This window comes from Carcharhinus amblyrhynchos, chromosome X (assembly GCF_965287045.1).
Source record: "Carcharhinus amblyrhynchos chromosome X, sCarAmb.v2.hapA, whole genome shotgun sequence".
Classification (NCBI taxonomy): Eukaryota; Metazoa; Chordata; class Chondrichthyes; order Carcharhiniformes; family Carcharhinidae; genus Carcharhinus; species Carcharhinus amblyrhynchos.
In genome coordinates, this window is record NC_137359.1 from 5,219,615 (window position 1) to 5,363,793 (window position 144,179).

At 44.2% G+C, this 144,179-nt stretch overlaps 5 protein-coding genes across 9 annotated transcripts in view; 3 read left to right on the forward strand and 2 right to left on the reverse strand.

Annotated features, from left to right (window-relative positions):
- cyp27b1 (cytochrome P450, family 27, subfamily B, polypeptide 1) overlaps window positions 1-9,744 on the forward strand; it is an 18,008-nt gene extending 8,264 nt beyond the window's left edge. The window contains exons 4-11 of the mRNA XM_080217824.1: window positions 437-627; window positions 3,937-4,133; window positions 4,748-4,948; window positions 6,072-6,235; window positions 6,641-6,807; window positions 7,361-7,442; window positions 8,644-8,841; window positions 9,631-9,744. Of these exons, the coding sequence (XP_080073950.1) occupies window positions 437-627; window positions 3,937-4,133; window positions 4,748-4,948; window positions 6,072-6,235; window positions 6,641-6,807; window positions 7,361-7,442; window positions 8,644-8,841; window positions 9,631-9,744 (1,314 nt within the window). The remainder of the gene's footprint in view (window positions 1-436; window positions 628-3,936; window positions 4,134-4,747; window positions 4,949-6,071; window positions 6,236-6,640; window positions 6,808-7,360; window positions 7,443-8,643; window positions 8,842-9,630) is intronic.
- Window positions 9,745-30,837: 21,093 nt separating this feature from the next.
- On the forward strand, window positions 30,838-38,241 carry LOC145362007 (EEF1A lysine methyltransferase 3-like). The gene is made up of 4 exons (XM_080218030.1): window positions 30,838-30,882; window positions 31,300-31,558; window positions 32,754-32,865; window positions 36,140-38,241. The coding sequence occupies exons 2-4, from the start codon at window positions 31,391-31,393 to the stop codon at window positions 36,541-36,543; spliced, it is 684 nt and encodes a 227-aa protein (XP_080074156.1). The 5' UTR covers window positions 30,838-30,882; window positions 31,300-31,390; the 3' UTR covers window positions 36,544-38,241.
- A 2,834-nt stretch (window positions 38,242-41,075) lies between these two features.
- On the reverse strand, window positions 41,076-100,681 carry avil (advillin). 4 transcript variants are annotated; one of them, XM_080218096.1, is made up of 21 exons: window positions 100,381-100,680; window positions 98,242-98,573; window positions 97,787-97,861; window positions 93,454-93,650; window positions 88,307-88,415; window positions 84,815-84,925; window positions 82,763-82,968; window positions 81,032-81,110; window positions 80,292-80,390; window positions 79,348-79,501; window positions 77,807-77,907; window positions 77,249-77,386; window positions 74,499-74,657; window positions 72,071-72,250; window positions 70,940-71,085; window positions 70,072-70,216; window positions 61,802-61,990; window positions 60,592-60,660; window positions 58,572-58,691; window positions 56,803-56,919; window positions 53,922-54,004 (listed from the first exon to the last, which is right to left on the reverse strand). In XM_080218096.1, exons 2-20 carry the CDS (start codon window positions 98,413-98,415, stop codon window positions 56,806-56,808), a joined length of 2,565 nt encoding a protein of 854 aa, XP_080074222.1. In that variant the 5' UTR covers window positions 98,416-98,573; window positions 100,381-100,680; the 3' UTR covers window positions 53,922-54,004; window positions 56,803-56,805. The 4 variants fall into 4 exon arrangements, with proteins under 4 accessions (XP_080074224.1, XP_080074222.1, XP_080074225.1 ...); XM_080218098.1 differs by lacking the exons at window positions 53,922-54,004; window positions 56,803-56,919 and adding an exon at window positions 41,076-41,328 and having other exon boundaries at window positions 100,381-100,681; XM_080218099.1 differs by lacking the exon at window positions 53,922-54,004 and having other exon boundaries at window positions 54,202-56,919; window positions 98,242-98,348; window positions 100,381-100,681.
- On the forward strand, window positions 42,798-50,375 carry tsfm (Ts translation elongation factor, mitochondrial). Of its 2 annotated transcripts, none has more exons than XM_080217970.1 (6): window positions 42,798-43,127; window positions 44,782-44,934; window positions 46,197-46,325; window positions 46,997-47,119; window positions 48,455-48,539; window positions 49,856-50,375. In XM_080217970.1, exons 1-6 carry the CDS (start codon window positions 43,077-43,079, stop codon window positions 50,272-50,274), a joined length of 960 nt encoding a protein of 319 aa, XP_080074096.1. In that variant the 5' UTR covers window positions 42,798-43,076; the 3' UTR covers window positions 50,275-50,375. The 2 variants fall into 2 exon arrangements, with proteins under 2 accessions (XP_080074096.1, XP_080074097.1); XM_080217971.1 differs by lacking the exon at window positions 42,798-43,127 and adding an exon at window positions 43,405-43,574.
- A 10,124-nt stretch (window positions 100,682-110,805) lies between the features above and the next one.
- LOC145361964 (carboxy-terminal domain RNA polymerase II polypeptide A small phosphatase 2-like) lies at window positions 110,806-134,429 on the reverse strand. Its single transcript, XM_080217966.1, has 8 exons — window positions 134,076-134,429; window positions 124,732-124,880; window positions 120,060-120,101; window positions 117,483-117,584; window positions 116,871-116,927; window positions 113,276-113,368; window positions 112,656-112,841; window positions 110,806-111,209 (listed from the first exon to the last, which is right to left on the reverse strand). The coding sequence occupies exons 1-8, from the start codon at window positions 134,146-134,148 to the stop codon at window positions 111,084-111,086; spliced, it is 828 nt and encodes a 275-aa protein (XP_080074092.1). The 5' UTR covers window positions 134,149-134,429; the 3' UTR covers window positions 110,806-111,083.
- Window positions 134,430-144,179: the final 9,750 nt, after the last annotated feature.

Consider the following 144,179-nt stretch of genomic DNA (forward strand, 5'->3'; position numbering starts at 1 on the left):
CATGTGTACAAGTATTCCCACAACTATTTTGCCATGGGAGCTCTATCAAACTACACATCAATCTGATATTTTAAGCAATGCGAAGTTCCTCTCCTATCTTTTGAGTTAAAAATACCCCAAAAGTATTGTTAACATCTCTTTACTCCTCAACAACCCCCTCAGCAGATAGTAATCCAATTTCTTTATTAAAGACCTCAAATTGACCTCAAGCTTTCAGTGGGGCTGTGTTTCATCCAACCACTGCCCTGGAAGCCTGGGATCTGCTTCTAACTCAATGAAGCCTGCTGTGCTGTTGAAGTCAGTTTATTTTACAGCCCCTTTTGAAATGATTCTTGAAATATCTTCAAGACCCTCTGACTCTCATTGCACTGCGAACTGAAAGGTTAAAGGATTGTACTGCCAATGTCTTCACCCACTTTATATTCTTGTTTGTTAGCTGGAAGGAAAGGCAAAGTATGGCCCTGTGTGGAAGGCTCGTTTTGGGCCTATCCTGACCATACACATTGCAGACCCAGCATTAATTGAACAAGTCTTGCGGCAGGAAGGGAAGCATCCAATCCGTTCTGACTTATCATCTTGGAAAGATTACAGACAATACAGAGGACATGCTTATGGGCTCCTCACTGCGTGAGTAGAACTAAATCAACTTTAAACAACTGACCTAAAAGAAACCTGTGCATGTACCTTTTATGTAAAACAGCCACCAAATATAGCTGGAGATTGTGATTCTTCACCTGCTTGGATGAGGCGTTAAACCAAACAACAAAACTTATATTTATATAGCACCTCGAACTTATATATAAAATCCCAAAGCATTTCACAGGAGTCTGAATGCCAGTCCCATTGGTTCAGATTTCCTGGCACAAATTGGAGAAGAGCAATGTGTTCTCCTGGTACGCCAGTCAAAATGTGGGCAGCACGGTGGCACAGTGGATTAGCACTGCTACCTCTCAGCGCAGAGACCCAGATTCAATTCCCCACTTGGGTCACTGTCTGTGCGAAGTCTGTACGTGCTCCTCGTGTCTGCTCTGGTTTCCTCCCACAGTCCGAAAGATGTGCTGGTTAGGTGCACTGACCGTGCTAAATTCTCCCTCAGTGTAACCCAAACAGGCGCCGGAATGTGGCGACTTGGGGATTTTCACAGTAACTTCATTGCAGTGTTAATGTAAGCCTACTTGTGACTAATAAAAAAAACTTTAAACTTATAAACAGTCCTTATTGAGCAAACATCACAACTAATCCCTCATGTTGGTGATTGCGGGATCTTTCTGAGCACAAAGCAGCTACCACATTGGCCTCCACAGTGGTCACAATAGTTCAAAATTATTCCTTATATGGGAAGGGTTTTGAGGTTTCTGAGGAACGGAGGCTGCTATAGAAATACAAGCCTTTCTTTCTTGGCTGCATCGTCCCAGTAAGATGGAAGGGGGACAGTTGAGACAGGGTGAGTGGGAGAGGAGGTGGGAATGGAGAGGGGGAGGTTGGAGTGGAGAGGGTGGGGGGAGTGGAGAGGGAGGTTGGAGTGGAGAGGGTGGGGGAGTGGAGAGGGAGGTTGGAGTGGAGAGGGTGGGGGGAGTGGAGAGGGAGGTTGGAGTGGAGGGGGAGGTTGGAGTGGAGAGGGAGGTTGGAGTGGAGAGGGCGGGGGGAGTGGAGGGGGAGGTTGGAGTGGAGGGGGTGGAGGGAGTGGAGAGGGTGGGGGAGTGGAGAGGGAGGTTGGAGTGGAGAGGGTGGGGGAGTGGAGAGGGAGGTTGGAGTGGAGGGGGTGGAGGGAGTGGAGAGGGTGGGGGAGTGGAGAGGGAGTTTGGAGTGGAGAGGGTGGGGGGAGTGGAGAGGGAGGTTGGAGTGGAGAGGGTGGGGGGAGTGGAGAGGGTGGGGGGAGTGGAGAGGGAGGCTGGAGTGGAGAGGGTGGTTGGAGTGGAGAGGGTGGGGGGAGTGGAGAGGGTGGGGGGAGTGGAGAGGAAGGTTGGAGTGGAGAGGGTGGGGGGAGTGGAGAGGGAGGCTGGAGTGGAGAGGGTGGGGGGAGTGGAGAGGGTGGGGGGAGCGGAGAGGAAGGTTGGAGTGGAGAGGGTGGGGGGAGTGGAGAGGAAGGTTGGAGTGGAGAGGGTGGGGGGAGTGGAGAGGGAGGTTGGAGTGGAGAGGGTGGGGGGAGTGGAGAGGAAGGTTGGAGTGGAGAGGGTGGGGGGAGTGGAGAGGGAGGCTGGAGTGGAGTGGAAGCCCTGGCAGCCATCACTTTATGAAATTTGATTTGCTTGTGGAAAAAAAACCAGAAAACATTAAAAATCTAACTGCAGGTCAGTTAGATACTCAACTTGATAGGACCAAAAGCTGGGCAGTACCACGTAGGCCATCTGTTATAAACCTGCTTCATATACAGTTCTATTGAAGTCAGCAAGAGTGTAATAGGTTGACTCATTACTGCCCATTCTGTGCTATCTGCCCAATTCTACTTCCTGATCTCTGCAGAATTACTCGTATTGACTATACACCTCAGGCTGCAAAGGTTCATTTAAATTAAACTTCATAGAAGTAGGATCACAGAAGATTTAACTAGATGTGATTTAAAAAAAAACTTGATCTTTCACTTGTCTTTTTAAAACCTTTTTAAAATAATAAATGCCTCAAAAATCCTCTGGATCTCTCTCTCCAATGGGAGAAAAAGTTTGTTCCTAATGTCTGATGTTTGCAAATTGCTCACCAACCCCAGTTCTTCAACCACGTGACAAAGCAGAAATATCCCCACTGTTTATTCTGACATCTGAACTTAGAGAAAGGAATATCAAAAGGTGCCTTTCACAACAAGTCAGCAACTGGTGAAAGAAGAAGAGGCCAAGAAGCTGTTCAAGTTGCCTGCCATTGAATTCCATCTACCTGCCCATTTGCTCCATCCCCTTGAATAGTTCACAAAAAAAAAATCTAGCGATCTCAGACTTAAAGTTACCAATTGATCTAGCATCAAATGCCATTTGTGGAAGAGAGTTCCAAACTTCTTCCATCTTTTGTGTGGAAATTTTTTCCGAATTTCACTCCTGAAAGGAATGCTGGTATTGACTGTGAAACATTGTGAGCATTGCAGCTATTGAAATTATGCCCTCCTTGAACTATGGAAGCCCAGGAGATCACATTGATCTCCATCCTCTCCTACTTAGCTGCCTGGGAAAGAAACAAGTTAGTAAGTAACACTGCCATAGGTGGCTGGTAGTGACTGTATAAGGTCACTGCTCCTTTTGATTTCTGGCCATTCCTGGACAATTGATGGTACCGAGTTTCATCTTCAATACCTGCTCCCTTTTAATGTAGCTCCCAGCATCAGTTAATTTGCTTTTTGAATGAGACTAAACTAAAATCCCATTGGCCCTCTTGGGTGGGCATATAAGATCCCACAGCCATAATGTTGAAGAAGAGCAGGGGAATTCTGCTCTGTATCCTGGCCAATATTTACCCCTAACCAACATCACAGAAGCAGATTATCTGGTCATTATTCATTGTTTGTAGGAGTTTGCTGTGTGCAAATTGGCTAACATCTTTCCTACATTTTAACAGTGACTACACTTCAAAAAGTACTTCATTAGCTGTGAAGCACTTTGGGACACTATGAGGTTCTGAAAGGCACTACAGTATAAAAATGCAAGTTCTTTCTCTACTTGTTATGTTAATTTTTAAAGGAAATTAAATAGTTATTTTGAAAGGGAGAGTGTGAAAGAATACAGTGCAAGAGCAAGAAACTGGAATTGGATTAATTGACCCATGTGAAAAGCTAGCACCAACACAGGAGGAATGAGTCAAATGGCCTCTCTCCTGTAGGCCCAACTGCATTGGAAGTGTCAGTGGCCCCTTACCCTGCAAGAGATAATGTTGGTTAATGTACATAAAGGCAGCTTGTGGCCTTGTGACAGTGAGCTGTTATTTCCGCTGTGTTAAGGGATTTCTTTCTTGCAGGGAGGGGGAGGAGTGGCAAAAACTCCGCAGTATGCTCAGCAAACACATGCTGAAGCCAAAGGAAGTGGAGGCATATGACGGCGTCCTCAATGGAGTCATCACTGACCTAATCTATAGGCTCCAGCACCAACGGACCAAGACTGAAGGTGTCCTAGTGAAGGACCTGATAGAAGAGTTCTACAAGTTTGGATTAGAAGGTGAGGACTGCACACAGAGGGGAAAAGAGTAGAAAGAAGGAAATCCCCCAACAGATCCCTATCCTTCATTGATTTGCTACCCAACCTGATTTTTGGAGTACTTTTAACCCCACTCACCAGGCAGGAAACCTACAGGACCAGATGGAACATGGGTTTTACACCCATTATTGTTCTCCATGACTTTACTGGAGAGTAAAATTGTGCAGGGTGTAAAACCAGCAATATATCTAATCTTGTGGACATTCCGCCAGGAATTGGGTTATAATTTCCCCAACTGAGAATAATCAGATGTCCTAGTGAAAGAATGATGTCTTCTGAATTGTAGAATAGCTTGAGCTGGTAAGATCGCACCTGTTAGCTTTGTTCTCTCTCCACAGATCCTGTCAGGTCTGCTGAGTTTTTCCAGCATTTTCTATTTTTGTTTCAGATTCCAGCATCCGCAGTGTTTTGTTCTTATTTCAGCCTTCTGTCAACTGCAGCTAAATTCAGTGTCCCAGAATTAAAAGAATAAAATGCTAAACCAATCAGCCTTAAATAATATTCTGAGATTACTGAGCTAATTTTTAAACTTTTTGCCAGGACTAATCGCTGTCCACCTCTACTAATTATTCCAGGCATCTCTTCAGTGCTCTTTGAGACACGGATTGGCTGCCTCAAGGCTGATGTTCCCAAAGAAACAGAAGATTTTATACAAGCAATTAACACCATGTTTCAAATGACGCTCATCACCATGGCAATGCCAAAGTTTCTGCGTAAAATCTACCCGGGACCCTGGCAGAAATTCATTGCCTGTTGGGATTACATGTTTGCTTTTGGTATGTGAGATGCTTTGTTGATGTAACAATGCAGCTTGTTCTCTGTTCAATGTGTTGAGGCTGAGGAAGCGGATAGGGATGGAGGAAGAATGCTGTTTGTGTTTTCATCACAAGTTGCAGACTGTAACAGTGCCTCAAATGAAACTGAATCAGTATTTGAAAATGCAGAATATAAAAGAATATGGGGAAAAGGCAGGTAAACCGGATTAGAGTGAAAAGAAAAGACCAAACATCATCTGACATTCAGTGCCTGCCATCCATTGCCTGCTTACAAGTAAAAACCTATCCCAGTGTGTCTGTGTCCTGCTTTATTAATCTAAATGACAAAGTCTCCAGTGGCAGCCTGACATAGCCACACTGTTCAGGGTGGTGGCACCCACAACATCCCCTGGCAGAGAGGTGCCACTGGTAGAAAAGACATGTGGCCGGCAGCAAAACTCACTGATTGCTTCCCTTGTAAGTTTCTGCAAACATTGTCTCCAAGGTAACTGGAAGTAGGAGGGGTTCGGCTGACATGTAATCATGTGGTGGAGATCTCAGAGGATGTGTGGTGCTGTGAACCTTGAATGTTGTCTCTCTAGGTTAATTCTCCTCCTCCAGTAGACAACACTACAGTGTGAAAGCCAAGATGACAGTTGGAGGTGGGAGGGCAGGAGAAGAGGTCAGTTAGCTGGATGGTTTGAAGATGGCGCACAATAATGCCAACAGTGCAGGTTTAATCCTCATACCAGCTGAGATAGTTCTTGGGGCCTGCTTCCTCACCTTGCCCCATAGTAACATATCAACTCTTGGACAATGAGGATGCTTCATAGAGGGAGCGAGGGCATGGGAGCAGGTGGCAGTCCCACAGCAGAAGACAGAAAGGTAGATAGTTAAACAGCTGTTACAGCCATTGAATCTTACAGCACATGAGGAGGCCACTTGGCCCATTGAGCCTCTGCTGTCTCTTTCCACATATTCCTGCACATTTCACTTTGGACAGCAGACTGTGCCAATAGCAGTGATGTGTTGAGTTCCTTTAGGTTGCTATTCCAAAGGAGGTTCAGTATAGTTAATGCTAGTCAGAGAAAGTGTGGCACTTCCTGGCTTTATCCTTGCACTTACCTTGCATTTATTTTGCAAGCTAAAGGACACATCGATCGAAGGATGGCTGAAATTCAACAGAAACTGGCGAGAAGGGAGCCAATTGAGGGGAAGTACCTGACCTACTTCCTGTCATCCCAGAATCTTCCCATGAGAACCATTTATGGCAACATCACAGAATTGTTACTCGCTGGTGTAGACACAGTAAGCAGTTGTCAACATTCCTTCTTGTGGGTTTCAGATTCCGTAAAATCCAGCAGGAGTAATTTTTAACAGAACTCACTGGGCAGGAAACCTGCTGGCTTGGATGGGACGCTTGTTGTCCACTCTACCAAATATTACTGCCCATCAACATCAGTGTTGACAGGCTATTCCACCACAGAGGCACCAAATTCCAGTACAGTCTTCTGCCAAAAATGAGGGCTGTCATTAGGGCTTCTGACATAACCTAAGGACGGTTAAGGCATTTGTAACACCCCAGTTGAGAACTAACAGCAGAGACTGAGGGTTGATTTTCAAATGTACATTATTCATTCTACATCATGGGGGAGCCTTATTTTCAGCACCAATAACACACTGATCTGCATGCCCTCTCTCTTTTTCCTGTAGATTTCTAGCACAATGTCGTGGACACTATACGAGTTGTCCAGGCACCCAGACATTCAGGCAGCTCTGCACCGAGAAATCAAAGAAATGATTGGAGATAAGGCTATCCCCTCTGCTGCTGACGTGGCAAAGATGCCCCTCATGAAAGCTGTTGTGAAGGAAGTACTGAGGTGAGGTTAAAGAATGAGTGTTGCTACATTGTAAATGTGGGTGTCCCTTCAATATCCTCTGTCCATATCCCTCTTTTGCACTATCCAGGGATTTGTGTCTGGAAGAGTCACAAATAGAGACCTGAAAAGTAATGGCAGAATTGTGTTTTTATTTGTTTTCTTTTATTGGAGTGGGCAAAGTGGAGGTGATCATCCAATAGGGGAAAGCTCACTGGCCTTTAACCTGTAGAGAATGAGTTTGAATGTGTTGAGAGCTTTCTAGAAATGTCATTTCTTTTTGGTGTGGGAAGTGGGCAAATGATAGTAGGGGTGTTGTTCTGAAACTGGACCAGGGGCATGTTTATGGCACCGAATAAAGAGAGCAGGATGTGTCGTTCCCCAACTGGACAGAGGCTGATGCTGACACTGGTCACAAACAGAGAAAGTATTTATCTCCCAAGTACACACATCCGTCAACAGAAACACAAGACAGTGGTGAGAGAAATACATCAGGAATACACGAGGGAATGCTGACTGAAACACGCGTGTAATATACCATTTTTCCACCTTCCAGGCTTTATCCTGTAATCCCAGGTAACGCTCGTGTGATTCCAGATAAAGATATCCAAATTGGAGAATACATCATTCCCCAAAAAGTAAGCAGTATAGAGATTTGTAAGGTTTTATAAATCCAGAGGGTGTGGGTGTTTCCGTCTGCCAAGGCCACAACCTCTGGAATTCCCTCCCTAAACCTCACTTCCTCTCTCCCTATTGGATTCCCTATAAGATTTATTAGTGACAATCTTAGATTTATCACCCCCTGGTTTTGGGCTTTCTGAAAAATTGGAAACATCTCCACGCCTACCCTTTCATAATCTTAAACATAGCTTTTATCATATCAAATCTCTTTTCAACATCCCTCGTATGTATGTGAAATAATATGTAAGTCCTCGCTTAACATTGATAAGTTCCTGGAAAATGCAACTTTACGTGAAACAACTTTAAGTGAATCACATTTTCCCATTACAGCCAACGTAAATGCTATAGTTAGGTTCTGTAGGACACTTCTTGTCAGAAAAAAAATTAAGACATTATTGTCTGTAAGTTTAAATACCATTCATTCCTAAATTGCTATATTTGTGAATGGAATCATTTTAAAAATAAAATTGATTAAAAAACATGAAAGAAATATGTTAACTCCTTTGTACTTACCGTCCCACTCACTGGGCTCTCCCACACCCGTCCCTCCTCCTGGCTGACTCTCGCTCTGGCCATCTCCCTCTGGCTTGCCGACTCCTTCCTGCTTACAACTCCTTCTTCCCGACTTTCACTGTCAGGATCATGAAGGGAGTGGGAGTGTTGGTGAGCAGGAGAGAGTTGGCAAGTGGGAGAGAGATAGGAGTGGGTGAGGCCACTCCCAAATGGCAGCAATTGGGTCACGCTATGTCAACCCAGGCATGAAATTGCACTAAAGCAAAAGTCTCGATACTAAGTGGGCATATCAGCCCCATTATACCCACAACACAAAGGTGGGTGACACTGAATGAGGCAACTTAAAATGGAGACTTAGTGGATAAAATAGCAACTGAAATCAGATGACACAAGTGATTCTCACATTGAGCAGCAGAATCAGTCATAACAAACACCTCGACACAGCAGGTCACTTAAAAAAAAATCCAGACACATCCGGCAAATAAAGATTGTTCTTCATTAATCTTGAAGCTGTGATCTGTGTGTACTTGAGGTAGAGTACACGGGAATACTCCTGCACCCTCCTGCTAGCCAGGTATTCTGATAGCTTATCATTGTTCTAATAGTGCTGTGATGATTCTGAATGACTTTCATTCTTGTATCCAGACCCTGATTACTCTGTGCCACTATGCAACCTCACGAGATCAGGAAGTCTTTCCCAATCCTGACTGCTTTCAGCCCAAGCGATGGCTTCATAAGGATCAGAGATTTCATCCGTATGCATCCATCCCATTTGGATTTGGGAAGCGAAGCTGTATTGGAAGAAGAATTGCAGAGTTAGAGATCTACCTGGCACTGGCGAGAGTAAGTTGGGGAATTTAGGGCAGAAAAGAAAAGGGGTTTTATGTTTCATGACCATCATGTTTAATAGATGCAAGTGGAATAGTTGTAGCACTGACTGACTCAGTAATGTATGTGTATAATCTGTATTGGCTGCTGACTATTTAACTGCTTCTAGATGCTGGTTTTATCAAGAATTACAAATAACCCCACAAGCTTGCTCAACCATTCAGGCAGATCAAGATTTGGGCCCAACTCCACTTGATTTTCCTGCCTTTGCTCCATATCCCTAAGCAACTCCAATTATCTGCCAGCTTCACAACTTCCCTGTGGGAGAGAATTCCAAATTTTCTTGACTCCATGTGTGAAGGAGTGCTTCCAAATTTTCCCTCCACAACAGCCTGGCTCTAAGTTTAAGATTGTGCCACCTTGTTTTGGACTCCACCCACCAGAGGGAATATTTCTTCCTGTCTACTCTGTCAACTTTTAATATTTGAAACATTTGGCAGATCACCAAACAGCCTTCAAAACGCAAGGAAAAACACCTAGTCCTCACAATTTAACTCTTTTAAGCCTTGGTATAATTCTGATGAATGTAATGTCCCCTTATTTACTTAATTGGTATCACAAGTAGGCTTACAGTCACACTGCAAATAAGTTACTGTGAAAATCCCCTAGTTGCCACACTCTGGCGCCTGTTTGGGTACACTGAGGGAGAATTTAGCATGGCCAGCACGTCTGGTGGAGGGTCTCTGAAATCTTTCTCCAGTGAAGAAACTGTGGCGGTGCATTTTACGTGTCTTTTATTTTCAGATTCTGATTCTCTTTGAGGTGAGACCAGAGTTTAAGAGCAGCATCGTAAAGCCAATGACTAGAACTCTGCTGGTACCAGAACAGGAGATCAATCTACAGTTTATTGATAGATGACTGAATGTGTCCACCATGAACATTTTTGGCACTATGCTAAAAGGATTTGATTTCAAGCCTCTGAAGTCTTATCGACCTCTTTAATAGAAAATACATCTTTCATCCAGAACTTTTGATGGGGAATGTTGAGTGGACCACTGACAGACCAGTGTCCTTACAGTACTGCAGAAGACTTGTCTCAATGCTACACCCATCAATGTGACTGGTGTGGCCCAACAGCTAGGCTTTTTTTTTTGAAAGTTTTACATTTTACCAAAACTCAACAAATCCCAAAAATCTAATACAGTACAGAGTAATCAGTATTCTACATAAACATCCAGAAAAGACCAAGTATTTATACAAATGGTTCAAATTATCAATCATTGTAATTGTTGTAGCCACGTCTCCTCTCATACAGATAAATAAAGAGGAAGGGATCTCAGGATAGCTGGATAAAGCCTTGAGTACATGGCACCATGGTGCACACCCTCCCCCACAGGATAACAGACAGAGCTACACAATATACGGGATCCCTTATGGGGCAACATGCAACCAACCAGGGCCTAACACGACATCCTAGGACTGCTAAGCAATGAAAGGACAACCCAAAAAGAGCAGAACACCAGGATACAGCCATCAGTACAACATGTGGCGTGACAGTGTGTGCTCTCGCGTACAGGAACCAGCAAGCCAAGGATTCATGCACCTCGCCTAGGCTTGCAATATTACAAATCTCCCTCCTTTCCAGCCATATCAGAGGCTCCCCATCGGCAGAAAATTTCAACCATTTTCCACGAATGAAACGCTACTGACAAGGAAGAGAATCGCCAGGACCTCCATCCACAGGGTATCTGAGAAACAATACAGCTCTCCTCCTCCTGACAATATAAGGAAAAACTTCTAGGATTAACAATAACTAATCAGAGCTTATATCAACACCCCACCTAACCAGATAAAAAAAGGAAACCCCAAAGAGAGAGGGGCATCAGGATTATCCAATAGATGCCAGACCTAGTCTAGCAGTGTACACTTTTGCAGGAAGGATACCAGAAACAGAACAGGATAACCTCCCAAGAAACAGGACACTGCCTTCCAGGGGCGCCCAAACCTCAAGAAGGTGGACAGACTGGAAGTCTCCATATAAAGTCACTTGGGGGAAGTGACCTACTCCTCCAATCAGACTAATCACCAACCAAGGAAAGACTGCAACAACACTGAAACAAAGCACCCAGGCTCGCACTCAGGTCCCGTAACCAACAGGCAGCTACATCCCCAGGGGAACCAAGTCTCAAGAAAGACAGCAGTCTAGAAGCCCCCAAAGAAGGACCTCTTGGGAAAGAGCAACTTACTCCTCTGCCCAACATACCCTTCACCTGACCCGGATAAACACAGCCACTACTGCTCTAACCTACTCAACGATACACCAGAAAAACGGCCAATAAGCCAAGAATACTCACATCATTGAACAAAGCAAAGTACCCCTGTCTCTAGGCACCCCAGAGGTGCCATTTCGATCCTGCCATTAGTGAGATTCAGAAAAGCCCGAACAACAGGATAATATGATTATCGTACATTCCACGAGCCAAGTAATCAAGTAACCACTGTCACTACCTGCACAGCCAAGTCAAAATAGAATCTAACAAGGCTAGATAGTCAAGGATAGCAAGCCTAATTGAATACCCATTTGAGTATGATAGGATTGCTGCTCTATTATTAGGTAGTGTAGTGAGCACACACCTTATTTTACTTGCCCTTCTGCCAGAAAGATGCCCAGTGGTGACACGCAGCTATGCAGCCCCTTACGTCTAGTTTTACTATTGGGTTACAGTGGTGAGGGCAGGAATTTTTAATAAGTCTAACTAGGTGGTAAGGTCCTCACCTCCAGAGTAGTAATTATTACAAATTTGATGCAAATTAGTTAAGATAATGAAAGCATTTTGTTAATACCCCACTTCCCAACCCAACATTTTGCATAAATTGATGATGTTGAATTCAGGAACTTGGCAATGGCTGAGATGGTGACCTTGAGCGGGCAGTGTCTGGTAAAATGCTTTGCCAGAAACTTATTTAAAAACAGAAAGGTGAATAACACCACTGGATCTGTTTGGTACAAATAGTTTTTTAAAATCACAAAGTGATTTTATTTTAAAAATATACTTTATTCACAAAAAAAACTTTCAAATAAACCATTGTAAGGCAACATATCCAATAATTACAAACAGTGCAGAAACAGAAGTAATTTTTACAGTACAATACTTTGCTTATTTACGCAACAATACATCCATTACCTTTCTAAAACTAAAACGATATACATATGTTAGATTTTACTGTGTGCCGTTATTGCTCAGATTGGCACACAGCTCCGCAGGTCGAGGGTATTCTGCAGTTCCTGGGCCCTCGGTCTGCCTCCGTTAAAAGGCCTTACAGTGTGGCCTTTCCCCATTGTGCCTTTGCGGCGGCTGCCCCAAGCTTCAGCGCGTCCCTCAGCACGTAGTCCTGGACCTTGGAATGTGCCAGTCTGCAACACTCGGTCGAGGACAGTTCCTTCAGCTGGAAGATCAGCAAGTTTCGGGCGGACCAAAGTGCGTCCTTCACCGAGTTGATGACCCTCCAGCAGCAGTTGATATTTGTCTCGGTGCGCGTCCCCGGAAACAGCCCGTAGAGCACAGAGTCCTGCATCACCGAGCTGCTCGGGACGAACCTCGACAAATACCACTGCATCTCACTCCAGACCTTCTTTGCAAAGGCACATTCCACAAGGAGGTGTGCGACCGTCTCGTCAGCCCCGCAGCCGCTTCGAGGGCAGCGTGCGGTGATGTTGAGACCTCGAGCGTGCATAAAGGATCTGACGGGTAGTGCCCTTCTCACCACCAGCCAAGCCAGATCTTGGTGCTTGTTTGTCAGTTCTGGTGATGAGGCGTTCTGCCAGATGACGCTGACAGTCCGCTCAGGGAACCATCCGACAGGATCCGCCGTCTCCTTTTCTCTCAGGGCCCCAAGGACGTCGCGCGCTGACCACTGCTTAATCGCCGTGTGGTCAAAGGTGTGTTTCAGGAAAAATTTCTCCACAAAGGACAGGTGCTGTGGTACAGTCCAACTAAAGTGATTTGTTATAGCATTTCAACCAGTGGCTGGAAAGTATCCCAACAGTCAGCCCCCTTCCCACCACCAAAATATGCCATCAGTGCCCATTTAAAGTTCATATTAGAGTCCTGATTACTGCCCAATTTGCGGATTTAAAAAAAATTTAAAGCCTCAGTTTATTTCTTGGAAGAAAGTGTTGGCAGTTTCTCCTCACTTTGTGGCTCTTGTATATTTGTTTGACTTTGTGTAATTATGTACATTATTTTGATAATTTTTTGGGGGTACAATTTGATTAGCAAAATGAATAAAAGTGCTTTAGAATGATCATTTTTCAATCTTTGTCTGTCTGGAGCTAGATTATCCACTAATATGTATTCCCTCCCATTATCTGTTGCAACCCTGACTGGGAAACAGGTTAACACCAGTCTTGGTAACACCCCTACCTTCCCACTAGCAATATATAAATTCATAAACATGCAACATCCTCAGTACTTTCTTCCAGGAGCCACGATGCTTCACAATACTGTAAATACTGATATATTCCTGGCAACCCTCTGTAAATACTGACACACTCCCTGGGGACGCGCCTGTAACTACTGACACATTCCATGGGGACGCACCTGTAAATACTGACACACTGCATGGGGACGCGCCTGTAAATACTGACACACTCCCTGGGGACGCGCCTGTAAATACTGACCCACTCCCTGGGGACGCGCCTGTAAATACTGACACACTCCCTGGGGACGCGCCTGTAAATACTGACCCACTCCCTGGGGACGCGCCTGTAAATACTGACACACTGCATGGGGACGCGCCTGTAAATACTGACACACTGCATGGGGACGCGCCTGTAAATACTGACACACTGCATGGGGACGCGCCTGTAAATACTGACACACTCCCTGGGGACGCGCCTGTAAATACTGACCCACTCCCTGGGGACGCGCCTGTAAATACTGACACACTGCATGGGGACGCGCCTGTAAATACTGACACACTGCATGGGGACGCGCCTGTAAATACTGACACACTGCATGGGGACCCCCTGTAAATACTGACACACTCCCTGGGGACGCGCCTGTAAATACTGACACACTCCCTGGGGACCCCCTGTAAATACTGACACACTGCATGGGGACGCGCCTGTAAATACTGACACACTCCCTGGGGACGCGCCTGTAAATACTGACCCACTCCCTGGGGACCCCCTGTAAATACTGACACACTCCCTGGGGACCCCCTGTAAATACTGACACACTCCCTGGGGACGCGCCTGTAAATACTGACACACTCCCTGGGGACGCGCCTGTAAATACTGACACACTCCCTGGGGATGCGCCTGTAAATACTGACACACTGCATGGGGACGCGCTTGTAAATACTGACACACTCCCTGGGGATGCGCCTGTAAATACTGACACACTCCCTGGGGACCCCCTGTAAATACTGACACACTCCCTGGGGACCCCCTGTAAATACTGACACACTCCCTGGGGACCCCCTGTAAATACTGACACACTGCATGGGGACGCGCCTGTAAATACTGACACACTCCCTGGGGACCCCCTGTAAATACTGACACACTGCATGGGGACGCGCTTGTAACTACTGACACACTGCATGGGGACGCGCCTGTAAATACTGACACACTCCCTGGGGACGCGCCTGTAACTACTGACACACTGCATGGGGACGCGCCTGTAACTACTGACACACTGCATGGGGACGCGCTTGTAACTACTGACACACTGCAAGGGGACGCGCCTGTAACTACTGACACACTGCATGGGGACCCCCTGTAAATACTGATATACTCTCTGAGTAAATACTGACACATTTGGTGGCACAGTGGTTAGTGCCAGGGGTCTGGGTTCAATTCCTGGCTTGGGTCACTGTCTTTCTGGATTCTGCACGTTCTCCCCGTGTCTGCATGGGTTTCGTCTGGGTGCTCTGGTTTCCTCCCACAGTCCAAAAGACGTGCTGGTTAGGGTGCATTGACTGTGCTAAGTTCTCCCTCAGTGTAACCCGAACAGGAATGTGGTGACTGGGGGATTTTCACAGTAACTTCCTTACAGTGTTAATGTAAGCCTAGTTGCGCCTAATAAATAAACTTTAACTTTTAACTTTAATTTTTAACATTCCTTGGACACCTTGTAAATACTGACACACTCCCCAGGTACCCTGGCGCTGTGAGGCAGCAGGAATAACCACTGTGCCATCCTGCTGCCCCGTGAGTAGGGCAGCAGACCTCCAGATGGGTTTTTATGATAATCTGATCATTTTATATTCACTGAGACTAGATTTTTATTCCAGTTTATGTAATTGAATTTAAATTCCCCCCAGCTGACATGGTGGGATATAAATCCTTTGACTCCAGAGCAGTCATCCTGACCTCTGGATTACTCGTCCAGGAACATAACCACAATGCTGCTGTCTCTATGTTTTAACAGAAGACCAATCGCTTCAAAATTAACAATATTGCAACAATTAAGGAAACAGTAAAAATCAAGCCTTATCTTCAGAAGTGACAGGCAGAAGTACAGAGGTGAGCTGCTAAATACGTACTAGCAATGGGAGTCTTACTGATCTTCAATCTGCAGGGTAAGCCTCCCAAAACTTGATATGTTTACATTTCTTTTTAAGTGCTGAACACAAGAAACCTTCTACCCGGTTATTACACACAGCAGGCAAATTTCTGCTGTGTCTGTCTCAAATTTCTGCCAGTTCCTGGCCTGAGTTCGCTGATCGTTGCTGAGGTGATGGTAAGGGGCACTGCAATCAGCTCCCACACACTTCTCCTGATCAGAATTCAGCTGTGTGTGTGTGTCAGCACTGATCCTCTGACAGTGCGGCACTCCCTCAGTACTGACCCCAGTGTGGCACTCCCTCAGCACTGACCCTCTGACAGTGCAGCACTCCCTCAGCACTGACCCTCTGACAGTGCGGCACTCCCTCAGCACTGACCCTCTGACAGTGCGGCACTCCCTCAGCACTGACCCTCTGACAGTGCAGCACTCCCTCAGCACTGACCCTCTGACAGTGCGGGACTCCCTCAGCACTGACCCTCTGACAGTGCGGCACTCCCTCAGTACTGACCCTCTGACAGTGCGGCACTCCCTCAGCACTGACCCTCTGACAGTGCGGCACTCCCTCAGCACTGACCCTCTGACAGTGCGGCACTCCCTCAGCACTGACCCTCTGACAGTGCGGCGCTCCCTCAGCACTGACCCTCTGACAGTGCAGCACTCCCTCAACACTGACCCTCTGACAGTGCGGCACTCCCTCAGCACTGACCCTCTGACAGTGCAGCACTCCCTCAGCACTGACCCTCTGACAGTGCGGCACTCCCTCAGCACTGACCCTCTGACAGTGCGGCACTCCCTCAGCACTGACCCTCTGACAGAGCGGCACTCCCTCAGCACTGACCCTCTGACAGTGCGGCACTCCCTCAGCACTGACCCTCTGACAGTGCGGCACTCCCTCAGCACTGACCCTCTGACAGTGCGGCACTCCCTCAGTACTGACCCTCTGACAGTGCGGCACTCCCTCAGTACTGACCCTCTGACAGTGCAGCACTCCCTCAACACTGACCCTCTGACAGTGCGGCACTCCCTCAGCACTGACCCTCTGACAGTGCGGCACTCCCTCAGCACTGACCCTCTGACAGTGCGGCACTCCCTCAGTACTGACCCTCTGACAGTGCAGCACTCCCTCAGTACTGACCCTCTGACAGTGCGGCACTCCCTCAGTACTGACCCTCTGACAGTGCAGCACTCCCTCAGCACTGACCCTCTGACAGTGCGGCGCTCCCTCAGCACTGACCCTCTGACAGTGCGACACTCCCTCAGCACTGACCCTCTGACAGTGCGGCACTCCCTCAGTACTGACCCTCTGACAGTGCAGCACTCCCTCAGCACTGACCCTCTGACAGTGCGGCGCTCCCTCAGCACTGACCCTCTGACAGTGCGGCACTCCCTCAGCACTGACCCTCTGACAGTGCAGTGCTCCCTCAGTACTGAGCCTCTGACAGTGCAGCACTCCCTCAACACTGACCCTCTGACAGTGCGGCACTCCCTCAGCACTGACCCTCTGACAGTGCGGCACTCCCTCAGCACTGACCCTCTGACAGTGCGGCACTCCCTCAGTACTGACCCTCTGACAGTGCAGCACTCCCTCAGTACTGACCCTCTGACAGTGCGGCACTCCCTCAGTACTGACCCTCTGACAGTGCGGCACTCCCTCAGCACTGACCCTCTGACAGTGCAGTGCTCCCTCAGCACTGACCCTCTGACAGAGCGGCACTCCCTCAGCACTGACCCTCTGACAGAGCAGTGCTCTTCTGATTGTGTGCAGTCCTTCACTATTACGCTGGAGTGTCAGCTTGCATCAGGTGCTCAAGTCTCTGGAGTGGGACTTAAATCTGCAACCTTGTTATGTTGGTCAGGGTAAGTGAGCCACCCACTGAGCCAGAGCAAGTGATCGCTGTGTTTAGCGCAGAGAGGAAGATTAGTCAGTGGTGGGGGCATTGCGTGAAAAGGAATAGAATTTGAGTGGCGATCAGTGCTGACTAATGAATGTGCTGTTTGCAAGTGGCAGAGCCAGCACCCACTGCATGGCCTTCCCGAGGCAGAATTACTGTGGTAAATTCGACTGATTGCCACAGATGCTACTACCTCCAACTCATAAACTGCACTCTTTATTGCTTACAGGACTTTTATGGGGCTATTGAACCAGAATATTGGGTCAGGGTCAGAGCTAGATGGGACAAAGAGCAATGCAGGTTCAACCATTTACAAGGCTCATGTTCACAGGTAAATATCGTGTAATGTTTACAGAGGTGATGCATCACTGTACGAATGTACTGTGCTCTGTGAAGAAACTGCTCAGTAAAATGCTTGTGCCAGCTCCTGCTGTTTGCTTCCCCACTGACACATAGACTGAGGTTTCTTGATTCATTTTGCCCATTTTCGTACATAAACAAAACCAGCTGAGCCACAGAGCCAGGGTCCCAAGTGAGCCCAATATGTAGCAGCTAGCTTTTCCCTTATTTAATCTTGGCATGTGAATATTGCTGAAATAGGAGCAGGAGTAGGCCATCTAGCCCTTCGAGCCTGCCCCGCCATTCAATAAGATCATGGCTGATCTGTCGTGGCTCAGTTCCACATTCCCGCCCTCTCCCCATAACCCTTAATCCCCTTGCTTATCAAAAACCCATCTACCCGCGTCTTAAATATATTTAGCGAGGCAGCCTCCACCACTTCAACAGGCAGAGAATTCCAGAGATTCACCACCCTTTGAGTGAAGAAGTTCCTCCTCAACTCCGTTCTAAACCGCCCCCCCCTTTATCTTGAGGCTGTGCCCCCTAGTCCTACTGTCCTTTCTGAGCGGGAAGAGTCTCTCCACCTCTATCCTATCCATCCCATTCATCATCTTATACGTCTCAATGAGATCTCCCCTCATTCTTCTAAACTCTAACGAGTACAAGCCTAGTTTATTCAGCCTCTCCTCATAGCTCAACCCCCTCAACTCCGGTATCAGCCTAGTAAACCTCCTCCGTACTCCCTCCAAGGCCAAAATATCCTTGTGTAAGTACGGTGCCCAAAACTGCACACAGTACTCCAGCTGCGGCCTCACCAATGCCCTGTACAGCCGCAGCAAGACCTCCCTACTTTTATATTCAATCCCCCTCGCTATGAAGGCCAGCATCCCATTCGCCTTCCTGACCACCTGCTGCACCTGCAGGTTGGGTTTTTGTGACTCATGCACAAGGACCCCGAGGTCCCTCTGCACCGTCGCCTGCTGCAGTTTTTCGCCACGTAAGCTGGGTTTTTGCGACTCATGCACAAGGACCCCGAACAAAGAACAAAGAAAATTACAGCACAAGAACAGGCCTTTCGGCTGTCCAAACCTGCATTGACCATACTGCCTGTCTGAACTAAAACTGGGGACCATATCCCTCTATTCCCATCCTATTCATGTCTTTGCCCAGACGCCTCTTAAAAGTCACGATCATATCCACTTCCACTACCTCCCCCGGCAACGAGTTTCAGGCATCACCACTCTCTGTGTAAAAAAACTTGCTTTGTACATCTCCTTTAAACCTTGCCCCTCGCATCTTAAACCTGTCCCCTAGTAACTGACTCTTCCACCCTGGGAAAAAGCCTCTGACTATCCACTCTGTCCATGCCTCTCATAATCTTGTAGACTTCTATCAGGTTGCCCCTCAACCTCTGCCATTCCAATGAGAACAAACCAAGTTTCTCCAACCTCTCCTCATAGCTAATGCCCTCCATACCAGGCAACATCCTGGTAAATCTTTTCCGTACCCTCTCCAAAGCCTCCACATCCTTCTGGTAGTGTGGCAACCAGAATTGGACACTATATTCCAAGTGCAGCCTCACTAAGGTTCTATAAAGCTGCAACATGACTGACCAGCATTTATTCCCAATCCCTAATTGCCCTTGAACTGCTACAGTCTGTGTGGCATAGGTACATTCACAGTGTTAGGGAGTTCCAGGATTTTGACCCAGCAACAGTGCAGGAATGGCCATTATAGTTTCTAACATTTTAGTTCCAGATTTATTAAGTAATTGAGTCCAAAGATGTGCGGGTTAGGTTGATTGGCCATGCTAAGAAATTGCTCCTTAGTGTCCAGGATTGTGGAGGTTAGAGGGATTAGTGGGTATAATATGTAGGGATATGGGGGTAGGGCCTGGGTGGGATTGTGTTCGGTGCAGACTCGATGGGCCGAAGGGCCTCTTTCTGCACTGTAGGGATTCTATGATTCTATGAATTGAATTTAAATTTCCCCTGACTGCCACAGTGGAGAGCAACATCCAGGCATCCGGATTACTAAGTCCAGTAACATTACCACTGTCCCCTGCACTGATCTGTACCTGAGTCAAAGGTTTCCTTTCAATCAAATAAATCTCTTTTTTCCACTATTCTCATGTCTCTGCACAGTAGCACCAGAAATATCAGGAAAATCAACAGACAGAAAATGATGATGGTTCCACAAATAAATCTGTATATTTAGTCTGGATGTAGTAATTCTTTTCCCTCTTTTCTTCTGAAGGTATTGCCTTATCCTGGACCACTGTTATATGCTGTCCTTCTGTACATCACTTAAGCAGCCGTGCTTCATATGCAAACCTCAATGGAGTTGGCCGACTATTTTATCAAAAGGACGTCGCATCCAAACTTTCATGTGATTTCCACACACACACACAGATCTGACCACATCCGTCTAGAACAGGGGTCTCCAATCTACGGTCCGTGGGCCACATCTGGCCTGCAGCAGGCCGCATCCAGATTGGAGTTTGGAGACCATTGGTTTAGAAGGACAAAGGCAGCAGATACCTGGGAACAGCAGAACCACCTGGAGGTTCTCCTCCAAGTCACTCATCAGCCTGACTTGGAAAGATATCACCATTCCTTCTCTGTCACTGGGTCAAAATCCTGGAACTCCCTCCCTAAGAGCACTGTGGGTATACTTACACTGCAGTGATTCAAGAAGGCAGCTCGCCATCACCTTCTCAAGGGGCAATTAGGGATGGGCAATAAATGCTGGTCTTGGCAACGATGCCCACATCACATGAATGAATAAATAAGGAAAAACCCAACCCAGCACAGATTGGCCTAGCAAGTCACTCAGTTGTTCCAAGGACTTTTGTGGTTGAATGGAATGAGCCACTGCATTCTGAGGGCAAACTGGAAATAGGCAACTGCCAATCTCAACCACATCTTAAGCTTAAATGTGAGAAAATTGTTAATGGTTCACAAAACAGAACAAACTTCTAAACCATTGCAATCAAACCCTTAGCAAAGGTAGATTGAGTGCAATGGGGTCAATCAGGAGATCAGTGTGGAGTCGAGGCTTGGATCCCATCCACATTGATGGGACTAAAGACCATGCTCTCTGACTGTACATGAAACAAACTTTGCACACACAATGGATGCCCTGAGGTTCAGAGCATCAAATCGCCTTTTGTCTGGTGTTAAGCTGGCAGTTTCACTCTGAGGTGCCAGGAGGGAGGTCAGGATGGGGAACATAAACATCACACCAAGGTTTTATTGAGATTGCAATTAAGATATGATTGAGGCTCAGTAGAGGGAGCTTTAACCTGTATTTGGTCCATACTGTTCCAAGCCTGGACGCACATACTGAGGAGACAGTGTTCCACCAAAACTTTCCCTCCCCTTAATGAGTACAGAATTCATAAAAAAGGAAAGCAATGCATATTTATAATGATTAATTCAGCAGAGGGTTTCGTTCCCTTGGGTTGTGCACTGGTTAACAGTTTAATAACTTCATGAATGCATTCTACTAGCGGGGTCAACTCAGCCCTCAGTGATCAAGGCTTTGAATTGCACTGAAACGCTCTTCAATCCACAGCTGCTTTCCAAGCCAATTGTTTGCACTGCAACCAACACCCATCCACAGCTGGAATCATACAAAACTGACAAGCAGGCAAAGATCAGCTAGTCCATCCCCCACCCCACCCATCCCCAAAACCTCACCAGACATGTCATCTTCTAGGAGACACAATAAAACAGAGAAAAAATGTAAGGCCAATAAGGGAAAAACTACTCTGGAAAATTCGTCTCAGATCCCTTTGCGTGATTGAAACCAGTCTTGGCGATCAAATGGATCAAGTGCTATCTATAACACACAAGAACACAAGAAAGGAGTTGGCCACCAGGTCCTACAAGCCTGCCCCACCATTCAATATGATCATAGCGGATCTAAAGTGATTAAAGACACTTACTTTTGACAAAATAAACAATTTTCATTTATATCGCACCTTTAACATAGTAAAATGCCCCAAGGTCCCTCATAGGAGCATTCTCAAGCACATTTGATGGTGAGCCTCATAAGGAGATATCAGTACCAAAAACATGGACAAAGAGATAGGTTTTAAGGATTGTCTTAAAGGACAAAGGAGAGATAGAGAGGCAGAAGAGGTTTAGGGAAGAAATTCCAGAACTTCAGGTCCAGGTAACTGAGGTATTGCCACCAACAGTGGAGCAATGAAATGGAGGGATGAGCAAGAAGCCAGAATTAGACAAGTGCAGAAATTTCAGAGGGTTGTGGGTTTGAAGGAGGTTAAACAAAGAAGGAGTGGCGAAGCCATGGATGGACGACAAAGATGAGAATTTTAAAATCCTTCTCTCCAGACACTATCTGTGAGAAAGAAAATAAATACTAGTTCACTTAATGGCCCACTCCTGCTCATATGTTCCAGGAAATATATTATTACTGCTGGCAATGAATCAACATTCATGAATAGGTGATGGCCTACTGGTATTATTGCTTGATTATTAGTCCGGGATCTCAGCTAATGTTCTGGGGACCTGGGTTCTAATCCCACCATGGGGGAATTTGAATTCAATTTTAAAACATATCTGTAATTAAGAGTCTACTGATGACCATGAAACCATTGTCAATTGTCGGAAAAACCAATCTGGTTCAGATTTCCTTCAGTGAAGGAAATCTGAACCAGATTGGTTTTCTGACAATTGACAATTGGCAGATTTCCTTCAAAAGGAATGCTTAAGCTTCTGCCTTGGGATCTGTCGATTCTCCATTTTTTGACTTTTGCCTCTTCTTTTCAACATCATCATGCTCTTCACCTGGATGCTTCAGTGGAGGAAATCTGCCGTCCTTACCTAGTCTGGCCTACATGTGACTCCAGAGCCAATGTGGTTGATTCTCAACTGCCTTCAGGGAACTAGGGACGGGCAATAAATGCTGGCCCAGCCACTGATGTCCCACAAATGAATAAAAAAGACACTTCTGTGGCTGGTGAAGCTGAGGAAAACTTAATTGACAGTCAAGATGGTCACCTTCTGCAAGATCTGCATGTGGAAGGTGCCAAAGCAGAGGTGGGCAATATACAGGCTGAATCCAGCCTGTATATTACTTCTGTCCGCCTGTCATGACTCCCAGACCAGACTTCTGCTCTTAAAATCAAAAGCAGATTGCTGCATTTTGATCAAAATGGTGATTTAAACACAGTCGAAGCAATAACATTTGGGGGACTTTTAATTTACTTTATTGGTGAACATTGTACAGCAGGACAATGTCTGCTTGCAGGGTCCTGATTGGTTGCTATGATCACGTTGCTAATCATAGCAGCCAATGGTTTAGTAAGACGTGGGAGCAGAATTAGGCCACTCGGCCCATCAACCTGGCCTCCACAGCCTTCTGCAGCAAAGAGTTCCACAGATTAGTATGGAAACTGCGCAAAAATTAGTTATATAGTTTTCAGTTTTGCAGGAATTTGTATAATTTCTTTACGGATGTAGCAGGGAAAGCTCTGTGCTTCGTTTGCAAATAAAGTGTCGCCACATTCAGAGGACACCTGCAGGATTTTCCCATACTGCCCACCACAGGAATTGTAGTGGGCAGGGGAGGGGGAGGGGGGGTGGATTTTCCAGTTTTGAGGCAAGCACGGCCAGAAAAATCCCACCCAACATCTTGAACCAACACTTTGAGAGCAAACTAGCAGCAAAAATATAAGAACATGTCTGACGAAGAGAAAGCTAGACAGTCGCATGAGATGGTTGCTTGAATTAAATTTAACATTTACTTTAAGAAACATTCAGACAATCTGGCAAACACAAACTCACTAGTCCTTGCTGTAATTATCATGCAAGAATGTCTTAATGCATTAAACTTTAATGGCACTAACCATTCATGCATCATGAATTCAAAAATTATTTAGACGGTGAGCTAATTTTATTACAGATATGTGGCCCGTGACAACATACCAAAATTCTTATGTGGCCAGCCCACAAAACTATTGCCTACCCTTCGTGCCAGAGGTTGTAAAGAACTCCTACACTCTTTGATATTAAAACAAGCAAATACGTCATCCAGGGTGACCAACTGTCATTCCTCAATGAAGCAACTCTTCAGCCATAGCGCAGTAAGAACATAAGAAATAGGAGCAGGAGTCGGCCATCTAGCCCTTCGAGCCTGCCCCGCCATTCAATAAGATCATGGCTGATCTGAAGTGGATCAGTTCCACTTTCCCGCTTTCTCCCCTTAATCCCCTTGTCTATCAGAAACCAATCTACCCGTGACTTAAATATATTTAGCGAGGCAGCCTCCACCACTTCAACAGGCAGAGAATTCCAGAGATTCACCACCCTTTGAGTGAAGAAGTTCCTCCTCAACTCTGATCTAAACTGACCCCCCCCCCTTATCTTGAGGCTGTGCCCTCTAGTCCTGCTGTCCTTTCTGAGCGGGAAGAATCTCTCTACCTCTACCCTATCTATCCCCTTTATTATCTTATACGTCTCTATAAGATCCCCCCTCATCCTTCTAAACTCCAACGAGTACAGACCCAGTCTATTTAGTGGGCAGCATTCTCAACTATAAGCCAGAAGGCTGTGGGTTCTGATCCTGCTCTAGGACTTGAGCCCATAATCTGTCATTTCTTAATGAAATACTGAGTGAGTATTGCACTGTAAGGAATGCTGTGTTTTGGGTGAGACATTAAATCAAGGCCAATTTTTTAGGTGTATGTTTCTCGATCAGGAATGTTGGGGCCCATTATGAAGCCCAAGTTCAGATCAGCTAGCTTAGGACACACCTTGGATGGAAGCTTAGATTCCATCTTTAATATCAGCGTAGTGTAAAAGGTTGACAATTTCCATATTGCTGCATTTGGATCTTCCAACCAGAGGTCATGCTCAGAGCAAGACTTGGTCAGGCATTTAGTTCACCTTTGGTCTGTCTGACCAATAATAACACATTTCTGATGATATAGTCCATTAAACACAGGGCATTCACTAATCACCATATTATGTCATGCAGCTTTGAAAGCCAAACAAATATGACTTTCTGGGTGAGCTAACCAATCTCCAGCGAGTCAGCATCACTGTGTTTCTGCTTGTTTGGTTTTTCCAAGGTACGGTTCTGTTGATTTCAGGCAGCAGAAAGATGAAGCAAGAACTGCCTACGTGGCAGGGGAACCGAGAGGGGAGTCCACGGCCAGAAGATACAAGTGAACATTGTCCCTCTGGAGCAGTAAATGTAATCAGTCTCACATTACACTGAATGAGCCTTAACCCATTGAGAACTGAACACCATCTCTAAGCCCACAGACTATAAGGATCTTCCACTCTCTTACTTCACCCCATGCTGCCAATGTAACAGTGACAATTCGTCAAAAAGCATTCGGTGGTACTGAGTCAATCCATACTGAGATGATGGAACATTGTTGGGCTAGAACCCCAATGACAGTGCGATGTGGGTACACAGTGTTGGAGTTTCAGTGAGAACTCTGATAAATCAAAGTGCTACAGAAAGGGTACAGTGATTACATGAAATAAGTAGAAGGGGAAGCTATTGTTAAGGCTTGATCATTTTGAACAATTTCAGAATAAGGTGACAGAGAAGCTGTCAGTGTTAGTGATTAAAATGCACAAATCAGCAATGTGTCTGAAATTGGAACAGGAACAGACCATTCAGCCCCTCGAGCATATCCTGCCATTCAAGTATTGAGCATTGAACAATTCTAAAGTCAATATCCTGGCAACACAGCATAAGACTGGGTGCATAAATACAAGGATCATTAGGCTGGAATAGGGAGGGGTATAAGAATACGCCTTCTACACCAGAGAACAGCAAGGAGTTCTCTTAATAATTAATACTGATATTTAATTGAAGAATGTTCCAAGAAGTAATATTCTTGTTACTTCTCAGTGTAAATACAGTTTGTGTGTTAAATAAACTGACAACATTTCCATGTACGATAGTTCTCTGGAGTCCTGGCCAATACTGGCAACTGTCCATTGAAGTGAGTGTGCTCAGCATGCAGTCAGCGTGACTCCATCAGTGGTTATTTGTCCTCAGGTCTGTCACTCATTTATATATATAGTTTGGAAGTTACTCAGCATTACATTTGGTTCCGGGCTGTTCACAAGACTCCCTACCAACACGTCCCCTCCCCAGTGCTAGGGTTCCATTATATATCTGGACATTGGAATTTATAATGGACGAATAATATGTTAACAGGATGAGAGTATAACTAGGGTTGCTAATCCTCCAGGATTGGACTGTTGTTTCCAGGATCTGATCCATCTCCAGGACATTGCAGTGCACAACCCTGAAGAAAAATCAGATCGCCATTAAATAAGATTGTTCTTTTTGTTATTTCATTTGACCATTTTTTCTTACAGAGATAAAAATATTGAAAATAGGGGAAAAAGGGATGTTTGGCTGTCAATAAAGCATCATCCAATGGAGTAATAAGTCTTTTTGCTTTCCAATTACTGTAGGAAGGTGGTGTATCACAAGGGTGGATGCGCTGGACAACTAATGGCTGCAGTGAGGTGGCGGGGGCACAAGGGTGGAATCACAATAAAATGCCCAGGACTACATTTAATCACTGGATAAAAGCAAATTACTGCAGACACTGCAATCTGGAACAAAAACAGAAAATGCTGGAAAATCTCAGCAGGTCTGACAGTATCTGTGGAGACCCTTCTGATAAAAGGTCGTCTTGTGCAATTCTCTCTCCACAGATGCTGTCAGACCCGCTGAGATTTTCCAGCATTTTCTGTTTTTGATACATGTAATCATAGTTGACAAAGCCAATTGGAACTCGTTCAGAATCCAAACTGCAAAGAGTTAAAATCAAATCCAAAACATACGACTCCAAATTGGACAGCAGAATTGGGTCTGGCACTCTATGACAACTTGTATTTATGCAGTGCCTTTAACAAAGTAAAAAAATCCCAAAGGTAGAAGTGTAAATCGAACAGATTTTGACACTGGCCCACATATTGACAAATGACCAGAATCTGGGCCAGAGAGGTAGGTTTTAAAGGGAGTCTTAAATTTGATTTGATTTATTGTTACATAGAACCATAGAACCCGACAGACCAGAAACAGGCCATTTGGCCCATTGAGTCTGCACCAACCAGAATCCCACCCAGGCTCTATCCTCATATCCCTACATATTTACCCACTAATCCCTCTAACCTATGCATCCCGGGACACTAAGGGGCAATTTAGAATGGCCAATCAACCTAACCCCCATATCTTTGGACCTGTATTGGGATACAGTGAAAAGTATTGTTTCTTGTGCACTATACAGACAACACATACTGTTCATGAAGTACATCTGGGAAAAGGAAGAGGAGATGATGTAGAATGTGGTGTTGCAGTTACAGATAGGGTGTAGAGAAAGATCAGCTTAATATGTGATAGGATCATTCAAAAGTCTGATGGCAGCAGGGAAGAAGCTGTTCTTCAGTCAGTTGGTACGTGACCTCAGAATTCTTATCTTTTTCCTGACAGAAGGTGGAAGAGAGAATGTCTGAGGTTCTTGATTATGCTGGCTGCTTTCCCGAGGCAGCGGGAAGTGTCTATGGATGGGAGGCTGGTTTGTGTGATGGACTGGCTTTGTTCATGACCCTTTGTAATTTCTTGCGGTCTTAGACAGAGCAGGAGCCCATACCAAGCTGTGATACATTGTGGCATGATGGCACTGTGGCACTGCTGTCTCAGAACACTAGGGACCCGGGTTTGATTCCTGGCCTCAGGTGACTGTTTGTCTGGAGTCTGCACATTCTCGCTGTGTCTGCATGGGTTTCCTCTGGGTGCTCTGGTTTCCTCCCACAGTCTGAAAGACATGTTGGTTTGGTGTTTTGGCCGTGCTAAATAAAACTTTCCTTCAGTGTACCCGAACAGGTGCTGGAGTGTGGCAACTAGGGAATTTTCACAGTAACTTCATTGCTGTGTTAATGTAATCCTGTGACACTAATAAATAAACATCTGAAAAGATGCTTTCTATAGTGCATCTGTAAAGAGTTATAACAGACATGACGAATTTCCTTAGCCTCCTAGAACATAGAACAGTATAGCACAGTACAGGCCCTTCGGCCCTCAATGTTGTGCCGAGCTATGTCCAAACCCAAGATCAAGCCATCCCACTCCCTATCATTCTGGTGTGCTCCATGTGCCTATCCAATAACTGCTTGAAAGTTCCTAAAGTGTCTGACTCCACTATCACAGCAGGCAGTGCATTCCACACCCCAACCACTCTGAGTAAAGAATCTACCTCGGACATCCCTCCTATATCTCCCACCATGAACCTTAAAAGTTATGCCCCCAAGTAACAGCTACATCCACCTGAGGAAATAGTCTCTGCACGTCCACTCTATCTATCACCCTCATCATCTTATAACCCTCTATTAAGTCGCCTCTCATCCTCCTCCGCTCTAAAAAGAAAAGCCCCAGCTCCCTCAACCTTTCCTCATAAGACCTACCCTCCAAACCAGGCAGCATCCTGGTAAATCTCCTCTGCACTCTCTCCAATGCTTCCACATCCTTCTTATAGTGAGGTGACCAGAACTGCACACAATATTCCAAATGTGGTCTCACCAAGGTCCGGTATAGTTGCAGCATAACCCCACGGCTCTTAAACTCAAACCCCCTGTTAATAAACGCTAACACACTATAAACCTTCTTCATGGCTCTATCCACTTGAGTGGCAACCTTCAGAAATCTGTGGATATGAACCCCAAGATCTCTCTGTTCCTCCACATTCCTCAGAACCCTACCGTTGACCCTGTAATCTGCATTTAAGTTTGTCCTACCAAAATGAATCACCTCGCACTTATCAGGGTTAAACTCCATCTGCCACTTTTCTGCCCAGCTCTGCATCCTATCAATGTCTCTTTGCAGCCTGCAAGAGCCCTCCACCTCATCCACTACTCCACCAATCTTGGTGTCATCAGCAAATTTACTAACCCACCCTTCAGCCCCCTCTTCCAAGTCATTGATAAAAATCACAAATAGCAGAGGACCCAGCACTGACCCCTGTGGTACACTGCTGGTAACTGGCCTCCAATCTGAAAATTTTCTTTCCACCACCTGTCTTCTATGAGACATGATGTGGAGATGCTGGCGTTGGACTGTGGTAAACACAGTAAGACGTCTCACAACACCAGGTTAAAGTCCAACAAGTTTATTTGATAGTAAACCCACAAGCTTTCGGGGTTTGCCCCTTCGTCAGGTGAATGGAAAGTTCTGGTCTCAAACAGAGCATATAAAGGCACACACAGTTTACAGAATACTGATTAGAATGTGAGTTTTTATAGCTAATCAATGTCTAATTTAATGTCAATGTCAATTTAAGATTTGATTAGCTGTAAAAACTTGCATTCTAATCAGTATTCTGTAAACTGTGTGTGCCTTTATATGCTCTGTTTGAGACCAGAACTCTCCACTCACCTGATGAAGGGGCAAACCACAAAAGTTTGTGGGTTTACTATCAAATAAACTTGTTGGATTTTAATCTGGTGTTGCGAGGCTTCTTTCTATGAGACAGCCAGTTACTTATCCAATCAACCAAATTTCCTTCTGTATCACACCTCCTTACCTTCTTCATGAGCCAACCATGGGGAACCTTATCAAACACCTTCCTAAAATCCATATATACAACATCAATTGCTCTACCTTCATCTACATACCTAGTTATCTCCTCAAAGAATTCAATCAAATTTGTGAGGACTTACCTCTCATGAAACTGTGCTGACTATCCCGGATTAAACTGCATCTTTCCAAATGGTCATAAATCCTATCTCTCAGGACCCTTTCCATTAACTTACCGACCAGTGAGGTAAGATTAACTGGTCTATAATTACCAGGGTCATTTCTATTTCCTTTCTTGAAGAGAGGAACAACATTCACCACTCTCCAGTCCTCTGCACAATCCCCGTGATGTGGAGATGTCAGCGTTGGACTAGGGTAAACACAGTAAGAAGTCTCACAACACCAGGCTAAAGTCCAACAAGTTTATTTGATAGTAAACCCACTATCTTTCGTGATCAGGTGAGTCCCTGACAAAGGGGCAGACCCCAAATGCTAGTGGGTTTACTATCAAATAAACTTGTTGGACTTTAACCTGGTATTGTGAGACTTCTTGTGACAATCCCTGTGGACAGTGAGGACCCAAAAATCAAAGTTAAGAACATAAGAAATAGGAGCAGGAGTAGGCCATCTAGCCCTTCGAGCCTGCCCCGCCATTCAATAAGATCATGGCTGATCTGTCGTGGCTCAGTTCCACATTCCCGCCCTCTCCCCATAACCCTTAACCCCCTCTCTTATCAAAAACCCATCAAAGCGCATCTTAAAAATATTTAGCGAGGCAGCCTCCACCACTTCAACGGGCAGAGAATTCCAGAGATTCACCACCCTTTGAGTGAAGAAGTTCCTCCTCAACTCCGTTCTAAACCGCCCCCCCCTTTATCTTGAGGCTGTGCCCCCTAGTCCTACTGTCCTTTCTGAGCGGGAAGAGTCTCTCCACCTCTATGCTATCCATCCCATTCATCATCTTATACGTCTCAATGAGATCTCCCCTCATTCTTCTAAACTCTAATGAGTTTAAACACTCCGCAATCTCATCCCTTGCCTTCCAAAGTATCTTAAGATGTATCCCATCTGGCCCAGGGGACTTATCCACCCTCAGGTTTTTCAAAATTGCTAATACAGCTTCCCTCAGAATATCTACCTCCTCCATCCTATCAGCCTGTATCACACACTCACCCTCAAAAACATGGCCCCTCTCCTTGGTGAACACTGAAGAAGTGTTCATTCAACGCCTCCTAAGGTAGAGGTGTTGGATGGGGAGAGGGGTTTAGGATTGGGACAGTAACGTGCACCCAGTGACCCTGCCACAAGACCCCGGCTGCAGCCAGCAGAGGGAGCGCTTCCCATGCCCCACTCGGCCGGAGAAGCTCGTGGCCGTTCGGCGGATCAAGTTTGTTTTTGCCGCCTCCCCCGGCGCTTGCTGCAGCTTTGTTGACAAACTCAACCCAAGCCTCGCCGCCGGAACCCTTCGTTCGCCATTAGCCAACAAACGAGACCCAAAAATGAATCCCTCAACTTCGGCGCCGCCATCTGGAAAGGGCCGGACGGTTGGATGATTGGCAGCAGGGCTGGCCAATCAGAAGCGGTAACCGGGCGAGGTTGTGTGTGGAGTGGACCAATTGGAGCGTGGGGCCGCCCCCCCCCCCGGTTGCCTGGTGCTGAGGTGTCAGAGCAGAGACAGGGTGAGTTACTGTTCCGTGTAAAGTTACCAACTGTTCACACAACTGCTATTGTAAAAGTGTCCAGTATCTATTGAAACATATGCATTTAGAATTACTTTTCTACTTATCTATCCAGCAAAGGTGGGCTATCCTGCAAACTTGCCAACAAAATCTTGCAGTTTACACTGCAAGGTATCAGACATTTTAAAAAGTCTGTGACTGTTCACCAAGGCAGAGCTAGAAATTTTCAGGTGGCTATCAATCCACAGGACTCTTTAAGATTCTTAAGTATTGCAGAATCTGCCTGCCCTGCTTAAGATATCCTTATTGCTGTGGCCTGAAAGGTCCCCCATCACCTCCCAGTGCTGTTTGTTGCACACAGTTACAAAGTAGGGCATCCCCAAAGTTTTTATTCTCCTTGTTTCTCCTTCACAAAAGGAAACACAACTTGGAACCAATTCATTCTGCTGTCGAGCGGAGGGACTGCAAACTAGCCATGGCTCAGTGAAAGATAATCCAACCAGGAAGGATGATGCAACCCCAGATGGACGAATTGTGCAGTGTTTTCCCCAGTGAGGATGGCCTCTTTTCTGATTATTACACAGAGGAGAACAGTTACGAGTTTTGTGGACATGTTTTAAAGATCACCCAGTACTTCAGTGCTGATCTGGGAGTTGCTGCTCCAGTATGGGATTCTGTAAGTATAGTGATCAGCATATGTATTGGATGGAGGAAACGCGATCTGATCACATCTCATTTAAGTTTAAAATTTATTTATTAGTCACAAGTAGACTTACATTAACACAGCAATGAAGTTATTGTGAAAACCTCCTAGTTGCCACAGTCTGGCACCTGTTCAGGTACACAGAGAGAATTTATCATGACCAATCCACCTAACTTGTACATCTTTGGACTGTGGGAGGAAACTGGAGAACCCGGAGGAAACCCATGCAGAGAATGTGCAGAATGTGCACAGACGGTGACCCAAGCCAGGAGCCAAACTCAGGTCCCTGGCATGAGAGGCAGCAGTGCTAACCCACCACCGTGCTGCCCTATTTATTCATCTGCCGTGCTGATATTTTAGTTGGGCTTAGTTGGCCATGTTTTCTCTCCAAGTTATGGGTTCAAACCCTATTTCAGGGATCACATAATCATAATCTAGGCTGGCATTTGGGTGCAGTCCTGGAGGAGAGTTGCATGTTGGAGGTGCTGTTTTCTTTTGGAAAAGACATCCAATTGAGGGTTTGTCTGCTCAGATGGATGTGAACAATTCCACATCACCATTTGAAAAAAAGCAGGGGGTCCTTCTGGCGTCTTGACCAAATTTTCTCCCTGTTGCCCTCCTAGTGCAGCCATTCATCTCACTGTTCGTGCACAAATTGTCTGCCATGCTTCCTACATTACAATAGCGACAAAGCATTTCATTGGCTGTGAAGTGATTTGAAATGCCCCAAAATGTGCAACTCCTTTCATTTTTTCTCTCTTGTATTGCTCAAAAAAGACAGTAGGACTAGGGGGCACAGCCTCAAGATAAAGGGGGGGCGGTTTAGAACGGAGTTGAGGAGGAACTTCTTCACTCAAAGGGTGGTGAATCTCTGGAATTCTCTGCCCATTGAAGTGGTGGAGGCTGCCTCGCTAAATATTTTTAAGAAGCGGGTTGATGGGTTTTTGATAAGAGAGGGGATTAAGGGTTATGGGGAGAGGGCGGGTAAGTGGAACTGAGCCACGACAGATCAGCCATGATCTTATTGAATGGCGGGGCAGGCTCGAAGGGCTAGATGGCCTACTCCTGCTCCTATTTCTTATGTTCTTATGTATTCTGGCACTACCTGTTGGCGCTACATACCACCCTCTCAATGAATTTGTTCTAATGTGAATGTGTTTGTTTTCAGGCTCTGGCTCTTTGTCAGTATTTTGAGGAAAAGAAGATGAGCTTCTGTGAGAGGAAGGTGATTGAATTGGGTGCAGGCACTGGGATTGTGGGGATTCTCGCTGTCCTGTTAGGTAAGTTTAAGTATCCAAGCAAAGTTTGTAATGTCAGAGAGGAAATCAGACAGTTACACACAGAATATGAGCAGAAAACGCTAGAAGCACTCAGCAGGTCTGGCAGCATTCGTGGAGAGAGAAACAATGTCAATCTTTGGCCTGTTTCTCTCTCCACAGAGGCTGCCTGACCTATTGGTTTTTCCAGCATTTTCTATTTAGTTTCATAATTCTCAGTGTCTGCAGCATTTCACTTTTGTAGTAACGACATATTTTGTGTTGGTGCAGTAAGGAAGTGGGTACAATAAAATAGATGTTTGTTTGCTAAACAGATAGCTTCCCTCCAATGAACTACACATTATTTCTGTCACTCCTCTGATGGCATAGCTGGTTCAGTTACTACAGCATAGACTAGACCGATCCCATGTTCAATCAATGGTCCCTGCTGAGGTTACTGAGTTCAATCAGGGGGTGCTGCATTTAATGCTTCTGGACTAAGGAAGGATAGTCAGCCAGGATTTTTGCTCTTGGCTGCTACCTAGTGTGCAGTGAAACAAGATCTGTGCTTCACATTCTAATAGCTCATGTCAAACTGCTACTGGTGGACTGGCCATGCTGAGTTGCCCCTTAGTGTCAGAGGGATCAGTTAAGGTAAATACACGGGCTTATGGGGATAGGGCCTGGGTGGGATTGTTGTTGGTGCAGACTCGATGCACAAATGGCTGCCTCCTGCGCTGTGGGGACTCTATGGAAAATCACTGCCTAGGCTTATATACAGAGATGGCCCTTTGAGTGTGAGGTACTGGGGGTTGTTTGGAGCCAATGCCCCAGCAAAGTCAAAGAAAAGAGGCTCACATGTGCCATGCTAGACTTGTATTAACCCTTCCAGTTTCTCAGTCCTTGAATTGAAACAATAACTGTTTTTGTCTTTCAGTTTCATTTACTTAGTGGAGACACAATGGGTCGAGTGGCCTCCCTTTTGCACCGTAATAATTCTGTGATTCTGTATAAGGCTCCATTTGGCCAACCTACATGGAGTGAATATGCTAGAGTGATGCTGCCAGGCTGATTCTTTCCTCTTGGCAAATCTTGCTCTGGACTTTCGCTGCCTGTGATAGTACCTACCCCACAGAGTTACCATCTCCTAAGGAAGGACTTGCTTTCTCTTTCCCCACCATTGCATATACCACCCCCCTCCACCTCTCCTCCCCCGCCCCCCAACCACCACACCCCACCCACTCTGTGCCCATAATGGAGGACCGGGTTGTTGATCAAACAGTGCCTGTTGCCCTCCGGGGTGGAGGTGGCTCCATGATGGCACAATTGGCAATGGAAGTCTGCAACCAAATTAATCCTCCCTGTGAGAGCTTTGTTAATCCAGCACTGGAGCCAGGCTGGTGGTTGGTACTTTGACCAGCCCAACCAGTCTGAAAAAAGGTGGATCTATCATTGGCAGCTGGAATTCTTTCCCCTCAACTTCAGATAAACCTGGAAGCTATTGAATTATGAAGGCTGAGATTGCCTTTGCACATCTGTCCAGGGAGCATGCCAGCACCTACTGAGTAACCAGCAGAGCGGTCTTTGCTGGAGGGGCAGGAGACGGCCACTGATACACCGCAGTTTAATCTGGTTAAACTTCAGCATGGATAAGCCTGGGGCTCTTTCAACTTTCACTGTTAAATCTACATAATCTACTTAAATCCCCTTTCTGGATTTGGCGAATCACATAGTGTCAGTGGAAGAGTGTATGCTAGGTCAACAGAACCTAACTTTGTGGATTTCTCGAGAATTATCACCGTTCAAATCCCTCCATATCTTCAGTACCCCTCCCTATCTCTGTAACCTCCTCCAGCCCCCTACACCCCCTCGCTATTTCTGTAACCTCCTCCAGCCCCCCTACACCCCCTCCCTATCTCTGTAACCTCCTCCAGCCCCCCTACACCCCCTCCCTATCTCTGTAACCTCCTCCAGTCCCCCTACACCCCCTCCCTATCTCTGTAACCTCCTCCAGCCCCCTACACCCCCTCCCTATCTCTGTAACCTCCTCCAGCCCCCTACACCCCCTCGCTATTTTTGTAACCTCCTCCAGCCCCCCTACACCCCCTCCCTATCTCTGTAACCTCCTCCAGCCCCCTACACCCCCTCCCTATCTCTGTAACCTCCTCCAGCCCCCTACAACCCTCTCTATCTCTGTAACCTCCTCCAGCCCCACCCTACACCCCTTCCCTATCTCTCTAACCTCCGCTAGCCCTCTACACCCCCCTCCCTATCTCTGTAACCTCCTCCAGCCCCCTACAACCCTCCTATCTCTGCAGCCCCCTACACCCATTCCCTTTTGCAGTAACCTTCTGCAGCCCTTACACCCCCTCCCTATCTCTATAACCGTCTCCAGCCCTTACACCCGTCCCTATCTCTGTAACCTCCTCCAGCCCCCCTATACCCCCTCCCTATCTCTGTAACCTCCTCCAGCCCACTACACCCCCTCCCTATCTCTGTAACCTCCTCCCGCCCACTACACCCCCTCCCTATCTCTGTAACCTCCTCCAGCCCCCTACACCCCCTCCCTATCTCTGTAACCTCCTCCAGCCCCCTACACCCCCTCCCTATCTCTGTAACCTCCTCCAGCCCCCTACACCCCCTCCCTATCTCTGTAACCTCCTCCAGCCCCCTACACCCCCTCCCTATCTCTGTAACCTCCTCCAGCCCACTACACCCCCTCCCTATCTCTGAAACCTCCTCCAGTCCCCTACACCCCTTCCCTATCTCTGTAACCTCCTCCAGCCCCCCTACACCCCCTCCCTATCTCTGTAACCTCCTCCAGCCCCCTACACCCCCCTCCCTATCTCTGTAACCTCCTCCAGCCCCCTACACCCCCTCCCTATCTCTGTAACCTCTTCCAGTCCCCTATGACCCTCCCTATCTCTGTAACCTCCTCCAGTTCCTACCTCTCACCCATCTGCCTTGCATGATTTTGATCACTTCACCACTGGCGGCCCTGCCTTCAGCTGCTTGGGTCCCTGACTGTGGACTTTCCTCCCTAAACATCTCCACCTCTCGCTCTCTTCTCCTTTAAGATGCTACTCTTTGACCGAGCTTTTGGTCACCTGTCCCTAACATCTCCTTATTGTTGCTCGGTGTCCAACTTTGTTTGATCATTGCAGCTGTGAAGCTCTTGGGATGTTTTACCATATTAAAGGTGCTATATAAATGCAAACTATGTTTGGATTTGGAGACTTATAGACATGGTTGACTCCGACATCTTCAGAGGGAATGTCATTCTTTTTGTATTCATCAGGTGGCGATGTAACAATCACAGACCTGCCACCTGCTTTGAAACAAATAGAGAACAACGTCTTGGCCAATGTCCCCTCTTCCTGGGCACACCGCTGCCAGGTTCGTGCCTTGTCCTGGGGCCATAACCACAATCACTTTCCCACCGACTACAGTTTTGTTCTGGGCTCCGACATTGTGTATCTTCCTGAAACCTATGCCTCACTCGTCCGGACATTGCAGCATCTCAGTGCTCAGAAGGCCACCATTTACCTCTCTTCCAAAATGCGGAGGGAGCACGCGACTGACTCCTTCTATGAGGAGATCCTGCCTCAGCATTTTCAGTGCCAACTTCTTTGCAGGAATGAGGAGCAAAATATCAACCTGTACAAAGTTACTAAAAAAGAACCGAGTGCTGGAGACCAGTGATGATTGTAGTAAGGGCAGTCTGTCATTTAGCGTGACTGTGAAGATGAGGCAGCCCTTCTGTACTTGACCCATGTAGAAGTTGGTCTGACAAATTCCGATAAATCCTTAATTTCCTTTTTGATCCGTTTTTAAAAACACCTTAAATTCTGGCTGTTGGTGGCTTGTCCTGCAACACAGTTCAATGTATTCCTACACCCCCTCCCTATCTCTGTGACCTCCTTCAGCCCCCTACACCCCCTCCCTATCTCTGCAACTCCTCCAGCCCCGTACACCCCTCCCTATCTCTGTTCAGGTTACCTGGTACCTGAGCCAAGTTCATAGGCTTTTTGACCATTTAGGACATCACAGTCAAGGCTCATGCTGTTCAGATAACCCTAGTTGGTTGTTGTTCCTCCTTCTCCCTCCCCCCACAACCCTTTACCTGGCCCAAGGGGACCGACGTCAATGGTGGTGCTGTTACTATCTCCTTGGCTAAGGATACCTTGTTCAGCACAGACTAGGGATGGGCCCTGTGACCTGTTTCAGTACCAGCCACCAGACCTGAGCCTGAAGATGTACTCACCTGACATATTGTTTGTTATACGTACACACCCCCCCCAAAAAAAAATCCTAACCAAGAAACACAAAGGCCAAATGTAGTGTCCCCATCACTGACTGGGTGGACTCAGTATTTTGTTTGGAAGTATTTGACATTTAAATAAGGGACACCGAGAATAGGAACTGCATGGAAAACTTGCGGGTTTCATTATCTAATCGTGGGAGAGAGAGAGAGAGAGATGACAATGAGTTGGATTGCCTGGGATTTGTATTGGTTGAAACTGCTTGTTGGAAGAGACCTCCTTTGGCCCACTGTATGGAGCATCGAGCAGTTGGGAGAAATGATCATCATCTGTCACCCTACCTGAGCCCTGCCTGTTGCTGGACAATCTGAGATCTGCCATTGACAATGATTATGTAGATGTTGTACCTTCCTGACTGAAGGAAGATACTTTATGAATGTAGAAAACAACAGAATTATATATTTGAATTTATGATGCATTGAGGAATGTTAATGCTGAAGAAGAGAATATTTTTCCATATTTTGTATTGAATCTTTCCCCAACACATGCAATTGGCTTTGGATCTTGACCTTCTGACAATTGACTGATGTTGATTTTGCATGCTAAAACAACATGGATTAAATGTAAAGTTCCCATTCACTACAGTAGCAATATGCCTTAAATCTTGCCTTAGACAAACACCTTTAATCCACCAGCGTGACTTTTCCTCTGTTTCGTAACATCATTCACACTTCATTTAAATTTCATTCGCCAAAAGTAGATCATGGCAGCCCCCACTCATTTCACAAAGGCCTGTTAAAGGGGCCATCATTTAACCAATGGTTAAACCCAGGTTAAGTGAAAGAGCAACTTTGTGACACACTATGACCCCCCTCCCCCCCAATATTTGCCAAAAATAATTATATTAATGATCATATTTATGGAGTTTTTTCAGTGTTATTATCTTGAATAAAGTTACTGTCTCAAACATGAACAGTATTTCAAAGATAAAGTGCCTCCAAGCTAACTGTGCCTGTTTCTCTGTACACTTCATCAGCATTTTTGTGTGTCTGAGGTTATCGAGTTTCTGTCTGCTAATCACTTTGTTTAACAATACACCTGAACCAAGAGGATATATTGAAACACTCAAAGAAAAATAAACTGCTTGTGAAATTTGTTCAGTATCTTTAATCTGTTAAAAAAAACCCAAATCAATCAGAAAGACAAAAACTTTCAGATCTCGTGATCATTTATTTTCATTGAAAGAACAAACTTGAATTTGTGACAGCGTCTTTCATAATCTCAGGACACTCCAAAGGGCTTCACTGTCAATGAAGAACCTTTGCAGCATTGTCATTGCTGCTATGAAGGTGCTAGTTCTCACTCAGGGAGGTTCCACAGATGCCAAAAGACTTTTGATGCCTGACTCAAGTGGTCATTAATGTGTGCGATGAGACAGACTATTCAATCATGGAAGACATTCTATCTTGACATTTTGGCCAGAATAATAAGAACTAGGAGTAGGAGTCGGCCATCTGGCTTCAAGCCTGTTCCACCATTCAATAAGATCATGGCTGATCTTTTCATGGAATTCTCCAATCTCACCCACAGCTGGTATTCTTTCATCCCGCTGCTGTGAATGGAGATTTGGCTGAGCGCCAAATTCTCTGTTCTCGCTGGCAGTGGTAGTGGAGGGTGCGAAACTGGAGAATTCCGATCTTTGTCTTTCCTCTCTAGGCAATTGGTGCTGAGGCCAATTGTGCTATTACCACCCTAGTTAAGATAAGCTAACTCATCTTATAGACTGAGAATCAAGCCTGGCACCATCTGAATCTGTGGCTTATTATCATAACATGTTTAAATGACAAGTCATGATGGTGAGGAGGGAGGAGATTTATGTGGAGAAAGTTAGAGGTGATGATAAATAGTGCTTTAGTTCACTTGAAATGAAGATAGAATAGGAAGAATTAACATCAGTCATTCTACTACTTGTTTACTACTACAATGTTTAGACTACTAGACTGTTGCCATCAGACTTTTGAATGGTCCTACCATATATTAAGCTGATCTTTCTCTATAACCTGACTGTGACTGTAACAGTACATTCTGCACCATCCCCTTTCCTTCTCCTCTATGCAAGATTTTGATTCAGCGACTGTGAAGGAACGGCGATATATTCCAAGTCAGGATGGTGAGTGGCTTGGAGGGGAACTTGCAGGTGGTGGTGTTCCTGTTTATCTGCTGCCCTTGTCCTTCTAGATGGAAGTGGTTGTGGATTTGGAAAGGTGCTGGCTAAGGATCTTTGGTGAATTGCTGCGATGCATCTTATACATTGTACACACTGCTGCTACTGAGCATCAGCGGTGGAAGTATTGAATGTTTGTAGATGTGATGCCTATCAAGCGGGGCTGCTTTGTCCTGGATGGTGTCAAGCTTCTTGAGTGATGTTGGAGCTGCACCCATTGAGGCAAGTGGGGAGCATTTCATACACTCTTGACTTGTGCCCTTGTAGATGGTGGACAGGCTTTGGGGAGCCAGGAGGTGAGTTACTCACTGCAGGATTCCCAGCCTCTGACCTGCTCTGGTAGCCACTGTGTTTATGTGGTGAGTCCAGTTGAGTTTCTGGTCAATGGTAACCCCAAGGATGTTGACAGTGGGGGCTTCAGTGATGGTTATACCATTGAATGTTAAGAGGTGGTGGTTAGAGTATCTTTTATTGGTGATGGTCATTGCCTGGCACTTGTGTGGTGCAAATATTACTTGCCACTTGTCAGGCCAAGCCTGGATATTGTCCAGATCTTGTTGCATTTAAACATGAACTGCTTTAGTATCTGAGGAGTTGTGAGTGGTGCTGAACATTGCGCAATCGTTGGCGAACATCCCCATTTTTGACCTTATGATGGAGGAAGGGTCATTGATGAAGCAACTGAAAATGGTTGGGCCTAGGACAGTAACCCTGAGGGAGACCTGCAGAGATGTCCTGGAGCTGAGGTGACTGACCCTCCACAACCACAACCATCTTCCGTTGTGCGGGGTGTGACTCCAACCAATGGAGAGTTTGCCCCAAATACCCATTGATTTCAGTTTCGCCAGAGCTCCTAGATGCCACACTCGGTCAAATGTGGCCTTGATGTCAAGGGCTGTCACTCTCACCTCAGCTCTGGAGTTCAGCTCTTTTGTCCATGTTTGAAGCTGTAATGAGGTCAGGAGCTGAGTGACCCTGGCAAAACCCAAACTGGGTGTCACTGAGCAGGTTATTGCTGAGCAGGTGCTGCTTGATAGTTCTGTCGATGACCCCTTCCATCACTTTACTGATGATCGAGAGTAGACTGATTGGGCGGTAACTGGCCTGGGTTTTGTGTGCAGGACAAACTTGGGCAATTTCCACATTGTCAGGTAGATGCCAGTGTTGTAACTGTACTGGAAGAGCTTGGCTAGGGGAGTGACAAGTTCTGGAGCACAAGTCTTCAGTATTATTGCCGGAATGTTAATCAGGACCCATTGCCTTTGCAGCATCCAGTGCCTCCAACCATTTCTTGATATCACATGGAGTGAATTGAATTGGCTGGAGACTGGCATCTGAGAAGTTGGGGACCACTGGAGGAGGCTGAGATGGATCAACCATTCGGCACTTCAGGCTGAAGACTGCTGCGAATACTTCAGCCTTATCTTTTGCACTGTGCTGGGCTCCTTCATCATTGAGGATGGGGATATTTGTGGAGCCTCCTCCTCCAGTGAGTTGTTTAATTGTCCACCACCACCATTCCTGTCTGGATGTGGAAGGACCGCAGAGCTTAGATCTGATCTGTTGGTTGTGGGATCGCTTAGTTCCGTCTATTACTTGCTGTTTTTTGATATTTGGCATACAAGTAGTCCTGTTTGGTAGCTTCACCAGATTAACACCTCATTTTTAGGTATGCCTGGTGCTGCTCCTGACATGCCCTCCTGCACTCTCCATTGAACCAGGGTTGATCTCCTGGCTTGACGGTAATGGTTAAGTGGGGGATATGCCGGGCCATGAGGTTACAGATTGTGCTGCAGTACAATTCCGCTGCTATTGATGGTCCACAGCGCCTCATGGATGCCCAGTCTTGACTTGCTAGATCGGTTCAAAGTCTGTCCCATTTAGCACGGTGATAGTGCCACACAACATGATGGAGGTTATTTTCAATGTCAAGGTGGGACTTTGTCTCTACAAGGATTGTGTGGTGGTCACTCTTCCCGATACTGTCACGGACAGATGCACCTGCAGCCGACAGATTGGTAAGGATGAGGTCAATCGCAGAATCATAGAATCCCTACAGTGCAGAAGGAGGCCATTCGGCCCATTGAGTCTGCACTGACCACAATCCCACCCAGGCCCTACCCCCATAACCCCATGCATGTTCCCTAGCTAGTCCCCCTGAGACTACGAGGCAATTTAACATGGCCAATCCACCTAACCCGCACATCTTTGGACTGTGGAAGGAAACCCACACAGACACAGGGAGAATGTGCAAACTCCACACAGATAGTGACCCAAGTTGGGAATCGAACCCAGGTCCCTGGAGCTGTGAGGCAGCAGTGCTAACCCACTGTGCCACCATGCCGCCCATATAAAAGTAGGAATAATTATTCCTATTATATGGGCAGCATGGTGGCAATAACAAGTATGTTAAGTATAACAATAACAGGTATGTTATTTTCTCTTGTTAGTTCCTTCACCACCTGCTGCAGATTCAGTCTAGCAATTATATCATTTAGGACCCGACCAGCTCAGAATAATTACCGTCTGTATAATAATACGAATAATTATTCCTACTTTTATATGTGCGGCTTGGTGGCATGGTGGTTAGCGCTGCTGTCTCACAGCGCCAGTGACCTGGGTTCGATTCCCGGCTTGGGTCATGGTCTGTGTGAAGTCTGCACATTCTCCTCATGTCTGCGTGGGTTTCTCCGGGTGCTCCAATTTCTTCCCACAGTCTGAAAGATGTGCGTGTTCGTGTGGATTGACCTGAACAGACGCCAGAGTGTGGCGACTAGGGGAATTTCACAGTAACTTCATTACAGTGTAATGCCCACTTGTGACATTAATAAGAACATAAGAAATAGGAGCAGGAGTAGGCCATCTAGCCCTTCGAGCCTGCCCCGCCATTCAATAAGATCATGGCTGATCTGTCGTGGCTCAGTTCCACATTCCCGCCCTCTCCCCATAACCCTTAATCCCCTCTCTTATCAAAAACCCATCAACCCGCGTCTTAAAAATATCTAGCGAGGCAGCCTCCACCACCTCAACGGGCAGAGAATTCCAGAGATTCACCACCCTTTGAGTGAAGAAGTTCCTCCTCAACTCCGTTCTAAACCGCCCCCCCTTTATCTTGAGGCTGTGCCCCCTAATCCTACTGTCTTTTTTGAGCGGGAAGAGCCTCTCCACCTCTATCCTATCCATCCCATTCATCATCTTATACGTCTCAATGAGATCTCCCCTCATTCTTCTAAACTCTAACGAGTACAAGCCTAGTTTATTCAGCCTCTCCTCATAGCTCAACCCCCTCAACTCCGGTATCAGCCTAGTAAACCTCCTCTGCACTCCCTCCAAGGCCAAAATATCTTTGCGCAGGTGCGGCGCCCAAAACTGCATGAACGGTATGTTTTGTCTATATAGTGTGCAAGAACAATACTTTTCCCTGTATATTAATACATCTGACAACAATCAAAAATGTGCTTAAATCTCTGTGGATTCCATTCCCGTGCTGATTTACAGGCAAGAGTCACCCAGCTAAAGAATTAAAATGCATTTGTTTTTCTAAAATATCCCTGAAAAAATCCGACAGAGATCAAAAAAGTCATGTTCTAATTTCTCCTGCTCCAGCCACCAGTGGGAGCTATCAGAAAGGTCGGGCTGGACAGCAGTCTGCAAGGAGTTTTCTCTTGGCGTTTCTCTGAACAGGCGCCGCTGAAGTTTGTCCTTGTTGGCTCTCGGTTAATGGTTGTGGCCTGTCCGCGGCGCTGACCATGTACAGCATGCTGTCTGCTCTGCGGAACGCTCGGGCTGATATTTCCAGGGTAAAACTAAAGCTTCCGCACGCGATCCCTGATCCGCCATTCGGGTTTTCAAATACGACGGATAATCTTTCGGAGGCCTCAGATAGTGCGCAGTAACCTAACTTGATAGGAGAGGGTGATTGGCAGGGAGGTTGGCCAATCAAAAGATGCGGTGTGCGAGTATTGTCGGTTCCATTGATGAGATTTGGACACGAGCCCCGCCCTCTGCTGACAGGTTAGGTTGAGCCTTCACGGATGATGTTTGAATGAGGCAGGGAAAGGGTGGTTTTCGCTTACTGCTTCTAATGCACTGTTTAACTGTACACCTATCGTGTTAACCAGAAATAAAATTAGAAAGTGGTAGAAGAATCAGCAACCAGAGGGCACGGATTTAAGTCCATTGACAAAACATGTTTTTCTTAAAATTTGAAACCTGGAATGATCTGCCAGGAATGGGTGATGGAGCAGGTTGAATAGTAACTTTGAAAATGGAATTGGAAATCTTTGATAAATTAAGGCGAATTTTGTAGGGATATTTATAGATATGATGAGCCAAATGGCCTCCTCTGCTGAATGATTCCACTTAAAAGAACAAGATTCTGAAAAGGAAGAGACCAGAACTAGGGAGGAGTCTGTCTTGAAATGTTAATCTGTCTTTTCTCTAACAAAGCAGATCTTTTTATTACAGTGAACTGAAGGTGCAGAAAACTTGTGATTCTCTAAGCAAACTGATAAACACCTTGCTTATTTATATTTGTCTTTAACTTTCTGATCTATCAGTATAAGACCAATTTATAATGCTTAATTTGAGGAAGGGTGCATAATGATCATGAATGCATTCATGGTTTTAAGTAGGGTTATATACCTGTGCTGAGTTGCACAGTGATTCAAACCATATGAGGAAAGGTCAAGCAAATTCGAATGTCAGCAAGGAAATGTATGTACTGCCTGGGACTCCAGAGCTTAGGTACAGCTTTACTCCCCTACTGATCTGTTGTGTCCCGAGATTCTCAGTCTGCCTGACTGGAGAATTTTTACAATAAGAAGTCTCACAACACCAGGTTAAAGTCCAACAGGTTTATTTGGTAGCACGGGCTTTTGGAGCGCTACTCCTTCATCAGGTGAATGGGATTTCAGTTTGTGAACCAAATAAACCTGTTGGACTTTAACCTGGTATTGTGAGTCTTACTGTGTTTACTCCAGACCAACACCAGCATCTCTACACCAGGTAGGATTTTTGCCTGAGCTGAGACTCAGCCTCTTCTTTTCCTGTCCCTCTTGCGTAAAAAGGGGTGCTGAGCACAAAGAACTCCCCAGCTCCCATACAAGTATAAGGGTCCTGTTAAAATGCCACTGTTTTGAATACAATTATTGGCATTGCAAATTATTTTTCTTGTTGGGAAGTGACTGGCTTCATGATAGCTGCCCGCTGCGATATGACTGAACCGAGAGGCTCACCATTTGGGGAATAGCAAGCACAGGACCTCTTCACTACAGGGTATTGAGTTGCAGCAATCTTGAGAATGTTTCAAGGAAGTGAGATGGGATTGTGGCCTTTGATAGAACCTTAGTGAGTAGCACCGTGGACTAATGTGTAGATAAAAACTGTGCAAAAAAAGCCTGAAGCTTTAATCATGCTACAGAGTTCCCTAAGATAGTTGTTTGCCTTTGATAGATCTTTGTGCAATCATCGCAGTTTCTGCACTGTCCTGGGATTAGATTGATGGCAGCTGATAAAGAGCTCCTCCTGAAACTCCGGAAAAAGACGGGATATTCATTTACAAATTGCAAGAAGGCCTTAGAAAAGTTTAGCAGCGACCTTCAACAGGTAGGTGGAAATTATAACGTTGAAGCTGCCAGGGGACACCGCAGTGTTGTGTGTTTTCCTTCCACCCTATCCTGAAGGTTGGATTATAGTACCATAGGTACTGACAGCCCTTTGATACCTTATTCGAAGGGGGCACTCCTCAGATGGAAAGCTTGATTGTATATTTCCGCTGGCTGTTCAACTATGGGAGTATCATGAGAAAACCCAAGTCTGTTGGAAAGTGAACAGGAGTAAGGAATCCAGACTAATTATTTTTTGTCACTTCTTGCTAATCCTGGGATGTTGTAACAGCTCACAATAACCTTGGTTGGCAGCAGCTAACCAAATGCAAACCAGAAATTAAACCTTGATCTGCAAATCACGTCACACTGCATGGTGCATTCACCCACTGATTTACAGGTAACACTCTAAAAGCAAACTTTGAAAATTCGAGGTAATGAAATCCTTATTTATATTATTCAAAGATTGAATGTATTAAAACAAACTTCAAGTCCCCTGATACATTTATATCCAGTGTGCCAGTGATATTATAGAGCAGTTAATCTACAGTGAAAGAGCATATAATTTTAGCAACAACAACTTGTATTTACATAGTACCATCAACATAGTAAAATATCCCAAGGTGCTTCATAGGAGTGCTGTCAAATACAATTTGACATTGGGCCACATAAAGGGATATTAGAACAGGTGACTAATATGTTGGTCAAAAAAGTAGACTGTAAGGAGTATCCCAAAAAAGGGGAGACAGATGGAGAGGTTTAGGGAGGGAAATCCAGAGTTTAGCAATAAAACGTGTGGATTGAAGATTTTAAATCCTGGGTTTCATTCAGGGACCTATTATTTATTTTCATCTATATACAATATATACAATATATCTTGTATAATTGTTGTAGCAAATGCTACTAAACAAGGCTAATTTTTCTAAGTTTACTCATTTACAAATTATTGTTAGATTAACTGGTTGTGGGAATGATTTTATTTTATTCCATTCACCTTTTCCCTACCTATCTTGATAGTAGTTGTTAGGATTCTAAAGAAACTGGACCACAATCTCCTAACTGAAACCAAGACATATTGTACAGCAGCAAACTAATTTTTCCTGAGTGTGAAATGTAAACAAATGCAATAGTTTTGGAATGGGTGGGGTTGCAGTGAAGGGTGCAGACTCCAAAGGGTTAACGAGGGAAGTCTCACAGTGTTTTGTCAGGGATGAAAGAATTTGCTGCAGGCAATAAGATAATGACAGTGGTTTCTTTTTAAAGGCTGAAACTTGGTTGCATGAGCAGGCCCATAAAGAAGGATGGAGTAAAGCTTCCAAACTACAAGGTCGAAAAACAAAGGAGGGTCTCATTGGACTGCTGCAAGATGGAAGCTCAGCTGTTCTCGTGGAGGTAAAGATTAATGTTTGCATTGAAATGGCAAAAATGGGTTAAATTGTGGCATTTTACTGCACAGAAGGAGACCATTTAGCCCATCATACTTGTATCAGTTCTTTGAAAGAGCTAATCACTCCCCCATCCAACGGCCACCTCGTCCCCATCTTTCCTCAAAGCCCTACAAATTTCTCTTTCTCAAGTACATGTCCAATTCCTTTTAAAAAGTTACAACAGAAACAGCATTCATACAGGTCATTCTGTATGCTATTAGAACAAATGTGTGAATCTGTTAGCAAGCTAATCTCTGTTCAAATAGTAGGAAGAGGAGTTTTGTGTTGTTGATGTGGGAGACAGAAGGGTCGGTAAGCAAAGGAACACAGATCTAAGATAATTGGCAAAGAACCAGAGGGGGAGATTTTAAAAAAAAATTATGGCAGTGAGTTGTTATGATGTGGCATTGGAAGCAGGTTCAATAGCAACTTTCTAAAGAACATTGGAGGCTTGAAATGGTGAAACCTTCAGGGCTACAGGGAAAGGCTGGGTGGGGAATAGAACAAATTGGATTGCTTTTTCAAACAGCTGGCGAAGCACAGTGGGCCAAATGGCCTGCTTCTCTGTTATGTGATCAATATACTTGTGTGAATAAAATGGTCCCTTTTGAAATAAATATTTTGTTCCCACATCAGGTGAATTGTGAAACGGATTTTGTTGCCAGGAATGTCAAGTTTCAGCAGTTGGTGCAGCAGGCAGCCATTGCCACGATGGCACACTGTCAGTCCAAGAATGCAAATACCAGCAATTACACCAAGGTTTGTCTATGTTTTCTATTGAAAAAAGAAACTAGTATATTTTCTTTGCCAGCAGATGCTTATCACCATTGTTCTCCAAACTAAGTACTGAGTCTCCAATTGTAGCTATTGAGAAGTTTTATATCTGCTGGGTCTCTGTTTGCTTGATACAGACGTTCTCCCAGTAGGAGTATATGCTGCTAACTAGAGGTTGGCAGATCCAAAGTTTAAAGGTCTTCCCCTACAAGTCTATCCAAGATACTGTTGGAGTTTTAACCAGCTAAACCCGCTTAATTTAACTGCTCAGAACACTGGGAAAACCATAAGACGTAGGAGCAGAATTAGGCCACTCGGCCCATCGAGTCTGCTCCGCCACTCAATCATGGCTGGTACTTTTCTCATCCCCATTCTCCTGCCTTTTCCCCATAACCCCTGATCCCCTTATTAATCAAGAACCTATCTATCTCTGTCTTAAAGACGCTGAATGATCTAGCCTTCTGCAGCAAAGAGCTCCACAAATTCACCACTCTGGCTGAAGAAATCCCTCCTCATCTCTGTTTTAAAGGATCGTCCCTTTAGCCTGAGGTTGTGCCCTCTCTGGTTCTAGTTTTTTCTAGTAATGGAAACATCCTCTCCATGTCCACTCCATCCAGGCATCACAGTATCCTGTAAGTTTCAATAAGATCCCCCCTCATCCTTCTAAACTCCAATGAGTACAGACCCAGAGTCCTCAATCGTTCCTCATATGACAAGCTCTTCATTCTAGGGATCATTCTTGTGAACCTCCTCTGGACCCTTTCCAAGGCCAACATAGATATGGGGCCCAAAACTGCTCACAATACTCCAAATGGAGTCTGACCAGAGCCTTATACAGCCTAAGAAGTACATCCCTGCTCTTGTATTCTAGCCCCTCTCGACACGAATGCTAACATTGCATTTGCCTTCCTAACTGCCGACTGAACCTGCACATTAACCTTAAGAGAATCTTGAATAAGGATTCCCAAGTCCCTTTCTGTTTCTGATTTCCTAAGCATTTCCACAATGAGGAAAACCTCATTGCTGGTCCAGCCAGGACCATGCTATCCTGGTATTGTCTAGTAGGGTTGTATGAAGTTAAATCGGAAGAATTCCATCCTCCATTGGCTGCTTAATCCCTTGATGTTCCATTTGTGACTCGGACTGGCTGCTTAACCATCAAATACTGCCTGAGGAGTACTGGTTCAGATATTGGATTACAAAGTCTTGTAGTCTCCAAATGAAATTCTTTGTCCAGAGGATGGGTTGAGAAAGTATTCTGATCAACAAATGGCAGCTTTATAATCTCATGTATATTAATGTTTCCCAATTACTTTGCAGGATTCCTTTACGACTGAAGAAATAACACAATTGAAAACCAGTTTAGACAGCTGTCCTCTTGCTGACCATCTTGCCCTGGCTATTGGTAAGATTGGCAGTATAAACTTAGACCAGTGAGCTGTTTTCCTCTCCTTTGGGGTGACACAGTTATCAATACTGTTTGTAAAATACAAGATTCTCCAATAAACATAGTTGACCTAAATATGATCATAGAAATGAGGCCATTCAGCCCTTCACGTCTGCTCCACCATTCATTTTGATCATGACTGATCATTAAATTCAATATCCTGATTCTGCCTTTCCTCCCCATATCCCTTGATCCCTTTATCCCCAGAAGCCATGTCTAATTTCTTATCGAAATCAGACAATGTTTTGGCCTCAACTACTTTCTGTGGGAGTGAATTCCACACATTCCCCACCCTCTGGGTGAAGAAATTCCTCCACCTCAGTCCTAAAAGGTTTACCCCCTGTCTTCAAACTATGATCCCTAGTTCTGGAAATATCATCATCTCAGTGATTTAGTTCAGATTATTGGAGGAAAAAAGACTGAGGGAGAAAGAAAGACTTGCAATTATACCATGCCTTTCAGAAACTCAATGTCATTAGAGCACTCTATAGCCAATGAAGTGTCATCACTGTTGTGATGTAGAAAATGTAAGGGAGGCAAAAACTTGCACTATTTTGAGATTCTGAGACAATGCATTGGAGTAGGAGACTGTACTGAATTTTTTCTACTTGCACCTTCATTGTGTTAAAATAAACAGTGTAGAATGAGGATTTGGAGCCTTTGAGAAGAGGGTAAAGCTCAGAGTTGTAACTATCGTCTCTGAAATACAGAGAAATGAGGTATAAGAAATGTTGAAATATCCATTCCTCAGCACTGACCTTCACTTTGATCCTCCAGTCTCCATTCACCTCAAATTACATTTGAAGGTTGTTATCTAATTCATTATGTAGGCCTTGTGGCACGGTGAGTATTATCCCTGCCTGAGTCAGAAGCTCCAGATTCGAGTTCCTCCCCAGGACTTAATGGGCAAGGTAGATGCATTCATGATGCAGTCAAAGAAGTGTAAATCCTTCCAACAAGCATGCCATGACAGATGGCAAAAGCGAGTGAGTGTCCTGGTCAGCCATGTGATGGAAAGTAAGTTGGAGTCCCTCCATCACTATCCATAGTACCAGACAACAACATGCATGTGAAAGTGTATGATGCCACAGTAACTCTGACTCCGTGAGTAATCTGTAACACCATGCATCTAATTCATTACGTTCCAAAGATGGTTTTAACAATGCTCCCTTATCAACCCAGAGAATCTGATTTATATGTAATGCCTTTATTCATGGAAAAACCCTGCTTTATTTTTTAACAAACTTTGATTCTTCCTTTTCAATATTTTAAAGGTAGCCTTGGTGAGAATATGACTATAAGAAGAGCTGCATGGGTGGCTGTGCCAGTCGATTGGCACATTGGCACATATGTTCATGGAATGCTGCCAATGGACAACCCGACCCTTGCAAAGATGACATTTGGAAAATATGGTGCCTTAGTGATCTATAGGCCCCTGGAACATAATCCAAAAATAAACCTCTCTGAGCTGGGCCGCAGGTTAGGACAGCATATTGTGGGAATGATGCCATTGTCTGTGGGCTCGATGGAAGACCCACCTGGTGATGACACAGAGACCAAAATGCTGGCACAGCCTTTCCTGCTGGATCCTGGCACAACTGTAGGGCAGTTCCTATATACAAGTGGAGTGTCGTTGTTGGACTTTGTACGATATGAGTGTGGAGAAGTAACTGAGATGGCAAAGAAAGTATAGTTGGAATGTTGCAGTGCATCCCAAAAATATACACACTTTTTTATTGTGAAAGCCTCCTTACTGACATCAGAATAAAATAATGATCTCCAACAATTTAATAAGTTATATCACAGTGTTTTTCTTTCCTCTTCTGTTAAACTGTCATTCAAATGAGTTTATGATAAATCAGTTGTTTCTGACTGGGGTACAGTTTCACAGGTTTTATCACAGAGTGTACACTTCATGAAAGTGGCTATTCTTCATTGCAAACCGGGCATAGAAGGGGCTTCAACTTGTTCAGTGGCTTTAAGGACCTCCTGTAGCCTTTAACACACAGAGATAGTTACTCAAATCAAAGGGCTTTCTGTCTGCTTGAGTAGAGGTTTCAAAAACTGTGGGAAGGAAATTGGGTTTGTGCTCTAGCAAAAAGGCTCCCTTCGTCTGAATCTGTTTCACTTTCTGATTTCACTGCAGAGAGACCTTCACCACATCAGTCTTACTGCACTTGCAATCCATTACTTGCACAGAATGGACAAGCCCGTAAAATAATTAATGTTTTTACAAAGTGACTTCGACCAATTGATAAAGCAGCACCGTAAATCTGAGGTGTCCATCTATATTTGTCTACTAATTGCTTTCAGAGAAATTTGGTTCATGATTGTGACTGGGTTTAATTTTTCAGGTAACAAACAGTGCTTATAACACACGTTTGAGACAGCTGCATGATCCATTTCTTGCTATTGTACTCGAAAGCTATTGGTATACAATAAAGGTAAATATTTACACACTGCTCAGCTGGAACAGCTAATTGATAAACACAAAGTATACCTGCATTTAAGTGATCAAACTTTGTCCTGTGCAGAATTGAATAATAGTTATTACCTCCACAAAGGGCCCAGGTTCTGCTGTGGGTAGTGCTGTCATCTGAGTCAAAAGCTCATGCCCCACCCCATGAGAATTGAGTCATAATTTAGACTGACACTCCCCATTTAGGGTTGAGGAAGTGCTGCATTATCAGTGGTGCTGGCTTTTGACTAAGAGGTTAAACTAAGGCTCTGTCTGCTCCCTCGCGTGGAGTTAAAGAGCCCATAGCCTCTATGTTGAAGAAGAGCAGGGGAGTTAGTCCCAGTGTCCTGGCCAATATTTATCCAGTAAAAAGTCTGACAACACCAGGTTTTAGTCCAACCTATTTATTTGATAATATACTTACAAGCTTTCGGGGTTAACTAACCCCGAAAGCTTGTGAGTATATTATCAAATAAATAGGTTGGACTAAAACCTGGTGTTGTCAGACTTTTTACTGTGTTTACGCCAGTTCAACGCCGGCATACCCACATCAATATTTATCCCTCAATCAACATCACTAACAGATGATCTGCTCATAATCACATTGCTATTTGTGGGATTGGCTACAATATTTACAACAGACAGTGACTGCACTTCCAAAGTATGTTGGGGGAGGCAGTGGTGTAGGGATATTTTCGCTGGACCACTAATCCAGAGACCCAAGGTAATGGTCTAGGGACCTGGGTTTGAATCCCAAAAAAATTTGAAGTCCAGGATGGGTGGGAAAACAGGAGCGTTTCAGATCCATAATTTTAGGCGCATTCAAAGCTGCTATTTTATACATACGGTGCATGAAAAATCAGCAGAAATCATTCCTCACCTGAGACCTTGCTCCCTCCCCAAAAGTTATCTGCACACTGGCTGAGAGCAGCAGAGGGCACTATTGCGCACGCATGGGTCTCCAGCAGGAGAGATTTGTCAATTGGACTCTGCTGCTTTCAGCTTGCCTCCATGGCTTTCACAAAGCACCCAGCCAAATAAACATAACCACCCCCACCCACCATGGGGGCCTGTGGCCTATTGCAACCGCCCCCATGATTGCCTGACCTGCTGACCAACCACTCCCACATCGGCCACCTGACCACTGATCCCACTGCAAAAATGGTAGCAGGTTCTTTTTCCCTTTCCATGCTGATCACAATTGCAGAGTGCACAGCGGCTCTCGGCCTCCAGTAGGCTCAGGACTTGCCCCTTGGCACTGCCTGGTGGGCAGTGCCAGGCTGGCACCACCCCTTGCCTCTGAGCTCTGGGGGGGGGCGGTCTCAGAGGCCTCTGGCTTTACCTTTGAAGCCATCATGACTGGTTTACATTGCTGGGGACCAGCTGTGATTCTCACCAGAGAGAACCTGTCCTAGCGCGGCCACAGAGGCAAGAGAGCCCAGACAATAGCATCTCAAGCCCATTATATCAATGAAAAATAATTTTTGAATAAACAAATTTATTCAGCCTCACACCAGAAATGGGCATGAGGCTGATTGTGCCAGATGTCCAGTGCCAGTAAAATTGCAAGGCGGGGGGGCGATGAAATCAGGTGCGAACCTGATTTCTCAGCTCCCACGCAATCTTACTGGCTTGCCCTGCCTGCAACAATAAGATGGCACCTCCCCTGCAATTCTGACAGTGTAGTACTCCCTCAGTACTGCACTGGAAATGTTAGCCTGGATTATGATGCTCAAGTCTGTGAAATGGGACTTGAATCCACAACCTCCTGACTCAATTGGTCACTCCATTGAGCTACAGGCTGCCAGCACTGCACCAGGAAATGTAGACAGTCCCACCAGGCCTTTTGTGCAACTGCCAGGATCAATACTGAGAGAATACATCTTTATAACATTTGCCTCTAGATGCTCCCTTGGCATCTGATAGGAAAAAACAATTTAGAGGTAAGAATTTGTGTTCGGTGTGGGGAAATTATAAAGAACATATAAGTAAGTTTTTCTTTGCTTTTTTGTTCCAATTTTCATGTTTGCATATGTGTGGTTACTGACATCGCTCAGAAGCAAAAGCACAGGGATCCTAATGTATCCATTAAAATAAATTAATTCCCCCTTCCTCTGGTGTGCTGCCTCCTCTCCTCAGGATGCCATCTCTTCTTGGGATCTGATTATGAGGGTACTTATTTTAAGTAGGCTGTGGCTTTGAAGGTGCTGGCTTTTCCTGGGGGACAGTTCTAAAGGTGCCGGTTCTTCTTAGGAGACAGTTCTGAAGGCACTGCCTCTTACTAGAGTATGGTCTTTTGGGCACTGACTCACATTAGGATGCAGGTCTGAGGGCACTGGCTGCCACTCTGGTATTTTGTCCAAGTGGGCATGCTTTGTGTTACCCCAGTCAATGAGCGGTGGTGGGCTATTCAAACTGTAGGTGAGTCTGAGCCCAATCTTGTTTCCTCTGCCATCCATATGGGTTCATTTTATACCAGGGGAATTCATTGGACAGCAATTAGGAGCAGGAACATGGGTGAGTATGATTTAGTGCACTGAGCAGAGGTTATCCACTAAGTCACCAATTATGTATAAATTGAACCTCAATTCTTTTTTCTGACCTACAGAAACTTGAGTATTCCGTATCCAAGAATGGGGCTTGAACCCATAATCTTTTACTGTAAAAGTGAAGGTGCCTCTGAACCAACTTCTTTCTATTCATTCGAGGGACATGGGTGTCGCTGACAGGCCAGCATTTATTGCCCATCCCTAGTTGCGAGGGCAGTCAACCACATTGCTGTGGCTCTGGAATCACATGTAGGCCAGACCAGGTAAGGACAGCAGACTTCCTCCCCTAAAGGACTGAACTACAATGATACTGAAATGATGTTTAATTATCAATCTGTTTCTTCTCCTTTAAAAGGCGGACCTGAGACTTGTTTTTGCTGTCCATTATGAGAAAACAAATCCCACAATTCATTGTGCTGTGGAGAGAAAGATGAAATGGTTAACACCTCATTCATGTTCGTGCTTTTAATTGTGCTTTTGCTTAGCGCCAAGTTGATAAGCAGTGTCTGAAACTCTCAGCTTGGATTGGTGCAATGTTGACAGTTCTGCTAAAAATCCTAACCTTTAACTTCAACTTAATATAGGTTGCAGTGAAGTGAACACAGACAATAAATTACTTTGAAACAACTTTTATTTGTGACTATTTGAGTGCAGCCTCAGTGGAAACAGTTTCTGAACTCTTGTTCCCAGTCACTGCATTACTGAATCAGCTAGTTCTAGTTACTTTAGCATGAAATGAGATACTTAGAGCTGAAATTTTGCAAGGTAATGATTTTTTTAAAATATCAGCATGGTTTGCGCACCTTTTATAACCTCAACCCACCAAGCTCGTCCATTCTGCTCAATACAAAATTAAACATGGTTGGGTTACACAGGCCAAGGGATAGAATACAAATCTTAAGAGGTTCTAGTATTGCTGCACAAGGAGTTGGCCAGACTACAGCTGAAGTATAATGATCTTGAACTGCACACAAATGTACAAAGCATTATAAAGTCCCTTACTGCAGAATACTCCTCTGTACAAGCTGTTTTCCTGAGGAGAATTTTCAAATAAAATGAGACAGTAACAGACATGGAAATAAAACAATAGGCTGTTAAACTTTGAATTTGGTTCCAGATTTGGGAGCAGAAGTGTAATCTGTTTCTCAGTGAAAGTCTCAAGAAACAAGAGCATGAGGCTTCCACCAGCTATTGACTAGACCCGCTTTGCCATTACTCTCAATCCCACAGCTCCTATCCTCCATGTCCTGGAGATCTGGTGGTTGCCTGACTGCAGGCTCATTGCGGCTTCACCAGCTGGCTGCAAACCTACTGGCTAGGTAACTGTAGGCAGTCTATGAGCTGACTGCTGTCAGCATATGCATTTGGCTGCGATGTGTGTGCTTGCAAGCTATTTGCGGTCATTCTATGAGCTGGCTTGATGCTGACTGGCTATCTATGAGTAGGCTGATTGTGACAGCAACTTTCTTGTTGCTACTCAAGATTTGTGTTCCATCTATTACTCTCCTTGTCTCCTTATAAGATCCTGATTTAATAGATTCAAGGCCTCTCTCCAAACTTATGCTGTTTAAATTAATTGCTCCGAAGACTTTTCTAGAGATTTAATTACATTTAGACAAATAGCAAAAATGTCAAACAACAAGGGACATAAGCTAAAATCAGAGAGATACACGGAAGAACTTGCAACTTTGTAGTGCCTTTCATAATTGCAGGAAATCTCAGAGCATCTTACTGCCAATGAAGTACTTCTGAAGTGTAGTCACTGTTGTAGAAAATGCGGCAGCCAATTAGCGCACAGCAAGCTCCTATAAGTAGCATTGAGATAATGACCAGATTATCCATTTTAGTTATGTTGGTTGAGGGATAAATACTGGTCAGGACTCCAAGACAGATTACAAATAGTACAATGAGATCTTTTCTTCAGATGAGATGTCAAACCTCTCAGCTGGATGTAAAAGGAAATTCTGACACTCCATGAGCACAGCACTGATGCGCCAACCTGGATTACTGGGCTCAAATCTTTATAGAGTGAGACTTGAAACTCACAACCTTCTGACTCAGAGGCAAGTGAGCTACCCACTGAGGCAGAATTGAAACCTTGTAAGATGGAAAATTAAGTACAACTGTCTTCGTTCAAAGAGTAACAATAAACTTCCCAGAAGCTGTTATCAGAAAAGAAGGTTGAAGTAAACAGTATGAAAAGTTAACTAGGCAGGGAGAAGGTGAGGAGTTGTGATTCAGCAACCCCAAATATATGTCATGTCAACTGCATCATAAAGCACTTGAACATTTTGAATGAGGTATCAGACTAGACTTGCATAGACTGCAGTTATCCACTCCATTCCCTGTGTTTCTAAGATCCTTCTGGCTCGTATGGGTCTACATCTCCCTATCTCCTGTGCTGTACATCATCTGAAACCAAGAAAACAGGTTGAAGATGTGCTGCATAGGCACAGTCACTAAGAGGGTTCTAAGGGCAGGAACAGAGAGGGAAATGGCACTTTGTTTTTCCCCTCTCTTTTTCTCTCCCAAGGGATGCTCCCTGGTATTTGTTTGGTGACTTCTAGCTGACAAAGGCTCATTGAATGGGGCATCAGAGGAAGTTAAACCACAGCTTACTATCAGGAAATTGGGTTGAATTGTGGAGCTGGATCAATATTTGGGAATTCTGTTCAGGACTTGGTGGCATAGAGTCCACAGCATGGTGTATGGTCTGTAGAATGAGAGATGATGGGCTGAAGATCCTGTTATCACTCCATTTCTTATGTGCTTCTGGAAAGGATTTGTGTCAAATGAAGAGAATGTTGGGGAAGTAGGCTGATTGATCAAAAAGAGCACGGGGCATAAAATTATTTCCTTTTTGTGACCAAAATGGCAGAAGAAGCTCATAGGACGGAATGGCCTAATCTTGTGTATATGCTCCACCTATTACAACCATTGTAGTTTTTTTGATGGATCAGTTAATTTTAAGCCATGAAGTAATTAAGTGGAGATGTGTAATGTTTACTCTTTTTAATAACTGGCTAATTGGGTTTCTGTTCAACATTTTGCATAATAGATGGTGTTTGTGTTTTTCTTCGCTGAAGGATTGGGTGGTTTGGAGACATTCCCTAAACCATAGCAACAAAAAGGTTTGATACAAAACTATAATTGAAACAGAAGACAGAAGCTCTGTTGGCAGAAGTGACACAAGCATTATCCAGTTTTTCATCACCTTTTAGAACATTCCCTTCGACTTCTTCAAGTTTATCTGTTTCCAGCTGGGAAGTGCAGTGAACATCCCCCTCGACAGGCCGAAAACCGTTTTGAAATCCTGGTCTGTCAGGGACTTCTGTGGAGGAAGTTTACGGGTTCAATTTTAATCCTCTCCATGCTTTTAGAACCTTCTCAGCTTTACCGCTGTAGCATGTAGGAATAGACTCAAGGACCCAAATTTTTTTGGGTTCTTTCATGACCCTCCATGGTGCTGGAAAATGCATGGGTGTCAGTAACATGTGATCTCACACATAAATGTATCAGTCCCTTTGTGCAACAGGTACAGAATATTAGCTGTAAAAAACATGTAGCATTGCAGGTTGCAGCATCAATACCACAGAACAGTAGACCCCAGTATGTTGGCTCTTGTGGTAAACACAGTCTTGCTAAAGAGAGAGATCGACCTGTTTTTGGCAGGGCAGGAGACATCAGTACAGGAAATAAATTCAGGGTCAATATGGTCTCATTGGCTAAGGGTCGGGGAGAAGTTCTACAGACATTTCCTCCTGGGTTTTTAGTGCTGCTTTCACCTCTCCCAAGAAATCATGGCCGTGGGTGAATGTGCAGTTTGTGTGTGTGCCAGGCTGAATGGACCCATTGGATATTTGTGTAACATTTTCCTATGTTTGTTTGTTGTTACATTCTCGACCTTGATTTGGGACAGGGGCACTAAATAAGGGCCAAACACCTCCACTTTGATAGAGAGGCAAAAATCATTGGGAGCACCAACACTGGACTACTCTCATATGCCTTTTAGTGGAAATTTCATAGACCAGGCAGTAACTCTTCTCCTCCGACACTACCTCCTCAGCGAAGGCTGGAGTGACCCAATGAGAGAAATTGAAACTTTCATCCTCACCCCCTAAGGCTTGAGAACATAACATAAGAAATAGGAGCAGGAGTTGGCCATCTAGCCCTTTGAGCCTGCCCCACCATTCAATAAGATCATGGTTGATCTGAAGTGGATCAGTTCCACTTTCCCGCCTGCTCCCCATAACCCTTAATTCCCTTATCGGTCAGAAATCTATCCACCCGTGACTTAAATATATTTAGCGAGGTAGCCACCACCACTTCAATGGGCAGAGAATTCCAGAGATTCACCACCCTTTGAGTGAAGAAGTTCCTCCTCAGCTCTGTTCTAAACTGCCCCTCTCTTATTTTGAGGCTGTGCCCTTGAGTTCTGGTTTCCTTTCTAAGTGGAAAGAATCTCTCTACCTCTACCCTATCTACCCCCTTCATTATCTTATGTGTCTCTATAAGATCCCCCCTCAGCCTTCTAAACTCCAATGAGTACAGACCCAATCTATTCAATCTCTCTTCATAAGCTAACCCCCTCATCTCCGGTATCCGCCTGGTGAACCTTCTCTGTACTCCCTCCAAGGCCAATATATCCTTTCGCAAGTAAGGCTTCTCTTAAGTCTCCCAGTCCTTATGGCTGAGTCAGGAAATGCATCATCCACTACAGTGCTAAGAGTTGAAGACAGATCCGTAGTATCAGATTTCTGTGCATCTAAGATGCTCCCAGTTCTTTAACTATTGGCTTGTTTATAATAGAGTGCAGATAATTGAAACAAAGCCTCCATGAGCTGTCAGCTGTCCTCCTCCCATGTGAAAGATCTGTCCGTCCCTTACTGCACATAGCAGAGATGTAGGATTGGAAAATATCAGCTATTATGATGTTATACCAGAAACTTAAGATTACAAATGGAATGGAAAAGCAGGACTAACCTCCTTTCTAGTTGGATCGACACCTTCAGGTAATTGATGTCTTTGTTTATTAATCAGTGCTTCTGGGGGGTAGCACTTGAATGAGCCCCCCATGCAGTCTGAGTCCATCCTATTCAAATCCTGCATTAAATAAGATATTATTAATTATTGGATTTGGATTTGTTTTAAAGCCATTTTCTTAGAGGCTTTTTTCCTCATGTATATTTCCAAAAATGGATCACTTATCTCCACTTTAGATGGTCCTCACACATAACGTTAGGCTCACTGTGCCACTGATTAAGATACATCGTGTCCATGCATAAATTATACTGCAGAATTGACAAAGTTGATCCAGGGAAATAGTTCATTGTGATGGAGTGTTCAGTGAGCAGGGGACACAGGAAGAAAGGTTGAACCTTTTCACAAAGAAGATAATCAAGGTATGGAATAGATGACCAGGGAAGGACATTGAAATATAAATGGGTTCAAGAGGCAAATAGATGGAGAGAGAAGGAACTCAGAAGATGTGATGAGAGGCCAAGAAGTGAAGCTGATCTCTGTAATTATGCACGACTCAGCAGTGGCTAGGAGCATTTTTTTGTTTATATAAGTCACGATAGAGCACAAATGATCGGCAGAGGAACAAAACCATAGCTCATTCTGTCTTAATAGGATTTGTGATTTGTAAAAAACCAGCCTCCGTATCTTCTGCTATTGCAGAAGATACGGAGGCATGGGATTGAGGGTGATTTAGCGGTTTGGATTAGAAATTGGCTAGCTGCAAGAAGGCAGAGGGTAGTGGTTGATGGGAAATGTTCAACCTGGAGTTCAGTTACTAGTGGTGTGCCGTAAGGATCTGTTTTGGGGCCACTGCTGTTTGTCATTTTTATAAATGACCTGGATGAGGGCGTAGAAGGATGGGTTAGTAAATTTGCGGATGACGCTAAAGTCGGTGGAGTTGTGGACAGTGCGGATGGATGTTGCAGGTTACAGAGGGACATAGATAAGCTGCAGAGCTGGGCCAAGAGGTGGCAAATGGAGTTTAATACAGAAAAGTGTGAAGTGATTCACTTTGGTAAGAGTAACAGGAATACAGAGTACTGAGCTAGTGATAAGTTACTTGGTAGCGTGGGTGAGCAGAGCGATCTTGGTGTCCATGTGCATAGATCCCTGAAAGTTGGCACCAGATTGATAGGGTTGTTAAGAAGGCGTACGGTGTGTTAGCTTTTATTGGTAGAGGGATTGAATTTCGGAGCCGTGAGGTCATGTTGCAGCTGCACAAAACTCTGGTGCGGCCGCACTTGGAGTATTGCGTACAGTTCTGGTCGCCGCATTATAAGAAGGATGTGGAGGCATTGGAAAGGGTGCAGAGGAGATTTACCAGGATGTTGCCTGGTATGGTGGGAAGGTCTTACGAGGAAAGGCTGAGGGACTTGAGGCTGTTTTTGTTAGAGAGAAGATGGTTAAGAGGTGACTTAACAGAGACATATAAGATGATCAGAGGATTAGATAGGGTGGACAGTGAGAGTCTTCTTCCTCGGATGGCTAGCATGAGGGGACATAGCTTTAAATTGAGGGGTGATAGATATAGGACAGATGTCAGAGGTAGGTTCTTTACTCAGAGAGGAGTAAGGGTGTGGAATGCCCTGCCTGCAACAGTAGTGGACTCACCAACATTAAGGGCATTTAAATCATTGGATAAACATATGGATGATATTGGGTTAGATGGGCTTTCGATTGGTTTCACTGGTCGGCGCAACATCAAGAGCTGAAGGCCCTGTACTGCGCTGTAATGTTCTATGTTCTAAATGTTCCCCATGAGGCTCACACCCAGATGGGAGGACATCGCCAAGGGTGAAGAGTGTGTAAAGTGAGTCAATGAGCAGATGTAGGGAAACATGAGTTGTAAAAGCTAGAAGATTGTAAAGGGAAACAAAACTAATTCCACTGTTGAGACCTTGGGAAAGAACGATTTAGAATAGAAGACAATAAGAGAGTACAGGGAGGGAGACTAGGAGGAGCTATATGAGATGATACTTACAGTTGTGATGTTGACAATTGCCACAGTGTCACCAAGCTCTTTTTTCAACTGTTCGTAAGTTTTGCCTGCCTGTAAAAGACAAAAGTGAATTCTATTATGGGCTGTGTGTGTTTAATTTTGGGCCAGGTAAGTTAGAGAGTTTCGAGGGATAAGCGTAATGAACTGAAATGTTCCTTTCCTGTCCTTCATTCTCTCATATTTTTGAAATTGAACTACAAGACCTTTATATAGTACCTTTAACATCATAAAATATAGTGAACACAACATGAGGAGGTCTGGTCAGCACATTACAAAAGCTTAGTATTACTTCTGTAGACTTCCAGTTTATTGTTCTGGCATCCTAGCATTCTGTGTCTTTGTAACTGCTCCATAACAATACCTACATACTGGACTTGATGTGTCCGCTATTATTCCCAGTTCCTTTCCCAAGCTCTTCTCCATTATTGCAATTCCATTTATTTTACAGTTACATTTCAGTTTCTTTGGACAAACATACAGCACTTTATATTGTTGCCATTTATCTGCTCAATGACAAAACTGATTCAAATCTTCTTGGAAACCTTTTACTGGCTCCTCTGTCTCTAATACTTTCCCTTTGACTTGGTATTACCATCTGCAGTGAATGCTCCTCAAAATTATCCATTTAATATTTTTATTTAAATCGTTAACCACCATCAGTTTTATTCTTCCAGCTTGTTCTCGAACTGTCCTTTCTCAGTATTCCAGTATTTTGCTTAATATCCCTGGGATTGTGTGTACCTCCAATAATTTTTAATTTTTGTTGTTTGGTATACAGAACTTGAGTATTGCTGAAAAAAGAGACATGCTGTTGAAGCTTTTCATCTTGCACTCATCAGGACGGCTCGTACAAAGATCAATTGTAAAGGCAACAACAATTTATATTGCTTGAGAAGAGAGTGCTGGTAGGTTGGCAAGTAGATAATCCACTTGCAAACCAATCAGCATTCTTCTTATGAAGTATAAATTGTTGTTCCCTTTGTACTCATCAGTTTGTAAGAATATCAGTGGTAAGACAAAGAGCTTCAACAGCAAGTTTTTTTTCAAGCAATACTCAAATGTTTAATTTATTAAGTGCATCCTTACACGTTTTTTTCCAGAGTTCTCTCCTTTCAATCTTTACACAGATTGTTGTTTTCCCTATACCACTGAAAGACTACTGTACAGAGGTCAAAGTTTAAAGGCTCCTTACACTCCATTTTCTGATGTCCCATGCCACAAACCAGCCAGTGAAAGTTGGTGGTTCAAAACCCTGTTTGATGATGATTATGGGTGTGCCAAGGTCTCGGCCACTGGGGTGTGTCTTCAGATAGTCCTGTGCTGTGATCATAGTCTCCTTCCTTTCTATCTCATTCGCCTCTTTGCCAATCCAAATAAAAATCTAGAACACAAGAAACAATGATACATAAGAACATAAGAAATAGGAGCAGCAGTAGGCCATCTGGCCCTTCGAGCCTGCCCCGCCATTCAATAAGATCATGGCTGATCTGTCGTGGCTCAGTTCCACATTCCCGCCCACTCCCCATAACCCTTAATCCCCTCTCTTATCAAAAACCCATCAACACACGTCTTAAAAATATTTAGCGAGGTAGCCTCTACCACTTCAACGGGCAGAGAATTCCAGAGATTCACCACCCTTTGAGTGAAGAAGTTCTTCCTCAACTCCGTTCTAAACCGCCCCCCCTTTATCTTGAGGCTGTGCCCCCTAGTCCTACTGTCCTTTCTGAGCGGGAAGAGTCTCTCCACCTCTAACGAGTACAAGCCTTGTTTATTCAGTCTCTCCTCATAGCTCAACCCCCTCAACTCCGGCATCATCCTAGTAAACCTCCTCTGCACTCCCTCCAAGGCCAAAATATCCTTGCGTAAGTACGGCGCCCAAAACTGCACACAGTACTCCAGCTGCGGCCTCACCAATGCCCTATACAGCCGTAGCAAGACCTCCCTACTTTTATATTCAATCCCCCTCGCGATGAAGGCCAGCATCCCATTCGCCTTCCTGACCATCTGCTGCACCTGCAGGCTGGGTTTTTGCGACTCGTGCACAAGGACCCCGAGGTCCCTCTGCACCGTCGCCTGCTGCAGTTTTTCGCCCCGTAAGTAATAGTCCTTCCTACCATTCTTCCTACCAAAGTGGACCACCTCACACTTGCCAACATTAAATTCCATTTGCCATTTCCTGGCCCATTCGCCCAGCCTATCTAGATCCTTCTGCAGACTCTCCACACCCTCCGCGCAATTTGCCGTTCCACCAATCTTGGTGTCATCAGCAAATTTCGACACCATACACTCGGTTCCCTCCTCCAGATCATCTATATAAATGGTAAATAGCTGAGGCCCCAGCACCGACCCCTGGGGCACTCCACTAGTCACCATCCGCCAATCCGAATATCACCCATTGACCCCCACTCTCTGCCTCCTATTTGACAACCAATCCTCTATCCACGCTCACACCCTACCCCCAACTCCATGCCCCCTTACCTTCTGTAATAACCTCTTGTGAGGTACCTTGTCAAACGCCTTCTGAAAATCAAGAAAGACCACATCCACCGGCTCTCCTCTATCCACCGCCCTAGACACATCCTCATAGAACTCCAGTAAATTTGTCAGACACGACTTCCCCTTAACGAAACCGTGCTGCGTCTGCTCTATCAAACAATTCTCCTCAAGATGCCTCACTATTTCCTCCTTGATGACGGATTCTAACATTTTACCTACCACAGACGTTAAACTAACCGGCCTATAATTCCCCGCTTTTTGCCTGGCACCCTTCTTAAACAACGGGGTAACATTAGCCGCTTTCCAATCTTCCGGCACTTCCCCGGAATCCAGCGACGTTTGGAAAATAACCACCAAGGCATCCACTATCACCTCCGCCATTTCTTTCAGAACCCTTGGATCCATTCCATCCGGTCCTGGGGACTTGTCCACAATCAGCCCCTCCAGTCTGTCGAGCACCGCCTCTCTAATAACAATAATGTCATTCAGGCCCTCCAGTCCTACCACCTTTCCATCTCTAACACCCGGCAAATTATTCACATCCTCCTCCATGAAGACAGAAACAAAAAAGTTATTCAAGGCCTCAGCCATTTCCCCATCCCCTACCACTAAGTCCCCCCTCTCATCCTCTAAGGGTCCAACGTTCACCCTAGCCAGCCTCTTCCTTTTTATATATTTATAAAAACTCTTGCTATCCTTTTTTATATTAAGCGCTAGCCCAGCTTCATAGTTTCTCCTACCCTTCTTTATCAACTTCTTTGTCAATCTTTGTTGACATTTAAACCTCTCCCAATCCTCTTCTCGCCCACTACTCTTAGCTACTCTAAACGCCTCCGCTTGATACGGAGGAAGAAAAGGAGGATTATGTCGAAAGAGATGAAGTCAGACTCAAACCCACCGCAGGATCTCCAGTTCCATGCTCCTCTGTTCTCTTATCCACTGAATGCATCATTTGCGTTTTCATTTTTACGTACCAGCTCAGATATTCCATGGCACTTCGTGACTCAGAGCACAAGGGAGCAGAAGGAGCCGGATGTGGGAGGAGGTGGTGACATTTTGGTATTGCCAGTGGAATAGTAATCCAGAGACCCAGCGGACCCAGGTTTGGATCCAAAATTAAAAGTTGAATGATAACTATGAATTGATTGTTGTAAAAATCCATCTGGTTCATTAATATCCCTTAGGGAAGGAAACCTGCTGCCCTTGCCCGGTTGGGAAACAAAGGTAAATCAGTCCTCTCAACCCCACAAAGTCCTCCTTACTAACATCTGGGGGCTTGTGCCAAAATTGGGAGAACTGTCTCACTGATCAAGCAGCAGCCTCACGGAATCGTACCTTTTATATAACATCCCAGACACCACCATCACCATTCCTGGGTAAGTACTGTCCCACTGCAGGACAGAGGTGGCAGTGGCACAATGGTATACAACTGGGAATCCTCAACATCGACTCCGGACCACATGAAATCTCATGGCACCAGGTCAAACATGGGCAAGGAAATCTGTTGCATATTACTACCTATCTAGCCCTCCCTCCCTCAGCTGATGAATCAGTACCTCTCCATACTGAACACTCCTTGGAGGAAGTCCTGAAAGTGACAAGGGTGCAGAATATATTCTGGGTGAGGACTTTGTCATCACCAAGAGTGGCTCAGTAGCACCAACACAGACTGAACTGGCCGAGTCCTAAAGGACATAGCTGTTGATAGGAACTGTGCTCGGTGGAGAGGGGTCAAACAAGAGGGAAAACAGTCTTCACCTCATTCACATAAACCTGCCTGCTGCAGTAGCATCTGTCCATGACAGTATCAGTAGTAGTCACCATGACACAGCCCTTGTGGAGGCAAAACCCATCTTCACATTAAGGATACCTTCTGTCGTGTTGTGTGGCACTACCAGCATGTGAAATGAGATAGATTTCAAACAGATCTAGCAACTCATGGGGTGCTGTAGGCCCTGGACAGCAGAAAAATTGTACTCTGTCAGCGCGTGGCCCAGTATAGCCCCCATTCTAACAATACTAAGCCGGGGATCAAGCCTAATTCAATGAGGAGTGCAGGAGGGATTGCCAGGAGCAGCCTAAAAATGAGGTGTCAACCTGGTGAAGTTGCAAAACAGGACTACTTACATTGCCAAACAGCATAAGCATCAAGTGATAGACAGAGGTCAGTGATTCCACAACTAACGGATCAGATCTAAGCTCTGCAGTCATTCCACATCCAGCCATGAATGGTGGTAAATAATTCAAAAACCCACTGGAGGAGCAGGCGCCACAAATACCCCCACCCTCAATGATGGAGGAGCCCAGCGCATCAGTGCAAAAGATAAGGCTGAGGCATTTGCAACAATCTTCAATCAGAAGTGCTGAGTGGATGATCCATCTTGGCTTCCTCCAGAGATTCCCAGCACCATAGATGCCAGTCTTCATCCAATTGGATTCACTCCTCATGATATCAAGAAATGGTTGAAAGCATTGGATACTGCAAAGGCAACGGGCCCTGACAATATTCCAACAATAGTAATGTGCTTCAGAACTTACCACGACCCTAGTCAAGCCATTCAAGTACAGACGTAACACTGGTACCTACCCGGCAATGTGGAATATTAGAACATAGAACACTACAGCACAAACAGGCCCTTCGGCCCACAAGTTGCGCCGATCACATCAACACCTATCTATAACCCCCAATCCCATAAAACCCCATATACTCATCCAGAAGTCTTTTAAAAGACCCCAGTGAGTTCGCCTCCACCACCACTGACGGCAGCCGATTCCATTCACTCACCACCCTCTGAGTGAAAAACTTACCCCTAACATCACTTCTGTACTTTCCTCCCCGCACCTTAAATCTGTGTCCTCTCGTAGCGACCATTTCAACCCGGGGAAATAGCCTCTGAGAGTCCACCCTATCTATTCCTCTCAACATTTTATAAACCTCTATCAGGTCGCCTCTCAACCTTCGTCTCTCCAGGGAAAAGAGTCCCAGCTCCCTCAACCTAACTTCATAAGGCATGCCTCCCAGTCCAGGCAACATCCTTGAATCTCCTCTGTACCCTTTCAATAGCTTCTACGTCTTTCCTATAGTGAGGCGACCAGAACTGCGCACAGTACTCCAAGTGGGGTCTGACAAGGGTCTTATAAAGTTGCAGCATTACCTCCCGACTCCTAAACTCAATCCCTCGATTAATGAAGGCCAGTACACCATACGCCTTCTTGACCACATCCTCCACCTGCGAGGCCGATTTAAGAGTCCTGTGGACCCGGACCCCAAGATCCTTCTGCTCTTCAACACTGCTAAGACTCCTACCCTTGATAGTGTACTCGTTCATCCCATTGGTCCTGCCAAAATGGACGACTACACATTTATCCGCATTGAAGTCCATCTGCCACTTCTCCACCCAGTCCTGCATCCTATTTATGTCCTGCTGCAACTTCTGACATCCTTCCAGACCATCCACAACACCACCGACCTTCGTGTCATCAGCGAACTTACTAACCCATCCCTCCACTTCCTCATCCAGGTCATTTATGAAAATGACAAACAGCAAGGGTCCTAGAACAGATCCCTGGGGCACTCCACTGGTGACTGACCTCCATGCAGAAAAAGACCCATCCACAACCACTCTCTGCCTTCTGCAGGCAAGCCAGTTCTGGATCCACAAGGCCAAAGCCCCTTGGATCCCATGCCCTCTCACCTTCTCAAGAAGTCTTGCATGGGGGACCTTATCATACGCCTTGCTGAAGTCCATGTACACCACGTCCACTGCACTTCCTTCGTCAATGTGTTCAGTCACATTTTCGAAGAACTCAACTAGGCTCGTAAGGCACGACCTGCCCTTGACAAATCCATGCTGACTATTCCTGATCATGTCAAACCTCTCCAAATGCTCGTAAATCTTGTCCCTCAGAAGCCTCTCCATCAGCTTACCAACCACTGAGGTCAGACTCACCGGTCGGTAATTTCCCGGGCTATCTCTGTTCCCTTTCTTGAAAATAGGGACTACATCCGCAATCCTCCAATCTTCCGGAACCTCTCCTGTCTCCATTGACGACGCAAAGATCATCGCCAGGGGCTCTGCAATCACTTCCCTCGCCTCCCACAGTATCCTGGGGTACATCCCATCTGGTCCTGGCGACTTATCTATCTTGATAGAATTTAAAAGTTCTAACACATCCTCCACCTTAATATCCACAAACTCAATCTTTTCCATCTGCTGCAAATCCGTGGCAAAATCTCCCAGATCAGCTTCCACTGTGAATACTGAGGCAAAGTACTCATTAAGCACCTCTGCCATTTCTTCTGGTTCCACACAGACCTTTCCCCCTTCACCTTTTATATATTGCTCAAGTATGTTCTGTACATAAAAAGCTACTCTTCACCATTAGTAAAGTGATGGAAGCGGCATCAATAGAGCTATCAAGCAGCATTTACTCAGCAATAACTTGCTTCCTTAAGGTTGGTTTGGATTCCATCACGGTCACGCAGTTCCAGACATCATTACAGCCTTGGTTCAAACACGGACAAAAAAGCTGAATTTCAGAGGTGAGGTGAGAGTGACTGCCCTTGACATCAAGGCAGCATTTAACCAAGTGTGGCATCAAGGAGCCCAAGCAGAACTGAGGTCAATGGGAATCGGGGGGGAAACTCTCCACTGGTTAGAGCCATACCTAGCACACAGGAAGATGGTTGTGGTTGTTGGAAGTCAATTATCTCAGTTCCAGGACATCTCTGCAGGAGTTCCTCAGGGTAGTGTCCTAGGCCCAACCGTTTTCAGTGCTTCATCAATGACCTTCCCTCCATCAGAAGGTCAGAAGTGGGAATGTTCACTGATGATTGTACAATGTTCAGCACCATTTGTAACTCCTCAAATACTGAAGCAGTCCATGTCCAAATGCAGCAAGACCTGGACAATGTCCAGGTCTGGGGTGACAATGGTAAGTAACAGTCATGTCACACAAGTGCCAGACAATAACCATCTCCAAGAGAACCTAGACATCACCTCTGGACATTCAATGACATTACCATCACTGAATCCCCCACTAACAGCATCCTGGGTGGTTACCATTAACCAGAAACTGAACTGGAGTAGCCGTGGAAATACTGTGGATACAAGAGAGATCAGAGATTAGGAATCCTGTGGCGAGTAACTTGCCTCCTGACTCTCCAAAGCCTGTCTACCATCTACAAGGCACAAATCGTGATTGTGATGGAATATTCGCCCTTGCCTGGATGAGTGTGGCTCCAACAACACTCAAGAAGCTTGACACCATTCAGGACAAATCAGCCCATCTGATTGGCAGCCCTTCCACAAATATTCACTCCTTTCACCACCAATGCGCAATGAAACAAGATGTGTTGCAATAACTCGCAAGATTCCTTACACAGCAGCTTCCAAACTCATGACCAATACCACTAGAAGGACAAGGGCAGCAGATACATGGGAAACACCACCACATGGAAGTTCCCTTCCAAGTCTCTCACCATCCTGACTTAGAAATGTGTCATTCCTTCACTGTCCCTGGGTCAAAATCCTGGATTCCCTCACTAAAGCACTGTGGTGTACTTACACCACATGAACTACAGGGGTTCAAGGAGGCAGCCCACCATCTCAAGGACAATTTGGGATGGACAATAAATGCTAGCCTAGCCAGTGACATCCATATCTTGTAAATGAATTTTTAAAAAGTGGATGAAGGAAGAGAGGACAAAACAATACTGGAACAAGTTGGGTTAATATGAATATTTGTTCATGTGGAAAGTAAAAACTGGCTTGGGCTGTTAGGGCCAAATGACCAATTTCCGTGCTGTAACTTCTCTGTGCAAAAAAGTCAAAGCACTTGAGAAAACGTAAGAAAGTGCAGTTTTTTTTCTTAACTCATTTTGGTTGCCACTCTAAATATTCTTTTCTCACTTGATGCATAGACAGCCTGGTGAAACATATGTACCAGGAAGATCCCAGTTTGTGCAGCTGATCTCAGTCAGTGTGGTTATAGGGGCTGAAGTTACTCTTAGGGATGGTGGGATAATAACGAAATCAACTGAGCTTCCCGCTTATCCAATGACCTTTTTCCCTTCAGGAAGTTTGAATGTGTGGATGCTGAAGGTAGTAGGATAGGGCTTGACTGGCAGCTAACATAGTTAAATAGCCACAGCTGCTCATGGTTCATCACTTTGGTCATTAGGGGTGAGGAATGGGAGGCCGATCTCTGTACATGGGTCTGTAACCCCAGAATTGATTCTGTAGCAAGAGGAGAGAGGATATAAGGAGAAAAATCAAAGAGGAAAACAGGAGAGGGAAATCTAAGTTATATTCAGGGAGGGTAAGATCTAGAACTGATCTGTAATTCAACCCTGGCTTTTCTTTGACAGTCACAAACTGCTCCTTAAATGAAACAACATTGGAATGGCACCAAACCAGATTGCTGGACTCCACTTTACAGCATAATCATTGATGATTTCTATGAATACAGTATTTTCAAAAGTAATGATTTCTGTACCCAAAATGCCCACAGTGTGAGCTATGAGCACTCCCCACACAGTGACGAGTGCCCTTCTTAACTTATGTTCAGGCACATTGTTGATGAGGGAGCACTGGATCCAGATACCAGATCTTTTCCATTCTTCATCTGGATCAGCACAGAATTTCCACAAAAATATTTAAGAAGGAGGAAGCCATTTAGTAAACAGGTAGTGTGTTTGAGTGGTTCAGGTGCTTAATTTGTACAGTTTTGTTGCAGATTCAGTGCCCAGGTAGGGTCATTTGAATGAATTGCCCACATACTGAGATTGGCACCTTTAACCAGCTCCAAATAAGACAATTCTCACCCAAGTGGGAAAACTGGACCTCCATCTCTCTCATCCTGCAATCCATGATTGGTTGAGCAGAGAGGGAAAACATGAGACCAGCAAACTAATCTTCAGGCCATAATTTGAGAACTGAGCTTCCATTGGTTGATTTGTTTTACCTGATCCCATGTATCCAGGAGCATGACATCATCTTCACTGAGGTCATCCTGGGTGAAGTTTGTGACCTCGTTAACAATGAATCGTCCTGTTTTGTTGGAGCACTCAAACAGACGAGGTTGGAAATCCTTATTTTCATCTTGGAGTCTACATGGGAATGGAAGAACTCTCCATCAGGGACAGAAACAATCTGCAGAACAAGAACACTCTCCCATTTTCCTCATCATCTCTTCATGAAGACCCAGAAAATTCTCTATTATCCAGATGCTTCTACAAGAGTCAGATTAGTGTACACTCCACAGGTCTCATTGTCCAGCCATTCTAAAATGAAAGAGCTCCCTTCACTGACATCAAGGCTGGAATTTTATCGCCCTGCCCACCACAGGAATCAGAGCTGGCGAGGGATGGAACATGGAAAGGTCTGTTGACCTTGGGTGGGGTTTTATGGTTTGGGGAAGAGTGAGGCCATAAAATTCCTCCCCATGAGTGATCAATCTTGGAAAAAGTATTGGCAGCGCTAACTCATGCTGATGTCCTGACCCAAAGCCCCATCTCCTATTATTCTTCTAACCAATAGCTTGTACCCCCGTTGGTTTCTTAATCTGAAGACCTGACAGCATCGTCTCCCAAGTGACCTTTTACTCCTGTTGGTCAAGATGCCCACTCCTTACAACTATGATTATGTATATGGACAGTGGATGAGGTCAGGAAAGGACTTGGCAATGATGCCCACCCCATGACTCAACAGCCCATCAACACTCACTATCTAGGTGGACAGTGGACATTCATTTGGAGAAAATAGTAAGGACAGCCCCTACTCGAGGAACTTTAATTCAGCTTTGAAGGGGTGTAAAGAAAAATGGCTGTTACCTTTTGTCATTTGCATATGGCACCTTTCCACCAAGTGCTTCCCAGAATACCAGTGGTTCTTGGCCCTCAGCAATGATGGCCTCATTCCCATTAGCAACAATGGCAGCCAATTCTTTTGCCATTGCACGTTCATCCCCACTGGAACCCTACACACAGGAAGAAAGAGGCAATATGAACTCTATATCCCTTAAACAACTTCCAGTGGTAACATTCCATCCTGTCTCACGTTACAATGTATGTTTACTTCTGACTGACGGCTGTGTTTGAATCTGGCCTACAATAAAGTACAAAGGCCTTTTCTTCTTCTATGGCTTATGCTGTACACAAAAGATTATCAAGTGACCTCTACACATTCTCCCAGCACAAAAACAGCCCTAAAACTGAGCAAGAGATCTTATTCTGATAGGTCATTAGGATCGTAAGTACAAGAGATAGAAATGTTTTACTTGGAGTGGGTGGGGAAGATGGACAGTTTGGTTGTTTAGAAACAGGCTTCAAACAAAAGTTGCTTTAGGGTAAACTCCACTCTCCTGTACTCCCTGTGAAAAATCACACTCAAAAGGAAATGTAGCTGTGCCACAGTATCAACAGTTCTCTGACCTGCTCTCCCTTCGGGTATAGCTGCCAAATTTGATGAGTATATTCTAATATACCCACCTCCACACATCCTCAGCGCTATGCTGCCCCCTACTCTCCAAACCCCTCTTCTCTCCAAGGAAGTGGCTATTTTTGGAGCACAGTTACTGCCACTGCCCTTCCCCCAGTGGTTGGATTGTGAGGGTAGAAGTTTATGCAACAAAACTTCCAGAAATATGTCACGCCAGAGCTGGCAACCCTACACCCATCCTGTGTGTCTGAGTGAGTATCATTTGACTAATTCTTCTGAGAGATGCATTTCAGAAGTACCTAGTCCTGTGCTCTTCAGACCTGACATCTCCAGCAGGATTCACTGGTTAGTGATAGCCCAGGAATGCTGCAGCTAGATACTCTGCTGGGAGCGGTCAACAGAACAGAGCAGGGATTGAACTTCCAAACCAGGCCACACAATTACCAACCAAATCAACATGAGGAGTTCTGAATGTTATCCAAAGCTACCTGATAGTGTGTCACTTGTGGTTTAAAGTATTTTACCTTCCCACACCACAGGTAGCAATTTGTTTCTGTCTTTAGAAGAAATACATCATTTGAGTTCAAAGATGAAGCGTAGGCTGGGACCTCAATTGCCTTGGTATTAGACTTAACAGAGCCATGCACCTGAAAGAGTCTGACAGGCGGCTCTGGATGCTTGCTGCTCTTCCTTGAAGTGCCACCCTAACAAACAAACAAAAAATGCACTTTGTAAATATGCCGCGTAAGGGGCAAGCCCTCCATGAAGAAAGTAAAAAGTGGCTGACAAACATTTAGTGACACAATGGCACATCTCAACATTGTTTTCATTAAGGTAAAGTAGGCTTGAAGAAAAGATTTGCCAAATGTTTGTTTCTTCCCGCAATAATTTGGCCATTTTCTTTTGTCATTTGATGGACTGTGTTCCTTTAAAAAGCAATGAGGTGAAATCACACTATGTATATATCATCGTGAGAATTCAATTCACAAAACAGAATCATATAACACAGATTGAGGTCATTTGACCTATTGTATCTGTGCCAATTCATTACGAGGTCAATGCAAAACAAGCCCCTCCCTGTAGCCCTGAATTTATTACAGTGTGTGGATATTCTACCCCACAAAACAAACTTTTCCTCACAGTTACTGCAAACAACATTCTATCCAAATATTATCATGTTCTACTGTAGTTTAAGTGAACATTTTAAATCAATTCCTTATATTTAATGTACACATCAATAATTACCTAAAGTCAGCCAACTAAGATAGATAGTGATACAAATCAATCAAAAGATTAAATCCTCAGAGTGGCCAAATAAGGTCAATTAGAATATATAATTCAGGCATTAATGGTAGGAGGGGGTAATAGTGGCATTGTGGAAATTTTTGCCTTTTCTTTTTCAATTTTGTTTCCTTTTTCTCACCTCATTTGAAGGTTCTGGCACCTGCCAAGGTAAGGGCTGAGTAGGTCCTTTGTTGTTTCGTCCATCTGAACACTTTAGAGACATTGGGCCCGATTTTACCATTGCATCACGCCTGTTTTCGGGTGCAAAAATTTGGTAAAGTCGGGCATGAGGCAATTAGCACGATCTGTGCCCATGGAGATTCCACTTTACCAAGGCCTGAAAATGGCCACAATCCGAGCCGCACCCGAAACAGGCGGGATGTCAGACTTAATGAGCTGGATCATATAATGTCCAATCTTACCTGCATTTCCCCCTTTACCATCGCATTTCCCTGTCCAGATTTTGCACGAAACAGACATGCTCGGCAAAGGTCTGTTTCGGGTGCTCCAGCTTCTGAAGAGGTAAGTTCAGAGCTTCTCTAACTCAGATTGGTGGAAGGGTGGGGTGGGGGAGGCTCGATCGTTCTCCCGCGGTGGGGGGTGTGTGGGGGGGGGGGGCGCGATCATTCCCTGGTTGTGGGGAGGAGGGAGGGCTGATCATTCTCTGATGAGAGGAGGAGCGGGGTGGTGGTTGATGAGAGGAGGAGGCCGCCAAATCGCTCTCTGTTGTGGGGAGAGAGGGGTGAGGGAGGCTCGACCATTCTCTGGTTGGAGGTTGGAGTAAGTGGGGGGGGGGAGGGAAGAGAAGCCCGATCATTCTCTGGTGAGGGTGGGGAGGGAGGAGGAGGAGGAGGAGGCCAGATCGCTCTCTACTGTGGGGGGTGGGTGCGATCATTCTCTGGGTGGGGGGTGCGGGGGGCAGCTGGGGTGACAGATGGTTCTCTGGTGGGTGGTGGGGAGGGAGGGAGGTCCGATGGTTCTCTGGTGGGGTGGGGAAGGCAACAGGGGGTCACGTTTGGTCTGGAGTGGGTGGATAGTTATGTTGTGGGGGTGGGGTGATGTCTAGTGGTGGTGGGGGGTGGGCACGTGGGGGGAGGAAGGCCCAATTATTCTCTGGTTGGCTAGAGGGTGGGGAGGGAAACCCAAAAATTTGAAAAACACTCCCCTGTCACATCGCTCCCAGGCCACTTTATTCGCTTTTTGAGGCCTGGAATTGCCCCATTATGTAATTTATTGCACTGAAGGGGGCCATTCGGCCCATCAAGTCTATGTTGGCTCTCCATGGAGCAATCCAGTCAGTCCACCCCCCAACCCCATTTCCCTGCAGGTTTAGTTCATTCAAATGTCAATTCAGTTTCCTTTAGTCTCCATCCACCACCAGCAAGTTTCAGATCTTTACCAATCGCTGTGTAAAAATGTTCTTCCTCACATCCCCTTGCATCTCTTGCCCAAAATCTTAAGTCTGTGACCCCTCATCCTGCACTGTCAATTCATGGGAACTTTTTCCTTGTTTACCTCATCCAAACCAGTCATAATCTTGTGCATCTCTGTCAAATTGCCTCACAAATTGGGGACACCTTCTTGTCCAGTCCCATGCCAGCTGGTGTATTTACACACTGAGTCACTGGTAATAATTCTATTTGAGCCATATTGTACCAAAAAACTTACTTCAAAGATGATCATTTTGCCATTGAAGATGGTCATGAAGTGTCGTGGCTCCTTGCCCATGGTGACCCGAATCTGCACTGGTTCATCACCAAACTTCTGGTCCAGCTGGACTGCTTGATAGGCTGAGGCAGCCAGTTCATCTTGGCTGGCATGACGACCCTAGAAATAGAGGCACTAATCTGGTTAAGCTACTCATAACATAGGTACATGAGAGGAGTAGCCCATTGGCTCTTTGGGCCTGCTCCACCATTCAATAAAATCATGCTTGTTCTGGCTGTGTCTCAGCCTCACATTCTCTCTGTCTTCCCATAACCCTCGTCTCCCTTGCTTAACAAAAATCTGTCTAACTCTGCCACAAATATATTCAGTGACACAGTGTCCACTGCTATCTGGGGAACAGAATTCCACAGACGAATGACCCTTTGGGAGAAAATATTTCACTTCACCTGTCTTCAAAGGTAGACCACTTATTTTTAAACCATGTCCCCCAGTTCTAGCCTCTCCCACAAGAGGAAACATCCTCCAGGAACTACCCTGTCAAGTCCCCTCAGAATCTGATTCGTTTCAATCAGATCATCTCTCATTCTTCTAAACTCCAATGGGTACAAGCCCAATCTGTTCAACCTTTCCTCATAAAGCAACCTCTTCATCCAGGCAGGAGTCAACTGAACCTTCTCTGAAGTGCTTCTAAAGTAACTATATATTTTTAAAAAATGAGACCAAAACTGTACACAGTATTCTCAATGTGGTCTCACCAAGGCTCTGTATAGTTGCAGTAAAATTTCCCTATTTTTAATATTCCATTCCCCTTGCAATAAATAACATTCCACTTGCCTTCCAAATTACTTGTTGTATCTGCATATTCACTTTGTGATTCATGCACCAGGACACCTAGAATCCTCTGTACCTCAATAGTTCTACAATCTTTCTTTACTAACTAGTATACTGCTTTCTGTTTTTCTATTCTTCCTGTCAAAGTGAACAAGTTCATATTTACCCACATTATAGTCCTTCTGCCAAATTTTTGCTCTCTCACTTAACACAGGTATATGCTTTTGCAGACTCTCTACCTTCTCTTGACAACTTACTTAACTACCCATTTTGATGTCATCAGCAAATTTAGCTACCATACATTTGATCTTGCCATCCCAGTCATTGATATAGTTGTAAATAGTTGAGGCACAGCACTGATTGCCAGCCAGAAAATTACCCATTTATCCCTACCCTATATTTCCTGTTAGCTAACTAATCCTTTATCTGAGCTAATATATTACCCGTTACATGTTCTCTTATCTGGTGTAGTAACCTTTGATGACCTTTTCAAATCCTTTTTGGAAACTCAAGTACATCATGTTTACTGGCTCTCTATCATCAAAAAACCCCTAACAGATTAGGTTAACACTATTTCCTGTTCACAAAGCCATGTTGACTTTGCCTGATCAAATTGTGATTATCTAAGTTTCTTGCTGTAACCTCCTTAATAATGGATTCCAGTACTTTCCCTATGACAGGGGTGTTAGGCTAACCAGCCTGTGGTTTCCTGCTTTGTTTCTCCCTCCTTTCTTGAATAAAGGTGTTACATTTGCTATTTTCTATTGCGTAGGAACCTTTCCAGCATCTAAAGAACATTGTAACTAACTGCTATCTAAGCCGGCACTTTTCGGACCCTAGGATGCATGCCATCTGGTACTGGGGACCTGACAGCCGTTAGGTCTAATACATTTCCTAGTGTACATGCCCTGCTGATGGCGATTGTTTTAAGTTTCTCCCTTCCATTTACCACTTGATTAACCCAAATTATTCCTCATTACGTGTCAGCTAAAAAAAAATTTGATTTTTAATGATAAATAGCTCATGTCTCACAACATTCTTCAACAGAAACTGGGCTATTGGGCACCTCTTCCCACAGAGGTGGTGGTTCCACAGGTGGCCCCAGACTTCTGGTATCTCACCCAAGTGGCAGTTCTATGTGCAGATCTATGATCCAGATAGCAAGTGCCTCAGGATGATCAAACACCAGGTAATTTTAAGGTGTAGTCATTGTAGTCACTGTAGGAAATGCAGAAGTCAATTTAATCACAGCAAGCTTCCACAAACAGAAATGATAATGCAGATAATCTGTCTTTTTTGTGATGTTGGTGAAAGGATAAGTACTAGCCAGAGGACTGGAGAGAACATTCCCTACTCTTTCGCAAAGCAATACTGTTTTTCATCCACTTAAGAAGGCAGACAAAGCCTCAGTTTAACATCTTGTTCAAAAGACAGCACCTCTGACTGTACAGCACTGCCTCAGTACTACACTGGGAGTGTCGACCTGAATTTTGTGCTCAAGTATCTGGAGTGGGATCTGAACACTCAACCTTCTGACCCAGACTGTGCCACAGGTAAACCTTGAACGTTCCTTCTAAGTATAGTTTTCAGGAATGTCTGCACAAATACATGAATACAATGGGAATAGAGGGATATGGTCCCCAGAAGGGTAGGGGGGTTTAGTTCAGTTGGGCAGCATGGTTGGTGTAGGCTTGGAGGGCTGCACATTTCTATTCAATTTCCTCAATCTTCAGATGATTTTCAACACTGCAGATAGAACACAAAAGCCTACCATCTTGACAAATTGTGGCTTGCAAATCAGAATTCAGAAGTGTGGCCAAATTGCTCACTTGACCATCTGTAATGTAAAGTTTGAATTGGAAGGCTGCAGCAGCATAAGTTATGGTGCATTTTGTTATGTCCTTTTCAGATAGCCTCACCTGCCAAATATAGAGGATAAAATGCTGCTTCCTGTTCACTTGGTACGTGTACAGGATCAGGTAGCAGTCGCCACCATAGAAGAAGCCATGCGTTTCAGGGTCCACTGGAACCAGTTCAAGGTTTTCGATTCTCCAAACCTGCAAATACAATATGGATCTATGGTCATATAAAGAGAAGGGTGGCTTTCATTGCCAGCTTCAGCACCAGAGAAAACAGAGGGCATCCAAATGGAGTCCCTGCATCACTGCTATCAAAAATATTCAAAACAATGTTTAAAAAGTTATAGCTGGTGCAAAATCAACGTAGTGTCAGACTATCTTTGCTCCCAATGTTTTTTACATTCAATTGAAGTGATTTCACTCCAGAACAAACTCCAGTTTGTTTCGGCACAAATCCACTTTATAGCATTTGACTACTGCACTGGAAATAAGTGCAAAGAAACAGTGGTAAAGCACTGAATTAAAGATATGACCGTCCTGCACCCAATCCATCCATTTATTTATTTTATATTTTTCTCAAGACCAACATCAAACAACAATAATAATAAATCAAATAACCTCGGTTTTTCCTCTGCCATCATCAACCATCCTCTCTTGAGCTGCCACCTCTGGCATGGCATGCATTAAGGTGGCATCAAACTTCTGTTGGCTAACCTTGGCTGGAAAGGGAATAGAAAGTTAAAAGGTATCAAATTTGTTAACTCGTAAGAAGCACAGTGTACTTAGAAACAAGAGGAGGCCATTCAATCCCTCAAGCCTGTGTCACCATTTAAACGAGATCATGGCTGTTCAATTTCTTAACTCCATCCACCCTCCTTTGCTCCATATCCTTTTATATCCTTGTGTAGCAGAATTCCATCACTCTCAGCTTTAAAATATTAATTTAGCTAGCTTTTAGTATCAGATAGTCTATAATTCTATCATGAAGAAATGTTACCTAATTTCTTTCTTAATGGCTGACTCTAAACTTATGGTTATGTGCCTTTGTTCTAGACTCCCACACTCTTGGAAATGGCTCCTATGCACTTCATAAATTCCTTTCAAAATCTTTAGAAATTTCCAGTAAATCATCCTTTAGCCTTCTATATTCAATGTAATACAAGCCTGCTTTATGTAATATCTCCTCATAATGGCTCGTAGCACAATGGTTAGCACTGCTGCTTCACAGCTCCAGGGTACTGAGTTCAATTCCCAGCTCGGGTCACTGTCTGTGTGGAATTTGCACATTCTCCTCGTGTCTGTGTGGGTTTCCTCCAGGTGCTCCGGTTTCCTCCCACAGTCCAAAGATGTGTGGGTTAGGTTGATTGGCCATGCTCAGAAATTGCCACTTAGTGTCCAGGGATGCGTAGGTTAGAGGGATTAGTGGGTATAATATGTAGAGATATGGGGGTAGAGCCAGGGTGGGATTGTGTTCAGTGCAGATTTGATGGGCCGAAAGGCCTCTTTCTGCACTGTAGGGTTCTATGATTCTACGATAACTTAACACTGGGAGCGATGAATTCGAATTGTGCTCTTTCCAAGGTCAATATATCCTTTCCAAGGTATGGTGTCCATTAGTCCAGATATGGTCTCACCAAGGTTTTCAATAGCTCTAACAAAAAGTCTTCTCTATTATAATCTAGCCCTAAAAAGTATAAATGCGAATATAAAGTAAAGTTTATTTATTAGTCACAAGTAAGTCTTACATTAACACTGCAATGAATGTACTGTGAAATTCCCCTAGTCGCTACACTCTAGTGCCTGTTCGGGTCAACGCACCTAACTAGCGCATCTTTGGAGTGTGGGAGGAAACCGGAGCACCCGGAGGAAACCCACGCAGACATGGGGAGAGAGACCCTGCAGACTCCACACAGATAGTCATTCAAGCCAGGAATCAAACTCGTGTCCCTGTGAGGCGGCAGTGCTAAACACTGTGCCACCATGCTATTTTTAAATTAGTTTTTGTATGATTATTACATTTTAGTGGTCTGTGTACACGGTCCCCTAAATTTCTTTGGACGTCTACTTTCATTAAAAAGAAAACCCCTATCATCTGAAAAAAGTCAAAGTTAATTGCTTTCTCTACATATTTCTGAAATGTTACTCCTGTGCATACTTACCAACTTTACCAACTGTGTGTATTTTCCCTAAACCCACTGTTTGCTCCTTCACCGTCCACTTCTTGAAAAGCTGCTTGAACATGGCTGACTCAGCTCCATCATTCACCATCTCAATGTTCGTGGTGTTTGAATAGTCCTTCATCTTAATAAAATCCTGAATTGTATAAAGGAATCCATCAAAATATATACTTATAAATCATTTGTGCATTCAAACCAATTGAACATCTGACTGCAGGTCAATCTGGCTTAGTTAATCAATTCAACCCAGTGGCACGTAGCTCAGAAGTTGCAACCAGTCTGAGTTTTCAACTTTTGAGCTCAGTAGGCACTGAGATCAATGGTTTTCTCTGAGTTGAAAGTGCATGATCAGGCATGATCGTATTGAATGGTGGTCAGGCTCAAAGGGCTGAATGGCCTACTCCTGCACCTATTTTCTATGTCTCTATTAGCTCAGCAGAGACCAGTGATGAACCAGGCACCTTATTGATTTCTATTAGAAACCAAGGGCGGAATTCTCTAGCCCTCCCCCCCCCACCCGCATTGTGGGTTTTCCCACAGCAGAGGCAGCTTGCTATCAGGATCTTCCGTCCTGCCGAAGTTGATGGCGATTTATATTCCTCATCTGTGCTGCCACTGGGGAACCTGCAACAAGGGTCAACTTTAGCCGGACAGGAAGGTGCTGATAAGTGAGCTTGTGTGGATATTAAACAAGGAAGGACTGAATTAAGCTGTGTTTTGATGGATCCCTTGGTTAAATAACCCACCAGCACTCACTGTATAAACAGCCACGTGGGGAAAGTACCAGAGGCAGCTGGAACCTGTTAAATCTCAGCATGAGACTGCAAAGCCAGGGACGACAATTGGAAAAACAAACATTTTTGCTTTCCTTCCTTTTGACTGCTTGAGGATTGGGAACAGATGACTAGCATTTTAGACAAACTTACCAAAGCCCTAGACATAGCAGCCCGTTTCTCTGCCTTTGTAGCTCCTTTTCCTTTCCAGACATAAATCTTAGTTCCACCTTGGTCGAGTACATAGCAATCCTGAAAGATATTGAACAATCTCACATTATTAAATGCAAGAACCCAGTTACAAATAATAGGGTGGTGCAGTGGTTAGCACTGCTGAGCTCACAGCATCAGGGACCCAGGTTCGATTCCTGGCTTGGCTCACTGTCTGTGTGGAGTTTACATGTTCTCCTTGCGCCTGCATGGGTTTCCTCCAGGTGCTCTGGTTTCTTTCCACAGTTCAAAGGTGTGCAGGTTAGGTGGATTGGCCGTGTTAAATTTCCCCTTAATATCAGGGGCTAGCTAGGGTAAATGCATGGGATTAAGGGGATAGGGCCTGGGTGGGATTGTGGTCAGTGCAAACTCAATGGGCCAAATGGCCTCCTTCTGCACTGTAGGGATTCTATGATAAATGTGTCCACAATTTTGCAATTAAATATGATCCCGGTAGGCGGTGCTGTGGTAGAACGTTCACTTTTGGAGGTGTCAAATCTTGACTATCACACAACACATATTGTTTCTTTTTACATACTGTTTCAGTAAGTGTCCTATGTAGTCAGTTAAGTGGTTCAATGTGTCGGTGTCACCAATAAATAGGGGGAGAAGAAAACATGTTTAGCCCATAGTCTTGAACACTCAAACCCTAAAGGAGTGTGAAGGCTGTGCCGAGTACTTACATTGTGATTCAACATGTCCTGGATGAGAGGCCGTGTAGCAACTTCATTCACTTTCATATGTCCATCAGCATCTGAAATACTGAATTATAAAAGCAACTTGTTTTTGTTTGTTTTATACCTGTTTATAGCCACTGTTTTACTTGAATACTCTTCAATATATCATACAAAATAATGCAGCATATGCATTACGCACAAACTTGTTTTGCCATAGAATTATACACAGGGACCACCATTCACTGTATAATATGTACAACATCTCCTATTCCCCTCCTGTTTGTCATTGCCTGCCCTGACACCTCTCACTGATAAAGAATGCAACAAAATCTTACACACTAGAATGGAATATCACCACAATTTCCATATAATGAGTAACAAAGGCTGCAGTGTGTTTACGGTTCTGATGTGTCTCAGGGATCAGACAGTGTGAATTAAACACCTCAGTATTTGTCCATAGATGACATTTTCTGGACCCCTATTTCTAACACACTCCAAATCCACTACATTGTCTGTAATCATCTCCATGAATGCTATTATTTATGTAATACATTCCATACGTGCTCTTAGATGGAACACGTTCTATGTCTGTGCTAAACCATGTGTGCTATTTTATATGTAATTTACCTCCCTTGTGTACATTGTAGAACATTTTCCATGTGTGCTATTCTGTATATAACATACTCCATACATACACTCTCTTGTATAAAATGTTGTTGTGGACTTTAGGAAGGGAGCTATGCTCCTTGACTGGTTAGGGAATTCACAGACATAGCTAGATAGCAGAATTAATATCTTGGTGCCAAAACCCCAGACCCCTGGCAGAGTGAGATTTCACTTGGAGATGTTAAAACAAAGACTAAGGGTTGGACTTATTTAAAACACAAACAGGTATGAAATGAGAGGAGCGAAATAAGCATCTGTGTATTTGAACACAATCAGAGCTTTCTGGAAACTCGGAATGCTGGGAGGGGTTATAGTCATGATGTGGGGATGCCGGCGTTGGACTGGGGTAAACACAGTAAGAAGTCTCACAACACCAGGTTAAAGTCCAACAAGTTTATTTGATAGTAAACCCACAAGCTTTCGGAGCGCTGTTCCTTCGTCAGGTGAGTGGAAAGAAAGAACTTTAACCTGGTGTTGTGAGACTTCTTACAAGGGTTATAGTTACACGGCCACAAGGTGTCTGGAAATTGACAATATACATTAATATTTTGTAGATCTCATCTGTATTAACAGCTAATTGGGAGCTATTAACATGTACCTCAGACCCAATGAAGCTGGAATTCTGCTCTGTAACATCATTGAAAATATAATGGTAAATGATCTCCAAGCATTGTACATGACCTCCATGAAGATATGTTTCAACGGAATAGAGTGTAAAAGTCACACTATAAGAACTCTGCAGAGATGGCTCTTTCTGAGAGTTCACATCTCTCATTGCAACAATATTAAAGTCTGCCAAAATTCTGCAGTTGGTTGGAGTCTCATCATAGTTTCATTGTTTCTCTAGGTTACCCTCAATTTGGCTAGTAGCAGCCCTCTCTGTAGACCCTAATAGATTTTCCCCACAACAAAAACATGCACTATGTCTGATATTCTATATGCAACATGTTTCATGTACGCAATTTTCTATATTTAAAATATTCCATACATTATTTATTTTTGTGCAACCCAATCCCAGCAATCTGTTATTCTTATACTTAAAATGGGAGCCAGGTTTACTTAAACTCTTACTGGTGGAGGCTAATGTTAGCTTTCTGTCTTTGAACTGCTTTTTCATCAGACGTTGGTGGGCTTATTTTCTTGGTCCTTTCCCCAAGAATGTTTATTACAACCTTCATCAGCTCAGGAGATTTTTGTTCCTCGTCACCTTCGATTACTCCAATCTCTGCACGTCCACCTCTCTCCCGATCTCTAATATCCTTGGCTAGCTGCATACCCTATAGAGAGGACAAGTGAAATAGAAAGAAGTATTAATTCATTGTGAGGTGGATCTGATAAATAAAGAAAAAGAACATTGCTATAGCGACTTTCACAACCGAGGATATCCCAAAGCACTTTACAGTCAATTAAGTACTTTTTGAAGTGCAGTCACTTATCGTGGAGGAAATGCAGCAGTCAATTTGCGCACAGCAAGTTCCATCAAACAACAATGTGATAATGACTGGATAATAACTTTTAATTATATTGATTGACCATTTATATTGAACCAGGATACCAGGGAGAATTCCCTTGCACTTCTTTGAAATAGTGGTGGTGGGTTACAGATCACTCAGGGAATCAAAGTTTCTGCTGCAACATGCACTTTTACATGCCTGTTGTAGTCTGGAACTAGTGGTGTAGACTTTGAAACAGCACTAAGGGATTTTTCACATCCATCTGACGGGGAAAGACGGGGCCTTTTTTTTAAACATCCCTCTCAAAAAACGCCTCTGAAAGTGTGGCACTCCTCAGGATTGTCCTTCCAACAGTGTGGCACTCCCTCAGCACCTACCCTCTGACCACTGCGGTGCTCCCTCGGCACTACTGCTCTGCCAGTATGATGCTCCCTTAGTACTGATGACAACCCCCACCACCCCCCAACAGTGCTCCTCAGTATTGACCCTCTAACAGCGGAGTGCTCCCTCTGCACTGACCCTCCATCAGTGCAGTTCTCCAGCAGGACTGTCCCCCTGACAATGCAGTGCTACCATAATACTACCCTTCCATAGTATCCTTCAAACAGTATAATGCTCCTTCAGTATAGTACCTCCAACTGTGTGGCTTTCCCTCAGTCCTGACTCTCCGACAGTGCTCTGCTATCTCATATTGCCTCTCCGACAGTGCAGTGCCAGCAACATTGTCCCTCCACATTGCCCTTCCAACAGTGCAACACTGTATCTCCCAACAGTTCAGTTCTCCCCCAGTACTGAACTCTAACAGTGCAGCACTCTCTTGGTTCTGCCCCTTTGACAGTGCAGCACTTATTCAGTGCAATACTGGGAATGTCAGTCTGGATATTATGTTTAAGTCTTTAGAGTAGAATTGAATTCACTATCTTACGACTCAGAGGGAAAAATGCTACTTCCTGAGCCACATCTGACAATTCAGAATACTACCAGAGTAAGAAGCATGGTAGCTAATTACACACCCAAGACATTTTATACCAATACCATCTTACAGACAGCAATGAGAGGAGGCTAGGACAGTGGCACAGCTGCCTCACATCGCCAGGGGCCTAAATTCAATTCTGATCTTGGGTGACTGTCTGTGTAGAGTTTGTAGTTCTCCCCATGTCTGTGTGGGTTTCCACCAGGTGCTCCAATTTCCTCTCAGTCCACAGATATGCAGGTAATGTGGGTTGGCCATGCTAAATTGCTCCTTGGAGTCTAGGGTAGGTGGATTGGCCATGGTAAATGCGCAGGGTTATGATGATTGGGCAGAAGGTTGGGCCTGGGTAACGATGCTCTTTTGGAGACAATGCAGACTCGATGGGCCAAATGGCCTACTTCTGCACTGTAGGGATTCTATGGTTCAACGACCAGATTACTTGTTTATGGTAGAATTGGTTGAGCAATGAATTTACACCAGGACATTGGGAGAATTTCCTTTTCTTCAAATGGTGTTATGGCATCTTTAACATTCAACAGGCCACCAGGGCATTTGGTTCTTCCAACAATGCAAGACTCCCTTAGTAGTGCACTGAAGTGAAAATTTAGGGAACTAACCCCATGAAAATGTCTCAGAATATTACCTCTTGAAGGTTTTTCAGAGAAGCAGAGAAAGCATTGACTGCGAATTCACTACCTTGAGTCGTTCCATTCTATTGCTATCCGGCCCATTCCACTGAATAATAACTTTACCAACATCCAGTAGAAATACGTCACCCAAGTTGTAACTCTTCCAACTCATTTCAACCTGTAAAACACATGATAGACTAACTTTCACCTAGTGCTAGCAACCAGAGGTTGATCAGTTATTGCATTTTCTCTAAAAAAAAAATTGCTCAGTCCTTTGAGATTTGGAGTCAAGACCTTCAGTGTTCACTGAGCTTTCCATCTTTGTGAGGTGGATAAAATGAGTACCAGAGAATGTGGATGAATAGGAGACTCTTGCTGTATGATAAGAACCACCCATATTGGGCTTCCTCCTAATCCTATGTAATATGCTTGAGGGATTGAATGACCTCCTGTTCTTATGTTTCTAACTTTCATGTTGCACATCCAATCTGACAATGTGGCATTCCCCCTTACATAGTTACATCAAGTCCACGGCACAGAAACAGACTATTCAGCCCAACAGAGTAGGTGCTAATGGTACACGAGCTTCCTCCCACCTCCTTACTTCATCTCATCCCCATCACTGCATCCTTCTATTCCTTTCCCCTTAATGTGTTGCTTAGCCATCACAGAACAAGCCCAATGAGAGGGTGTGCAATTCTAGGTTTAGTATTAGGAAACGAAGCTGGGCAAGTGAATGAAGTAGCAGTGGGGGACCATTTTGGAGATAGTGACCATAATACAATTAGATTTAGCACCATTATGGAAAAGGACAAAGATAGAACCGGAGTAAATTTGGGGAAAGACAAATTTCACAAAGTTGATAGGTGAACTGATGGAAGTGGACTGCACAGGGAAAACTGTGAAATCAGTGGAAAGCATTCAAAAGTGAGAGCCTACTGTAACAATGCAACCTTTCTCTTTATGTCCCATAAAGAGAAAGGTTGGTACTCAAGCCCCCTGGTTATTCAGAAGTGTACAGCGCAAGATAAAGCAGGAAAAAAAGCATTTGATCGTCACATACTGTAGAAAATTTGGAGGTGTAAACAAAGGGGTTAAGTAAAAAACAGGAAATTAGGAAAGCAAAGAGAGGATACAAAAAATATTGGCAGGTAAAATCAAATAAAACCCCAAATTTGTTTTATTGGTACATTATAGAGTAACTAAGGAAAGGGTAGGGCCTATCAGAGGTGTACATGGTAATTTGTGTGTTGATGTAGAAGATGTGAGCAGGGTTTTCAATGAGTGCTTCGTCTCTGTCTCACCAAGGAGAGAAATGATGCAGGCATTCTTGTTAAAGAGAAGGATTGTGAAATATTAGTTACAATAAGCATTATGAGGGAGGAAATACTGGAGGGATTGACATCCTTGAAGGTGGATAAATCACCAGGGCTGGATGGATTATATCCCAGGCTGTTATAGGAAGCCAAGGAGGAAATAGCAGATGCTCTGAGGATCACTTTACAATTCTTACTAGATACAGCTGAGGTACCAGAGGATTGGAGGTCTGTGAACATTGTACCATTATTTAAAAAGGTGCGAGGGACAGGCCAGAAAATTATAGGTCAGTCAGTCTGACATCGGTAGTAAGCAAATTATTGGAATCAATTTTAAAGACAGGTTAAATGGTCACTTAGGCACAGATTGATCAGGGATAGTCAGCATGGTGTTGTCAGGGGAAGATTGTGTCTTATTAACTTAATCAAAATTTTTGAGAAGTAACTAGGAGGATTGATGAGGGTAATGCAGTGAACATTGTCTATGTGGATTTCAGTAAGGCATTTGACAAGGTCCCACATGGCAGACTAATCAGAAAAGTGAAGGATACAGGGGAAGGTGGCGAGTTGGATCCAAAATTTGCTCAGTGACAGCAAATAAAATGTAGTGGTTGACGGATATTTTTGCAAATGGAAAGTGGTTTCGAGTGGTGTTCCACAGGGCTCAGTGTTGGGGCCCTTGCTGCTTGTTAAATGTGGGGGCGTGATCGGGAAATTTACAGATGACACAAAAATTGTCTGTGTAGTTAAAGAAGATTGATATCATTCTAGAGTTGACAGCTATGATTTGGTTGAGCGGACAGAGAAATGACAAACAGAATTTAATTGGGAAAAGTGAAAGGTTATGCATTTGGGGTGAGCAAACAAAGCAAAAGAATACTCAATAAACAGGAAAGAAATTGAAAGGGGTTGAGGAAGAAAGTGAGAGACCTTTGAGTGAACGTCCACGGGCCCCTGAAGAAGACAGGGGCCCATGGATAAGAAAGCACGTGGAATGCTTTCCTTTATTGGGCTAGGTATTGAATACAAAAGCAGGGATGTAATGATGGAATGGTACAAAATGCTAGTTAGGCCACAGCTCAAGTTTGGTATAAAGGTCTGGTCATCACATTACAGGAAGGACGTAATTGTTCTGGAGAGGATGCACAGGAGATTTACAAGAATGTTTCCAGGGCTTGAAAATTGCATCTATGAGGAAAGACTGGACAGGCTGAGATTGTTTTCCTTAGCACAGAGAAGGCTCAGGGGTGACCTAATTGAGGTTGCACAAAATTATGAGGGGCCTAGACAGGGTAGACAGGAAAGACTTGTTTCCCCCAGCTGAGGACTCAATTACCAGGGGTCATTGAAGGATTAGAGGGGACATGGGGAAAAACCTTTTTCACCCAGAGGGTGGTGGGCATTTGGAATTCACTGCCTGAATCAGTAGTTGAAATTCTCATATCATTTAAAACGTACCTTAATCTGCAAAGAAAATGCTGTAACCTGCAAGGCTACGGACCAGATGTTGGAAAGTGCAATTAAAATGTGCAGCTAGTTTCCTTTGATCTCTTTTTGGCTGGTGCAGACAAAATGGGTTGAAATGCCCCTTTCTATGCTGTAATTTTTTTCTATACTATTCGCCTTGACAACACTCTGTGGTAGTGAATTTCCACATTCTCCCCAATCTGGGTAAAGAAGTTTCTCCTGAATTCCTGATTGGATTTACTAGTGACTGTCTTATATTGATGGCTCCAAGTTTGGGTTTTCTCCACAAGTGGAAACATTTTCTCTACATCTACTCTATTTAATCATATCATAATCCTGAAGGCCACTATCAGATCACCCCTGCACCTTCTCTCTGAGAGAAACAAGCTGCAGCCTGTTTAATCTTTGAACAGATTGACAGAACACCACTTGTGTGACTGACACAAGACTAATCCATGACTCTAATTTTTTTTATTATTCATTCATGGGACATGACTGGCCAGCATTTATTGCCCATCCCTACCTGCCCTTGACTTGCCATTTCAAAGGGCAATTGAGAGTTAAACACATTGCTGTCACTCTGGAGTCACATGTAGGCCAGACCAAATAAGGATGGCAGATTCCCTTTTCTAAAGGACATCAGTGAACCAGATGGGTTTTTCCAACAATTGACAATGGTTTCATGATCATCAGTAGAATCTTAATTCCAGATATTTTTTATAGTGGGTAAGTTCAGGCTTATCTAGCTGTAGGTAGTGTTCAGGGGACAGTCTTACCTCAGTAGCAATGACAGTCTTCTTTCCCTTCATGTGGAGGAGGCGACGCACATTGTAAATGTTGGTTTCCACGTGCTTCATTCCAGAGGCCACGCCCCCTTTCTTGTAGCTGCAAGAAATTAAAATGCGAGAGAAATGCGCTACTACACCTGACCAGTGCTCATAGACTCATAGTGCAGAAAGAGGCCATTTGGCCCATTGCGCCTGCATCAACAATAATCCCACCCCGGCCCTATCCCCGTAACCCCACATGTTTACCCTGCTAATGCCCCAATATTACGGGGCAATTTAGCCTGGCCAATCAACCTAACCCGCATAGCTTTGGACTGTGGGGGGAAACTGGAGCACCCGGATAAAACCCACACAGACATGCCGAGAATGTACAAACTCCTCACAGACAATCACTTGAGGCTGGAATTGAACTCGGATCCCTGGAGCTGTGAGGCAGTAGTGCTAACCACTGTGCCACCATGCTACATCCAAAGAACATGCCTTTCACACATTCAGGATGTCCCAAAACTAGTTGGTCTGCACAGTGATGGAGCACATCAACAAGTAGTGCTGTAGAATGGGGAGGAGCAGGTTTAACTGCTCCCCCCTCCAATTCTACTGAGCTGTCAATCTTACAGTTCTAAGTGGGACAGGTGAAGGACATATTTCATATGATGTATTAGAACTGGGCCATTAGAAAAAAAATCAGAATTGCATTCTAGAAGCACAATCCATTCGCGCAGGGCCCTAGCGGATCCATTACTCTTTCATCACGTACACACAAAGAGACCAATTCTGATTCATGTGGTGTATAGAATGGTGCACCTATATACTTAGAATGAGGTACAAACCTAGTGAGGTTACTGCATTGGGCTACCTGTTTTCTAAATAGCATTAAGCACAAAGCTCAGCAGACCCTAAAATAAAAAACGAGAGCAAAGAACAATAGAAGGAATATTGTGGATACACCATTATTTCCAAGTTACCCACAGTCTTAACTTGGACATGTATCACTGTCCCTTTATCACCAGTGGGTCAGTATCCTGGAACTACCCACCCAACATCACTGTAAAAGAACCTTTACATGGACTGTAGTGGTTCAAGATAGTGGCCCATCATCACCTTGTCAAGGTAATTAAGAATGGCCAATATATGCAGCACTGCCAAGACACAAAACAATTTTTTTCAAAATTCATGGAGGCCAGAGGCCTCCACATTAAGATGAGTAACTAGACTTTGTGCTTTAGGACACTTTCCATGGATCTCTGAGAGTGCTGCTCTGAGTTCATCACTCAGAGGCCTGGGGGCAGGCTGCCTGTTCAACCAGTCTCAGAAAAACTATGAAAATAAGGAAGGATGGGGATTTTTAAAAAGCTCATGCACACAAATAAATTTCATTTGCTTGATAACTCCTTCAATTTTCCCAGTGAAAATGCAGAGCAGAAACTCCCATGGATGTCGCATCTGGGCTGCAGAGGAACCTGGAGTGGGAGGGTGAGAATCTGGTCGTTGTGGTTCATGTGGGTGCCGACAACATAGGCAAGATGCGAACTGAGGATCTGGGGAGGGAGTATGAAAAGCTGGGAATGGAATTAAAAAGTAGAACCGACAAGGTGGTCATCTCTGGGCTACTGCCTGAACCGAGTGCAGATGGGCGTAGGGTTGACAGGATTAAGGAAGTGAATGGGTGGCTCAGGGATTGGTGTGGGAGGAATGGGTTTGAATTTATGGGGCATTGGCACCAGTATTGGGGTAGGTGGGACCTGTTCGGGCGGGATGGGGTTAGTCTGAACCGTGCTGGGACCAGAGTGCTGGCGAATTGAGTAAAGAGGACTGTAGACAGGGCTTTAAACTAATTAGGTGGGGGAGGGTGTGAGGGTAGGTGACATTACAGGGTCTAAAGTTAAGGAGACGGTACAGGTAAGGGTAGAGGCCGAGGATGTCCCAATAATAGAGGGAGTAGGGGGCGTGAGTATGGTTGGTGGCGTTACGGCAAATAAGGTCCAGGTGAAGGCTGGGATGAAGGTGCTTTATCTGAATGCGCGAAGCATTAGGAATAAAGTGGATGAGTTGGTGGTGCAGATCGACACAAATGGATACGATCTGGTGGCCATTACAGAGGCGTGGCTGCAAGGTGACAGGGACTGGGAGCTGAATGTCCAGGGGTATCAAGTGTTTAGGAAGGATAGGCGGGAGGGAAAAGTGGGGGGGGGCATAGCTCTGCTGATTAAGGATAGCATCAGGGTGGTAGCGAGGGATGATATTGGAGCCAAGGAGCAGAACGTGGGATCGTTGTGGGTGGAGATTAGGAACAGCAAAGGGAGGAAGACGCTGGTGGGTGTCGTCTATAGGCCCCCAATAATGATCTGGAGGTGGGGCGGGCTGTTAACGCGCAAATAAGTGCGGCGTGCAGGAATGGGACGGCAGTAGTTATGGGGGATTTCAATCTGCATATTGATTGGTCGACCCATGTTGAACGCGGTGGGCTCGAGGAGGAATTCTTGGAATGCTGCCGGGATAGTTTCCTCGAACAGTGTGTGTTGGAGCCGACGAGGGAGCGAGCTGTCTTGGATCTGGTGTTATGTAATGAGGCGGGTAGAATTAGGGAACTCGCGGTGAAGGATTCTCTTGGGGAGAGTGATCATTGTATGGTGGAGTTTCTGGTGCTGATGGAGGAGGAGAAAGTGGGTTCCCGGACACGCGTCCTTTGTTTGAACAGAGGGGAGTACGGTAGGATGAGAGAGGAATTGGCGAATGTGGACTGGGGGAGTGCGTTGGAAGGTAGGTCTGCTGAGGAGCAGTGGAGGATCTTTAAGGAGATCTTTCTTGGTGCTCAGTGGAAATTTATTCCGATGGTCAAAAAGGACAGTAGGAGGAGAGGTAATAAGCCATGGATAACGAAGGAGGTGAAGGAAAGTGTTAAATTAAAAGCGGAGGTGTTTAGAGTAGCTAAGAGTAGTGGGCGAGAAGAGGATTGGGAGAGGTTTAAATGTCAACAAAGATTGACAAAGAAGTTGATAAAGAAGGGTAGGAGAAACTATGAAGCTGGGCTAGCGCTTAATACAAAAAAGGATAGCAAGAGTTTTTATAAATATATAAAAAGGAAGAGGCTGGCTAGGGTGAACGTTGGTCCTTTAGAGGATGAGAAAGGGGACCTAGTGGTAGGGGATGGGGATATGGCTAAGGTATTGAATAACTTTTTTGTTACTGTCTTCACGGAGGAGGACGTGAATAATTTGCCGGGTGTTAGAGATGGAAAGGTGGTAGGAATGGAGGGTTTCGATGACATTACTGTTACTAGAGAGGCGGTGCTCGACAGACTGGAGGGGCTGATTGTGGACAAGTCCCCAGGACCGGATGGAATGCATCCGAGGGTCCTGAAAGAAATGGCGGAGGTGATAGTGGATGCCTTGGTGGTTATTTTCCAGACGTCGCTGGATTCCGGGGAAGTGCCGGAGGATTGGAAAAGGGCTAATGTTACGCCGTTGTTTAAGAAGGGTGCCAGGCAAAAGGCAGGGAATTATAGGCCGGTTAGTTTAACGTCTGTTGTAGGTAAAATGTTAGAATCCGTCATCAAGGAGGAAATAGCGAGGCATCTTGAGGGGAACTGCTTGATAGAGCAGACGCAGCACGGTTTCCTTAAAGGGAAGTCGTGTCTGACAAATTTACTGGAGTTCTATGAGGATGTGTCTAGGGCGGTGGATAGAGGAGAGCCGGTGGATGTGGTCTTTCTTGATTTTCAGAAGGCGTTTGACAAGGTACCTCACAAGGGGTTATTGCAGAAGGTCAGGGGGCATGGAGTTGGGGGTAGGGTGTTAGCGTGGATAGAGGATTGGCTGTCAAATAGGAGTCAGAGAGTGGGGGTCAATGGGTGCTATTTGGATTGGCGGATGGTGACTAGTGGAGTGCCCCAGGGGTCGGTGCTGGGGCCTCAGCTATTTACCATTTATATAGATGATCTGGAGGAGGGAACCGAGTGTATGGTGTCGAAATTTGCTGATGACACCAAGATTGGTGGAAAGGCAAATTGTGCGGAGGGTGTGGAGAGTCTACAGAAGGATCTAGATAGGCTGGGTGAATGGGCCAGGAAATGGCAAATAGAATTTAATGTTGGCAAGTGCGAGGTGGTCCACTTTGGTAGGAATAATGGTAGGAAGGATTATTACTTACGTGGAGAAAAACTGCAGCAGGCGACGGTGCAGAGGGACCTCGGGGTCCTTGTGCATGAGTCGCAAAAACCCAGCCTGCAGGTGCAGCAGGTGGTCAGGAAGGCGAATGGGATGCTGGCCTTCATAGCGAGGGGGATTGAATATAAAAGTAGGGAGGTCTTGCTACGGCTGTATAGGGCATTGGTGAGGCCGCAGCTGGAGTACTGTGTGCAGTTTTGGGCGCCGTACTTACGCAAGGATATTTTGGCCTTGGAGGGAGTGCAGAGGAGGTTTACTAGGCTGATACCGGAGTTGAGGGGGTTGAGCTATGAGGAGAGGCTGAATAAACTAGGCTTGTACTCGTTAGAGTTTAGAAGAATGAGGGGAGATCTCATTGAGACGTATAAGATGATGAATGGGATGGATAGGATAGAGGTGGAGAGACTCTTCCTGCTCAGAAAGGACAGTAGGACTAGGGGGCACAGCCTCAAGATAAAGGGGGGGCGGTTTAGAACGGAGTTGAGGAGGAACTTCTTCACTCAAAGGGTGGTGAATCTCTGGAATTCTCTGCCCGTTGAAGTGGTGGAGGCTGCCTCGCTAAATATTTTTAAGACGCGGGTTGATGGGTTTTTGATAAGAGAGGGGATTAAGGGTTATGGGGAGAGGGCGGGAATGTGGAACTGAGCCACGACAGATCAGCCATGATCTTATTGAATGGCGGGGCAGGCTCGAAGGGCTAGATGGCCTACTCCTGCTCCTATTTCTTATGTTCTTATGTTCTTAAGTGCTATGTCCAGTGGATATCAAGTCCCAAGCAGCGCGTCCCCCCAATATCACACCCCAAGTAATGTGTCTATTGGAATTCGAGCCCTAAGCACAGTGCGCTGAATATCAAGCCCCAGGTGCTGTGCCCCCTCTACAATAGTGAGCCCTAAGCATTATATCCCCCAGCTATCACACTCCAAGTGCCGTCTGTCCTCCTACTCACAGACAAAGAAAATAACTCACATGATTCCATTTTTGAAGTAACCCTTGAAGGTCTCTGACTCATGTTCTTGCATTTCCCGATGCTGCACTGAAGCTCCCTCCAGGTATTCGTCCAGCTGGGTTGCGTAAATTGCAGCTGCACCCTGCTCGTCCTGGGACGACTCCATCCCAATCCAGAAATGGATGTCACGCTTGAAACCACTGCCAACTCTCTGGGTCTGCACAATGGAGGGGGAGAAGAAAAGGTTTTGAACGTTTTGACAACATCTTGCATTTATATAGCACCTTTAACAGAAGAGGCTGGTCTGATGTATGCTTCACAGGAGCATATACCAGACCAACATTGGGACATTTGAGCCACCGAAGGAAATTTAAATATATTTTAAAAACCATCTTAAAAGAGAGGCAGAGAAGTTATGGGGTAATTCTAGCATTTTGGATCCAGACAGCTGAAAGCATGGTCATCAATGGCAGAGTGATTAAAATCAGGAATCACAAGAGGCTAGAATTGGAGGAGTGTAGAGATTTAGGAGGGCAGAAGGACATCACAGTGAAAGGGAGGACACCTTGGAGTGATTTGAAAACAAGGATGAGAATTTTAAAACTAATGTATTGTCAGACTGGGAGCCAATGTAAATCAACAAGCAGAGGTATCAGGCTGGTACTGTTAGGGTTCCAGAACAGAACCCCAATATATTATGAAGCTAGACTTGACCCCAACAATTTTTCTATTTTGGAACAAACGTGAGGAAAGGATGCTTTGTTCCAGGAGTGATTCCATTGACAACTTAGGGATCTTTTATCAAGACAAGCTTTATTCATAACACAGTTTACATATAACTCTAACAAAAAGAAGCAGCTTAACTCTTAAACAGCTGAATAATATTTAAACGTGAAAAGAAATAACTTTAATATCTAATTTATCACTATTTCTGTTCCAAATAAGCAACATTCTTTTGATAGACTTAAAAACCCAGTTTAAATATAGTTAGCAATCACAAATATACTTGCTATAATGCGCGTGAAAAGCCTTGGCGTGTCAGAAAGATATAGAGCTTGAAGAAGCCTGCAAAACTGTCCTAACTTCAACCAGAACAGCCAAACTCCAACTCCTTCGAGCAAAAGCCTGTTTAATTTGCTACATATCAAGGACTGCACATAAACTACATCACATGACCCTGTCAATCACTCTACTTTGAAATCCCTGGGGAACTTAAATAAACAAAAGTCCATTAACTCTACTTAACATAACCACTTGCAAGGTTGAAATTAGTAATTATTCTGCTCTCCCAGCATCTGAGCTATATTCCTTCCAGGTATACTGACTACTTGTAGAAAAAAGCGGAACTTTAAAACATTCTCCTGAAACACAAAGGACACACAAGGAGGGGGAATTTTCCCGTCCCACCCGCCATGGGAATTATAGTGGGTGAGGGAGGCAGATCATGCAAAAGGTCCATTGATCTTGGGCAGGATTTTCTGGTTTTCGGGCGAAAAGTGGCCAGAAAATCCCACCCAATTTATATATACATATCATTTGCAAATTTTCATCACAGTACCAACAATACTGTGACACATAATCAGAATAAGGATGCAGGAATGAGCTTAGACCCAGGCTAATCCTGCCCATCCCTTCCTCCATTCATTCAGCACACAGCAAACAAACAGGTCATTTGGCCCAACAAATCTAATCTGGTATTTCTGTTTAACGTAATATTCCTCTATTTCTACTTTATTTCAGCCTATCAGCAAACCCTTCTATTTCTTTTTCCCTCATGTGTTTATCTAATTTCTCTTTAAATGCAACTGTGCTATTCACCTCAACTATTCTTCCTGGTAGCGAGTTTCACACTCTCACCACCCTGACATTCACACACAAATGTACTTCCAGCATAGACTGGTTGAAAAAGATCAGAAGCAGGAATCAAACTGATTTGCCTATCTAACACAGGGGCATACAGGTTGCTGTAATGGTTCCCACCAGTACACTGGCTAAGAAAATTAAGTACTTAGCAAACATCTCGTCATTTTTTTTAAAAAATGCCAATTTTAGCTCTGACTAGCTGAAGGCTCAAGAGCAGAAGCTCCTCCCTCCCCCACAGTTAGGCTGCTGGATTATTTATTTCAGTTCACCCCAGAATGATTCCATTCCAAACAGCCCACAATTCAAGATCAGTTGGTTACATCATCAGAGAAACCATAACCATATTTGTATGAGAAATAGGTATATGTTATTGTGATATCTGAGTGGAGGCTTTACTCCGTATCTAACTCCGTGCTGTACCTGTCCTGGGAGTGTTTGATGGGGGACAGTGTAGAGGGAGCTTTACTCTGTATCTAACCCTGTGCTGTACCTGTCCTGGGAGTGTTTGATGGGGGGACAGTGTAGAGGGAGCTTTACTCTGTATCTAACCCCGTGCTGTACCTGTCCTGGGAGTGTTTGATGGGGACAGTGTAGAGGGAGCTTTACTCTGTATCTAACCCCGTGCTGTACCTGTCCTGGGAGTGTTTGATGGGGGGACAGTGTAGAGGGAGCTTTACTCTGTATCTAACCCCGTGCTGTACCTGTCCTGGGAGTGTTTGATGGGGGGACAGTGTAGAGGGAGCTTTACTCTGTATCTAACCCCGTGCTGTACCTGTCCTGGGAGTGTTTGATGGGGAGACAGTGTAGAGGGAGCTTTACTCTGTATCTAACCCCGTGCTGTACCTGTCCTGGGAGTGTTTGATGGGGGGACAGTGTAGAGGGAGCTTTACTCTGTATCTAACCCCGTGCTGTACCTGTCCTGGGAGTGTTTGATGGGGGGACAGTGTAGAGGGAGCTTTACCCTGTATCTAACCCCGTGCTGTACCTGTCCTGGGAGTGTTTGATGGGGTACAGTGTAGAGGGAGCTTTACTCTGTATCTAACCCTGTGCTGTACCTGTCCTGGGAGTGTTTGATGGGGACAGTGTAGAGGGAGCTTATGGTATGTTAGCCTTTATAGGAAGGGGTATAGAGTATAAGAGCTGGAGTCTAATGTTGCAGTTGTATAGAACGTTGGTTAGGCCGCATTTGGAGTACTGCGTCCAGTTCTGGTCGCCTTACTACTGGAAAGACGTGGAGACCCTGGAGAGAGTGCAGAGGAGGTTTACCAGGATGCTGCCTGGTATGGAAGGACTGGGTTATGAGGAAAGATTGAGCAAATTGAGGCTGTTTTCCCTTGAAAGACGGCGACTGAGAGGAGATCTAATAGAGGTATACAAGATTATGAAGGGTATAGATAGAGTAAACAGTGGTAAGCTTTTTCCTAGGTTGGAAACGCACATTACAAGGGGCCATGGGCGGCGAGGTATAATTTGGATGTTAGAGGGAGGTTTTTCACACAGAGGGTTGTGGGTGTATAGAATGCTCTGCCAAGCAAGGTGGTGGAGGCAGGCACGCTAGAGTTGTTTAAGAGTTACTTAGACAGGCACATGAGCGGGATGGAGATGGAGGAATATAGGAGACTGTTTTAAATAAGGTTCAGGAGCCTTGGGACATCCCTGGGAATGTATAAGGATATGGATGATACTGATGTTTTTCTCTTTTAATCCACAGGTTTTAAGTCGGTCCGCCTTGTTGTCCAACAAGGGGCATACACGCGATGGGTCGTACGAGGGCTGCTCTTAGTTGTTTCGAGAGTAGCCTAGTACTTCACATCGTTAGTGTATGCTTAAAATGGACCAGATGCTGGGCAACACGACAGCTCAGTGACTATCACTGTTTGCTGTACAGACACATGGATTTGGGTCAGTGTCTGTGGGAGTTTGCGCATTCTCCCTGTGCTTGCGTGGGTTTTCTCCGGGTGCTCCGGTTTCCTCCCACACCCCAAAGATGTGCTATTAGGCTGATTGGTGAAACAAATTGTCCCTAAATTAGTCTCCCCTCAATGTGGAATGCCATGAGCATAGACAAGGGTCATGGGTGGAGGGGACTCAATGTTAAAATGGTGGCGCGGGCTCGTTGGGCCGAAGGGTCTGTTTTGTTCTTTATTTGATGGGGGAACAGTGTAGAGGGAGCTTTACTCTATATCTAACCCTGTGCTGTATACATCTTGGGTGCGTTTGATGGGGACTGTGTAGAGGGAGATTTACTCTGTATATAACCCGTGCTGTACCTGTCCTGGGAGTGTTTGATGGGAACTGTGTAAATGGAGATTTTCTCTGTACCTAACACTATACCTGCCCTGCGTGATGTGGAGTCTAAAAAATTGGAACATTTTATCTTCCCCATTATTGACTTCCATTGCAAATGGAAATAAGGCCTATTAAACTATTTTTGGTGTTGGTTCTTGTGATAATTAAAGCAATGCTGCAAAGCCAGGTTTTTAAACTTACCGCGAGGAGGATGTAACAGTCACCATCAAAAAAGTTACCATAGGCCTTCTCAGGAATAGGCACCAACTCCAATTTCTGATAAAAAATAGATCACACTTTACAAAGAGTAAAAGAAAACAGAAAATAAAAATTTCACTGCCACTATTTAGTGACAACTGAAAGGACTAGACTGATATTAGTTTGAAATAAGTAGGTGAGTCGCTGATCAAGAACTTTACTCCTAGTTGATGATCTAATCCTTTGGATTACTGTCTCTTGGTCTCTCAACGACATCTGTTGCAAACAAACACTCTACAACTTGGAAAGTCTGATTAACAGCTATAAATATGGTGCAAACTTGGTTTACTCCTATCTGGGGTTTCTGTCAATCTTACATTTGACTTATGGCTACTGATTGGAGGAAATTTCTACCATCCATTTATAAACAAGCATGCAGCTCAAGAATGCCAACTCACCTCAATTCTCCATATCAGCAATCCGGGGGTGTTGCTAACAGCATTAAAGACCATTTCCACTGACATTCTCGTTTGGATTGTAACTTTCTGCAAATCAACGCAATTTGCTGAAAAAAAGAGGCAAGCATTTGTGAAAGAACTCTTGCTGGTGAAGGCTGCAAGGTGGAAAAGCATTGAGCCACCTCCCTATGTTGACGATGAGGAACTGGGTTTGGCAACTCTGGTTGAATATATTCCTTATGATTTTATCACATGACCTTCAACTCCTACTGCTTCACCCCGCACAATCCAACCATTGGTTGCCAAACACGTCAATCCTCACGGTACCTCATCTGGGGGGTAAAAAAAAATCAGTGAAAAGACTCATTCCCAATATTCCCCTATCTCCAATACTTTTATAATTAATGAACAAAAGTGTTCTAAGAGTAAAAAACAAGCTTTTTTTTTTAAAGTGCCCCTGTGATCTTTCTCCTGGGTTTAGCTTGCAGTAGTGTTCTAAAGATTAACCTTCAATTCCTGGAGGTTCCAGGACAATCCTGGTGTAGTGGTAGCTCTGTAAGGAACTGAAGTACGTCTGCTACTTGCATTGTTATACTGAACACATCTGAAGCAGTTTAAGTGACAGGCAAACATAGTACAGTGCATTCATCGGTGTATGGTATAGTTACCAGAAATTCCAGGCCTAAGGTAATTTGTAGGAGACATCTTGTTTTGGATTGTGAATACCACTTGCCCCTTACAACATTGCCAGGATTAAAAATGAACTTCCTTCCCATCCTGTTTACTAGTAAACAATTTCACTGGGAGCAGCGCAAACCTTCGTAAGGCATTTACTAATCCACTATACATAGAAACTGGAACAAAATATGTGCAGCAGAATGATTAGTACTGCTGCCTCACAGCACCAGGGACCTGGGTTTGATTCCTGGCTTGGGTCACGGTCTGTGCAGAGTTTGCACATTCTTCCCATGTCTGTGTGGGTTTCCTCTGGGTGCTCCGGTTTCCTCCCACAGTCCGATAGACGTGCTGGTTAGGTGCATTGGCTATGCTAAATCCTCCCTCAGTGTGCCCGAAGTGTGGTGACTTCACTGAAGTGTTAATGTAAGCCTACTGGTAACACTAATAAACATAAGAACATAAGAAATAGGAGCAGGAGTAGGCCATCTAGCCCTTCGAGCCTGCCCCGCCATTCAATAAGATCATGGCTGATCTGTTGTGGCTCAGTTCCACTTTCCCGCCCTCTCCCCATAACCCTTAATCCCCTCTCTTATCAAAAACTCATCAACCCGCGTCTTAAAAATATTTAGCGAGGCAGCCTCCACCACTTCAACGGGCAGAGAATTCCAGAGATTCACCACCCTTTGAGTGAAGAAGTTCCTCCTCAACTCCGTTCTAAACCGCCTCCCCTTTATCTTGAGGCTGTGCCCCCTAGTCCTACTGTCCTTTTTGAGCGGGAAGAGTCTCTCCACCTCTATCCTATCCATCCCATTCATCATCTTATACGTCTCAATGAGATCTCCCCTCATTCTTCTAAACTCTAACGAGTACAAGCCCAGTTTATTCAGCCTCTCCTCATAGCTCAATCCCCTCAACTCCGGTATCAGCCTAGTAAACCTCCTCTGCACTCCCTCCAGGGCCAAAATATCCTTGCGCAGGTGCGGCGCCCAAAACTGCACACAGTACTCCAGCTGCGGCCTCACCAATGCCCTATACAGCTGCAGCAAGACCTCCCTACTTTTATATTCAATATAAAATTAAAATATTAAATTAAAATATATCCCAGTTATATTGATTATATAGAGTGCAGTGCTTGATTAAACAAAGAAAATGGTGCATAAAACTGGATTGGAATGGTTGAGAATTATCCTAGTGAAAATACAGAACCCCCTTGATAAACTTACTCCTGTAGTCCTCAGATCTCACCTGGTGATGCTTTTGAACACACTGACCTTTCAGAAGGATAAGAAAGGTAAACGTCAGCCCCTCTCATTTCTCAAAAAAAGTCAGCTGCCCCACTCCATGCATCTCTGAATCTGCTGCATATGAATTTGAGGAATTTTCCTCATCTAATGAGATGTGCTATGTCCAATTCCCAGTGGAAATTAAAATGGACTGATTTTGTATTTAAATTTACATTACCTTGGTGCTTCGGTGTTGTTCACTGATCGATGAGAGTCTGCAGATTTGAAGCTGAGATGAGCAAAGAACACAGAAACATTCCAGCCAACTGCACTCCAAATTATGTAGGTATCAGGTGGTGATAATCCAGCAATTCTAGCCTCTGTGAGCATTGGTGTATATTTGCATGGCATGATTTTCATTTGTTTGATAAGAGAACAAAAGGAGCCATTAACTCAAACTCACAGTAACATGTTTGTCCACAAAGGCATTCATTTCTCCTGCTTGTAGATAGGAGTATTTAGTCTGAGAGACAGCTGTGTTTAACCCGGCCTGTCATAGAATCCTTGCAATGCAGAAAGAGACCATTCAACCCATCGAACCTGCACTGACAACAATTCCACCCAGGCTCTATCCCCGTAACACCATGAATTTATTTAGCCTGCTAATCCCCCAACACCAAGTGGAAATTTAGCATAGCTTATCAACCTAACCCGCACATCTTTGGACTGTGGGAGAAACACAATAAGAAGTCTCATAACACCAGGTTAAAGTCCAACAGGTTTATTTGGTACCACAAGCCACTAACTTTTGGAGTGCTGCCCCCTCATCAGGTGAGTGGGATTTCAGTTCACAAACAGGGCATATAAAGACACAAACTCAATTTACAAAATAATGGTTGGAATGCGAGTCTTTACAGGTAATCAAATCTTAAAGGTACAGACAATGTGAGTGGAGAGAGCATTAAGCACAGGTTAAAAAGATGTGTATTGTCTCCAGCCAGGACAGTGAGTGAGATTTTGCAAGCCCAGTCAATTTGTGGGGGTTACAGATTGTGTGATGTGAACCCAAGATCCCAGTTGAGGCCGTCATGTGTGGAACTTGGCTATCAGTCTCTGCTCAGTGACTCTGCACTGTCATGTGTCGTGAAGGCCGCCTTGGAGAACTTTGTCATGTATCGTGAAAACCAATGTTCTCCAAGGCAGCCTTCACGAAACATGACAATGCAGAGTTGCTGAACAGAGACTGATAGCCAAGTTCCGTACACGAGGACGGTCTCGACCAGGATCTTGGGTTTATGTCACACGATGTGTAACCCCCACAAATTGACTGGGCTTGCAAAATCTCACTAACTGTCCTGTCTGGAGACAATACACATCTCTTTAACCTGTGCTTAACTCTCTCTCCACTCACTGTCTGTATCTTTACAGGTGATAAAGTCTTAAAGACCTGCATTCCAACCATTATTTTGTAAATTGAGTGTGTGTCTTCATACGCCCTGTTTGTGAACTGAAATCCCACTCACCCGATGAAGGGGCAGTGCTCCGAAAGCTAGTGGCTTGTGCTACCAAATAAACTTGTAGGACTTTAACCTGGTGTTGAGACTTCTTACTGTGTTTACCCTAGTCCAACGCCAGCATCTCCACATCTGTGGGAGAAAACCAGAGCACCCAGAGGAAACCCATGCAAACACTTGGAGAATGCCTGTGTGGAGTTTGCACAGTCACACAAGGCCAGAATTGAACCCAGGTCCCTGATGCTGAGGCAGCACTGTGCCACCATGCTGCCCTTTAAGACTACCAGGTATTCCATGTTGGGGAGGAGAGGAAACAGTCACATACTGGAGGTTAAGTGCCAAAAAGACATTTGTGCAGGAAGGGGCTCGGTAACCAAGGTCAGGAAAATCATCAAGAAAATGACTGGCTTTCTTTTTTATTGTTTAGGCATTTTAAAGTGAGACAGATGAGCACTGAACGTTAAGAACATTTCTCTGGAATTCTTAAAAGTGAAAAGCTTAAGCCTCATTTGGTGGGACAGTTGGCGCAAACTGATCTGTGCTTACGCTGGTGTTCAGACTGGGACTGGAAATGTTTCTTCTAGTTACAATTTCCAGTGAAATAATAAATCTGAAATCATGGGCACTTTTACAGTTTTCCTAGAAGTAGGGAGCACACCACAGAAACCTCCCCCACGGGTTCTTCTTACCTGTGTGTGCTAACTTAAAGAAAAATGTATGAACTAAACTGGGAAGGTGTTTAATGGCACTTTATGGAGAGAAACATGCCCTCATTCATCTACAGAAAGGCGATAAAACCCAGTGTGGTACTGAGTCCCACAAACAGAGCAAGAAGAGCCCAGTTTCTATTCTTGGCCTATGCTGATCACCAAGTTTCCTTTACTCTTTGTGAAAAAATGCTTCCTGATTTCCCTTTGACATGGCCTTGCTCTGATTTTAAGATTATGCTCTCCGATTTTGTATATCCCCATCAATACAAACTCAATCTATCCTATCAAATCCTTTTAAACACAATTGTTATGTGGTGGTGGTGGGTTACAGATCACTCAGGGAGTCTGAGTTCTGACAACATACACTTTAACAAGCATGTTGTAGTCAGGAGCTATGGATAGTGATGGTAGAGGCTCCAATTTCTTTCCATCACTTGCCTGACCAGCAATCTCCCATTCTTACCACCTACCATGGCATGTGTTGAAAAGATTTGCAGGTTGATAATCAATGTGTTTGGTCATGTTATGAATACATCTTCCTTGGCCATCAAGGCCTGGACTGGTACTCAAAGTAAGAAGTCTCAACACCAGGTTAAAGTCCAACAGGTTTATTTGGTAGCAAAAACCACTAGCTTTCAGAGTGCTGCCCCTTCATCAGGTAAGTGGGAGTTCTGTTCACAACCAGGGCATATAAAGACACTTTATATACTTCTGTTTTATGTCTTTATATGCCCTGTTTGTGAACAGAACTCCCACTTACCTGATGAAGGGGCAGCACTCTGAAAGCTAGTGGTTTTTGCTACCAAATAAACCTGTTGGACTTTAACCTGGTATTGTGAGACTTCTTACTGTGTTTACCCCAGTCCCAACGCCAGCATCATGGTACTCAAACCCAGAGCTTCTGGCTTAGAGGCAGGGATGCTACCCATTACGGCACAAGACCTCCACAAATGTCACATAACTTTCCATGAATACAAGAAGCTATTGCTCTTCTTGCCTCTGTTCTTAGCTTTGAGAACAGAGTTAGCCTGCAAGTTGGACAGTTTCAGATTTATGAATAATGGCAAAAGGTAGTACAGAAGGTGGCAGTGCCAACTTATGACAGGGCTGGAGCAGACTTGCCTAAAACCAAGAGCGAGAGGAGAAAACAGGCCAGTAAGATATCCATACGCTGAACAATTCAAGTGCATGTTACATAACACTGATTGCTTGGCTGGGTTGTACCTGATTCTTGCTTAGATCTTACTGTACTATCCATTATGACTACAGTAACGTCATTCTTATTTGTATGTGTCAATAGAGAACAGATATCATTGAAATACTGGGCAAGTCAATGTGTACAGAAATGAGATGGGTTTTCATACACATTATCTCTGCCCACTGCACTCTGTAACACAAAGACAATATTCAAATTTACGTACTTCAATGCTTCAATACACCCCATCAGGTCGTTCTCCTTTTCCATCTCGCTCACAGTAGGCACTGGTAAAATTCTAGTTCAAGGACATTACCAAGTGCCTATCCTACATGTGTGAAACGAGCTGTTAAGTGTCACATGGCTATTTGGCTCGTGGGGAGCACCACCCTGATGGTGAGCTCAACTCCCATGAATGCTTTTCACCAGTAGGACTGAACATGATCAGCCATGATCTTATTGAATTGCGGAGCAGGCACAATGCACCAAATAGCCTACTCCTGCTCCTAATGTGTCTGTATATTCATTATTGGGGCAGAGACCCAGGCTGATTACTTGAACTCACCCTCTTACTTCAGAGACGGAGGTTAATTGTATCATCTTTACTCCTGCCCCAGCTAAATACCAAGGTACACTTTATGAATGTAGGAGTCATTAATTAATGACCATTTGTGTCCTAATGTTTGATCCCACAATCTGGGAGTATCTGTCAAATCATAATGTCTCAAGCCACCTCATCACTAGCTATAGTAGATAGTTCCACAATAGAACTGGGACACACATTTAGAAAGCTGCTGCAGATTTTCAGCTCAGCCATATTAACCATAACCAGGCCACATTTATACCTTTTATATTTAATGCCTTGGTTGCCATAGTGACATAATTTTCCATCTATTTAATCCCACTGAGTGTAATACAGATCAGACCTTAGTCAAGAAACATTGTGTATGTGTGTATGCCCCTCTGTGCAATGCAGTGTCAATGTCAAATAATTTGCATCAAAATTTGTTTATAACCAATTTCAAAGCTATTCATACGTTAACCCATTTGTAACCTGGTAAATTGAGGTGAATATTGTTCTAGCAAGCAAAGCTATCAGCCATGGCTTAACTTACCTCAAAAGTTGTGTCCCAATGCAGAGACTCGAGCAAAAATTTCAGGCTAACACTCGCACTGCAGTACTGAGGGAGTGCTGCACTGTCAGAGGTGCTATTAAACCAAGGTTCTATCTGCTCTCTCAGGTGAACATAAAAGATTTCATGGCACTATTTAAAGAGCAGGGGAGTTTTTCCAAATATCCTAGTCAACATTTATCCCTCAGATTATCCGCTCATTTACTTCATTACTCTTTGTATACATTAGAACAGTGATTATACTTCAAAAGTACTTAACTGGTTGTAAAGCACTTTAGGATGCCTTGAGGTTGTAAAAGGCACTATATAAATGCCAGCTCTTTCAAATTATTCTCTGTCATACTTCACCTGATGGATGACATCTCTGCACCCCAGTGGATTTGGAGGGGGTTAAGCACAAATACACCGCAATGATACAGGGACAAAAAGGGTTAAATTATAATGTTAGGTTGCAGAGATTGGGTTTGTATTCCCTCAAGTCTGGAAGATTAAGGAGTGATCCAATTGGAGGTATTTGGGGAAGATTTGATTTATTATTGTCACATGTATTAGCATACAGTGAAAAGTATTGTTTCTTGCATTCTAGACAGACAAAGCATATAGTTCACAGAAGGAAACAAGAGCATACAGAATGTGTTACAGTCATAACTAGGGTGTAGAGAGAGATAACTTAACGTGAGGTAGGTTTATTCAAAAGTCTGATGGTAGCAGGGAAGAAGCTGCTTAAGTCAGTTGGTACATGTTCTCAGAGTTTTGTAACTTTTTCCCCCAAATGAAAGAAGGTGGAAGAGAGAATGTCTGGGGTGCGTGGGGTCCTTAATAATACTGGCTGCTTTGCCAAGGCAGCAGGAAGTGCAGACAGAGTCAATGGATGGGAGGCTGGTTTGCGTGATGGATTGGCCTACATTGGCCTTTTGTAGTTTCTTGTGGTGTTGGGCAGAGCACGAGCCATACCAAGCTGTGATACTACCAGAAAGAACGCTTTCTATGATGCATCTATAAAAATCATAGAAAAAAATCATAGAAACCCTACAGTACAGAGAGAGAGGCCATTTGGCCCATTGAATCTGCGCCAACCACAGGCCCCACACCCATATCCCTATACGTTTTACCCACTAATCCCTCTAACCTACACATCTCAGGACACTAAGGGACAATTTAAGCATGGCCAATCAACCTAACCCACACATCTTTGGACTGTGGGAGGAAACTAGAGCACCCGGAGGAAACCCACACAGACACGAGAAGAATGTGCAAACTCCACACAGACAGTGACCCAAGCTGGGAATCGAACCCAGGTCCCTGGAGCTGTGAATCAGCAGTGCTAACCACTGTGCTAAGTGCTGCCCAGTTGGAGAGAGTCGTAGCTGACATGTCAAATTTCCTTAGTCTCCTGAGAAAGGCATTGGTGGACTTTAACTATAGTATTGACATTGTGGGGGGAAAAATCGGGACAGGTTGTTGGTGATCTGGACACCTAAAAGCTTGAAGCTTTGACCATTTCTACTTTACCCCCGTTGATGTAGACAGGGGCATGTTCTCCTCTACGCTTCCTGGGGTCAATGACAATCTCCTTCATTTTGTTGACATTGAGGGAGAGATTAGTGTCATCACACCAGTTCACCAGATTCTTGATTTCATCCCCGTACTCAGTCTCATCATGGTTTGAGATCCGACCCACTATGGTGGTGTCATCAGCAAACCTGAAAATCGAGTTGGAGTGGAATTTGGCCACATATCAGAGGTGTATAAGGAGTATAGTAGTGGGCTGAGAACACAGCCTTGTGGGGTACAGGTGTTGAGGATGATCATGAAGGTGTTGTTGTTGCCTCTCCTCACTGATTGTAGCCTGTGGGTTAGGAAGTTCAGGCCCCAATGGCAGATGCAGGAGCCGAGGCCCAGGCCATAGAGTTTGGAGATGAGTTTCGTAGGAATAATGGTGTTGAAGGTTGAACTGTAGGTCAATAAAAAGGAGTCTGACATAGGTGTCTTTGTTATCTAGGTGTTCAGGGTTGAGTGCAGAGCAGGGAGATGGCATATGCTGTGGACCTGTTATGGCAGTAGGCAAGCCATACAGGATCCAGGAGGCTGGAATTGATTTGTGCCATGACTAACCTTTACAAACACTTCATAATGATGGATGTCAGAGCCACCAGCTGATAGTTATTAAGGCACACTGCTTGGCTTTTCTTTATTACTCGGATGACGGTCATCTTCTTGAAGCAGATAAGAACCTCAGATTGTTGTAAAGAGAGGTTGAAGATGTCTGCGAATATCCCCGGCAGCTGATCCGTGCGGGATCTGAATGCTTATCCGGGTATCCAATGAGGGTCAGTTGCTTTCCATGGGTTGACCTTCGAGAAGGCTACTCTGACATCTGCATTGGTGGCCTCACATATAGGTTCATCCAAGGCTTCCAGGGTGGAGGGTGTGCTCTCACTGACCCGTTGCTCAAAATGGGTGCAGAAAATGCATTGAGCTCATCAGGAAAGGGTGTGTTGGAGCCAGCAATTTTACATGCCTTCATCATGTAGCCTGTTGTGTCTTGCAAACCTTGCCATAGGCAGGAGGTCAATGTGCCTAGCCTGGAACTCTAGCTTGGTCTGGTACTTTCTTTTGACATCATATCTGGCTTTCTTGTATAGGTCAGGGTTATATGACTTGGAACACCTCAGACCTAGACTTCAGCAAGCAGTGGATATCCCTGAAGACAGGCAAGGTATGGGAATTATACTTTCACTTCAACTGCAAATGATCCAACTGATGTTTTTAAAATGATTAAGGGATTTAGTAAGAGTCCATATAGAGAAACTGTTTCCTGTGTTAGAAGAATCCAGAAGTGTCATAATCATTAAATTAGAGCTGGGCTGTTTAGGGATTCTGGCAAGAAGCACTTCTTCATACAAAAGGTGTTCAAAAATCTGAAACTCCCTCCCCCAGAAAGCTGGTGGGGATGCTGGTTGAATCTGCCAATCCCAGCTGTGGTGGTTATACTAATGCAGCTGAAATCAAGGGACTTTTGGCTGGTTTGCTGCATCTGCCATGGCGGGACCTGCTGTGGCAGAGTCAGAAAATCCAGGCCTAGGGTCAGTTGAAAATTTCAAAACCAAGATTGATCAACTTCTGATAGCTTAAAAGGATTGAGATGCAGATCAGACATAATCTAATTGAATGACAGAACAGGTTTGAGGAGCTGACAGGAACAGAAAGCAGCCAGTGAATTCTTACATTTTCAGGTCACATACAGACAAGAAATCCTCTGTGTTCACAGGAGCACTTAGAAAGCAAAGGCAGAGAGTGAGGGACTTGGTTCATTAGTACTACCACTGACTGAGCCCTGAAGGATATAGCAGCCAGGCTGGTCTTACAGAAGGCAATGAGAGAATCAACACCCCATCCACTGGCTTAAACATTTGTCCCTTCACGTTGGCCTTTTGTGCGCTGACTTGACATGCATCAGCACGGATAGGAAATGGGCAGAGGGGGCGAGGGGTGAAGGCTAAAAGGCTTAATATTGAATAAGACATCTGGGATAAGTAGTAAGGTGGGCCCACCTTGGCACTTTGCAGCCTGTACCAAGTGGAAATGTGCCCAGGACCAACTCCAGCATGGATCCATAATTTGGAGCAGTTTTTAACTGCCTGAAATGGGTGCAATGAGTTGGAAAATATTGCTGATTTTGTGCACTTGCATCGGAAATGAAAATCCAACCCATAATTACTGTTCTTCTACTTTCACTAATCAAAATCCCGTGTCTTACCTAATACCATTATGGGAGGACTGCCACCATGGGCTGCAGCATTCAAGTAAAATGGCCCACAACCACCTTCTCAATAAAACACTGAGGGACAGGCATTGTCAACAATATCCAAATCTCAAGAATATGAATAGCAAAAATATTCTAGTTGTATTCTGAAAAGGTCACAGGTGACACTTAGCACCCAATTATCTGCAGCAAATTTTACATATGCAAAAATTATGCTTTCAAAAAGCTAGCAGTTACTTTGATAGTCAAATTCAATATCACTTTTACTGCCTCACCCTCTGAGAGCCATCACCAATGGCAAACAAATCATTCAGGGACATATTCTGGGACTGTAAAAATAAACCACTGCCATGTATCAAACAGGAAGTTTAAACCAAAATATGCAGTAGAGAATGCAGGCATACCTAGCCTTTTGGAATTAGCATCAGAAGTTTCTGCAGAGTAGGAAAATGCAGGTTCAATTTTCAGCTGTCTTTTAACTGACATTGCTTAAAGGCATTGGTCATTATCAATTTGCAGGAGTTTGCTGTGCACAAATTGGCTGTTGTATTTCAGAAGTTACAGTTGGGGCATTCAAGAGTATGCCAAGAGTACTTAATTGGGTGCAAGGCACTGAAAAGCTATCAGACAAAACCCCTGCATAAAATCAACTACAATGGACTGGCCACATGGCTGAAAACCATCTACACTATCAGGCTTTTGTTCTGGGAAAGACAAAGAAAATATCGTAAGGGCATGCTCAGACTCTCTGAAGCACAACAGGATTGACAATGACTGGGAAAAGCTTGCTATCAAATCACAGACTGGTAACAATTTGGCCATTGAGCTTTGAGTCCCAATGTCTGAATGATAAGACAGGGAAGAAAAAGGAAGGAAATCCTCCTTCTCTTTTCCATGCTCCGCTACCCTTGTTCAGTCACAAAGACCCAGGAGAACCTCATGACCCTAAGAGGGTATCATCCTTGAATTGAGAAAAAGCCGATGATAAATGCAAGCTCATTCTTAGAGTTGAACTGTGGAATTCACTTTACAGAGAAGTAGAAACAATGTCAAGATGCAAGATTGAAGGTGGATGGAGGAAAAGGAAGAGTTACCTGGCAAGATGTGATAAGAACTATGTTTGTTTGGAGGATAAATATTAAACGTTATATGAATTAAATGGCCTGTTTCTATGTTCCAAGGATGATGTCAGTCCTGGTATGAAATGAAAAAAAATAAGATAATCAAATGTGCTTCCTCACCTTGGTTGTACAGTTTGCCTACAACAAACCTCTCACTCCAGAACAAAAGACAAGCAGAACACAGAACAAGAAAATTGTTTTAATTCCATCAGATGAGATGAAATACAACAACAATAGCAGCTGTGCACAAGGAGAGATTCTGGAGGAAGGTTGATAACTTGAGTGCAGAGGGAAGATCTGCTGTAGTATTTCTTTGGAAGAAGAACAAGCTGGTGATCAGAGTAAGATTGCACAATGTGTGTCAGATTGTGCACATTGCAGCTCTGATTTCAGAGCCACTCGCAATTGGCTCACTCTGAACAACCTTACTGCACTCAAATCTCAGGAAGACACTGGAGACATCTCTCAAATAAACATTTTAAAATATCATGTATATCATTGGAGACAAAATAGGAAGACTAGTTCAAACTTAAGTTTTTGATCATGTCTTGCATCCAAGTTACCCTCAAAGCTTATTTAAGAACATGGGAAGAAAGAAAGTAAACCCAAAGTATGCGGTATGCATTAAACCAGTCATCATCCAGCTATTGGTAACTTGAAGGTAATAACACCATCTGAAAAGATGGTCTCTGAAAATTAACAGAAGTCTTTCCAAGATCATTTTAGCATTTGATCCTCCATTTTGTATGGCCATCAACTGTTGCAGTAAAAGCTAGAGAAGCTGAGATTTGATACTCCACAGAAAAAAAGGATCCTTTACTGTCCATAATATACAATGAAATCCAGAAACACCAACTCCCATACAAAAAAAACACATCACTAAAGGTTTGATTTTAATGTTTTTAAAATAGTGTTAAATATTAGAGAGAGTGTTAAATATTTGGCATGGTTATAAATTAGAATAAAATCGTGTGATTAGTGAATGTTAATTTTAACAAGTGCATTATCCTTTTCATTTATTTACAAGAGTCTTTCTTCCTCCTCTCACCTGGGCATTTAAAAGCTTGTATTTAGTGAAACAAGTTCATATAAAGAAGGATCATATTTGTGCATCTGTGTGCCTAAAAAGGAGGCATATATATGACACAAACAGTGGTATGTGGATTTTAAAATGAGTAGTTGAGTGCCCAATGCATCTGTAAAAAAGAATTTGTTTCAAATGTATCCAATCCAAAAAAGTTCATCACATTCCAGTGTTATAAATTTAGATATTAGGCACATTAAGGCTTGGATAGACATAAAATATACATCCCCAGAAAGTCCATTCTGTTCTGTGTGGAAAAAAATAGAGGAATACTTCCTATTTTCTTCTCCTTGCCCTCCCACTTCAACTAAATCGTGAAGCACATTATCATAACATTCTATGCCTTGAAGAAACAATCAGAATGGAGATATAAAGGTGTTGTTGGTATGAATGCTGACAACTTGCTGTTTTTGAAAAACTAGCTTGACTTCAGTCGCCCCAAACCAGTGTAGACATTTTCTGCTTGGCTGAGCCTCTCAAAGGCAGGGATTAAGCTGAGTAATTCCGTATCAGATAGGTCATCAAGCCAGGAAGTTATTGGCACCTAGCAATGATAGAGAAAAATAAAATCATGGCACGTTGCATTTCTTACACTCTCCCCCTGCCCAAACATCACAAATTTCCTCACTTTACTCTTCATTCCTGAATTAACTGACTTAAGTTTCATAGTAACAGTTAGCTTCTGCTATTTCACCCTGATGAATATCCATCATCCCTTGATGAAGTCTCAAAGAGACAGGTTGCAAGCTTTTCAATTATGTATGCATTGCAGAGTTCAACCTCAACTTCCAACCAACATTCAGACAGAAAAGCAGGAATTACTGGATAGTAGTCAGGAGCTATTCCTTCCCTGAAAACCCTTCCATACCCCCAAAAGGAATAATATAACATGTTGAGTTCAGGAAATTGAACCTGGTGCTATGGTGCAACACTACAAGCAGTGTTTTTATTGAATCAATAAGACCTAGTTAAAAAATTGAATTGGTGCACTTATAAAACCAAAATATTATAATCATGGTATTCCATCATTACCATGGTGAAGAAGATTGAAATAAAAGATTAGTGATGATCTAATTGAATGGTGGAGCAAGTTCAAAGCTATGATAGACAATTTAATATGGCTGTCTCAGTTGATATTTATTTAAAAAAAAAATTCAACTTATTTAAATTTTCACCTCCCATCTTTAGATTTGGAATTGTTTTCCCCCACACCTGTAAGTAAGGAGTTCTTGTGCTGCAATGGTAGCATCCCTACCTGTAGGTCAGAAATACCAGGTTCAAGTCCCAGTTCAGGGCTTGAGGGCCATGGAAGGCAAGTTCATAATGTGCCTAAACAGCTTGATTATCAGCCTGTAAATCCTTCCAGTATGCCCAATAGCACATTGGCTGACCAGGAAACTCTCCTGGTCTTTCATACTGTGGCAGTGGCAGATTACTGGGTTGGAACATTTAAGTTTATGAAGAAAGGCTGAGTAGGCTTGATTTGTTTTTGTTGGGGCAGAGAAGGCTGGGGGATGACCTGACCGAGGTGTACAAGATTATGAGAGACATGGACAGAGTGGATAAGGAGTAGTCATTCCCCTTAGTTGAAGGATCAGTCATGAGGAGACACGGTGAGAGGCAGGGTTAACCCAGTGGCTGATGATGAGCTTTCTGGAGTGCACTGCTTGGGAGGGTGGTAGAGGCCAGCTGCCTCACATCTTTTTGATAAGTACCTGGACAAGCACTTGGCATATCATTACATTCAGGGCTCTGGGCTAAATGCTGGCAGGTGGGCGTTTAAGTGTTTCTAACATGTCTGTACAGACTCAACAGGCTGAAGGGCCTCTTCTTCACTGTATGATTCTACGTTCCTCTATGTTGCAATAGTGACTACACATCAGAAGTACGTGGTTGCTTTAAAACGTTTTGGGACATTCCAAGGTCATGAAAAGCACCATATAAATACAAGTTCTTTCAACAGCACTCTGCCAAAAGCCCCTGTACTTACTGCATTATTTGGATGGAAGATATAAGATGCAGGTGAATTGTCGATAATGATGATCTTGTTCAGGTCTCGGCCCAGACGGCTAAGGTCTTTAACGTAACTGCCTTGATGGAAAATGCAGGATTCCCTGAAGAGTCGGGCTCGGAATACACCCCATTTGTCAAGCAAATCAGTCACAGGGTCAGCGTACTGAGGAACCAAATATGTAGTTAGATTAGGAACAGGTATGGAGGAAGATATAAAAACTGTGGACATTAACTGCAGCAGATCTTTCACTATACACCTGAGAAGTAATGAGGGGACATCCTATTTCTCAGAGATATGGAGTTTCTCTGCCATCCTACTCCCATTTAAGAGTTAGTTAAATCCTGAATGGTAATCAGATATCACTGTTCATCATAACCATGGCACAATGTTAGTTTCAATGTGGAATAGAGTACATTTTATATCCAGTCACCATGGGGACTGTATCTGGGAGTAAATAGCTACAGAGAACCCCTGGGAACTAACCACTTGATGCCAAGAGAAATTGAGAAATGAGATGATTAATTACATTTCCCTCTTTTTTGAAAAAAAAAATGAAGCTGTTTAGCTTAATTAGCTCTGTGCCACTAGAAGGGTACCTTTGCTATACTGGCTGTAAATAGCACACATTCAAACAGTTCGCCCATTCTTTGAAGGAATTTGTCTACATAAGGCCTCTTGAACACATATACCTAAAAAGGAACACAAAGGCCAATCAGAAACAGCACTGGAACCCAGCAGAACTGCATTCTCTACCCATTCCTCCCCCCCACTCTCCACCCAACAAATCAAGCTGTCTCTTAATTCAGAGTTAGAACATAGAACAGTAGAGCACAGTACAGGCCCTTTGGCCCTCAATGTTGTGCCGAGCTATGTCCAATCCCAAGATCAAGCTATCCCCTCCCTATCATTCTGGAGTGCTCCATGTGCCTATCCAATAACTGCTTGAAAGTTCCTAAAGTGTCCAACTCCACTATCACAGCAGGCAGTGCATTCCACACACCAACCACTGAGTGAAGAATCTACCTCTAACATCCCTCCAATATCTCCCACCATGAATCTTATAGTTATGCCCCCTAGTAACAGCTACATCCACCCGAGGAAATAGTCTCGGCCATCCACTCTATCCCTCCCCCTCATCATCTTATAACCCTCTAAGTCACCTCTCATCCTCGTCCGCTCCAAAGAGAAAAGCCCCAGCTCCCTCAACCTTTCCTCATAAGACCTACCCTCCAAACCAGACAGCATCCTGGTAAATCTCCTCTGCGCTCTCTCCAATGCTCCCACATCCTTCTTATAGTGAGGTGATCAGAATTGCACACAATATTCCAAATGTGGTCTCACCATGGTCTGGTATTGTTGCAGCATAACCCCACGGCTCTTAAACTCAAACCCCCTGTTAATAAACGCTAGCACACTATAAGCCTTCTTCACAGCTCTATCCACTTGAGTGGCAACCTTCAGAAATCTGTTACAAATCCCAAGATCTCTCTGTTCCTCTACATTCCTTAGAACCCTGCCGTTGACCCTGTAATCCACATTCATGTTTGTCCTACCAAAATGAATCACCTCACACTTACCAGGGTTAAACTCCATCTGCCACTTTTCTGCCCAGCTCTGCATCCTATCAATGTCTCTTTGCAGCCTGCAAGAGCCCTCCACCTCATCCACTACTCCACCAATCTTGGTGTCGTCAGCAAATTTACTAACCCACCCTTCAGCCCCCTCTTCCAAGTCATTGATAAAAATCACGAATAGCAGAGGACCCAGCACTGACCCCTGTGGTACACCGCTGGTAACTGGCCTCCACTTTTCCCTCCACTGTCTTCTACGAGACAGCCAGTTACTTATCCAATTGGCCAAATTTCCTTCTATCCCACACCTCCTCTTCTTCTTCATGAGCCTACCATGGGGAACCTTATCAAACACCTTACTAAAATCCATGTATGTGACATCAATTGTTCTATCTTCGTCTACACACTTAGTTACCTCCTCAAAGAATTCAATCAAGTTTTTGGGGCAGGACTTACCTCTATGAAACTGTGCTGACTATTCTGGATTAAACTGCACCTTTCCAAACAGTCATAAATCCTATCCCTCAGGATCCTTTCCATTAACTTACTGACCACCAAAATAAGACTAACTGGCCTATAATTACCAGGGTCATACCTATTTCCTTTCTTGAAAAGAGAAACAACATTTGCCACGCTCCAGTCCTCTGGCACTATCCCTGTGGACAGTGAGGACCCAAAGATCAAAGCTAAAGGCTGCGCAATCTCATCTGGCCCAGGGGACTTATCCACCCTCAGGTTTTTCAAAATTGCTAATACATCTTCCCTCAGAATATCTACCTCCTCCATCCTATCAGTCTGTAAAGCAGTTGAAAGCTGAAAGTTGAAAGCTGAATACCAAAAAGGTCACAACCTGCAGACCCCTTAGTAATTCTACTCTTCAGGCAAAGAGGTGCGCCAAGAACTGTGGAGTTAGTTTGCTTTACTGGAGGTGAGCATTTGCCAAAATAATTTGGATCTGTGCAGTTTGCAGTCTGGCACAAGATGGACAGAACATGCATGTTTCCACAGGATACAAGAATGTAATTAGCTCTCTTCCACACCCCTGCCCCACCCTTCCTCTCCAATTCAGATAGTGTACAAATCAGTAGTGGAACTGATATTCAATAACTCTAGTTAGGGCACCAGTCGGCCAGCACCTCCATTCATACCCTCCCATATGCAGAACATCTGGTAACTGCTGAAGATCCAATCAGCAATCCTTGCAGATGTGAAGCAGACTATCTCCTGAGACAAGTCATCAAGAATAGGCCAACATAACTAACACAGCCTATCCTGGATTACTTGACGCAGGTCATAGCTGGACATTAATTCTGACAGAATCCAGTTCACTGCTGGCTGTAAAATAAAGTTTCAAGTAAGCCAAAAATCAGTAAATACAAAATATTATTTCCACTATGGAAATTTCTGTTTTAGCTCTTGGGGCTAAAGGGGTCTAGGGATATTGGGGGAGGGGTGGAGGAGGCAGGATCAGGTGACTGAATATGATCAGCCATGATCAAAATGAATGGCAAAACAAACTCAAAAAAAAAGGGTTGAATGCTTTACTTCTGCTTCTATTAAAAATACTTGGAAGAGGTGCCATAACCTACAAAGCTACAAAACAAGAACTAAAAAGAAAGATTATGTGGTGATGTGGGCATTGGACTGGGGCGGGCATAGTAAGAAGTCTCACAACCAGGTTTATTTGAAATCACAAGCTTTCAGAGTGCTGCTCCTTCCTCAGGTGACTGGAACTTCTTAAAAGATTAGGCAGAATAGCTCTTTCTTCGGCATCATAAATATGATGGGCCAAATGGCTTCCTTTGGTTCTGTAAATTAGTGAGTCTGTGATAGAGAAGCCATTGGATTTCCAGCCACTCCCCTGAAAACAGAGACCGTTTTACAGGTACAAAACAAGCATCCTACATGGAGATGGGAATGCACATACATTTTGCGAGGAAGGTGCATTGCTCACCATATTAATGAAGATAGCAAAGAGATATGTCCAGTAGGGTCTGCACTTGGAACTGGCACTACACCCTTGAGTCCTGACATCTGCAGACTAAAAAAAAAAAATTGTTTTTGTTTAATTAACTAAATATGTGGAAACATGAGGAACAGCTCCACGGCAGAGCTGACTCCTGATTGCCTCCATCCACACCTCTTTTCTTGGGTTCGATGTATTCCGAAAGGCTTACATTACATGACCTCCCATTTTGAACCAGCACACCCAAAGAACCTACCTCTCCCAACATTTTTTTTTTAAAAACTGCCATTACTTATCTCCTGGGTTCCTCACAGCAGTGTCCAGAACATTAATCTTCAATTTCTGAACTAATCCTGGAAGATTGCACTATTGCCAGGTGCAGCAGAAGATTGCTGTGCCAAATCTGATTTGTCATTGAGCTGGTCTCATACAAACCAGGCTAGAGTCCCACTATCAGGTGTGCCTCAGACTTACCCGTTTCAGGGACTGGCCCCCTTGCTCAGTTCATGCCAGCAAGCCACACCCAGGAATTTATCCCTGGAATACAGATCCAGGGCGCCAGTCGTTGTCAACATTACTACAAAAGTCATATTCCTAACAGGAATGGAGAATCTTGAAGATGATTTAGTTTGAAAATATTGAACAGTTTCTCACCTGTTGTGTCATCCCTTCAATTTGAAGGGGGACTGTGAAATCAGCATTATCGATTGGCTGAAACAGCAAGAGACAGTGTTAGGTTAACAGAAGTAGCGCATGGCAACTCCAACATATCCCCTGCACCTTCCAAATTACAACAAAAGGTCACGACACAAACACAAAGTTTAGGAATTCTTGGTTCAATAAAATCAGAACCTTGAATTTGTCTGGAACTTTTCTCCATGCGTAATGTCTTCTCCCACAAGAAGTTAGCTGATAGACGCCAACTATCCAAAGAATCTTTGGGAAACTGGTTCCGAGACTGGGCCAAGCAGAGGAGGCAGGGTTTCTTCTCCTGACCATGCTCAAGCTTTGGGCACAGATTGAGCTGAGCACAGCCTGACGGCACTAATTGATCAGACAGCTCACTAATAGACTGGTATCCACATCCACACCCCACCCGCCTTTACCCAAGTGACTAGCTATGTATAGGAGGGGGAAGCCTGGCTGACTAATTTCCTCTGCCTAACCCAAGACTGTAGAAAGCTGGAATTTTGCAACACTGATGCAGATCAGCAAACCCATCACAGACTATCCTGTGGGACTCAGATTCAGAACTATTACTCTCACCTTGAAGGAACTGTGAATCAAAGTTTCATCTAAATCAATGACGAGACAAAACCTCCCTGCAACCCGTGTCTCAATCTCAGGCAGAAGCCAAGTGTCTGGAATCTGAGGAGAAAACAGTGTGATTTAAAATAAACCTGCTGTAGTGGACAATGGCTGAGAGTGTTACACAAGGTGTGGGGCAAATGAGAGACACACACACAGGGTTTGAATCCAGGAATAGATTTTCACCTTTATCATTCGGGCAGAACCCATAAGGAACACTTGATGGGGATGATCACATGACACTAATTAAACATTACATTTCCAGTCTACTTCCTGTTAAAAATTAGATGGAAATATAGAAAATAGGAGCAGGAAGAAGCCATTCAGCCCTTCGACCCTGCTCTACCATTTATAATGATCATGGCTGATCATCCAACTCAACAGCCTGATCCCACCTTCCTCTTTACCCCAAGAGCTAGATCTAATTTCTTCTTGAAATCACAAAACATTTTGGCCTCAACTGCTTCCTGTGGTAGCAAATTCCAAACTCGTCACTCTCTGGGTGAAGAGATTTCTCCTCATCTCAGTCCTAAAAAGATTTACCCCACATCCTTAGACTAGACCCATAGTTCCAGACAACCACCACCCCCACCCCCACCAGCAGGGACATCCTTCCAGCATCCACCCTGTTAGAATATTATACGTTTCTATGGAGATCCCTCTCATTCTTCTGAACTCTAGTGAATATAATCCTAACTGATTCAATCTCTCTTCATACGTTACTGCCACCATCCTAGGAATCAGTCTGGCAAACCTTCACTCCCTCTGGAACAAGAAACATCCTTCCTCAGATAATGAGGCCAAAACGGCACACAATATTCCAGGTGCAGCGCTTCACCAAGGCCCTGTATAATTGGAGCAAGATATCCCTGCTACCACACTTCAATTGTCTTATTATGAAGGCCAACACACCATTTGCCTTATTTCCCGCTTGCCTTCAGCAACTGGTATACAAGGATATCCAGGTCTTGTTGCACATTCTCCTCTCCTAATCTACAGCCATTCAGATAAAAATCCGCCTTCCTGCTTTTGCTGTTGAAGTAAATAACAGCACATTTACCTGCATCATACTCCACCTGCCCAAATCACTGAAGCATCTCTGCATTCTCCTCGCAGCTCACCCTTCCAATCAGCTTGATGTCGTCTACAAACATTTGGTTGTTAGTTATTAACATGTAACCCTCTCCTCCACACTGTGCTCTGCCCTGCCAGCACTCAGCTCCTAAAAAACAAAGTCTTCCACCACTTAAATGAAGAACAATTCATTGGTTTAACCCTAGTAGTCTTTCAAGGGTGCCTTTTAGGGAAACTATGTAGAAACCCAAGAAACAGGCTTAAAGAATAGGGGTTTATGAAATATAGTGTTAAGTTAGTATTAATTGTTTTGTTTAGTTGTACAGTAAAAGGTTTATTTAGAATTACCCTGTAAGGTTTCGCATTTTTTCTGTTAAAAAAGAAATTCAAGTCCCAGTTCTTAAAAGTTAATGGTATCCCTTGAGATCATAACACAGTTCTGGCAGGATGTGATGTAAAAACAAGTATTCTAATGAATTATTTACACTGAAAAAAAAAACATTCCCCTCAAGCCCTAGATATTGTTTAAACAGGGATGTGAATAATACAATATTTCACTCCTCAGCTACCCTGATGAATCAGTTGGCAGGATCACTGCCCTGAGCCATACAGGTCCTAGGGTCAGTCTCAGATGTACAGAATTCACTGGCCTCAGCTAGATCAGATATTAAAAAAAAAAGAGGGTTAAAAAACACAGGAGACAGTTAATGGTCCCACTCCCAAGTGACTAGAGATGGTGTGCCATTATTGGCTAAATAAAGGATCAGGCTTGATTTTAGTGCCTTCCATAGTCCAGGCTTGTTCTGGAAAAAAAAACGGCCATCTGGCCAAGGTACGAGGTCTTATGGTGTCGAGAACTCTGTACCTCAGTAACACAAGGACAGAATGAAGTGATCTCCAAAACAGTCACTAAAGAGTGAGTCACAGAGCAATTTTCCAGATTCGCCCCAGCTAATTGCTTTGGGTTCTTAAACTACATTTTTGTCTCTTCCTGGAGATTACATATATTATGGTGGGGTGAGCAGTGACTGTACCTGCATTGGGCATCACCACATATGGGAAAATCTGGATAGAACAGCAGGTCTTTTCCCATCCTTCACTTCACATGAGAAACAGAAAAGTATAACAAGCATCCATATATGCAAACCAAGGTGGACTCCCAAAAGAAACTTGAGCTGGATTTGGGTTTTTGGAAGCTTGAAGGCAAATAGAACATGACCTCAAATTTGACTTTATGTAGAGTGGACAGATGACTTAAACGCCCAAAAATTCTCACTGGAAACAAATCCTTGGTATCAGGCTACCCACAATGCAACACTGAAAGTTTCTCAATTCTTTAAAAGATGGATGTACACAGTATGGAGAGAATTCAAACCTCCTATATTTCAACATTCAGAATTAAGGGGGTACTCTTAACAGATAGCAGAAAGCTTTCTTTTGGTGCAGCAGCAAGATACGTACCCGGGAATATTGGAACTGGAGAACTTGTGGCAAGTTGGACAGCTTGGGGAAAGAAAAAGAATTAGTCATTTTCAAATGTAAAAGACAACACAGTAAAATGACAGTTGTCTAATTTGAAGTATAGACACTATTCAGGAACCCATGGCATTACCATGCTGCTATGGCGCAGTGGGCATCACTTTGATCAGAGTCAGAAAGTTATAGGTTCAAGCCTCATTCCAAAGACTTGAGCACAAAACTTAGGCCAACACTGAGGTATTGAGAGTGCTGAATTGTCAGAGAGAAGAGATGTTAACATGAGGCTCCATCTTTCTTTTTAAAGCGAAGGTAAAAGATCTAACAACATTATTCAAAGAGTGAGGGAGTTCTCCCTACTGTCCTGGCCAGACATGAACTCTCTCCCTTAGAGCAGAAAAGGCCAAGAGAGGAGGCTTGTAAAATGACAAAGGTGTTTGAAAGGAAGCACAGGGGACAATGGTGAGACATCAATGTTATTTATATTTAGAATGTGGTCAGAAAGTGCTTACTTGAGGGTTGAAGCGTATGTGTCAAGAAACTTATATTTATCTGGGATTCTAATCCCCAGACTTTTCACACGTGCCAGTTACACATATGCATTTCAGTTATTTTTTTGTTCTTCAGGCTTAGGACCAGCCCTGCACATGAGAGAAAGAACAGCGAAAATCCCGGTCCAATGAACTGGTACAGAATGCCATTTGCGGAATAAGCGTCCCATGGACAGAGAGTGGTCCCAAAAGGAATGTCCAGGTAAGGGATAAAAGAGAGAGACTGAGTGAAGTGGGCACAAGAGGCCCTGAATGTCCGAGGAGGCAGCTGAAGGTTGGTGACTCAAGTGTGGTAAATCTCTTGGGACAAAGGTATCCCTTTGAAGTAGTGGCGTTTTTCTTGGTATGGCCAGGGATCTGAAGTTGTGCTTGGATGGTGAAGCTTTAGTACACTCAGATCCAGTGGAAATTAATCTCAGGAAGTAAGATTGAAACCCTGCGAGGTGGGGAAATTGAGATCTTGAGAAAGAAGTTTCAGTGAGATAGGTGAGCTCACATGATAAGCATCTGGGTGAACTGTTGAGAAATCCATGGAATCTATTTTCCTAGAACCCTACAGTGCAGGTGGTGGTCATTTGGCCCATTGAGTCAGCACCGACCACAATCCCACCCAGGCCTGATCCACATAACCCTATGCATTTACCCTAGCCAATCTCCCTGGCACTAAGGGGCAATTTAGCATGGCCAATCCACCCTAACCTACACATCTTTGGACACTAAGGGACAATTTAGCATGGCCAATCCACCCTAACCTACACATCTTTGGACACTAAGGGACAATTTAGCATGGCCAATCCACCTAACCTACACATCTTTGGACACTAAGGGACAATTTAGCACGGCCAATCCACCCTAACCTACACATCTTTGGACACTAAGGGACAATTTAGCATGGCCAATCCACCTAACCTACACATCTTTGGACACTAAGGGGCAATTTAGCATGGCCAATCCACCCTAACCTACACATCTTTGGACACTAAGGGGCAATTTAGCATGGCCAATCCACCCTAACCTACACATCTTTGGACACTAAGGGGCAATTTAGCATGGTCAATCCACCCTAACCTACACATCTTTGGACACTAAGGGGCAATTTAGCACAGCCAATCCATCTAACCTACACATCTTTGGACACTAATGGGCAATTTTAACATGGCCAATCCACCTAACCTGCACATCTTCGGACTGTGGGAGGAAACCAGAGTACGCAGAGGAAACCCACGCAGACATGGGGAGAATGTGCAAACTCCACACAGACAGTGACCCAAGCAGAGAATTGAACCCGGGTCCCTGGCACTGAGGCAGCAATGCTAACCGCTGCACTACTGTGCTGCTCATTTGGTTTTGGTCACATTCATCATCTATTGCGTAGTGTAGTGTGTTCGACCAGAGTTTGCCTGTTAATTCATTTCCAATCTCTGCAGGGGAGGCATAGGATCAGGCTCAGGTTTAACATCTCCTTTCCCTCTCATGGAAAAGTAGTTTACCACTTTGGTGAGATAGCAGTGTTAACAAAAGCCAGAGTCAGCACTTCAGGAATGGAAAGAATAAAGACTTGCATTTGTCTACTGTTTTTCATAATCACCAAATGTCACAAGGCACTTTCCAGCCAATAAAGTTCTTTTCCAAAATATAGTCACTGTCGTAATGTAGGAAACATAACAGCCAATTTGCACATAGCAAACGTCCACAAATACTGCTTTACACCTAGATAACAAAGGCACCAACATCAGACTCCTATTCATAGACTACAGCTCAGCCTCCAACACCATCATTCCTACCAGACTGATCTCCAAATCTCGAGGCCTGGGGTTCGGCTTCTTGACTTCCTAATCCGCAAATTGCAGTAAAGGATAAGCAACAACATCTCCTCCACGATCATCCTCAACATCAGTGCTCCGCAAGGCTGTGTCTTCAGCCCTTACTATACTCCTTACACACCTTTGACTGTATAGCAAAGTTTCCCTCCAACTTGATTTTCAAGTTTGCTGATGACATCACCATTGTGGGTCAGATTGCAAACAATGATGAGACAATACAGGAAAGAGATAAAGAATCTGGTAAATTGTTGCAATGACAATAATCTCTCCCTCAATATCAACAAAACAAAGGGAGATTGTCATTGACTTCAGGAAGCATAGAGGAGAACATGCCTCTGTCTAGATCAACGGGGACAAAGCAGAAATGGTCGAGAGCTTCAGGTTTTTAGGTATCCAGATCACCAACAACCTGACCTGGTCCCGCCATGCTGGCACTATAGTTAAGAAAGCCCATCAACGCCTCAACTTTCTCAGAAAACTAAGGAAATTTGGCACAAGCCACTACAACTCTCACCAGCTTCTACAGATGCACTCTTTCTGGTTGTATCACAGCTTGGTATGGCTCCTGCTCTATCCAAGACTGCAAGAATGAAGCCCAGTCCATTACACAAACCAGCCTCCCATCCATTGACTCTCTCTACACTTCCCACTGCCTTGGAAAAGCAGCCAGCATAACTAAGGACCCTACGCACCCTGGACATTCCCTCTTCCACCTTCTTCCGTCAGGGAAAAAGATACAAAAGTCTGAAGGCACGTACCAACCGATTCAAGAACAGCTTCTTCTCTCCTGCCATCAGACATTTGAATGGACTTACCTCACACTAAGTTGATCTTTCTCTTCACCCTAGCTATGTAACATTACATTGTACACTCACTCTCTTTTCCTTCCCCATGTATGTTTTGCACTGTCTGTATAGCATGCAGGAAACAATACTTTTCACAGTATACTAATACATGTGACAATATTAAATCTGTTTCAGTGACATTGGCCAGGACACCAGGGATATCTTCCCTACTCTTCATCAAAATAGTGCAGTAGGATATATTCACCCAAGACAGCGGACAGTTTAACATCTCCTCTGAAAGGACACAACAGTAGGCCATCTAGCCCTTCGAGCCTGCCCCACCATTCAATAAGATCATGGCTGATCTGGAGTGGATCAGTTCCACTTTCCCGCTTTCTCCCCATAACCCTTAATTCCCTTGTCTATCAGAAAGATATCTACCCAGTGACTTAAATATATTCAATGAGGTAGCCTCCACCATTTCAATGGGCAGAGAATTCCAGAGATTCACCACCCTTTGAGTGAAGTTCCTCCTCAACTCCGTTCTAAACTGCACCCCCCCCCCCTTATTTTAAGGCTGTGTCCTCTAGTTCTGTTTTCCTTCCTAAGCGGGAAGAATCTCTCTACCTCTACCCTGTCTAGCCCCTTCATTATCTTGTAAGTCTCTATAAAATACCCCCCTCAGCCTTCTAAACTCCAACAAGTACAGGCCCAGTCTATTTGATCTCTCCTCATAAGCTAACCCCCTCATCTCCGGTATTAGCCTGGTGAACCTTCTCTGCACTCCCTCCAAGGCCAATATATCCTTTCGCAAATAAGGGAACCAAAACTGCACACAGTACTCCAGCTGCGGCCTCACCAGTGCCCTGTACAGTTGCAGCAAGACCTCCCTGCTTTTATATTCTATCCCCCTCACTATAAAGGCCAGCATCCCATTCGCCTTCTTGATCACCTGCTGCACCTGCAGACTGGGTTTTTGCGACTCGTGCACAAGGACCCCCAGGTCCCTCTGCACCGTAGCATGCTGCAGCTTTTCACCCTTTAAATAATAATCCCTCCTACTATTATTTCTACCAAAGTGGATAACCTCACATTTGCTAACGTTATACTCCATCTGCTAGGCCCTCGCCCACTCACTCAGCTATCCAGATCTCTCTGCGGACTTTCCACACCATTCGCTTTTCCACTCATCTTTGTGTCATCAGCAAATTTTGTTACTCTACACTCAGCCCCCTCCTCCAGATTGTCTATGTATATGATAAACAGTTGAGGCCCCAGCACCGTTCCCTGCAGCGCTCCACTAGTTACCAACCAGAAAAGCATCTATTGATTCCAACACTCTGCTTCCTGTTAGACAACCAATCCTCAATCCTGAAAGGCTGAGGTGTCAGCCTTAACTTCTGTGCTCCCTTGTGACTCAAGAATGCTACCCACTGAGCCACAACTAGCACTGCAAAAGAATGACGAGGACAGACCAGAAGGAGCAGGGTGTACTTGCCTTGGATATGGTACCACTTTCTTTTGGTAGGATAGCGTGCTTGGAACCTTCGTGAAATTGGCTGATTTTCTGGATGGGAAAGCAGCAGAAGAGCAAGCTGAAAATACTCCTGCCACGAGACTTGGTTGACGACAGGTTGTGAGCAGAACCTGCACACAACCAAACAAGTCATTTAGGAAGATTGAAACGAAAAATAAAAGCTTTCAAATCTGCCACTGTCAAAAATCAACAACCAACCAGGTCCTCAAAGATCTCCTGAAAACCACACATTTGACCCCTCCTTTGATCAGCTGCTCCAATAATTCACCACCACTGACTGCGTGGTCGTAAGCATTTTGTTTGAGTTAATAGCTTACTACGTCAAGATACAGTAACTCCAGGGAGTGCACACATCCCATAGTAACTCCATGTTCTTTCTACCATCCTGCATTTGAATAGACAAATACTCATGGTTTTATAGCATTTACATCTTGCTGTGCCACTTTAAATCAGCTGTGAAAGTCTTGGTAAGAAATTGCTATTATACCAGGCTCCACCTGGGAGTGCTGCAGGCTCAGGAATGAATCCCAAGGCTGTTAACACGGAACTGCAGCCAGGCTGAATTGCAGCTGCTGCCAATAACAGTCCTACATACATTAAACATTTGTGCACTGATGCATTCCTCACCATGTAAATATACCCAAAGCAGTCCCGAGATTCCACGGAAAGACATTGCCATCAAACCCAGCTATTAATCTCCAGTAAAGTTAAACTTCTGACTATTTTTGTCAAGACTGAACCTCCTTTAAACTGCAACTAAATGTTTTTGGTGGGGCGGAAATCTGTGGATAGCACACGGAGGACGGAGCTTTACTCTGTATCTAACTCCGTGCTGTACCTGTCCTGGGAGTGTTTGATGGGGACAGTGTAGAGGGAGCTTTACTCTGTATCTAACCCTGTGCTGTACCTGTCCTGGGAGTGTTTGATGGGGACAGTGTAGAGGGAGCTTTACTCTGTATCTAACCCTGTGCTGTACCTGTCCTGGGGGCGTTTGATGGGGGAACAGTGTACATAAGAACACAAGAAATAGGAGCAGGAGTAGGCCATCTAGCCCTTCGAGCCTGCCCCGCCATTCAATAAGATCATGGCTGATCTGTCGTGGCTCAGTTCCACTTTCCCGCCCTCTCCCCATAACCCTTAATCCCCTCTCTTATCAAAAACCCATCAACCCGCTTCTTAAAAATATCTAGCGAGGCAGCCTCCACCACTTCAACGGGCAGAGAATTCCAGAGATTCACCACCCTTTGAGTGAAGAAGTTCCTCCTCAACTCTGTTCTAAACCGCCCCCCCTTTATCTTGAGGCTGTGCCCCCTAGTCCTACTGTCTTTTTTGAGCGGGAAGAGTCTCTCCACCTCTATCCTATCCATCCCATTCATCATCTTATACGTCTCAATGAGATCTCCCCTCATTCTTCTAAACTCTAACGAGTACAAGCCTAGTTTACTCAGCCTCTCCTCATAGCTCAACCCCCTCAACTCCGGTATCAGCCTAGTAAACCTCCTCTGCACTCCCTCCAAGGCCAAAATATCTTTGTGCAGTTTTGGGCACCGCACCTGCGCACAGTACTCCAGCTGCGGCCTCACCAATGCCCAATACAGCTGCAGCAAGACCTCCCTACTTTTATATTCAATCCCCCTCGCTATGAAGGCCAGCATCCCATTCGCCTTCCTGACCACCTGCTGCACCTGCAAGCTGGGTTTTTGCGACTCATGCACAAGGACCCCCAGGTCCCTCTGCACCGTCGCCTGCTGCAGTTTTTCGCCCCGTAAGTAATAGTCCTTCCTACCATTATTCCTACCAAAGTGGACCACCTCACCTGTCTTGGGAGTGTTTGATTCTCCAATGTACCAAAATGGATCATTCATCTCTCAGATGTGGGAAAAGATAAACTAAACTACAGCAAAAAAAAATAAACAACTAGCATTTCTAGAAGCACCTTTCATGACCTCAGGGCATCCCAATGTGCCTGCCAATTATCAACACCAATCCAATTTCACTTATGAATAATACTGTTTTTGAAGCAAATTATTTAAAACAATCAAATAAGGTATAATACAGAAGTTTGCTGATAGCAACTGTGCAGCAAAACAGTAAGTGCAAATTCCAGATACACAGCATGCACACACACCATAGTGAACTAATCTACCATGTTTTAAAGGGGCATCTTGACAAATACATGAATAGGATGGAAATAGACAGATATGGTCCCTGGAAGGGTAGGCAGTTTTAGCTCAGTTGGACAGCACGGTTGGTGCAGGCTTGGAGGGCCAAAGGGCCTGTTCCTGTGCTGTAGTCTTCTTTGTTCTTTGAAGCCGTTAGTAAATTTGATACTAAAGGCTCCCATTCAAACCCCATGCAACTACAAGGGTATGAGTGCACTTAAAATTCTCAGTTTTCTCCCCTCATCTGTTGAGGGCAGATCACCCCTTCAGTATAGGTTGCATTAGTCCTCTGACACTGTTTCAAACATCAGCCAGGCAGAATGTCAATTAGATATTCCACTATAGCAAATATCAAACTGAAGCCAGATGATATCCTCACCAGGAGCAACTCAGGAGTCAAAAGTTGACTGTGGTGAAAGAGGAAACAAGTTATGTTATAATAATTCAGATCAGAAACTCCAAACTGTTTTATGAAATCCATCTGGGTCATTGGTTTTGCAGTTAGAATTTGACTAGGGTGAGCATGAGATATTTCACTTCAGGTATGATTCAAATGATCCAGTAGGGAGCTTTATTCAAACAAAGGTTAACTGTATTCTTAAGTAAAAATCTACAGAAAGAAAGTTAACAATAACTTATACCAGTTATAAATAAAAAAATCCCCATGATATTGTATAAACCTTAGTGAATATAAGAAATGTCCCAAATCAAACCAACATCCCATAAAAAAACCATTTCTGCAGGTTTAACACAGCAAAGATCAATGGTCACGTGATACTGGAACTTAGCCCTTTGGCTAAATGCTGCAGTTTGAGGGATATACAGGCTTGGAGTCAGAACAGCTTCCCAAAACACCAGGGAGAGAAAGACTCTAGGCAAGCCAGCCACTAACAGATTTTCCACTTCAGGAAGGCCTTGGAAACTTGCTTCCAGCTAACAGGAGAATTTCCAAAATGAGGGCAAAAGAGTGAGAGGAAAAAAAACTTTTTTTTGTTTTGACCTAAAAGGAGGGAGAAACACCTTTTCAGCTTGCTGTTCCTTCTAAAAGCTAAAATTTCAGCCAAAAAGAAAATGAAACCTTAAATTCACTAGGTAGGAAAAAGAAGCTGTCCAAAATACATGACCTGCCAATCAGTCTTCCTCCTAACAACGCAGGGTCATAAAACAAATCGCAGAAATATCTGAGGCCCATAGTAAAAATAAACAAAACCCCATTTAAGCCATTGAAGTAGCAATAAAATGACTTCTAGAAGATGGTCTGCTTATAACTGCAGAGAACAATTAAAAAAAAACACATCTCTTAAGGTACATTAACATCACAGTCAGCATCACTGAGTGGGCTAGAAGTAATGGTTGCATTCCTTTATCTGCCTTAGCGGCAGAGAACTCACCACAGAACAGGCATTAAGCTCTGATGCCATTTGTGGAACTCAAAAAAAGCACCCACTCAATCTATCCTCTTATTAGCACTTCAAAATAAAATTCCACATGCAATATCATCCAAGGATTACACACTTGCCAAGGGCAAAAAGGCTGCATTTGTAAAAAGTCAGAAATTAGAATCATAGAATTCCTACAATGCAGGAGGAGGCCATTTGGTCCACTGAACATGCACCATCAACAATCCCACCCTAGCACTATCCCCATAGCCCCACATATTTACCCTACTAATTCCCCCCTCCCCACACCCCCCAAAACTAGGGCAATTTAGCATGTCTACTCCACCCCAGTTGCACATCTTTGGACTATGTGAAGAAATTCAATCAGACACGGGGAGAACGCCTGTGTGAAGTCTGCACAATGGCCCAAGATTGGAATTGAATCCAGGTCCCTGGCGCTTTGACACAGCAGTGCTCACCACTGTGCCACCCAATTGTGGGTGATAATGGTGCACCGAACCTCCAGCCCCAAATCCCGCCCCATGGTTATAATTGCCTCAGCAACGCCCCGCTCATTTTCTTCCCCGCCCAGAAGGCGTCGACAGGCGCACGCGCAGCGTCGCCCGAGGGTCCCGCCATCGGACAACAGGTGTACGCGTTCACCGAGCGGTTGGATCGCGAGACGATAGCAGCACAGTGCCTGAGCCGGGCCTCGTTTATAGCGGCACGGAATGAAACCGACTGCCTCGCCTTTTAATCTTACCTGGCTTTGGTCATATAAAACAGTTGACGTTTTCTGACAAAAAAACCCCTCCATCATGATCCACCCCTTCGATGTGGCCCACTTTTCTTTTGACCACACTTAATCGACTAGGCGCCCACATGCTACATGGAGATGCAAAATTCTCGCCAAACCAGAGCCCTTCCGTTCAGATTAAACTTGGATTTTCCTAAGTAAATTGTAAAACCCAAGACAACGGGAAACGTGGTCCGTCGCCTGAGACTCAGCTGCGCAGAATCACGTGACATCACCGACCTTGGAACAGTCTCTGGGTTGATAGCAACAAAGTTTGCATTTATATCATCGCCTTTGACGTAATAAAACATGCTAAGGCAATCCAGAGCAGTGTTATCAGACAAATCTCGAGTGCTTGAAACCAAAGACATTCGGACAACCTTGGTCAAACAGGCTGGTTTAAGGGACATCTAAAACTAAGGCAATTGCAGAGTTGGTGATCTAGATGGCAGCCAATGGTGCATGATGCAAATTTGGGATGCACAATAGGCCAGAGTTGAGAGAAGGACAGGGAGTCTGGAAGGTTGGCCAATGGAGACAAGTAGGAAAACTTGCACAGCTACCCTCTGCTGCTTGGTCCGTGAACTGTACATGGAAATAAAACTATGCAACATTCCACAAAAATACTGGGAAAGGAAGGAGGAGGTAGAGAAGTAAACTACCACTCTGAGGACTGACTTGCTATTCAATAATCCTTGAAGTGCACAAATGTTAACAAGAACAGATTTCAAACTAACTTGTGATACCTGCTCTGATTGAATAACTGTTGCGTGACACTACCATTGTGCTAATTGGGATAGATTTCAAAACAGGTCTACCAGCTCATAACCAGGCATCCATGAGGCACCATGGGCCAGTGGCGTTGTATTCAACCACAATCCATAGTTTCATGGCTCAAAACATTCCCCACTCTAAGCTCGAGACCCACCCTTGTTCAAAGAAGAGTGTAGGAGCACATGCCAGGAACAGCACTCAAGGGCAACTAGGAATAGGCAACAAATGCTGGTCTAGCCAGTGATGCCCACATCCTATAAGTGAATAAGAAAAAAAATGACCAGGTAAGAAGGCATGAACTGGCCTTTTTCTATTCAACCTCCTCAGTTGGTCAAAACAAAGGTTTAAAAGTTTTTTCCTTCCTCCCTCCATTAGAATATGCCTCTTCCAGATCAGGATGTATTTAACAATTTAAGCTGTGAGCAATAAGCAGCCAGACAAAGTTTTTTTTCAGTTAAAGGAAACAAATTTTTATTAACCACTGAACCCAAGGAAAATTATTAAAATACAATGTCAAGCATTTGGCCTTTGTGCAATTAGGGCCCACACACGGATATCAGAAATAAGGAGAGTTAAGTGTCCAATAAACAAAGATTAAAGAATATATGGTTAAAATGTCCATTGTTCTTGAGGTGTAGATTTTAAACACAAAACCCAATTTGGATCATGTTTATGTACCTCTTTTGCATACCTAACAAGTAAACAAACTCAAATTAACTTAGGGACAATTTAAAAGGGGCAGCCCCCCCAAAAGGAAGGAGGGAGGACAGCCTGAACAGAAACCAAAGTCCAAAGGAAATTTAAAACATTAAATCAAAATGTGATTATCAGGGTCCATAACACACCCCAGCCCCTGAGGTGCCCAGCAGGCACAGAAGGCGTCAACTGCGCCCGTGGACACCACATGCTCCCTCTCCAGGGACACCCAGCCGCGAACGTAGCCACGGTAGAGGGGCAGACAGTCGGGACAGACGGCCCCCCCCCAATCGCCCACTGCCTGGACCTGTTGATGGCGCGTCTCGCCAGGCCCAGGAGCAGGTTCACGAGGAGATTGGCATCCTGACCCTCCCCTCTCTGCACCGGGTGTCCGTAGATCAGGAGTGTGGGACTGAAGGGCAAACAAAACATCAGTAAAAGGTGTTTGAGAAAACCAAAAAGGGTGTGCAATCTATAACAAAACGTAGACATGGTCCACAGACTCCACGAGGCCACAGAAAGAGCAGTCTCGAGAGCCCGTGTACTGGAAAAACCTACAGTTGTACGGCACTGCTGTGTGCAGCAACCTCCACCCCAGGCCCCCGATGTAATTGGGGGAAGATCCCGCCGTATGGATCATGTTTAAGTAGCTTTTTTGCATACCAAACAAGTAATTGAACTCAAATTAACTTAGGGACAAACTAAAAGGGGCAGCTCCCCAAAATGAAGGGGACGGCCCAAACAAAGTGAAAGGAAACTTAAAACATTAAATGAAAATGTGATTGTCAGGGTCTATAACACACCCCAGCCTCTGTGGTGCCCAGCTGGATCATGTTTAAGTATTGTGCAGTTGTTAAAGGCTAAACTAATTAATTTGTTATAGTTGAGATGTGTTGTTAAATAAAGTTTGTCTCAATAAAAGCTTCCCAGTTTGTCAGTAGAATCATGCCAGGATTGAAACATCCTCACATTAATGCCAAAATAGAAGATTGTTGGGCATCTAGTCTGGATTCATAATATACTTGAGTTTGTGATCTGGTAGTCTAAGAATGCTGACAAGCTTCTTGAGCATTTTTGGAGCTGCACTCTTAAGTGCAGTATTCCATTACACTCTTGACTTGTAGATGGTAGACAGGCTAGAGGGGCAGGGCTGGGGGAAGAGAGTTACTCATTGCAGAATTCCTAGCCTCTGACCTGCTCTTGTAGCCACAATATTTATAGGGCCAGTTCAGTTTCTGGTAACCCCAGGAAGTTAATACTGGAGGATTCAGCGATGGTAAATTGTGCGGAGGGTGTGGAGAGTCTGCAGAAGGATCTAGATAGGCTGGGCGAATGGGCCAGGAAATGGCAAATGGAATTTAATGTTGGCAAGTGTGAGGTGGTCCACTTTGGTAGGAAGAATGGTAGGAAGGACTATTACTTACGGGGCGAAAAACTGCAGCAGGCGACGGTGCAGAGGGACCTCGGGGTCCTTGTGCATGAGTCGCAAAAACCCAGCTTGCAGGTGCAGCAGGTGGTCAGGAAGGCGAATGGGATGCTGGCCTTCATCGCGAGGGGGATTGAATATAAAAGTAGGGAGGTCTTGCTGCAGCTGTATAGGGCATTGGTGAGGCCGCAGCTGGAGTACTGTGTGCAGTTTTGGGCGCCGCACCTGCGCAAAGATATTTTGGCCTTGGAGGGAGTGCAGAGGAGGTTTACTAGGCTGATACCGGAGTTGAGGGGGTTGAGCTATGAGGAGAGGCTGAATAAACTGGGCTTGTACTCATTAGAGTTTAGAAGAATGAGGGAAGATCTCATTGAGACGTATAAGATGATGAATGGGATGGATAGGATAGAGGTGGAGAGACTCTTCCCGCTCAAAAAAGACTAGGGGGCACAGCCTCAAGATAAAGGGGGGGTGGTTTAGAACGGAGTTGAGGAGGAACTTCTTCACTCAAAGGGTGGTGAATCTCTGGAATTCTCTGCCCGTTGAAGTGGTGGAGGCTGCCTCGCTAAATATTTTTAAGAAGCGGGTTGATGGGTTCTTGATAAGAGAGGGGATTAAGGGTTATGGGGAGAGGGCGGGAAAGTGGAACTGAGCCACAACAGATCAGCCATGATCTTATTGAATGGCGGGGCAGGCTCGAAGGGCTAGATGGCCTACTCCTGCTCCTATTTCTTATGTTCTTATGTTCTTAATGCTATCGAATGTCAAAGGGTGATGGATATTGCCTGATACTTGTGTGATGCAAATGTAACCCAACCCTGGATACTGTCCAGATTTTGCTTCATTTTGGAGGCAGACTAATTCAGTGCGTGAGGAATTGCAAATGGTGCTTAACATCCTGACCTTATAATGGAAGGAGGGTCATTGTTGAAGCAGCTGATGGTTGGGCCTAGGACACTACCCTGAGGAACTCCTATAGTGATATCCTGGAGCTGAGATGATTCACTGCCAACAACCACAACCATTTTTTTGGCTCCAACTAGCAGAGTAGGGCTCCTTAATGCCACATTGGGTCAAATGTTGCCTTGATGTCAAGGGCAGTCACTTTCATCTCACCGCTGGAATTCAGCTTTTTTGTCCATGTTTGAAGCCAGGCTGCTGAGTGACCCTGGCTCAAACTGAGCGTCAGTGAGCAGGTTATTGTTCATTCTAATTTTCACTGTCTGAGGTTTTGTAAGGCAGTACTTGGGAAATTTCTGTTAGACCCAGTAAGTGTAGAAGGGAATGTTCCACTACACCAAACTGAGTGTATTTTATAATGGATACACAAGTAGTAAACATTAAAAGCCAATTCTCACCTCCTTCCCCCTCAAATAATTCCTGTGTCCCTATTTCATCTCTAGGTTTAATATAAAATTCATGCAGGCCTGGAACATCCTAAAGGCTCGTAATCCTTCATTTCTTTTAAAAGAACTCAACCTTCAATCTGCATAGCATTGCTTACGCCAGCATAAGAAATAAATTCGGCTGTTTAAAAATTCTGCGTTGTGTTTACTTCCAGAGACCGCTACATTAAAAGAGACAACGCGCCTGAAATTTGTTTTTCAGCTGAAAATGTAACGTGAAAAAAGAACAAAATTTGAAAACTAAACCGCACCCAAGCCAAAACTGGAAATGATATACGTTTAAAGTTGAATGAAACATTGACAGTTATTCAGAAGCGAAGTTCACATAAAAGAAAACTATTTTCATTTTAACAATCCCGAAACATTAGTCGGAGAGAAAATGTGCGAATCAGTGTAGCAAAAACTTTACCAAAAGTTATAGTTTCCCCATAAATATTTAAAAAGGGAGAGCAAACATCTAAACCGAATGTTGTTCTAAGCCATGTTTTATGAATATTATAACATCTTATCCCAGTTTCTCAAGTGAGAATCCACTTGATTTTACTGTCAATCTGCTCTCCACTTCAGTCAATAGAAGTTTCTCACAAGAGAGCATGAAAGGGTAGTGTCTTTCTAATAAGGTAAGGGGGAACAAGGTACAAAGTTTGTTCTGGAATTCCTGCTTACCTGGATTCCATTGCAGCGACGAGAGCTGTTGCTCTTCGCCAGCTACTTGTGTTATGATAAATGCCCCTTCCATCCAATAAAACCACCACGATTTTTTTTTTGTTGCACAGTGTAACCCTAAATATTGTCAATCATAACAAATTGCAATTACTCCTTCTCCAACCGCCTTCCTAAACCCAACAGGGAAGCGAAAACCAGACAAATGGGACTGTGGCCGAAATGTTTCAAGAAGCCCGTTCTTCAAGTAAACAACTTCAAGTCTCTATCTCTGCCCCGATTCCCTTCACGCGTAGGTTATCTCGTATTGATCTATTTCACTTAACATTCGTCGGAACTGATCGTTCTGGGGTTGTTTTGAATATGAGAGAAATAGACACTTGGGTTGCCTTGAAACTGCCTTGAACCTTCCGATTGGACAATTGGGAAAACAGGAATCTTAAAGGGGAAGGCAGGTTACGCTTGCTTTTTTATGAATAAGATTCCCAACACATGATGGTCTTTTGAGAATTGTTTACATACAGTGTATTACTCATTTTGCACATGCAGTACTCTTAGAATGAATACTCGCAGATTTCGATCATATTTACGTTTCACAGATTGGGAGGGGGCGTGGAATTGTAGTTCTTTAGTCCCTTTCCCAAAATATTCTTTCAGCTTGCTACTAGCTGGTTTAGTGGATCATTTACATTTATTCTCAAATGACCAAAAGTTAACCCCATTCTTACATCTGAAAAGGGGGATATTTTGTCACCAACTGTGCATGTAGTTTAACTGCTTCAACTCTCGTTCCTTGTTCACTCTCAGAAAGCTTTGACTTTAATTGACTGATTAGCTAAGGATGCGCTTCAGAGTAAAAACACAAGAAACTGATCTGAAATTACCCTTTCGACAAGAAACCAAGATAGCATCATTAATAAATAGAAATTTGGACTAGCAAAAAATGAAGGCGACTAGTCTAACACCTTAAAGATTATCATACCACCACTAACATTGCTCGTGTGTGGTCTGGGATCCAGAATACTGTTGTGATGTTTATTTGTTATACTACAGTTGCTGGTAATATTCTCGGCGGCAATTCAAGTAGCTGATTGTAAATTGCTATAGTCAGTTGGAAATCAGGAAAAAAAACTATGATGAAATGTTTGGATACCTTTCTTTTTTGGCAGTTTTCGCATTTATCAGAATGTGTGATGAGCATCTGTTAAATGTAAGACTTTATAACAGATTATCCATGGCGTTGCTCAGAGGGTGTCAGAGGTTACGCATTTGTAAGAGGTTTTGGGATGTAGAAATTGAGAAGGGTGCACAGCTCAAGTAAAATAATTTAGAAATACATTTGTAAGAGATCTGCCCAGAATGAATACCTCCGATTGTTCCCTGGAAAATCAATAATGTGTTTCCTTACCCACTACGGTGATATGAATAAGTATATATCCTGTCTGCAGAAATAAAACTTTGTGAATAAGGATTACCCTAACTTAAACTAGACTAAGTAATCAAGTCTTAAGCTTATTTCTGGTGAATCTAATAAATAGAGGCATGGCAACACACCTCAGTCCTGTCAAATGCATATGCTGTGCTCTGTGGGAACGATGGTAGTCATGATGTGGAGATGCCAGTGTTGGACTGGGGGAAACACAGTAAGAAGTCTCACAACACCAAGTTAAAGTCTAACAGGTTTATTTGGTAGCAAAAGCTGCCCCTTCGTCTGTACCTTTAAGACTTGATTAGCTGAAAAGAATCCAATTCCAATTGCATTCCAATCATTATTCTGTAAATTGAGTTTGTGTCTTTATATGCCCTGTTTGTGATTAGAACTCCCACTCACCTGATGAAGGGACAGCCAGTGCTCCGAAAGCTAGTGGCTTTTGCTGCCAAATAAACCTGTTGGACTTTAACCTGGTGTTGTGAGACTTCTTACTGTGTTTCCCTGTGGGAACCCCAGGCACTTTTCATGTCTTGAACAACCCCGTGTGAAAGAAGTGTAGTCAGCTGGCAGAATTTAAATTTGGTTTTTGGAGCTTGAGAAGTAGCTGGTGTCACTGCAATGCATTGCGAGACTCAGAGCTATATGGACAGCCAATTTCAGGAGGTGGTCATTCGAGGTCTCCTGACATTCCTGCTTGGATATGTTAGTGGACTGCAGGATAATGTGTACACTGTCCTGCTTATCTGATTGTAAAGAGCAATGGTTAATATAGCATACTGAACCATTCCATCTTCTAATTATGGAACCACTAGCCATGGACTGTTGTATTGAGTAATGCTTTCATACAGTTCTCCAAAGATGAAAGGAAAATACATTTGTTGATGAGTCTTCATGTTGCTACTGTGAGAGAAAATCTTTGTACCAAGATCTTTTGGTAGTTGTTGCTTAACAAAATGGTGCTTCTGTCATTACAGAAGAGTGTGAATGGACCAGAGGATGCACTCAAAAATCTCAAACAATTCCTGTTCAGCGGGTAAGTGCATTACTTCATGGGTTCAATGTCTTGATATGTGAAATACCTGCATATTGTTTACTGAACACTAGATTGCCCCTAATGGGTGTAGGCACAGTAGTTAGCACTGCTGCCTCACGGCGCCAGGGATCTGGGTTCGATTCCCGGCTCAGGTCACTGTCTGTGTGGAGTTTGCATGCTCCCTCTATGTTTACATGTGTTTCCTCCAGGTGCTCCGGTTTCCTCCCACAGTCCGAAAGATGTGCTGATTAGGTGCATTGGCCGTGCTAATTTCCCCCCCCCAGTGTACCGAAACAGGCGCCGGAGTGTGGCGACTAGGGGATTTTCACAGTAACTTCATTGTAGTGTTAATTACTTGTGACACTAATAAATAAGCTTTAAACTTTAAAAAAGTACAGAGTGCACAATCACACACCTAATCAGCCTGAGATTCAGAAAGCGCATCCTCAGTGCCAGCCACAGTGGACAGTCACAGTCTAGCTGCTTCATAGAATCATCATAGAATCCTTCCAGTGCAGAAGGAGGCCATTCAGTCCATCAAGTCTGCATTGACCACAATCCCACCCTTCCCCTACCCCATAGGCCCACGTATTTACCCTGCTGGTCCCCCTGACACTAAGTGGCAATTTAGTATGGCCAGTCAACCTGACCCACACATCTTTGGCTTGTGCAAGGAAACCAGAGCACCTGGAGGAAACTCATGCAGACACAGGGAGAGCGTGCAAACTCCACACAGACAGTGACCCAAGCCAGGAATTGAATCCGGGTCCCTGGCGCTGCGACGCAGCAGTGCTAATCACTGTGCTAGCCCTACAGTTAAAGTAGGCTTCATGATAGGCTGTGCAGTTAGCATGGTGGCTGGTGCACTTTTTGGCAGTTTCTCTTGCCTCGGGGCTGAGAGATCGAGACCTGTTGGGTGGTGTCAGGAAGACCACGATGCAGAGTGGAGGCACATTTGGAACCTTCATGGTGATTGAAATGGGAATCTGATGCTAACAATCAATCTTTTCTTTACTGAAATTTCAAGTGTCGCAGATAATGTATCACCTGTCTCTGTCCTTTTGATCACCAGCTGTATAATAATGGAGATTAGACTGTATGATTTAATATTGAAAAATAAATCACACACCTTGGTCTTCTCTTGTATTACTTTGTTATTTTTTGGTGGCATGTTCTGGTGGGGCTGGAAATAAAAATAGCCAAATATTGCCATACCAATTTGAATGTTTATTTGTATATAACATACTTGATTTCAGCAGGTAGATACTCAATGTCTCAGGGCTGACGAGGAGAAAAATCAACCAGAATTCCTGCATCTATTCACTCTTCAGTAATACCCTGTTGTAAAATGCTGCTGAATGTGAGAAATGGAAATGCGTTATACAGCTCTTGGTCTCAATGTTCTGTTCTTCAGCACTGACTCATTTCACTGACTCTAACCATGATTCAGACAAAATCAGTCCAACCCTAAGAATAAAAGGTTATAAGGATATTATTAAAACTAATTATTACAACAAAATTATTTGGATCTTGCTGTTTTTGAGAAGACAGTGAATTCAGCTACAATTACTGGTTGTACCTTTGCTTCAAGGTCTGAACCTGACTACAAACCTGAGACTTCAATTTGCTACACCTAAACTGGGGTAAGTAATTTTAAAGAGTGTGACTTGGTGATTTATCACTGTACAGTGATTATGTACTGTATGCTTGGATAATCAACTATAAGGTGCCTTTCTTGAAATTTTAAACAATTACTGCTCAGATTTCCATTTTATGCTGACATTAATTTAATAATAGTGTGAATGTTTTTAATTTTATCCCCTCCTGTCCTTAACATAAGAACATAAGAAATAGGAGCAGGAGTAGGCCATCTAGCCCTTCAAGCCTGCCCCGCCATTCAATAAGAACATGGTTGATCTGTCGTGGCTCAGTTCCACATTCCCACCCTCTCCCTATAACCCTTAATCCCCTCGCTTATCAAAAACCCATCAACCCGCGTCTTAAAAATATTTAGCGAGGCAGCCTCCACCACCTCAACGGGCAGAGAATTCCAGAGATTCACCACCCTTTGAGTGAAGAAGTTCCTCCTCAATTCCGTTCTAAACCGCCCCCCCCCTTTATCTTGAGGCTGTGCCCCCTAGTCCTACTGTCCTTTCTGAGCGGGAAGAGTCTCTCCACCTCTATCCTATCCATCCCATTCATCATCTTATATGTCTCAATGAGATCTCCCCTCATTCTTCTAAACTCTAACGAGTACAAGCCTAGTTTATTCAGCCTCTCCTCATAGCTCAACCCCCTCAACTCCGGTATCAGCCTAGTAAACCTCCTCTGCACTCCCTCCAAGGCCAAAATATCCTTGCGTAAGTACGGCGCCCAAAACTGCACACAGTACTCCAGCTGCGGCCTCACCAATGCCCTATACAACCGCAGCAAGACCTCCCTACTTTTATATTCAATCCCCCTCGCTATGAAGGCCAGCATCCCATTCGCCTTCCTGACCACCTGCTGCACCTGCAGGCTGGGTTTTTGCGACTCGTGCACAAGGACCCCGAGGTCCCTCTGCACCGTCGCCTGCTGCAGTTTTTCGCCACATAAGTAATAGTCCTTCCTACCATTATTCCTACCAAAGTGGACCACCTCACACTTGCCAACATTAAATTCCATTTGCCATTTCCTGGCCCATTCTCCCAGCCTATCTAGATCCTTCTGCAGACTCTCCACACCCTCCGCGCAATTTGCCATTCCACCAATCTTGGTGTCATCAGCAAATTTCGACACCATACACTCGGTTCCCTCCTCCAGATCATCTATATAAATGGTAAATAGTTGAGGCCCCAGCACCGACCCCTGGGGCGGTCACTAGTCACCAACCGCCAATCCGAATAGCACCCATTAACCCCCACTCTGTGTCTCCTATTTGACAACCAATCCTCTATCCACGCTAACACCCTACCCCCAACTCCATGCCCCCTGACCTTAAGGCACTGACCTGCAGATAAGGTGCTCCAGTTGCTCATCCAATTGGCCATTTTTCATAAATAAAAACAGAAAATGCTGGAAAAACACAGCAGGTCTGGTAGTATCAGTGGAGAGGGAAACAGTTAACATTTCAGGTCAATGACCTTTAATCAGAACTGAGGAAAGTTAGAAATGTAATGGACTTTAAATAGATCACATAGAGGAGGGTGGAAGTAGAACAAAAGGTGTGATAGGGTGGAAGACTGGAGACATTGAATTACATTAACTGATGCAAAGCCAAGAGGAGTGGTAATTTTTCATGGTGGAGCATGGTGGAGTTCTCTCATCTCCTGCTGTAACCTTGGCAACAGATTTCTGGACCCTCTAGAGAAACAGCCCAAACTACTTTTAGCCCATACTCCAGAGAACCATCATGAAAATTCCAACCATAAATATCTGCAGGTTTTTGATTATGGGGGCATCATAGCTGCCCCCATATTTTTTCATCCTGATGCCCACATATGCACATTTCCCATTGGCAGTCTGAGGACAGCAATCAGGAATGTGAACTCTAGCTGATTGTATCCCAGGAACACTAAAACTAGTTGAAATGTTCCAACTGTGAACAACTAATAGAGTTTAGACACAGGAACTTATATTTCTTTAACTTAATGCAATACTGAGTAGTGTCTTTGCCCGACGGGCAATTTCGATAAAGGGAATTGGTCAATTTTTCAGCTTTTCACTGTAAACAAGAATTTCACTCTGTCTTGAACTCAGCAGATTTTGCTGCTTTTGTATATTGTATCATCAAAGGAAAAAATTAATAACTTTTCAGTTTAATGGAGATTCAATGGATAGGAATGAGGTAGAGAATCTGGTGACCTGGTGTGGCAACAATAATCTCTCCCTTAATGTCAACAAAATAAAGGAGATTGTCATTGACTTCAGGAAGCGTAAAGAAGAACATGCCCCTGTCTACATCAATGGGGACAAAGTAGAAAGGGTCAAGAGCTTCAAGTTTTTAGGTGTCAGATCACCAACAAGCTGTCCTAGTTTCCCCCCATGCCAACACTATCAATGCCTCTACTTTCTCAGAAAACTAAGGAAATTTGGCATGTTAACTACGACTCTCACCAACCTCTAAGATGCACCATAGATGCATTCTTTCTGATTGTATCACAGCACAATCCATCATGCAAATCAGCCTCCCATCATTGACTCATCTACACTTTCCGCTGCCTTGACAAAGCAGCCAGCAGAATTAAGGACCCCATGCACCCCAGACATTCTGTCTTCCACCTTCTTCCTTCAGGAAAAAGATACAAAAGTCTGAGGTCAGGTACCAACCGACACAAGAACAGTTTCTTCCCTGCTGCCATCAGACTTTTGAATGGACCTACCTTGCATTAAGTTGATCTTTCTCTGCACCCTAGCTATGACTGTAATAGTACATTCTACACTTTCTAGTTTCCTTCTCTATGAACGGTATATTTTGTCTGTATAGCATGCAAGAAACAATACTTTCCACTGTATGTTAATACATGTGACAATAATAAATCAAATCAAATTAAATCGAGATAGTTAAGTATGGGTTAGACTAGATACATTCCAGAAGAGTTGCTATGTGTCAAAAAAGTTTTTTGCCGAAACCTCAGGAAAACACTTCCCACTGCACCAACCTGATCTGTTCCTCATTATAGCCCCATTACCATTTTTGATTCTTACCATGAGGTGAGGGAAGTTTGTGCTGATTGTGACTTCTTATTGACTGGGAGCTGAGAACATCTGAACTCATGTAATTGAGGAATCTCAAGAGTCACCAAAGAGACCTTAAACCAATTCTTCTGGGATTGAGTCTAAATGAAATTCAAGAAAGCATAGAGGGAAAAAGCAAGGAAGTGAGATGGTTTAGTTCTTTCGAAGAACCAACACTGGTAAAATGGACCAAATGGCTCCTGTGTTATATGATTTTATGAAAGGGCAATGGCCATGGAAATTTCACCATCATCACTTAATTAGTGGATGCTTTTAGGAAGTATACGGTGCAGTTTTACCCCCAACCATCAGAAATTAGCAGGCCAAACTAGTATGTAGAGTAATTATTTTGGGTGCACAATCACAATGCAAAGCACAAACCAAGAAATTACATGTGTGCACAATGTTCAGCACAATTTGCAACTCCTCGGACACTAATCAGTCCATGTTCAAATGCAGTAAGATCTGGACAATATCCAGGTTTGGGCTGATGAGTGACAAGTGATATTCATGCCGTGCAAATGCCAGGCAATGACCATCATCAATGAGAGACACTCTAATCACCACCTCTTGACATTCAATGGTGTTAACATCACTGAATTCCCCACTGTCAACATCCTTGGGGTTACCATTGACCAGAAACTCAACTGGACTTGCCACATAAATACAGTGGCTACTAGCACCACATTGTGATTGGCACCACATCCACAGAAGTCCACTCCCGCCACCACTGACATTCTATTTACAAGATGCCCTCCATGACCACTTCCACCTGGTAGGCCAAGGGCAGCAGATACATGGGAATACCACCACCTGCAAGTTCCCCTCCAAGCCACTCACCATCCTGACTGAGGGAGGAATTAAACTGTATTTAGGATCTGGGAAAGAATGAGTTAGTGAAGGAAACAATGCGAGGGGTCTTCATTTCAATACAGTGAGAATGCAGGGACTTTCATCTTTAATATAATCAAATTATCCAAGCCTCTGTAATGACTTCAGTAAGGCCATTGAGGTTAGCCTCTTAGAGTATGATTGAACTCTTGACTGTCTGTCCCTCTACTGTGCTATATTCTCGGCTGGATGTCCCTGGAGAGGGAGCATGTGGTGTTCGAGGGCACTGTCAATGCCTTCTGAGCCTGCTGGGCACCACAGGGACTGGGGTGTATTATTGACCCCCTTAATCACATTATAATTTGATGTTTTAAGTTTCCTTTCCACTTTGTTTTTTGTTTCAGACGGTTCCTCTCCTTTTAGGGAGCTGCCCCTTTTGAGTTGTCCCTAAATTAATTTGATTTTAGTTATTTGGTTCAACAGGAAAAGAGGTCATTGATTGCTAGTCCCAAAAAAAAAGCTCCCTGATTGAGCTCTTCGTTGCTAGTCCATTCAGGGAGCCTTTGCTGTATATATAATGGAAGTGTCATGTCTCTTGGCATTCCAAATGCTGACTCAGAGCTTTAACATCTTAATCTTAAATAGAGCTTGTAAATAAAAGGGAATCTAGTAAAGGGATACTGGCCTCTGATGACGTATTTCAGCCTCTTCACAGGAATATTGTCAAACAAAATTTGACACCAAGCCACAAAAGGAGATATTTGAACAGATGGCCCAAAAGGGGTATCCGAAAGGACAATGGGTAGAAAGGCGGAAAAGTTCCAGAGCTTAGGGTACAGTTGGCCAATAGTAGAACAATGGAAGTTGAGAATGCACAATGTTAGAGGAAATTAAGATAACCTGGTATTATATCAGGGTAATTTAGAAATGAATATCATACAGAAAAGTATAAAGTGCCTTGGATTACAAAGGTACAGTTGCATAGAAACACAAAATCACTGTTAGAGATTTTAAATATGCATTTTTGAAAATATTTTGTATGCCTTGGCCAAATATAGTCTGCCCCAAGGCATAATGGGATGAAAGCTAAGTGAGATGAACCACATTCTTTAAGAACAATACGGCCACAGAACATAGTTTTTATCAGTATAGGTTACAAGTTCCCAGACACTAAATGAATGGGGCAATTCAATTTCTACTGATAAGAAATGCTTAGCAGACTGTGAGAATGGGAACTCTTGAACTCTACGCTCTGTGTAATTGAGAGATAGTGGGAAAGGTACCTTTGAACTCTATTGCCTACATAATTGAAGTTGCTACAAGACAAGAAGGTGGGAGCTTCTGGATTCTACGGACCAGTGAATTCTCATGATGCCTATAAGTAATCCATATTAACATCATTGGTCCATCCTATTAAGATGGACAGAGTAGGCAGGCAGACGATTTCTGAAAAAGTATAATTACAGAACATTTTTAGAATGTAATTAGAGTAATTTGAGCTATCTTAAATTGCCCTTTCTCACATGGTGGAACCAGGCCTGGGCAATAAAGTAAATCTTCAACCAGAATTTACTGTCTCAGTGAGTTCTTTGTATTTGCTGAGTGTATTAATAAAGAGAAATCTCCTGCATGAAGCCAGAAAAATACATAGGTCTCTGAAAAACTCCTGCACACAAGAAGCATGAATTGGAGGAGTGCAGAGACCCTGGATGATGTTAGGGGTGGAGGTGGTGGGGAACGGGCGAAGGAGGAGGCAGGGATTTGAAAACAAGGATGAGAATTTTAAAATTGAGGCATTGCCAGAGTGGGAGTTAATGTAGGTCAGGGAACACAGGACAGAAAGGTGAATGGGTCTTCTGCTCCAGAACTAGTTGTGCCCCTCGCCAAGTTTTTTCAGTACAACTACATTACTGGTATCTACCTGACAATGTGGAAAATTGCCCAGATGTCCACAAAAAGCAAGACAAATCCAACCCAGCCATTTACTGCCCCATCAGTCTACTCTCAATTATCAGCAAAGTGATGAAAGGTGATGTAAACATTGCTGCCCAATGGTACATAAATGATAAATAATCTGCTCACTGATGCTCAGTTT

Excerpts from the sequence above, each read along its gene's own strand:
- LOC145362007 (XM_080218030.1), top strand. The coding sequence starts at position 31,391 with ATGATGCAACCCCAGATGGACGAATTGTGCAGTGTTTTCCCCAGTGAG. Across the intron at positions 31,559-32,753 it reads CTGCTCCAGTATGGGATTCT|GCTCTGGCTCTTTGTCAGTA; the intron begins GTAAGTATAGTG and ends GTTTGTTTTCAG. Across the intron at positions 32,866-36,139 it reads GATTCTCGCTGTCCTGTTAG|GTGGCGATGTAACAATCACA; the intron begins GTAAGTTTAAGT and ends TGTATTCATCAG.
- tsfm (XM_080217970.1), top strand. The coding sequence starts at position 43,077 with ATGTACAGCATGCTGTCTGCTCTGCGGAACGCTCGGGCTGATATTTCC. Across the intron at positions 46,326-46,996 it reads GCTCAGCTGTTCTCGTGGAG|GTGAATTGTGAAACGGATTT; the intron begins GTAAAGATTAAT and ends TTCCCACATCAG. Across the intron at positions 47,120-48,454 it reads ATACCAGCAATTACACCAAG|GATTCCTTTACGACTGAAGA; the intron begins GTTTGTCTATGT and ends ATTACTTTGCAG.
- avil (XM_080218096.1), bottom strand. The coding sequence starts at position 98,415 with ATGCTTTTCCACCTTGCAGCCTTCACCAGCAAGAGTTCTTTCACAAAT. Across the intron at positions 77,908-79,347 it reads ACACACAGTTGGTAAAGTTG|CCAAGGTTAGCCAACAGAAG; the intron begins GTAAGTATGCAC and ends TTCCCTTTCCAG. Across the intron at positions 61,991-70,071 it reads TCCTGGATACATGGGATCAG|ATTTTTATTTGGATTGGCAA; the intron begins GTAAAACAAATC and ends CTTGTGTTCTAG.
- LOC145361964 (XM_080217966.1), bottom strand. The coding sequence starts at position 134,148 with ATGGAAGGGGCATTTATCATAACACAAGTAGCTGGCGAAGAGCAACAG. Across the intron at positions 116,928-117,482 it reads TGATTCACAGTTCCTTCAAG|CCAATCGATAATGCTGATTT; the intron begins GTGAGAGTAATA and ends TTGCTGTTTCAG. Across the intron at positions 112,842-113,275 it reads TTACAGCCAGTATAGCAAAG|TACGCTGACCCTGTGACTGA; the intron begins GTACCCTTCTAG and ends TTGGTTCCTCAG.